The following is a 144,179-nucleotide window of genomic DNA, read 5'->3' on the forward strand; positions in this document are numbered from 1 at the left end:
TTCAATATATCTACATAATTTTCCTTCCTCATGATGCCATCTATTTTCTGAAGTGCACCAGTCCCTCCTGCAGCAAAGCACCCCCACAACATGATGCTGCCACCCCCGTGCTTCACAGTTGGGATGGTGTTCTTCGCTTGTAAGCCTCCCCCTTTTTCCTCCAAACATAATGATGGTCATTATGGCCAAACAGTTCTATTTTTGTTTCATCAGACCAGAGGACATTTCTCCAGAAAGTACGATCTTTGTCCCCATGTGCAGTTGCAAACCATAGTCTGGCTTTTTTATGGCTTTTTTGGAGCAGTGGCTTCTTCCTTGCTGAGCGGCCTTTCAGGTTATGTCAATATAGGACTCATTTTACTGTGGATAAATTTGTGGATCAATCTGTGGATCAGTTTGTACCTGTTTCCTCCAGCATCTTCACAAGGTCCTTTGCTGTTGTTCTGGGATTGATTTGCACTTTTCGCACCAAAGTACGTTCATCTCTAGGAGACAGAACGCGTCTCCTTCCTGAGCAGTATGACGGCTGCGTGGTCCCATGGTGTTTATACTTGTGTACTATTGTTTGTACAGATGAACGTGGTACCTTCAGGCGTTTGGAAATTGCTCCCAAGGATGAACCAGACTTGTGGAGGTCTACAATTGTTTTTCTGAGGTCTTGGCTGATTCCTTTTGATTTTCCCATGATGTCAAGCAAAGAGGCACTGAGTTTGAAGGTGGGCCTTGAAATACATCCACAGGCACACCTCCAATTGACTCAAATGATGTCAATTAGCCTATCAGAAGCTTCTAAAGCCATGACATCATTTTCTGGAATTTTCCAAGCTGTTTGAAGGCACAGTCAACTTAGTGTATGTTAACTTCTGACTCACTGGAATTATGATACAGTGAATTATAAGTGAAATAATCTGTCTGTAAACAATTGTTGGAAAAATGACTTGTGTCATGCACAAAGTAGATGTCCTAACCGACTTGCCAAAACCTATAGTTTGTTAACAAGAAATGTGTAGAGTGGTTGAAAAACGAGTTTTAATGACTCCAACCTAAGTGTAAAAACTTCCGACTTCAACTGTATCTTTTCACTGGACAGCAATTTGAGTTCTTCAAATGTAGATAATAATGATGGGATTGAATTCTGAATATCTGTCATATATAGGAGAATACCATCCGCGTATAGTGATATTATATGAGTGGATAATTTAATCAGTATAGGAGAAGCAATTACATTCTGCCTTAGATGTTGGGCTAAAGGCTGTAGTGACAGAATGAATAATGTTTGGGATAGGCCATCACCTTGTCTACACCCCCGAAAAATAGGGAATGGACTTGATTGTATGCCGTTAGTAGACACCATAACAACAGGGTTAGCATCTAACACACGGACATGTCGATACAATTATTTCCCAAACCTAATTTTGTTGCTGCATCTTTATAATGAAACTTAAATGGTGACAACTGACCTCACAAAAGTATTTATAATATCTCAATCCTGCCCCTTATGAGGCCAGGCTATTCGTCACCCTTTCCCAGATCTGTGCCTCGACACAATCCTGTCTCAGAGCTCTACAGACAATTCCCTCGACCTCATGGCTTGAATTTTTCTCTGACATGCACTGTCAACTGTGGGACCTTATATAGACAGGTGTGTGCCTTTCCAAATCATGTCCAATCACTTGAATTTACCACAGGTGGTTTCCAATCAATTTGTAGGATGATAAATGGAAATAGGATGCACCTGAGCTCAATTTCGAGTCTCATAGCAAAGGGTCTGAATACTTATCTAAATAAGGTATTTCAGTTGTAAAAAAAAGGAAAACTTTTTCAAAACCTGTTTTCACTTTCTCATTATGTAGTAGGCATTTTGTACATATGTCCACAAAAACACTACAGTGATTACTATAGTATATAAATACTGTAATACTACAATATGTATACCATAGTATACTATAGTATTTTTTCATGTGGGCATATGCTTTTTACATCCACAGTTGTTCCACGTGCTTTATAAATAAAATGTATTTATTTATTGATTGGTTGGTTGAAGTGATGCTACAGTATAGAGAATCTACTGAAAAGTGTTACATGTTTGTACCAATCAATGTAGAATACGTTCCTGAATTTGTTATTTTGTTATAAAAGGAGATTAAATCACAATTGTTTTGTCTTTTTGCTCATAACATAATATTTTATTGAGGACTTTGTTTAAAAATGCTGATAGTAAAAAGTTAACAGAATTACAACACATTTGAATGTTTTTTGATTGAATAGGAAAAATTGTGTGAATAAATGATGTAATTAACAGGCAATGTTTATTTTTTTAATTGGGGCTATGGCAGTCAATTGCAAAACATTCTAACAGTATTTCTTATTGTATTCTCAACTCACCATAATATACTTTCATGTGGGGCTATGACAGGCAATTGCAAATTAGTCTGACATAATTTATCTTATCACCACCGCTAATGAGATGGGTGTGCTTGATACACGTCAGGTCTGATATTCTCAAAGTCAGGGGTGTGGTCGACAATGTGCACCTCATCTCTCCTGTCACATCCAACCAAATCAATATTTGTTTTTAATGCAGACGCGAGCACTAAATCAGCGTACCATGAGTTTTAGATGGCACAGTATTCCCTTTGAGTCAGGTGTGGCCACCAGCTGCATTAAGTACTGCAGTGCATCTCCTCCTCATGGACTGCACCAGATTTGCCAGTTCTTGCTGTGAGATGTCACCCCACTCTTCCACCAAGGTACCTGCAAGTTCCCGGACATTTCTGGGGGCAATGGCCCTCACCCTCACCCTCCGATCCAACAGGTTCCAGACGTGCTCAATGGGATTGAGATCCGGGCTCTTCGCTGACGTTCCTGTCTTGCAGGAAATCACACACAGAACGAGCAGTATGGCTGGTGGCATTGTCATGCTGGAGGGTTATGTCAGGATGAGCCTGCAGGAAGGGTACCACATGAGGGAGGAGGATGTCTTCAATGTAACGCACAGCGTTGAGATTGCCTGCAATGACAACAAGCTCAGTCCGATGATGCTGTGACACACCGCCCCAGATCATGACGGACCCTCTTACCTCCAAATCGATCCCGCTCCAGAGTACAGGCCTCGGTGTAAAGCTCATTCCTTCGACGATAAACGCGAATCCGACCATCACCTCTGGTGAGTCACAACCGCGACTCGTCAGTGAAGAGCCCTTTTTGCCAGTCCTGTCTGGTTCAGCGACGGTGGGTTTGTGCCCATAGGCGACGTTGTTGCCGGTGATGTCTGGTGAGGACCTGCCTTACAACAGGCCTACAAGCCCTCAATCCAGCCTCTCTCAGCCTATTGCGGACAGTCTGAGCACTGATGGAGGGATTGTGCATTCCTGGTGTAACTCGGGCAGTTGTTGTCATCCTGTACCTGTCCCGCAGGTGTGATGTTCGGATGTACCGATCCTGTGCAGGTGTTGTTAAACGTGGTCTACCACTGCGAGGACGATCGGCTGTCCGTCCTGTCTCCCTGTAAGTGCGGTATTAGGCGTCTCACAGTACGGACATTGCAATTTATTGCCCTGGCCACATCTGCAGTCCTCATGCCTCCTTGCAGCATGCCTAAGGCACGCTCACACAGATGAGCAGGAACCCTGGGCATCTTTCTTTTGGTGTTTTTCAGAGTTAGTAGAAAGGCCTCTTTTAGTGTCCTAAGTTTTCATAACTGTGACCTTAATTGCCTACCGTCTGTAAGCTGTTAGTGTCTTAATGACCATTCCACAGGTGCATGTTCATTAATTGTTTATGGTTAATTGAACAAGCATGTGAAACAGTGTTTAAACCCTTTACAATGAAGATCTGTGAAGTTATTTGGATTTTTACTAATTATCTTTGTTAGACAGGGTCCTGAAAAAGGGACGTTTCTTTTTTTGGTGAGTTTATATTGGCAGTAGAATGGCCTTACTGAAGAGCTCAGTGACTTTCAACGTGGCACCGTCATAGGAGGAAACCTTCCAACAAGTCAGTTCGTCAAATTTCTGTCCAGCTCAAGCTGCCCAGGTCAACTGTAAGTGTTGTTATTGTGAAGCAGAAACAACAAGGGACAACAACGGCTCTAGAAGCACAAAATGGTAGGCCACACAAGCTCACAGAACGGGACCGCCGAGTGCTGAAGCGCATAAAAATCGTCTGTCCTCGGTTGCAACACTCACTACAGAGTTCCAAATTGCCTCTAGAAGCAATGTCAGCATAAGAACTGTTTGTTGGGAGCTTCATGAAATGGGTTTCCATGGCTGAGCGGCAGCACACAAGCCTAAGATCACCATGCGCAATCAAAGCGTCGGTTGGAGTGGTGTAAATCTCGCCGCCATTGGACTCTGGAGCAGTGGAAACGTGTTCTCTGGAGTAATGAATCATGCTTCACCATCTGGCAGTCCGACGGACGATTCTGGGTTTTGCGGAAGCCAGGAGAATGCCACCTGCCCCAATGCATAGTGCCAACTGTAAAGTTTGGTGGAGGAGGAATAATGGTCTGGGGCTGTTTCTCATGGTTCGAGCTAGGTCCCTTAGTTCCACTGAAGAAAAATCTTAATGTTACAGCATACATTGACATTCTAGACTATTCTGTGGTTCCAACTTTGTAGAAACAGTTGGGAAGGGGATGACCTTTTCCTGTTTCAGCATGACAATTTCCCCATGTACAAAGCAAGGTCCATGCAGAAATGGTTTGTCAAGATCAGTGTGGAAGAACTTGACTGACCTGCATAGAGCCCTGACCTCAACCCCATCGAACACCTGCGAGCCAGGCCTAAGTACCCGACCTCACTAATGCTCTTGTGGCTGAATGGAAGCAAGCCCCCGCAGCAATGTTCCAACATCTAGGGGAAAGATTTCCAGAAGAGTGTAGGCTGTTATAGCAGCAAAGGGGGGACCAACTCCATATTAGGAGGATGTATTATCTTGTGTCACGTCCTGACCAATATTTAGGTATTATTTCTATTATATTTGGTCAGGACGTGGCAGAGGTATATTTGTTTTGTATTATGGGGTTTTGTGTGTGGTGTAGTGGGGTGTATTAGTTTGGTATAGGTTCTAGGTTTGTTTTTCTATGTGTAGTTTTGGGTGCTGGACTCTCAATTGGAGGCAGGTGTTTCTAGTTGCCTCTGATTGGGAGTCCCATAAGTAGGTGTGTGTTTGTTTGGTTTTCGTGGGTAGTTGTTTTTGCACTGCGTGTTGTGTGCCTGCAAAACTGTTCCTGTCGTATATATTGTTTGAATTGTTAAGTGGATGCTCTACTCCTTTATTTTAATTAAAGATGAGTATTCACATACCTGCTGCGCCTTGGTCCATTTCTACAGAAGACAGCCGTTACAGAACTACCCACCACCAAAGGACCAAGCAGCGGAGAAGAGGACAGAGGCAAGTGAGGGAGGAATGTTGGAGGCAGCCCCAAGAATTTTTTAGGGGGGGGCACAAGGGCTATTTGGCGGGGCGAGATTACAGCCCCAGGCCAGCTCCCCGTACCCTTGTAGGGCAGACTGGACAGGTCCCGTGCTTTGGGGTTGGGGCTGTGGTGAGGCCTGGGATTTTCAGGCCGGTAGGCAAGGTACCAGCGCCCCGCATGTGCCAGGGCGAAGTAGGCATCGAGCCGGAAGGGGTGATGCCAACCCTGCGCTCAAGACCGCCAGTGCGCCCTTTCGGTCCGGTGTTTCCCGCCAGACGCACTAGCATGGAGGTGCGTGTCTCCAGGCTGGCACGTCCTATACCAGCCCCACGCATCAGGAGTCTAGTGTGTCAACCCAGCCTCGCCAGTCAACAGTCGCCAGAGCTGCCCGCCAGTCAACAGTCGTCACCAGAGCTGCCCGCCAGTCAACAGTCGTCACCAGAGCTGCCCGCCAGTCAACAGTCGTCACCAGAGCTGCCCGCCAGTCAACAGTCGTCACCAGAGCTGCCCGCCAGTCAACAGTCGTCACCAGAGCTGCCCGCCAGTCAACAGTCGTCACCAGAGCTGCCGCCAGTCAACAGTCGTCACCAGAGCTGCCCGCCAGTCAACAGTCGTCACCAGAGCTGCCCGCCAGTCAACAGTCGTCACCAGAGCTGCCCGCCAGTCAACAGTCGTCACCAGAGCTGCCCGCCAGTCAACAGTCGTCACCAGAGCTGCCCGCCAGTCAACAGTCGTCACCAGAGCTGCCCGCCAGTCAACAGTCGTCAGAGCTGCCCGCCAGTCAACAGTCGTCAGAGCTGCCCGCCAGTCAACAGTCGCCAGAGAGGTCAGACTGCGCTGAACTGCCGGAGTGGCCAGACTGCGCTGAACTGCCGGGGTGGCCAGACTGCGCTGAACTGCCGGGGTGGCCAGACTGCGCTGAACTGCCGGAGTGGCCAGACTGCGCTGAACTGCCGGAGTGGCCAGACTGCGCTGAACTGCCGGAGTGGCCAGACTGCGCTGAACTGCCGGAGTGGCCAGACTGCGCTGAACTGCCGGAGTGGCCAGACTGCGCTGAACTGCCGGAGTGGCCAGACTGCGCTGACCTGCCGGAGTGGCCCGACTGCCCTGACCTGCCGGAGTGGCCCGACTGCCCTGACCTGCCGGAGTGGCCAGACTGCCCTGACCTGCCGGAGTGGCCAGACTGCCCTGACCTGCCGGAGTGGCCAGACTGCCCTGACCTGCCGGAGTGGCCAGACTGCCCTGACCTGCCGGAGTGGCCAGACTGCCCTGACCGTCCCAGCCCGAGGGGCCCTCCTGTCCCCCGGCCCAGCCCGAGGGGCCCTCCTGTCCCCCGGCCCAGCCCGAGGGCCCCGGCCCAGCCCGAGGGGCCCTCCTGTCCCCCGGCCCAGCCCGAGGGGCCCTCCTGTCCCCCGGCCCAGCCCGAGGGGTCCGTCTGCCTGGCGCAGCTATCGGCTCCACCGAAGTGGGCGACGCCGAGGGTGGAGCAGGGTCCACGTCCTGCACCGGAGCCACCTCCAGGATAGGTGGGTTGGGGAGGGAGGGTGTAGCACAGTGCCGTCGTTGACGGCAGCCACCCTCCCTTCCCTCCCTTATTGTTTAGGGGGTATTGCTTTTTGGTTTTGTTGGGGTAATGGGGATTTTTTTGTGTTTTCTTTTAAGGTGCATTCCGGGGTCTGCACCTTTAGGGGGGGGTAATGTCACGTCCTGACCAATATTTAGGTATTATTTCTATTATATTTGGTCAGGACGTGGCAGAGGTATATTTGTTTTGTATTATGGGGTTTTGTGTGTGGTGTAGTGGGGTGTATTAGTTTGGTATAGGTTCTAGGTTTGTTTTTCTATGTGTAGTTTTGGGTGCTGGACTCTCAATTGGAGGCAGGTGTTTCTAGTTGCCTCTGATTGGGAGTCCCATAAGTAGGTGTGTGTTTGTTTGGTTTTCGTGGGTAGTTGTTTTTGCACTGCGTGTTGTGTGCCTGCAAAACTGTTCCTGTCGTATATATTGTTTGAATTGTTAAGTGGATGCTCTACTCCTTTATTTTAATTAAAGATGAGTATTCACATACCTGCTGCGCCTTGGTCCATTTCTACAGAAGACAGCCGTTACATCTTGGCAAAGGAGAAATGCTCACTAACATGGATGTAAACAAATGTGTGCACAACATTTTAGAGAAATAAGCTTTTTGTGCGTATGGAAAATGTCTGGGATCTTTTATTTCAGCTCATGAAACATTGGACCAACACTTTACATGTTGCATTTTTATTTGTGTTCAGTGTAGTTGCTGTAGTTTACTTTAGAGAACAAACTCTTGCATCTTTCACAGCAAAGAAAGAGCGAAGTAGCAAGGGAAAGAGAGAGATGGGAGGGGCACAGCTAGGCAGAGGTCAGTCTTTCGGCCACCAGGCAGACAGTCAGAACCGTGCATCAGTAATCAAAAGATGTTGGTAGGCTATAAGATATCTCAATGCTGTATTTATAAGTTATCTCCATGCTGTATTTAAAGTCGCATGGCCAGGAATCAGATTTGTATCTGACTTCAAACCATCTAAGACGGGGGTTTGAAATGTGGCTTGAAATATCCTATTCCATGTGCTTCTTGGCAGTTCAGACTGCAGGAAAAATAACCGTTTCGAATCGGATATGGAAAAAAATAGGATTTGAGTCACTTCAAACTGCCAATGTGAAAAAGGATTTAGTTAGCCAACCTCTTGATACTTTTCATCCACATATAACTGATAAAGTTGAACTAGGCCTACTTCATCAGTTATCATGACTCTTGGTACGTCTGACTGAGACAACTATAGCCATGCATGTTGTAACTCAAGGCATATAGTATTTTCAATATATGGATGTGATCTGCATTGTTTTTCCACATATACACTTTCTTTTTACAGGTCTACTCAAAAGCATGTGGGATGAAAAGACAATTGTCATCTCACAGCTTCTTTCGACTTCATTGCTTTTCTCAGGTAGCTAGTTATCATATTCCATCATCTATCATGTGTACATTTGTATACTAACATTTAGTAAAGCATTATTTAGAATGTTGGTTTTACAACAACCGTCACCAAGAAGCACACAAGTATCACAGTATCTTTGGTGATATAATACAAGAGAATTTAAGTTTCTCCCTAATCTATGGCTGTGTTGTCTGTCTCCTTCCTTAGTCAATATTGAGGTTCAGTTCCCTATTTCACCTATGGGAGTGGCAGCTCTGGACAGTGACATCACCCTTAAATGCTTTTTCCCTCCGTATGAAAACCTGAACCTCAACAACCTGGTCGTCAACTGGCAGCATGGAGAATCAGTGGTGGTCCACAGTTATTACCATGGGAGAGATCAGCTGGAAAGACAGAGTGTTGTTTACAAGGGACAAACTCATCTGTTTGAAGACCAGCTCACTGTGGGAAATGCCTCACTTAGACTGAGTGGTGTGCAGCTGAGTGACTAGGGCCCATACACCTGTGATGTGATGGATGAACAGGGAAGCACCAAGGAAAGCTACAACTTTTAGTGGCAGGTTAGAGAGTATTTCTTTTAAAATCTTGCGTCTATGAGGGATTAAGAGACTTAAAAGTATTAGCTATCTGCACAAAATCAGCTTATTGTCATCTACTTGCGTAAAGCCCTTTGCAGTCAGAATTCTCATTTGTGAAGAGCTGAATAAGAGTATTGTTGTTGTTGTTTTTGTTTGCCCCTAGCCCCCTTCAAGGAGCCCCAGCTCTCTATACAGTCATCATGTGACAGCTTCATCATCACTCTCAACTCCTCTCAGGGTTTCTCCCAGCCTGATGTGTGGTGGACGGACTCCATTGGAGGAGACATCTCCAATCAGAGCCACAGCTGTATCGGCCTGGACAGCAGGGGGCGCTATGAGGTCCACAGCTCCATGGAGGTCAGGCCAAACAGTACACTCGTTGTTGAAATGAGACTGTAGGTTCTCAATCAAAGATTCACCCACTCGCTGATGATGAAGCTGTCACAGGATGACTGTACAGAGAGCTGGGGCTCTTTGAAGGGGGCTAGGGGTAAACAAAAAGCCTGTCTCTTTCTCTCATCTCTTCCTCTTCTACAGAATGCTGTGAGGTGCCTCTTGCAACCAGGGGCAGACAGGCTTTGGTGTTATTAGGGATAGTTCTCTTAGCAGCATTAGCAATGCCACTCATTTTGTACTTCAGACACAAGCCTGAAACATACCAACACCAGATGGTCCCACATGACGATACAATAGGACAAGATGAGGCTCATGAAACAAACTTGAGAAGAAAATAATAGTTTGAGAAGTCAAAGCTTAAGCTTTTATAGCTCTGTGTTTCAATGTCACAAATCTAGATGTGTGTGTTGATGCCTTCTGAAATATTTCCACTCCCTCTTGATAAAGTATTATAGAGTACTGCTAGCAGTAGACTTTGCTACTCTCTCTGCAAGCCTATCTAATCCAGCCTACTTTGTTTTTTTTACTTAACAGAGCTTGAAGAATTTTGAAAAGAATAATGGGGAAATATTGCAGAATCCAGGTGTGCAAAACACTTACAGATTCACACAAGAAGACTCACTGCTGTAATCACTGCCAAAGGCGTTTCTTACATGTATTGACTCATGGGGGTCTGTTAGTCTTTTATTTTTAATTCATTTAAAAAAAAAAAAAAAAAAAAAATCTTCCACTTTGACATTAGAGTGTTTTGTGTAGATCGTTGACAAAGAAATGATAATGAAATCCATTTTAATCCCACTTTGTAACACAATACAATTAGAAGAAATCCAAGGGGGTGAATACTCATCTTTTCCCTGTTTTCCATATCTGACTAACAAGAAGTAGTTAAGATGTTGGGGATCATGGCTAGACAGCAATTTTCAAGTCTTGCCATTGATTTTCAAGCAGATTTAAGTCAAAACTAACGTGGCTACTCAGGAACATTCACTGTCTTCATGGTAGGCTGGAGTAGGCTACTCCAGTGTAGATTTGTCCTTGTGTTGAAAGTTACTGTCCCGCTGAAAGCTGAATTCCTCTCCAAGTGTCTGGTGTAAAGCAGACTGAAACAGGTTTTTTCTACAGAATTCTGCCTGTGCTTGGCTCCATCCTGTTTCTTTTTATCCTGAAAAATTCCCCAGTCTTTGCCGATATCAAGCATACGCATAGCATGATGCAGCCACCACCATGCTTGAAAATAAGGAGGCAGTTACTCAGTGATGTGTTGTGTTGGATTTGCCCAAAACGTAAGACTTTGCATTAAAGGCCAAAAAATCTATTCCTTTGTCGTGTATTTTTTTCTTCAGTATTACTTTAGTGCCTTGTTGCATACAGGATGCATGTTTTGGAATATTTGTATTCTGTATACTTGTATTCTTCTTTTCACTCTTTTAGGTCATTATTGTGGAGTCACTACAATGTTGTTGATCCATCTTCAGTTTTCTCCCATGAACTCCAGAGCTGTTTAAAATCACCAATGGCCTCATGGTGACATCCCTGAGCAGTTTCCTTCCTGTCCTTCAGCTCAGTTCAGAAGTATGACTGTATCTTTGTTGTGTATGGGTGGTTTAATACATCATCCACAGTGTAATTCTTAACTTGACCATGCTTAAAGTGATATTAAGTGTTATTGATTTGTTATTGTTCCCCATCTATCAATCATTGTCCTTCTTTATGAGTCTTTGGAAAAGCTCCCTGGTCTTTGTAGTTGAATTTGTGCTTTAAATTCAATACTTGACTGAGGAACCTTATAGAAGTTGTATGTAAGGGGGACTGGTGAGTCCATATACTAACTTATTTTTTGATTTAGTAAGTCAAATGTTACTCCTGAACAAGTTTTCCTAAACAAAGGTGGTGAATACTTATGCAGCAACTAAACTGAACAAAAATACAAACACAACATGTGAAGTGTTGGTCCCATGTTTCTTGAGCTGTAATAAAAGGTCCCATACTTTTTTCATAAGCACAAAAAGCTAATTTGTTTACATCCCTGTTAGTGAACATTTCTCCTTTGTCAAGATAATCCATTCACCTGACAGGTGTGCCCATGCCTAGTCATGTGAAATCCATAGATTAGGGTTAGGGTTAATTCATTTCAATTGACTGATTTCCTTATATGAACTGTAACTCACTACAATCGTTGAAGTGGTTGCATGTTGCATGTTGCATTTAGATTTTTGTTCAGTATATACTTTTGTTACTTAGGTTTTACAAATTTGTTGAATTTTCTTTTCACTTTGACATTATGGAGTATTTTATGTAGATCAATGAAAAATGTTCTAAATTAAATCTATTTCAATCCCACTTTGTAACACAACAACATTTTAAAAAATCCAAGGGGGTGAATACTTACGATACCCACTGTAAGGATTACTTTTCTGATAAGATTTGCATGATGGGACAAGGGAATTACTATAACTGTGTGCACTAAGTACCATACCCACACTCTCTCACTATCGCTCTCACACATTTTAGATAGTAAGAGCTGCTCTAACTTCACCATGTGGAGAGACGTAGGCTTGCAACCCCATAACAACTACAGTATGCTAGTGAACAGTAAGCAGTCAGATCACAAAATGTTTTTACATAACTGAAATGTAGAGTATGTTTACTCTAATCGATATTTATGGACATACATTTTGTCCAATGTTATTGTCAAAGGTGGCATGGTAACAACAACTGTGGGAAAAGTACTATCCACCTTACAGTTGGACTGGTTGAAAAGTTGATCCTACACCACAAGGTGGATGTAACTGCAACGTCTGGGGCATATTACAGAAATATTTTACATTTCATTACATGACACTTGGAGTCACTCTGTGAGACAGTTCATTACATTAACAATTTACCGTTGCTGCAGCGCAGGCATTTTGAAAAGCAACTGTTCAACAAGCACGTCAACAAATAGTTGTTACAAGTTGTTGTAACAAGACATGCTCGACTAACCTTGAGCCACCCACAGAAGGTACATGTACAAATACAACACACCTACAGTACTCCTCCATCCCCACCTTAAGTATATTCGTTTTCTAGATCCGTACATTGACCCACCAGGAAAAGGTTACTAATAGGAACTTTTCATTTTATGGGAGGAATTTGCATTGTCACTTAGATAAAGAATGACATACAACTCTAGTGATAGCAGTTCAAAAAGGTGCCCACTGACACCATCACCCTCAGAGCTAGAGTGTGAAACCATACATGCATATTAATCATTTGCCCTTTACTTATATTGATGACAGGGATGAGGCCAACCTGTGCCCATCATGTTAAAGTGTCAAAGAAACTAAGCAGGAGGAGTGTTTTGTCTGTAAGCTGCAGGGCCACATTGGTTATAAGCATGTTGGCAGCTCTGTAATGCATTTCACATACTCGCCTTCCCTCTTAAACTATACAAACACACCCATGACATGATGTGTATTTAAGACAAATAAATCCTCACCTCACCCCTCTCGTCACACCCCCAAAATCCTCATAAGGATTCATAGTCAATTCTTGTTCAGACCTCTGTCACCCTATTCTCAATTGAGCTGACAGTAAATAAAGAACGTTTTCTTTGTTAACTGGGATGTGGCTCTCATATTCTTTTTCAAGATCAATGTTTCTGTAATGGTATCCATGGTTGGCTTTCCTCTCCCGTCTCCTATTGACATACACTTAAGCCATGTTCTGTTGACATACACTTAAAACATCCATATGTAGGTAATTAGCACTTCTTCTAATCCATGTTTAAATATTGCCATAAAACAATAAATTAAAAGCACATGATAATTTGAATAATTTGAAAGTACATTGTTATTTTATATGGTCCCAATTTGTATTTCATTTTTATTTTACCTTTATTTAACCAGCCAAGTCAATTAAGAACAAATGATTATTTACATCACTACACAGTGATGCTAAAAACTATATAATAATTACATGGTTTACATGCCTTATAAGAGGTATAATATTTGATAGTACTATGTAACAACTACCCACACTAGTTTCATTATGCTGCTATATTACCATTATGTGATACTTAATATAAAGTGGGACCTTTTAAAAGTTATATTCTATTGCAAATCAAAAATGAAAACATCTGGTCAGTAGGCCATAGTAAATGAGTCTATGAAAAATGTTTGGCAATATTATTTACCAGGTTTCTCTTATAAAATCTAAATGTGACAAACCTGGTTAAATAAATCAATTAAAATGATATATATATATATATATATATATATATATATATATATTGAGGTAGATTTAGGTAAAATTGTTTGAAACAGATGTTTATTTCCAATTTATTTTAAAAGTATTGTTTATAAGGAAAAAGCCTGTAACGGAGACGCTGTGAGTCGAGAAGCAGGTGCAGGTGAAACGTTTAATAAAATAACAAACATGAAATGAGACAGCATAACAGTGGCGATAAGGCATGAACACAGGAACAATACCAACTAAGGAAGGAACCTAAGGGAGTGACAGATACAGGGGAGGTAATCAGGAAGGTAATGGAGTCCAGGTGAGTATCCTAATGATCTGCAGGTTCGCGTTATGATGGATGCCAGGTGTGCATAATGATGGATCACAGGACCAGTGCTTAGTATACTGGCAACGTTGAACACCAGAGGGGAGGAGCGGGAGTTGACGTGACAGTACACCCCTGTCATGACGTTGCCCTCTCTCTGGGTACAGGGAGCACAGTTGAACCCCCTCCCTCTGCACCAGGCCTTTTCTATGCACCATCCCCCTATCTACCTCCCCCTACCCAGGCTGCTGTGGTCAGAAGGTGGTCGTAAATTCCAAAGGGAATGTCCTGCCTCACAGGCCACAGTTTTGAGACAGAATGGTTTCACAAAGGAATTCTTCCACCTCACCGGACGGGGGAACTGAACAACATTTATGTTCTGGATAAGGTATAAAAGATTGGTGAAGAATCCAGCTACGAACTGGTCCGCTTGGTACAATTTTATGAAACCCATGAGAGACAATACTGCCATATTACCATAATAATGTTTATATAATAGCCTCAGCTATGGGACTTACATCTAAATGGTTGTATAAAATGTATTAATAAGGATAAAGCTATTTGGAATATGTTGAGATGCTATGTACTGATGTTAATGTGAGAGAATTGTATATCAGTTCAAAGCTTAACTAAGTCATCGGCACGCCCCCAGGGACACAGACAGGACAAGGCGTCATGTGACAGCCTTTTCTATGTTCAGTATATAAACCCCCAACCAGGGTTTCTTTCTTAAGACCAGCTTACCTCGAGAAGAGAGAGAGCCAAGGTTTGACCATGCATTGAACGCCGTTCAGCCTGCGGAACCCCAAGCCAACAGCCAATGGCATCGCATGGCGCGAAATACAAAACCAACTAAAATACCACAATTCAATTTTCTCAAACAATCAACTATTTTACACCATTTTAAAGACAAGACTCTCGTTAATCTAACCACATTGTCCGATTTCAAAAAGGCTTTACAGTGAAAGCAAAACATTAGATTATGTCAGGAGAGTACCCTGCCATAATCACACAGCCATTTTCAAAGCAAGCATATATGTCACAAAAACCAAAACCACAGCTAAATGCAGCACTAACCTTTGATGATCTTCATCAGATGACACTCCTAGGACATTATGTTATACAATACATGCATTTTTTGTTCAATCAAGTTCATATTTATATCAAAAACAGCTTTTTACATTAGCATGTGATGTTCAGAACTAGCATACCCACCGAAAACTTCCGGTGAATTTACTAAATTACTCACGATAAATGTTGACAAAAAACATAACAATTATTTTAAGAATTATAGATACAGAACTCCTTTATGCAAACGCTATGTCAGATTTTAAAATAGCTTTTCGGCGAAAGCACATTTTTCAATATTCTGAGTACATAGCTCGGCCATCACGGCTAGCTATTTTGACACCCACCAAGTTTGGGGCTCACTAAACTCAGAATTACTATTAGAAAAATTGGATTACCTTTGCTGTTCTTCATCAGAATGCACTACCAGGACTTCTACTTCAACAACAAATGTTGTTTTGGTTCCAAATAATCCATAGTTATATCGTGCGTTCAGGTCACTATCCGAAGGGTAACGCGCGAGTGCATTTCGTGACAAAAAATTCCATTACCGTACTTAGAAGCATGTCAAACGCTGTTTAAAATCAATTTTTATGCTATTTTTCTCGTAAAATAGTGATAATATTCCAACCGGGCAACGTTGTATTCATTCAAAGGCTGAAAGAAAAAAATAGAGAAGTCTTGTGAACGCGCATCTCAGTCTCACTGTCCCCAGGCTGACCACTTACAAACTCTGCTGCTGTACTTTGCCCAAAGACAGCAGACACCCCATTCTACTTTCTGGCGGCTTTAGAGAGCCAATGGAAGCCTTAGAAAGTGTCACGTTACAGCACAGATGCTGTATTTTTGATAGAGATGCAACAGAAGGACAACAAATTGTCAGACAGGGCGCTTCCTGTATGGAATCTTCTCAGGTTTTGGCCTGCCATATGAGTTCTGTTATACTCACAGACACCATTCAAACAGTTTTAGAAACTTTAGAGTGTTTTCTATCCAAATCTACTAATTATATGCATATTCTCGTTTCTGGGCAAGAGTAATAACCAGTTTAAATCGGGTACGTTTTTTATCCGGGTTAATTAACCTCTCTAGGCTAGGCGGGACGAATTCGTCCCACCTACGTAACAGCCACTGCTATCCTGTGGCGCGATTTTCAAAACCTTAAAAATCCTATTACTTCAATTTTTCAAACATATGACTATTTTACAGCCATTTAAAGATAAGACTCTCGTTAATCTAACCACACTGTCCGATTTCAAAAAGGCTTTACAACGAAAGCAAAACATTAGATTATGTCAGCAGAGTACCAAGCCAGAAATAATCAGACACCCATTTTTCAAGCCAGCATATAATGTCACCAAAACCCAGAAGACAGCTAAATGCAGCACTCACCTTTGATGATCTTCATCAGATGACAACCCTAGGACATTATGTTATACAATACATGCATGTTTTGTTCAATCAAGTTCATATTTATATCAAAAACCAGCTTTTTACATTAGCATGTGACGTTCAGAACTAGCATACCCCCCGCAAACTTCCGGGGAATTCGCTAACATTTTACTAAATTACTCACGATAAACGTTCACAAAAAGCATAACAATTATTTTAAGAATTATAGATACAGACCTCCTCTATGCACTCGATATGTCCGATTTTAAAATAGCTTTTTGGTGAAAGCACATTTTGCAATATTCTAAGTACATAGCCCAGGCATCACGGGCTCGCTATTTAGACACCCGGCAAGTTTAGCACTCACCATAATCATATTTACTATTATAAAAATTTCATTACCTTTTGTTGTCTTCGTCAGAATACACACCCAGGACTGCTACTTCAATAACAAATGTTGGTTTGGTCCAAAATAATCCATCGTTATATCCGAATAGCGGCGTTTTGTTCGTGCGTTCCAGACACTATCCGAAATAGTAAAGAAGTGTCACGCGCATGGCGCAATTCGTGACAATAAAATTCTAAGTATTCCATTACCGTACTTCGAAGCATGTCAACCGCTGTTTAAAATCAATTTTTACGACATTTTTCTCGTAGAAAAGCGATAATATTCCGACAGGGAATCTCCTTTTCGGCAAACAGAGGAAAAAATCCCAAAGGCGGGGGCGGTCGGGGTCACGCGCATAAGCTAGTGTCTCTTGATCGGCCACTTGAGAAAGGCGATAATGTGTTTCAGCCTGGGGCTGGAATGACGACATTCTGTTTTTTCCCGGACTCTGAGCGCCTATGGACGACGTGGGAAGTGTCACGTTAGAGCAGAGATCCTTAGTAAATGATAGAGATGGAAAAGAAGTTCAACAAATGGTCAGACAGGCCACTTCCTGTAAAGGAATCTCTCAGGTTTTGACCTGCCATTTGAGTTCTGTTATACTCACAGACACCATTCAAACAGTTTTAGAAAATTTAGGGTGTTTTCTATCCATATGTAATAAGTATATGCATATTCTAGTTACTGAGTAGGAGTGGTAACCAGATTAAATCGGGTATGTTTTTTATCCAGCCGTGTCAATGCTGCCCCCTAGCCCTAACAGGTTATCAGGTTAATTCTGGACACATGAAAAGTGGAATGTATATGGAGGATACTGGGCAACAGAAGACGAACAGCAGAGGGACTAATGACCTTGGAGATGGGGAAAGGGCTGATAAACTGGGGGGAGAGTTTGCGGGATTCCACCTGTAGGGGCAGATCCTGTGTGGACAGCCATACCTTCTACTCGAGACGATACCGGGGATCCAGGGTCCAGTGGTGATCCGCTTGTCATCGATACCTGGAGGGGGTCTTGAGAAGGGCCGACCGGGCTCTCTTCCAGGTACGATGACAGTGGCGTTGCAGAGCAAGGAAAGGTGTCGCCCATCTTCCTCGTTATCCCCAGTGTATTTATACCTGTGTTCTCTGTTTGTATGTTGCCATTTTTATTTTTTTTGTGAAACCTACCAGCGTGGGCAAAAACGCTGTAGTGCAGACAAGCACAAAGACAGGTGTGAAAAACAGGGTGTGACAAAAGGAGACGCTGTGAGTTGAGAAGCAGGTGCAGGTGAAACGTTTAATTAAACAACAAACATGAAATGAGACAGCATAAAAGTGGCGATAAGGCATGAACACAGGAACAATACCAACTGAGGAAGGAACCTAAGGGAGGGACAGATAAAGGGGAGGTAATCAGGAAGGTAATGGAGTCCAGGTGAGTATCCTAATGATCTTCAGGTGCGCATAATGATGGATGCCAGGTGTGCATAATGAAGGATCCCTGGACCAGTGGTTAGTATACTGGTGACTTCGAACGCTTGGGGGGAGGAATAGGAGTAGACATGACAAAGCCTATGTAAATGTTTTGGTTAGATGGAAACTTCAGACAAAAAGTTGTCAATATATGCATTACAGTCATATATACGCTATGTTGACTTAATAAGTACTGTAATTAAATATTTTGGCAAGGATGTGTTATTTTTTACCCATCCTCTTTACAATATAAGACACCTTCTCATCCCTCCCTGTCTGTTATATCCTTCATGGTCCCACCAACAGGTAAAGTATGGACATCAAATCAGTCTTTTGCATTAGAAAACATGGTGAATAGTGTAATTTGACGACCAAGTGAATTGAAATAAAATATTTTCTATCTTTATAGATACATGTACAATTTATAGTAATAGTAATTACATTTTTTTGGTGGATGTAATTTATTGATGATATTAATAAATTGAAGTAAATGCCTTTCATATTAATTATATATGTTTTCTCTCCTGTCAGTAGCTACTGTATAATCTAATCTAAAGCAAAACTGATTTTGTTTTTACATCCATGTTTCATGTTTTCCATATCATTTGTTAACTGTGCATTTTGGTTTCCTGTTTGTGTGGCTGTCAGCCTATTCATAGGTAAGAATCACAGATTACCTTTCAATATTTAATGTCATGTAATCACTACCAGAACTGAACAAGTTGATCATTTATTATTATCTAACATTATGGGGAAACATAAATACAGAACTGTAGCTTGGCAAATGAAATCTTTCTAGCCTCCTCTAATTAAATAGTACATTTATGTTGTTTGTTCTGCAGGGAACTCTATATTATAGACATGTAATACTGGTTATAAAGCTATGCAAGGGGAAGCGACAGCATGTGTATTGTTATGTGCACAAACATTTGTATATGGTCATGTCATTCAAGCAAAAACGAATTATTTTGTTCCTTACTAAATTGACACATGACAGTCAGTGAATTCAACAAGAGCAGTCGGAGCAAGACTGTACTGTATTTAAGCTATAGTAAACGTTTCATTATTAAACTGATATTACATTAGTCAAATGGTTGCGAAAAGAATGCAGGTGCTCATCTGTAAAATTGTCTTTCTTCCTTTACGTTTAGTGGTCTGTGGGTCATGCCCAGTGGGGCGAGAGTTCATTACTGCCTTTATGCCTAACTATTTGCTGAGCTACCATGATGATCAGAGTCTTCAACTGGCCATAACCACACAGGATTATCCAGCCGTTGTTCAAATTCAGGTCAATGCAATCGGCTTCTCCACCTCAGTGAAAATAGAGAAACAGAACACCAAATGGATCGCCATACCTCATAACGCTGAAATTGGGGGTCCAGGAGCTTCCACCAAAACAGTGCAGGTCACCTCCAACTCTGACATCTCAGTGGTGGCCTTCAACTAACTACAAGTTCTCGACCGGAGACAGCAGTGTGGTCTTCCAAACTGACCAAACTGACCAGCTCAACAGACTTCGTAAACATTGTGGCCTCAGAGGACAACACTCTAGTGAAGATCTCTGAGGGAAATATAACCATTGGTAAAGAGCTGAATGCGGGGCAGGCGTATGTGGTTTCTGTCCACCAAATATCCGCTGATCATCAGAAGTGATAAGAAGGTCATGGTGATGTACTTCAGCAACAACAAGCCCTATGATCCGTTCCTCACCAACATCCTCCCATTGTCTGATATGGCCAACGAGTGGTCGGTGGACACGCAGAGCAAATTCAAGATCACAATGGTAATTGTCTCCGAGGGGGAAGGGATCAACACCGTTAAAGTCTGTGAGAAAAATAAATGTGTGAAATCTCGCCAATAGACATCATTCAACTCAGACCCTAAGTACATGTGGGTAAATATTCCATTGGGAGAGCAGCAATATCATTTCTCCATCAAAGGCGACTCCCTCATGGCTGTTTACGTTTATGGTGGCATGCCAAGAGACGGCTACGCTACAACAGGAGTATGTTCCAAAGGTACGCTGTTTAATTGACACATCAACTTAAATGGCCTATCAACTGCCCCTCAACACCTCTCTCGTTAAATAGGACAACTCTTAAACAACACAATGCAACGCAACACATCGCAATGCTACGCAACACAATAAAACAACAACGCAACACAACAAATGTACTGCATGAAAACTAGTTAGTTAGTCTTGAATGTTGCTTCTGTACTCTCTCAGGCACTGCCCCACCCACTCCACCAGTAGACCCCTGTGAGAACGTCAAATGCAGAGAAAAGGAAGAATGTACACAGGGAGTTTGTGTCCACATCTCCAAAGCAATCTGCAGGGTCGTGGGTGACCCCCACTACCTCACCTTTGATGGGGAGCGGTTTGACTTCCAGGGCACCTGCTCTTACGTCATGGCCACGGTTGTTAAATCTGAACCTGGCCTCATCCCGTTCACTGTCCTGACCAAGAACAACCACAGAGGGAACAAGAGGGTGTCTTTGGTAAGGAAATTCTCTGTCACGGTATATGGGCTGACTGTTGTGATCAGTACACATAAAGGGAAGGTTGAGATAAGTAACAAGAGACCAGAGGGAAATTATCAGGATTGGGGTCGATTCCATGGTAAATTTGGTCAATCCAGGAGGTGAACTGGGTGGTTTTTCCATATGCTTATTGATCTTACTTAGGTGAATGGTGAGAATGTCTACCTGCCAGTGACCCTTGCCGGGGGAAACCTAACGGTGGTGTATAGTGGCAGCTATGCTGTTCTGAAGACAAACTTTGGCTTGAAGGTTATGTATGAATGGAATATGAAGTTCTAAATCACTGTTCCAAGCAGCTGCTTCCGCACCCTGGATGGGCTCTGTGGGAACTACAACGGAGATCACAACGACGAGTTCATCAACCCCAAAAGTAACAAGGAACCCACAGTGGTGAAGTTTGCCCAGAGCTGGAGAACTGAAGACGGCGACTTGATCTGTCATGATGACTGCCAAGGGGAATGTCCTAGCTGCACTCCGGCTCTCCAACAGAAATACAAGGGAGAAAAGTTACGTGGTCTCTTGGCCAAAAAATGTGTCCCATTCGCAAGCTGCCACAAGGTCCTGGACCCAGACATGTTCATGGACAACTGTGTCTATGACGTTTGCATCAATAAAGGCATCTAACAGTTCCTCTCTGAGAACATGAAAAGCGACAATGATGCCTGCTTGGCCGAGGGGGTCAAAATGAGTGGAGGACAGTCATTGGATGCTCTGAGTTTTTTTCTTTCCAGACATTTCATCAAGAGTTTTAGATTGTGCTTTTGGAAATTATTTAAATATATTTTCTCATTTCACTACCGCACGTTTGATGGCAAGAGGTTCGACTTCCAGGGAACGTGTACTTACGTTCTCTCCAAATTGGTCAGCAAAGACGACAGATCTCTGGCACATTTAGAGGTGCTTGTAAAGAATCAAAATAGGGGGAGGAACACGGCAGTGTCTTACACAAAGACAGTCACCATCACTGTCTTCAAAAACATCATCACCGTTAGTCGGGACAACCCTGGCAAAGTATTGGTAAGCTACCTTAGAATGTTATACATTCCAAATGAATGACACAATTGCATTCTGGGTTTACTTGGTCAATGAGCTATTATGATTATACTACTTATTAATATAAGAAGAAATATCAAGACAGTATTATCCTTCATGTTTCATTCAAGTTTCTTTCTCTCTTCCCAGGTCAACAACCAGTATGTGAACTTGCCATTTGATGTAGAAGATGGCCAACTGTCCATCATCCGCAGTGGGTATTTTGGGGTGGTGAAGACCAAATTTGGCCTGACACTGAAGTTCAACTGGAACAGCCATGTCTCCCTAACCCTCCCCAGCTCCTACTCAGACCTCATCGGAGGGCTCTGCGGAAACTGGAATGGCCAACGGAACGACAATCTCCTCAAACCAGACAAGAGCCCTGCTAACACCCCAACAGTATTCGGAGACAGCTGGAAAGTGGGGAATGACCCTGGCTGCTCCAGCGACTGCGACGGCGAGAAGTGCCCCACCTGTGACCACAGCCTGATGCTTGATTACCAAACAGGGAAGTACTGTGGCAGGATCACAGACAAAAACGGTCCGTTCAAGCACTGCCACGCCAAGGTGGACCCCAGAGAGTACTATGAGGACTGTGTGTTTGATATGTGTCTGTACCGTGGCCATGCCTCTGCCCTCTGTAACGCCCTCAGCACCTACACCACTGCCTGCCAGGATGCCCCTGCCAAGGTGGAACAGTGGAGGTCGGACAGCTTCTGTCGTAAGTAGTGCACAGACACACCTCATCAGATGTGTATTTCAAAACAACTACTGTAACAATTATGATCATCACAATAAGTCAGAAGTGGTTTGTCTAGCTAACAGCTTCTGGTTCCAACATTAAATTCTATCATGTTTGACCTAATGTGTTGTAGCGTCTTCCTGTAAGGCCAACAGCCACTATGAGGTGTGTGCCTCAGGCTGCCCCCAGACCTGCAGTGGACTCGATGAGCCTGAGAGCTGTGAGAACTCCCTGTGCACTGAGGGATGTGTCTGTGACGAAGGGTTCATACTGAGCGACAGCGAGTGTGTGCTGCTGGCTGAATGTGGCTGCGTTCACCAAGGCCAGTACTACCAGATGGGCCAGGTGTTCTTCCCCAACGGCCAGTGCAAAGAGCGCTGTGTGTGTAACAAGGATGGAGACATGGAGTGTAATGTAAAGTTTGCCTGCGGTCCCACTGAGAAGTGCCAGGTCCAAGACGGGGTGCAGGCCTGTGTACCCATGAGCACGGGCACCTGCCATGTGAGCGGGGCCAGGAGATTCCACTCGTTCGATGGCAGCTGTTTCAGCCTACATGGGGACTGTGTGTACAAAATGTCAGAGGTTGTGGAGAAAGACGGATCGATGGCTCCATTTGTTGTGTCAGTGCAGCAGTTGACCAAGATGGATGATGCAATGGTCACCAGGAGGGTTGACATACAGGCCTACAAATACAAGATATCCATGTCTCCCAGAGTTATATGGGAAATAATGGTAGTTTTCTGTCTTGATCTATTCATTTCAGTATTAAAAAGCAACACTTGATTAGAAAAACTGATGTTTTCAATCTTTTCTCCTTTCACAGGTGGATGGCGTTGCAGCAAATCTCCCACTGTCACTCGGAGATGGAAAGGTCAGGGCCTACCAGAATGGCATTAACATCGTCGTGGTAACAGACTTTGGCTTGATGGTGACCTACGACACATTTGCTGGCGCCATCATACAGCTTCCATCCACTTACAAAGGTGTTACCGGTGGTCTCTGTGGCAACTATAATGACAAGAAGGAGGATGACTTCCTGCTGCCCAGTGGGCTGCAGGAGCCGTCTGTGGAGAAGTTTGCAGCGGGGTGGTTGGTGGTTCAGGAAGGGGTCAAATGTCAGACAGGATGTGACGGTGGCTTGAAGTGTCCTCCCACCAGTGGACCCCCACCGGCTTGTAGCATCATAAAGTCAACCAAGGGTCCATTTGCCCAATGCCATGCTGTTGTGCCACCATAAGAGCACTTTGAGGAGTGCATGAAGGAGGGAGAGGGTGGGGATGCCCTGTGCCGCCACTTACAGACATATGTGACTTTCTGTCAGGTATCCGGTGGCCTTGTCAGCAGCTGGAGATCTGACCAGTTTTGTCGTGAGTGAATTTTGATATTGAAAGTTAATTTACCTTATCCTGGTATATTTATTGTTCAATATTTTTCTGACCTAATTGTGACCTAATTGTGACGACCCTCCAACTCTGTCTGCCGTATTGTTCTTGTTTCCTTATTAGGATGCCGGTCGGCGGAGTTGGGAGGGTCGTCAGCTACATGGGAACACCTGGGCCCGGGTGTATCCCAGGATAAATAGACCTCTTCCACATTCATTGGGGAGATTCTCTCCATGCAGACACCTTCATAGATTTTGTTGTGGTATTGTTGTGGCCTTTTGGTTGTTTGCTTTGACACCTTTCAACACCCCGCATTATCACATTTATGCATGCAAAACATTCACTTACACTACTGATTACTGATTACACACACCATTGTTAATTGCATTTAGTTAATAAATATATATTTTGTTATTCCTTGTCTCCACATTGTCTCCCTTTTGTTACGAACTTTGAGCCGGTTTGTGACATAATGCTCTGTTGAAAAACAATTGAAGCTGAGCTGATTTAAGTGTTTTGATAACATCCATTTCCATCTGTCCTCTAGCTCTGACGTGTCCAGCTAACAGTCACTATGAGTTGTGTGCCGACACCTGTTCTTCTACCTGTGACTCTCTCAGTGAGTCTCCAAAATGCCCACTATGCCAGGAGGGCTGCCAGTGTGAAGATGGCTTTGTGTTTGATAGTGGCAAGTGTGTCCTACTGGAGAACTGTGGCTGTGTGGTTGATGGACACTATTACAAGGTGATCACTGGTTTATTGTGTATTGACAAATAAATTGCCATTTCATATCTCAAAAATTCAATGGTATCCTAACGTGATTATCACAATTATAGGGCTATATCTGTTCTACTCTAAATGCAAGTATAAAGTGCAATTCATATAATCAATCACAATGCTTGGTACATATTTATTGTTTACAATCATTTACATGTCTTGCTGGTTTTCAGTCTGGCCGGTCTGTGATGCTGGGAACTGTTCTGAGACCTGCAGCTGTGCAGCAGGAGTGTTCACCTGCAAGAACTCCCAGTGCAAAGAGTTCAAGACATGTGGGATGAAGAATGGAGTCATGGACTGCTACAGTACAGGTAATAATAAAAACCAAACAGATATGGCTATGTGTTTTGTAAATTTGGATGTGGAATTATGTACTTTGTTGATGTTCTTATTTTGATATTACTATGAGCAAGATATGTTAACATCTCTAATGCACATTTTGTCAGACCCCTGTCAGGACCCTGAGTGCCGTGAAAAAGAAAACTGCGTGGTGATGAACAATAAGGCGGTATGTGTGGCCCAGTCCAAGGCCACCTGGTGGTTGTTCGGTGACCCTCACTACAGCACGTTCGATGGCCAGCCCTTCTCCTTCATGGGTACATGCTCCTACATTCTGGTGAATAAGACGGGCAAAGATCCCGCCCTGCTTCAGTTCAGCATCCAGACCAAGAATGAACTGCGAGTCAACTCCAAAGGCTCCTTCCTCAAATCAGCCAACATAGACCTGAGTGGTCACAGGATCACCATTCTCACTGGCCAAAGAGGGACAGTGGAGGTGGGTGGCTTCCAGTTATACTTGATACAGATTTTCCATTTTGAAATTGAATCTAAGAATCCTCTATGCTCTCTATCCGCTTTAAGTCCTCTTTAAATCCTCTTCTCTCTCTCGTCTCAGATTGATTAGGTCTGACCTCCCTGTAAGTTTGGAGTCTGGCAACATCCAAATCTGTCTGGTATCCAAGGGACCATCTGTTCCAAAGTCTTTGTGGAGGGCTGCCAGTGCAACAAGGGTTACGTGCTCAGTGTTGAACACTGTCGTCAAGGAGTCAGGGTGTGGCTGAATGAAAAACTCCTTAACAAATATGGAAAACCTGTACATATCAAGTTTGGAGGCAAGAGCATTTTAATTTTCAAATAAAATCTCTTGGCTCCAAAATATCCTTTAAAAACCTTCCTTTCGTGTCCAGGTTGTAGGCTAGAGCATTTCGACATAAAATCGTAAAAGTACCTTAAAATTACCTTCTGTATGTGATAACATATTCTGAACTATATAATGTTGTGAGGGATTATGAGTATTCATGCATGGAATGGTTATTGAACTCTGTATTCATTATAATCCAAACATAATCCCAGAATTGTGTATTACTAAAACTCAGATCATCTCTGTATGCGTGTATCTCTGTCTATCCTTTACAACTTTCAAAAGTTTTGATTTAATCAGAACTCAAAACCTCACAAGTAATTAATTCAAACAAAACTGTTGAGTATATTCATATTGTATATGCCATGCCTGATTATATACTGCCTCTGCCCAGTGGGCACAGATGTCAGTTCAACATTTAGTTTTGAATTATTACTTGTGAGGTATTGAGTTGTCAACTATTATGAATTCATCGTGAAATCAACAACACATTTCACCATGTCATTGAATTTAGGTTAAAAGTTTGGTGAAATAAAGACAATGCCCTTACATTGATGACTTTTTGCAAATCTAATCAGTTTTTCACGTTGATTCAATGTCATAACATAGATTTTGGGGGCTTGAAATTACATGGAAACAACTATGATTCAACCAGTTTTTCCCCAGTGGGTGTTATTGCAAAATAACACATCAGTTTGGTGGTTTGGCTGTGGTATTGTTGTGACTGTTGGAATTTCTTTCTCTCCAAAAAGCAGAAGTATGACAGTAATTTCAGCTAAATAGATGTTTTATGTTGACATCAGTACTTCTCCACAACCCCCCAGTCTTCAATAACAAGAATTTGCCCAGCCACTGCTGGTCAGATAACACACAGCAGAGCATTACGTTCTTGGATCAAAGATTGTACTGGTATATTTTCTGGAATACAACTCTCTTTCCTACAGGGCTAAAGCCGCTATGCACTGTCAATATATTCTACAGTTATCTCTGTTAACTCTACTCTCCCTGCCAGGTACGTTTTATCTTGGTTTCAGTTAATTATATCCATCAGTGGAAAATGAATAAATCAATGTATTGACGTTTCAATCGCTGTTTTCAGGCACACTGGCCCAGACCTGGTCTGTTTGGTACCGTGACAGGGACAGGACTACCGTTATCTGTGCATCAAAAGGCTCATCAGTGGTATTGGACTGTACATACAGCCACCCAGCTGCCCAGATAGTTAGAAGAAAGATATGGTTCACTCCGAGAGGCAATACAAAACTAGACGGCTCACAGCAAGGAGATGGAGTGTATAACACATCTGGAGTGATTATGCCAAGATACAGTGGAAGAACAGAGTTTTATGACCAAGACAATAACTGCACACTGAAACTCAACAATGTGACTGAAGATGACCGTGGCAGATTCTTCTTCAGATTTGAGGCAAATGGACCTGGTCAACTCCATCAGGGATTTACAGGTTCGTGGGGTGTGGACCTGACAATATCAGGTAAATCTAGATTTATAGATTTGTGTACATGTCATCACACTAAACAATTAAGGTATTACATAACCTAGGATGGTCAGTTATTAACCCTTCATCATGTCCTAAATTTGGTTATACGTACATGTTTCTTCTTCATGTCAGTCTTATCCCTAAAGTTAAATGAAAATGGCCCCGTTAAGGAGAGAGACCACGTCACCTTGGCCTGCACCTCCACCTGTAACCCTCCTCAAATGGAGTTTCTCTGGTTTAAAGATGGCCGCCCACTTCCTGGTGTCTCTAGTGTCCATGGTGGGCAGTATCCCCTAGGTCCACTTTCCCCTAATGACACCGGGAGCTACTCCTGTGGTCTGGGGCAAGGCACATCTACACCAATACTGCTGGATGTGAGATGTAAGTCAGCAATAAATGTTGGTTTGATGCGATTTATGGTGTAGTCAGCTATCTTCAGTGGGTTGTTTTCTCTTCGCAGTGGCCAATGTACATTTTAGATGGCTTTGTTGATTTATTGTCTGTACTAATGTATAAATGCAGTACTACAAACATACAGTGGCTTGCAAAAGTATTCACCCCCTTGGGATTTTTCCTATTTTGTTGCCTTACAACCTGGAATAAAAATAGATTTTTTGGGGGTTTCTATCATTTGATTTACACAACATGCCTACCACTTTGAAGACTAAAAATATTTCTTATTGTGAAACAAACAAGAAAAAAGATTTTAAAAAACGGAAAACTTGAGCGTGCATAACTATTCACTCCCCCAAAGTCAATACTTTGTAGAGTCACCTTTTGCAGCAATTACAGCTGCAAGTCTCTTGGGGTATGTCTCTATAAGCGTGGCATATCTAGTCACTGGGATTTTTGCCCATTCTTCAAGGCAAAACTGCTCCAGCTCATTCAAGTTGGATGGGTTCCGCTGGTGTACAGCAATCTTTAAGTCATACCACAGATTCTCAATTGGATTGAGGTCTGGGCTTTGACTAGGCCATTTCAAGACATTTAAATGTTTCCCCTTACTTTAGCAGTATGCTTAGGGTCATTGTCCTGCTGGAAGGTGAACCTCCGTCCCAGTGTCAAATCTCTGGAAGACTGAAACAGGTTTCCCTCAAGAATTTCCCTGTGTTTAGCGCCAGCCGTCATTCTTCCAATTCTGTCCAGTTTCCCAGACCCTGCCGCTGAAAAACATGGTGTTCTTGGGGTGTTGAGAGGTGTTTGGTTTGCGCCAGACATAGCGTTTTCCTTGATGGCCAAAAAGCTAAATTTTTGTCTCATCTGACCAGAGTACCTTCTTGTTTGGGGAGTCTCCCACATGCCTTTTGGCGAACACCAAACACGTTTGCTTATTAACATAACTTTATTAACTTATTAACGTAAATAACATCTTTCTATGGCCAGGACGTGACAGTATTGCATATGCATATGTATTCACCCCCTTTGCTATGAAGCCCCTAAATAAGATCTGGTGCAACTAATTACCTTCAGAAGTCACATATTTAGTTAAATAAAGTCCACCTGTGTGCAATCTAAGTCTCACATGATCTGTCACATGATCTCAGTATACAGGTCGGACCATAGAAAGATGTTGTTTTCTATGGTAGAGTAGGTCAGGGCATGACAGGGTTTTTTTTCTACATTTTCTATTTCTATGTTGTCAGGGTCTAGTTTTGTATTTTCTATGTTGGGGTTTTGTTTGGGATTATCTCCAATTAGAGGCAGCTGGTCCTCGTTGTCTCTAATTGGAGATCATACTTAAGTAGGGTTTTTTCCCACCTGGGTTTGTGGGAGATTGTTTTTGAGTAGTGTATGTTTCACCTCTGCGTCACGGTTTGTTGTTTTGTTGTTTAGTTTAAGTTTATGTATTGCATAGTTTCACAGTGTAAATAAAATGTGGAACGACACACACGCTGCACTTTGGTCCGCTTCTCTGTACGACAACCGTGACAAATACACACACCACTTTTCTGTTTTTAATTTTTTAGATTTTTTTTTAAACACGTTATTTTTTTAATTTCACTTCACCAATTTGGACTATTTTGTGTATGTTCATTACGTGAAATCCAAATAAAAATCCATTTAAATTACAGGTTGTAATGCAACAAAATAGGAAAAACGCCAAGGAGAGTGACTTTACAGTAAAATGAATAAACACAATACAATGTTGTTTTCTGTACGTCTGCTTCCAGATGCTCCAAGGGACGTTTCTGTTAAGGTCAGCCCCAGCCCCGAGGTAGTGAAAGGCAGTCGTCTGACTCTGACCTGCAGCAATAACGCCAACCCTGCAGCAGAGACCTACACCTGGTTTCAGAGGTCAGGACCGCTACTTTCACTAAGATTAGGGACGGGGAAAGAACACACCTTCAACGAAATAGATTCTGATGACAGTGGACTGTACTTCTGCATGGCCCAGAATGCCCTTGGATCACAGAACTCTACAGAACAGGAGGTGAAAGTTAGAGGTACTGCAACACTTCTGCACTTCTTGTATGTCACGCTGTTGTGATGTCTGTCCTGTGTATCTCAACAAAACAAAGGCATGCCGACAGGGATATAAAGTTACAGTATATGATCTGATCAGTTTTAATTGTGTATTTTCTCTTGTGTTCCAGAATCAGCCCATTTAATTGTGGTCCTGGCAGCATTGGGGGCTCTCTTCCTTGTCACAGCAGTGATTGTGGTGCTCTACATTTACATAAAAAGGTGAGTGGTTTGAAAATGTCTTATAAAGAACTAAACATATATTATAGTGCACCGAAGGGCCCTCTCTCCCCTATCTTCTTTAGAAATGTACACAATTATATTTGCCCCATTCCCCTCCCTCTTTAGCTGTGTATACAAATGAAAATACACTGTCTACTGGCCTGATGTTGTAATCATGTAATCAACTGAGACTTACACAACTTCTTTCTTTCCAAATGTTCTTTCAAAAGATATACCATACTGGCATCCACTGTGGTTGGCCCACAGTGGAAAGTTACTAAAAAGCATGACAGGCTATTTAGTTGGCTATTTAGGCTATTTAGTATGGCTGAATTCTCTCTTTGTTTTATCATCCACAGACGGAAGTGGAACACGGCCGAGCAGAAGCTTCCAACCAAACCAGTCCCCCAGGTAGGTGATCAGAGGAAAGTAAAGTACAAACAGTGGCCTTACTGTGGTTGTCATTGCAAATGTGGTTGTCATTGCAAATGTGGTTGTCATTGCAAATGTGGTTGTCATTGCAAATGGGCTATGTTGTCATTGCAAAACAAACCTTACACATGGAATTTATTGTTCTGTTTTTCTTAGATAAAAAAAACAGTTCGTATGAAGGTTGAATGGTAAATGTGGAAATCAATCCCATTGAACTTGGAGTTAATTAAAATATGCCAAAGAATAGAAAGAGAGTCATTCTATGTCAGGGTCCAGTGCTCAGTATTTTGACTGTATTCTGACTGTTAGATACAGAAAGCAACCTTGTCTAGACCAGAGGACATCTATGAAAACATGAGACAGTCAGCCAAGCCGATCACTGATCCTGATGACATGAACTATGCAGAGCTCAATATCAGCCCTGCTCCTTCACCCAGGTAAATAAACACAGAGTGAGTGAGACACTCACAGTAAATTCCACAAGGAAAATAATGTGTATCAAATAACTTTTGATACACATTATTATTATTGCATAATAACTTGCAAAAAACATGTACGCAATAATGCAACAACAGGCTTACTACGTAATGTATCTGTAATATAGTAATAACTACTAGGTAAATACAAATATAGATGTGCACTAAAACCTGTTCCCTTTAAAAGGAGGCAGCTGAATAACAAGGCAGAGGATGACGATGCACATATCTACAGCCAACTACAAACACACTGAGGTGGTCAGAGAACTTTGATATCAAGACCTCAAGCCCTACAGAATGGTAAACTCAAGAAAAGTGAATGAAAAAAAGCATGTTAAGTGACATTTTTTAAATAGAAAAATACATAGCTGTTATAGTGTATGTGTATGTACAAACAATGTACAGTGTACAATATACAAAATAAACTGTAAAAAAGTGGATAATTATACAAATACAAACATAAAATGATTACATGAGCACACAGGGTATGACATTTAAAAACAGATTATTAAAAAAGAAGCATATCATATTACTCTGTAATATATAAGAGCTCTGTATATTTCTCATGATTACAACACTTGAAGAAATTTAATTTTGGCACGTCGTTATTTGTTAATGTGATTATGCTATATAGTGTTAATATGTTAGGATAAACATTCCTTATTAAATAATGATATGTCACTTACAGATTATTTGCAGATTAAAGTGAATATTGACTTCAATAAATAATGAGTTATAAATCAATTAATGAACTACGAAGGTCTCCCTGATAATTTACAGCAGCCTTAAAGTACTGAAATATAACATGAATGTACTGAAATATAAAAGCAAGGAAATGTAACACTTAACATGAGATTACACAGGGCTGGACGAAATTACAACCATCTGTTGATGTTAGACATTACAGTTCACAGATAACTTTCCGAATCCTTATCCTTTCTCAACTTGGACTGTCCTGGGAACTTTCCAAAAACGTTTAACTAAGACCCCCAACTCACAATACTTCCTCCTTTCTGCTTTGGCATTTACAGGTTCCATTCTTCAGATACTAGGATGTCACTTCCTGTTCAGTAACTCATGCCTCTGTGGCAGGATCTCCAACGGGGGACCTTTTCCTGATAGGAAATGATAGGTCAGGTTAGAAATAAAATACAACTCAATACAACTAGCCAATATTTAATGAGTCATTAGCTCAGTAACTAAATATGCACATGCAAATACAGGAAAATAAGACTAATAAGCCTATTCATTCTGAGAGGGTATTCCCGTGTTCGTCAGCTCAAGTCATCAAAGACTCTAGCAGTGGCAAGTGGGTGGTGGCTACCTAACAATTAAAATGGGTATCAAGAAATGGCTAAGGGTGTCACTTTGCACATGGTTATATTAGTTATAATTGAATTAGTCAGTGATAAAACACACTTGCTGACTTATAAGTGTGGAGGTGCCTCTTTTTGCCATTTTTTATGGATCATAGCCCGTTTAGGGCGAGGGTGGGCTGTGTCCACCCCTCTGACATCGTCATCGGCCACCTACTCAAATTTGGTGAGGGGTGCTTTGTCGCACGTGACCTCCGCCTGCAACCTATTCTTTGCCCCCTTTTGTGTCTGCAGTTTTGGGATGCTATCCCTCGGTATGCCAAGCCTATTCAACTTCAAGTCTCTGCATTGAAGGACACACATACACTGAGGCTCAGGAGGGTTCATATAGAGAAACACACATAACCACACTACAACCCTCTGAATATGTTACATTGAGGAACAGGCAGACAGTAGGCTAGAGAACAGTATTACCCATTAGAGGTGCCATCACCCTCCTCCACAGTCTTCATCCCAGGGACCTTCTGCCCAAACAGCTTGACAGCCAGGAACATCAGCATACCGCAGCTGTTGATATAGCAACAGGTGGCGTCCACAGCAATCAGTAGCACCAAAAAGATGAGCATGACAATGCCTGCCACAGCCCCTTTCCCCATCCCACCCTTATTCATCTTGGCTACTGAAGGGGAAGAAGGGAGGGGATGAAAGGGAGGGAGAGAAGGCGAGAGAGACAGAGAGAGGGAGAGATAATCATATTTAATCTCAGTAAAACAATTTATCCTGCTCTGGCTGCTCTGTTCTGTAACTGTTTTTATTTCAGAGATATTTCCTAGTCTGTTTTCCAGTATGTGACTGTGGTAAAGCTGTGAAACAGCTCATAAGGAATGACATCACCAAATAATGAACTAATTGCTGGCACCTGTGCCTTTTTACCTGCTCTGCCCGGGACTCTGGAAAAACTATTATAAGGTGAGAGTGCAGAAAGGGTGCACACGCTCAGACCCCACAGGGGCATCTCGTCAGCTAGACAAGCTAAATGTTTTTAAATGTTTTAAATGTTTAGTGTCATGTCCGTGTCCTATTCTGTTGGCCGAGTCCTGCTAAATGTGTTTAGTTGTTAGAAGTAGGTTTTTAAATTGCAGCCTGGGTTATGAAGGGAGGACAGAGCAGTTATTGTAGCTTAAGAGGGCTGGGTCCTGTATGTGCCTTCATCACTATCATGTGGGACCTTGGCTGTTTGTATTGGTCCAAGCATCTGTCTGCAGTGAAGAGTATTTGATATCCAGTTTGCTGTGTAACTGCATGTTCCCACCTTTGTATGCAGTGTCACCTCCTAGTGTGTAATTAAGCTCATAGCCTATGTGTGCCTTACACCAGAGTTTTCTTCTTCCTACTCAGGCTCAGTTGCATAGACCGCAGAAATATAGTAGGGCGTCTCTCTGAGATAATCCATGCTGTATTTTGTTTGCTATATTGTTGTTGAGTTCTGGTGTGTCCTTCACTCTGACATACTGGTTAATCGAAAGGTGGTGGCAGCACTACGCTACTCTGCTCAATCCAGTATTTGTCCCACCTTTCAGGAAGGTCTCAAGCTTTATTTCACTACTATAGTATGTTATAGCAGCTTACCAGGCTGTGGGACGTTGAAGTTCAGCTTGGCGGGGCTGGAGGAGCCGTAGGAGTTGACGGCTAGCACCTCCATGTGGTAGTCTGATTTATACTGCAGGTCATGGAGGTTGATCACTGTCGAGTTGGACGGCAGGTCCTTCACCCTCCAGTCCTCGTCCATCTTATTCTAAGAGAAGGGGGGGGGGGGGGGGGGGTGTAAGGTCTTGCACACTCTGTAATGTCTTGATCTTTTGTCTTCACTGAAAAACAAAAACGCATGCATACTCACCACTCTGTAACGGACAATGTAGTGGATAATGGGGGAGCCTCCTCTATCCAACTGTATTAAAGGGATTGAGAACACATTGCCCTCAACCATCCCCTCGCTGGCCACCAGGACCGGGCTTTCTGGTTCCCCTGGGGAGGGAGGGAGGGAGGGAGGTAGAGGCAGTGTGTTGGTACAGTGGGTACAGAGGTGAGGGGTGTTCATGCATCAGCCAGCTTATAACTACACAGTGTGTGAAACTGTTGTAGTAAAATCTACTGTCATGTTAGGGAGGTTGGTTATCCATGATAAACTGACTTTTCAGAGTTTCTCGACACGTGTCAGTACTTTACCTCCTGCAGGGCCGAATGCCGATGGAATGGGATGATGTCATCAGAAGCGGGGAAATAATGGAGCATGAATAGCCGTCAGTTAGCAGGTGAGGATGTCATGTGGATGATCATGTGACAGTGGAATGAGTGAATGATGGCAGATGAACGTTTCTTCCAGACAATATAGACAGACACTCAAAACAGTAGGCAATATGGATATAGTTTGTATCACAATATGGATATAGCTTGTTAACACAAGTAATGCAGTTTGAACAATGATAGTTGATGATATTTAATAATAACTATACTGTATTTGCCTAGATATGATGCGATTGGGAGTGAGGAAAGAGAGGAGGAAGAGGAGGGTGACACTCACGTATGCCCTGTGTGCGGACGGTGAGCTCGTCTGAGAAGCCACCCTGACCCAGGTGGTTCCGAGGGGCAAACCGGACAGAGTAGGAGGTGTAGGGAATCAGATCTGTGATCACCAGGGGGTCTGCACACAAACAACAGAGTGCATGAACACACACATATCACTTTTTATATATATATATATATATATATATATATATATATATATATATATATATATATATATATACACTGCTCAAAAAAATAAAGGGAACACTTAAACAACACAATGTAACTCCAAGTCAATCACACTTCTGTGAAATCAAACTGTCCACTTAGGAAGCAACACTGATTGACAATACATTTCACATGCTGTTGTGCAAATGGAATAGACAACAGGTGGAAATTATAGGCAATTAGCAAGACACCCCCAATAAAGGAGTGGTTCTGCAGGTGGTAAGCACAGACCACTTCTCAGTTCCTATGCTTCCTGGCTGATGTTTTGGTCACTTTTGAATGCTGGCGGAGCATTCACTCTAGTGGTAGCATGAGACGGAGTCTACAACCCACACAAGTGGCTCAGGTAGTGCAGCTCATCCAGGATGGCACATCAATGCGAGCTGTGGCAAGAAGGTTTGCTGTGTCTGTCAGCGTAGTGTCCAGAGCATGGAGGTGCTACCAGGAGACAGGCCATTACATCAGGAGACGTGGAGGAGGCCGTAGGAGGGCAACAACCCAGCAGCAGGACCGCTACCTCCACCTTTGTGCAAGGAGGAGCAGGAGGAGCACTGCCAGAGCCCTGCAAAATGACCTCCAGCAGGCCACAAATGTGCATGTGTCTGCTCAAACGGTCAGAAACAGACTCCATGAGGGTGGTATGAGGGCCCGACGTCCACAGGTGGGGGTTGTGCTTACAGCCCAACACCATGCAGGACGTTTGGCATTTGCCAGAGAACACCAAGATTGGCAAATTCGCCACTGGCGCCCTGTGCTCTTCACAGATGAAAGCAGGTTCACACTGAGCACATGTGACAGACGTGACAGAGTCTGGAGACGCCGTGGAGAACGTTCTGCTGCCTGCAACATCCTCCAGCATGACCGGTTTGGCGGTGGGTCAGTCATGGTGTGGGGCGGCATTTCTTTGGGGGGCCGCACAGCCCTCCATGTGCTCGCCAGAGGTAGCCTGACTGCCATTAGGTACCGAGATGAGATCCTCAGACCCCTTGTGAGACCATATGCTGGTGCGGTTGGCCCTGGGTTCCTCCTAATGCAAGACAATGCTAGACCTCATGTGGCTGGAGTGTGTCAGCAGTTCCTGCAAGAGGAAGGCATTGATGTTATGGACTGGCCCGCCCGTTCCCCAGACCTGAATCCAATTAAGCACATCTGGGACATCATGTCTCGCTCCATCCACCAACGCCATGTTGCACCACAGACTGTCCAGGAGTTGGCGGATGCTTTAGTCCAGGTCTGGGAGGAGATCCCTCAGGAGACCATCCGCCACCTCATCAGGAGCATGCCCAGGCGTTGTAGGGAGGTCATACAGGCACGTGGAGGCCACACACACTACTGACCCTCATTTTGACTTGTTTTAAGGACATTACATCAAAGTTGGATCAGCCTGTAGTGTGGCTTTCCACTTTAATTTTGAGTGTGACTCCAAATCCAGACCTCCATGGGTTGATAAATTGGATTTCCATTGATTATTTTTGTGTGCTTTTGTTGTCAGCACATTCAACTATGTAAAGAAAAACGTATTTCATAAGATTATTTCATTCATTCAGATCTAGGATGTGTTATTTTAGTGTTCCCTTTATTTTTTGAGCAGTATATATACACACTCAAACTAATAAAACTACTCATAACTACTCATATCACTAAAATGGTCATCAGAGGCCTCCCCTGGTTTAGGGAAATGAGTGTTCGGATACGACTTCTAGTCCTCAGCGTATTCATTGGTTTCATCTGAACTGTCTCAAACATCATCTACAGTATTTCATGAAATAGATTGGTCACTGAGAGCCAGGTTTTTACCTGTGGACTGGATGACCCTCTCCTGCCAATTGTTCTCACGTCCTGTCTTCCACTGGAGGGTGAAGTGGGTGATGGGAGAGCCCCCATCCACCAGTGAAGCCCCCAGGGTGAAGTGGACCGATGTGGGCCCTGGCGTGCCACTTACCTGTGATGCTTTACCTGGCCAGGCTGGGGGAGGAGAGATGAGAGAAAGATGGAGAATGGGCGGGAGGAAGGAGAGGGAAATAGGGAGAAAGGACGGAGGTGAAGAGCAGTTCAAAGACAGGTGAAGAGGCAATGAGCATGTCAGAGATTAAAGAATAAGAACATTGCCGTTAGAAACAAAAAACGGTGAACACTGCAAATGTAAATAGAGTCCCTACACTTCAGCTAAAATCTCCCAATGTTTTCAGTTGTTTTAGAATGTTATAGTGGTTTGTGGCTGCTTGTCCCTTTATAGAAAGGTAAAAACCGATTGAATCAACGTTGTTTCCATGTCATTTAAACCCCAAAAATGTATGCGATGACATTGAATCAACGTGGAAAACTGATTGGATTTGAAAAAATTAATCAACGTAAGTGAATTTCATATTTTTTTCACCCGACTTTGAACCTAAATCCAATGACTTGGTGACATTTTTTGATGATTTCACGTTGAATTCACGTTGAGCTGGCGTCTGTGTCCAGTGGAATGTTGTGTTAGCACTAAGTATTATCATAACAGAATAGGAAGGTCAAGAGTGGCCTTACTCTGCAGGCTGAAGTCTGTGGAGGCATTGCCAGCAGGACTGATAGCCATGCAGCTGTACAGCCCTCCATCTGAGGGAGTCACATTGTCAATGACCAGGACATAGCCATCCTCCATTCTCACTCGACCTCTACCAGCGTCCTGTGTCCACACAAACACAACCAGACAGGAGCTCAGAGGAGAGAAATATAACAATAAAATTCTCTGCCTGATTCTCCCCCAATATTTTTTGTGATTAATGCCACTGTGTGAATGTATCGTCTGTCTTACCACTGTTACCAGGTGGTTATTGTTGGTCTTCCTGACCCACTGCAGCGCGGGCATAGGGTGTCCTGAGACGTTACAGGACACTGAGAGAGTCTGGCCTGGCTCCACCTCCATCTTCTCCTGGCTCAGCACAGCTACAGGATGCTCTGGAGACACGTACAGAACATGAGACAGGACAAACTGAGTGCTTTGTGTAACAATAAACAAATTATAATAGATAAAAATATGTGAAAATTATTAACAATATATGTGCATCTTCTGTTAAATAGAAAAAATGATTGTGAGTTGTGTGTTCAGATCGCTTCGAAGACCAGCAAGATATTGGTATTATGTATGGTTAAGCCAGAAAGATATTGCCATTGTATCAAAATACATTTCAAATCAAATTGTCTTTGTCACATGCCCCACATGTCTCTCTGTGCCAGTTCGTCTTGTTAGTTTAGTCAAGTCAACCAGCGTGTTTTTCCCGTATACCTTTTGAGGATCTGGGGACCCATGCCAAATCTTTTCAGTCTCCTGGGGGGGAAAAGGTTTTGTCGTGCCCTCTTCACGACTGTCTTGGAATGTTTTACCTAAACCCTCCCTGAACGCTTGAAAAACAAACAAGTGACCCTCCCCTTTACCCAAAATAATAATTTAAACATAAAGTGGATAGCAGAGAACATGTCTTCCATTTACCCTCACTTCTTGGACAGACCAGAGCCTTAGATATGAAGTTTTAGAAACTGTTATTTGTCCTGTAAGCAATACATGGCAGCACATGAACGCACGGGGCTGCGGTCAGGGCCAGAAGTTTGTGGGTTCGCAGACCACTGTGGACAAGAGTAAAGGTGGAAAGATTTCCTTTATAGTAAAAACATTACATAAATCTACATTCATATTGGCAGGTCCGAGAAAAAATAACCTTCTATAAACCTTTCATGCAATTCTAAGTCATTTTACATATTAGCAGAATATTTTTTAATAACACACAAACTACCAAAATTACAGGCTAAGAATGGACAGAGAGTTGGGCCTATATGTTCACCTTATCATATTTCTCTAATGCCAAATCAGTGTCTTGTTTTAAATGAAACTGTCCCTGTTTGCAAATAATTAAATCTTCTACATCATGAGGAATCTTGAAGTTAGGCCTACTTTTCCACCCCAGACAGAATAGGCCTATCGACACAGAAAAATGTAACTGCTGGTTACTCTTCTTCAATGGCTTAACCCAACGAGAGTTCACAAGTGTTTCCCTAAAAGCTGTCTGGGTTTAAACATCTTTTATGGCACAAAACGTGAATAGATTCATCAATTGATAATGATAGAATGTGAATAAAATTATAATCGCAACATCCAACAATTTTAAAGAGTTACAGTTCATAGAAGGAAATCAGTCAATTGAAATAAATGAATTAGGCCCTAATCTATGGATTTCACATGACTTGGCAGGGGAGCAGCCATGGGTTGGCCTGGGAGGGAATAGGCCCACCCACTTGGGAGCCAGGTCCACCCACTAAGGAGCTAGGCCCAGTAAATCAGAATTAGTTTTTCCCCACAAAATGGCTTTATTAAAGAGAAATACTCCTCAGCACCAACCCTTCCCCTCCTTAGACAATCTCACAGGTGAAGAAGCTGGATGTGGAGGTCCTGGACTGGCGTGGTTACACATGGTGTACGGTTGTGAGGCCGGTTGGATGTACTGCCAAATTCTCTAAAATGACATTGGAGGTGGCTTATGGTAGAGAAATTAACATTCAATTCTCTAGCAACAGCTCTGTTGGACATTCCTGCAGTCAGCATGCCAATTGTACACTCCCTCAAACTGTGTTGTGTGACAAAACTCCACATTTTAGAGTGGTCTTTATTGTCCCCAGCACAAGTTACACCTGTTTAATGATCATGCTGTTTAATCAGCTTCTTGATATGCCACACCTGTCAGGTGGATGGATTATTTTGGCAAAGGAAAAATGCTCATTAACAGGGATGCAAACAAATTTGTGCACAACATTTAATAGAAATAAGCTTTCTGTGTGAATGGAACATTTCTGGGATCTTCTATTTCAGCTCATGAAAAATGGGACCAACACTTTACATGTTGCGATTAGATTACTTCCCAAGCAAAGTCAGGTTTCTGTCCTTGGCTATAGAAGGTTGTAACTCAGCATCTGAATGTCGAAGAAACTAAACAATGATATCCCCATATGCATCTGGGTCATGTGTCACGTCCTGACCAGTAAAAGGGGTTATTTGTCATTATAGTATGGTCAGGGCGGGGCAGGGGGTGTGTGTTTTGGTGTTTTTGATTTTTGTTCTATGTTTTCTATATCTATGGTTAAATCTTGTTTTCTATTTCTATGTTGGTTGTTTGGCATGACCTCCAATTAGAGGCAGCTGGTTGTCATTGTCTCTAATTGGAGGCCATATTTAGTTGATGTTGTTTTACTTGTGTTTTGTGGGTGGTTATTTTCTGTATAGCGTGGATGCCTTATGGAACTGTTCTTCGTCGTTTGTTTACTTTGTTTATGTGTTTTCATCGAATAAATTAAGTATGAGCACTTTACCCGCTGCGCCTTGGTCCTATCCTTATGATGCCCATGACATCATGTCTTTCCCAGGTATTTCACAGCTTGTTTCTAGCATAAAGCATTGCGGACCATTGCGTTGTTATAACGCTTTCCTAATACTGGGTTGCACCACCTTTTTCCCTCAATTTGTCGGGGCATGGACTAGAAGGTGTCGAACTCCAATGCTTCCCACAGTTGTGTCAAGTTGGCTGGATGTAATTTAGTTGGTGAACCATTCTCGATACACATGGGAAACTGTTGAGCGTGAAAAACCCAACAGCATTGCAGTTCTTGACAGGCTCATACCGGTGCACCTGGCACCTACTACAATACCCCGTTCAAAGGCACTTAAATATTTTGTCTTGCCCATTAAAGTTCTGAATGGCACACATAATCCATGTCTCAAGGCTTAAAAATCCTTCTTTAACCTGTCTTCTCTCCTTTATCTTCACTGATTGAATAACAGGTGACATCAATAAGGGAACATAGTGTTCACCTGGATTAACCTGGTCAGTCTGTCATCAAAAGAGCAGGTGTTTTGTACATTTAGTGTAGATCACTTTACATAATAGGATCTGTTTTATTTTCTTCAAAATCTTAAGCTAACAAGGGGTAGGCCTGTGATTTTTGCCATTTTCTTTAATAAAAGGTAGGCTTATGGCATACTCTCTCATACCCCCTCAATTTGAATATTGGTTTTAACTTAACAGCCCTTCACTGACATGGAGGTAGGCGTTTAAAGAGTACATGGTGGATGGAGGAATTGACTGACACATCTATGGATATAGCAGCCTATTCTGTCTGTCAAACAGATAGGCCTACCTCTTATTTCTTAAATAGGAAGAAATATGCTCCAACACAAAGCCCTCTTGTTGTTAGTAAAGTCTAATTAAAATGAAGATCGTGCCTACTTGAATTTGCCTACTTTCAGCACCATGAGCTGTCCATTTCCGATTGTACCGCAGCTCCTGCTTCAAGTTTTAGCACCACAACGTAAGTTACTCAAATATGGCTTATTTTGACGTAGTCTATAGGCTGGACTGTACGCAAGGCCTACTCAAACATTATTTTTGGAAAAAGACTGTATCTCCTCCTGAACTGCCACGTTAGGACTACACAGCACAGCCATTGGTTAGGCAGGACACAAAAAAGGTTTTGATCAGTAAGATCAGAGCAGGCCAGAGCTCAGGGTTGGAATATCCATTACAGTGTGTAATGCAGCCTAGTTTTATTTAAACCATCCCAGCAGCTATCTTAGAAATATAACTTTGATCTGTGCTTCTACAAGCATGCATTTCATAGCCTATAGCCTGTAGGCTATGGTTCATTTAATTGAGACCACACTAAATAGCCTATAGGCACACCTGATATTGTGTGACCAGTGGAGAATCAGAGATGAGGGGCGGCATCGGGCACACATCGATATATAGCCTTCTAAGCAACTCATTTTAAAACACTAAGAAATATTGGAATTTCATCAATTACAAATGACATGGCCCTCCCCAGAACTAGATTTGAGAAAAAAAATACTAAACCTTCAACTTGGCTGAAATTGAAAAAGCACGGACCTTCCCCATTTTCCTCAAAGGTACCCATTCTGTTCATGAATCTTTCTGAAAACACCTGAAGATTACATTTTTTTAATTCTCTGATGGGAGACACAAACTGCTACTTTTCCCTGGTTGAAAATGTTACACAGGTAATGGGTTTGAATGGGATCAAATGGTTTGTTTTCCGAAACAGCTTCTGTTGGCTCAGGCTCACTAGACTGTCTGACAGAAAATGGTTGCTTACACAGAATCAAATTCTCCATGATATCTCTGTATATCAGGGACATAAACATCTGGAAGGAAGAATTCAAATACTGTTATTTTGGAGAAAGCTTGGTCTTATGAAGCTAAAGCTGTTTGTCTCCAGGAGGAGTGTGTTTCCTGGTGTTCTCTAACAAACCACACCTGAGACATCCAGCATGATCATGGCACTGCTCTCTGCGATCTTATTCTTGGCCGTGCAGATGTACTCTCCGTAGTCGCTCCTGACTACGGACGAGATAATCAGCTCGCTCTTGTCTGAGTTGTATTTGTAGCGGGACTCATCTGAAGAGTCTGGGCTGAGGAGGGAAGCGCCAAAAGAACATTAGCACGCTGCTGATAAGGAAGCTGACAGGAAGTGAGACACACAGTCAACCACACAGACAGGATGGCACGCCATATTAGCGGTGCACTGAGACATAAATGACCACATAAAATATAGACACACTGGAGGCCTTCACCCAAACATACACTTTCCAATACACACTAGTTTTTCTCTCTCTCGCTCGCTCTCTCTCGCTCTCTGTTACATTCCCCAGTTTCTGTGTTTTGGGTTTGTATGTGTTTGTATGTGTGTATTTCAGGAAATGGCTTCCTGGATTCTAAGCAGCTGATTGGTTGGCCCCATCGATGATTGGAGCTCTGAACCCTCCCTTTCGACAGGGGAAACAGCTGTTTTCAATAACCAACTTACTAACTCATTACCAACTAATTATTCTGTTTTATTTGTTCCCAGGGAGGGAAGGGGAAGGCACCTTGGGAGTGCTTATGCAAGAGGCCTGCGGTCATACATAACCTGTAGTATTTACTGTCTATGCACACTAGGCAAGACCTGGGCGGACCACCCCCTGTATTTTCGTTGGCGCGCCATGAGGTGCTAAAAGGTTAGGTAAGTAGTGGGTATGCAGGTAAGGTAGGAGAGGGGACTCTTTAACTTTAACTTTCTTAGCTTTGGTTCCATCCAGCCCCTTTTCCCCACATTACCGTGTTAAGGAAATAAATTCCCTGTAAACGGTAATATTCTCTGCCTCTGTCATCCTTACCCGCACCTCCAATCACACACCTCTTTCACTCCACAGGGAGTTGAGTGTAGCAGGGTGTTGCGTTCCCTCCTCCAAGAGGCGTGCGTAACACTCTCTGTGTTACTGCAAACTGTTTCGAGCAGGATACTCTGGCTTTTCACACATGCACATCAGTGCGAGGAAGCACACACACACACACACACACACACACACACACACACACACACACACACACACACACACACACACACACACACACACACACACACACACACACACACACACACACACACACACACACACACACACACACACACACTCACATTGTCCAGATGATGTTCGGTTGGGGGACTCCCTCGACCAGGCAGCTGAGGGAGACATTGGTCTCTGGTCCGGCCGTGACTTTCTTCACCTCCTCATGGATCTTCACTGTGGGAGGAACTACAGCAGGAGGGTCAGAGGAGACATGATTTATTATAGTCAACAACAACACTCCTAATCCTCTGGTCCATACAGAGTTTATACAAAATAAAGATCCTAAACTATCCTTTATTCCCTCCCTTAGTTTGAGTAACCCCACCGTTGACGAAGATGGAGATGACGAGCTTTTTGAAAATGGGCCGGTCCTTGATTTTAGCCCCACAGGTATATGATCCGCGATCCTTCCTGCTGATGTTGTTGATCTGTAGGGAGTTGTCTTTCAGTCTTGTGATCCGACCTGCTGGGAGCAAAAGACAGCAACAGGGAAAAGAAAGATCAGCGTCAGGAGCACGTTCTGTCTGCTTAATCATCAATATAACCAAGCTTCAAAAAGCAATCACGCTCTCTAAAGTTGTCAATGGTGACGTTCACATGAAACAGGGTCAGGGATTGTCTGACGGTTATTTTCAGTGTGTTTTGTCCCTCTGGAAAAAGAAGACAGATTAAATCAGATGTTTCCCGGGGGAAGAGTCTGGAAAACATCCCTCGATTTGATGGCAAATCGGATTAGCCTATGAGCTACATGACCCCTTCTGCCCCTCAACAGCATGTTCACCAAAGCCACCTCTCCATCGGTCACATGCGGGCAGCAGTTAGTGCGAGGAGCTAGGAAGCTAAGAGACCCCCATACCACATGAACAATCAGAAGCGAGGGTACCCCTCCTACCGTCAGAGTGCAGTTTCTGATGGTCCCTCTCCCAGTTGACTTCCACCGCCGGCTTGCCAGTGACCACGCAGGTGATGACCACATCTTGACCCTCCAGGAACTCATGGTAGACTGGTGTTTGCCCGAAGGATGGCGGCTCTGGGTGAGTTGAGAGAGGGATGGAGAGTGCGAAAGGGTCATTGTGTGTTTGGTTTTCCTATCCTCAAGGAACATTTCACCGTTCCCCACAAGGAAAAAGGCTATTTCAGGCTTAGGGTTTAGGGTTAGAAATAGGGTTATGGGTTAGGGTTAGGAGTTGGGTTGGAGGTTGGAGGTTTGGGGTTAAGGTTAGGATTAAGGAACATTTCACCGTTCCCCACAAGGAAAAAGGCTATTTTAGGCTTAGGGGTTAGGTTTAGGTTTAGGGTTAGGAATTGAGTTGGGGGGTTTGGGGTTAAGGGTTAGGGTTAGGGGTCAGGGAAAACAAGGATACTTAAACAAACGTGTGTGTATGTGTGACAGGGATATGAGCTATGTGGCATCTTTAATCTTTCAAGACAACACTAATTAGCTCAATACTCAAACAATACGAGAAATATCCTTCAACACTGACTCTTGGTCATATTAGCCAGGTGAAAAGTTTTACTTTAAACATCTTACCGTAGACAAAGATGGTATAAGATATATCATCTCTGTGGCCTGTGTCAAATTCACAGAAGCATGTGTACCGTCCTGTATCCTCGATCTTGGCATTCCTGATTAACAGTTTTGACGATGTCTCATCCACTTTCTCTACCTGGTCATCTTCAGCATCCTCTCCATCTTTCTGCCAGGTGATGTCTCCTTCCCCACCGGCTACGAGAGGTAATGTGTAATTGTGTGTATCATATATTAATATTTTGTTAAGGATATATAAATTCATAAACTGCATATGCCAGTGTACTTCAATATGCAGAAGACACTCTACCCGTTACATTTTCTGCATTATATTGTATTTGTTCAACCATGGTAAGATGTTGCTCTTATGGAAATGCCAGAACATTGTACCAACCTTTGCAGAGGAGCATGGCATTCTCACCCAGCAACACATCTGGTTTGCTGGTGATGATTTCCATTTTGGCCTCTGACACAGTGAGGAAGAAGAGCAATATTAGAACAACCTTTCAGACACCTAACAGTAACACCACTTGAAACTTCTACATTCTGGAATAACTATTGAAATGGAGAACCTAGAGCCAAACATTTGGGCCTGCCTATCAAATTGACTAAGAATACATAAATGTGATTAATCAAATACCACCAAATCACACCTGTCGTGTATGTTCTACACTGTATCTCTACTAGACTGTGACAATGCACTCATCGACACCATGCATTTACAAGAGAGATCAGTTGATTGATTTGACCTGGGACACCTGCAGAAGGAGAGAGGTCTCAATTGCTCCTGTCAACGCTGAAGCCCTGCAGACTGCCATCAGCCATCAGACAGAGCATGTGTGTACCGTATTGTCCTACTGTTTTACTGGAGATAGTAAGTTAGGACTATAAATAGGCTCCTAGGAACTAATTGCAGCACGCTGACAGGCGACCAGGAAAAGACAAGCAGGGAACTTGGCAGTGGTGGACTTCCTGAGCAGCACACTATTCCTTCCTGTATTGAGGCTGAGACAGGCTGCATGGCTGTGGCTGAGAATGGCTTTATGGCTGTGGATGAGACAGGCTCTATGTCTGCGCCCCAATTCTCTTATATGGCCACATCTCCTTCACCTCATAACTTACTTTCTTTCTGTCCTTTGTCTGTTGGCCAATGAAAAGTGAAATGGTTGGATAAATTTCCAGCCTTTTGCTTTCCTTTCCCCTATCATCAATTTGGGTGGAAAACAAGGTCAGGGGGCTCTTGGAGCCAAAACCAAATTACAGCAGAGGGAAGATATAGCCTTAACAATCACGGCTGGGTTAATTAGGATGAGTTTAGATGTCGTGGAATTATAATAAAAGTAGTTAGTTGGCATCTCTTTTTCGGCATTTTAAAGAGCACTGCCAAATTATGGGCTGGGATGGATTCAGAAAGCATTTATCTCCTATTACAATTCAGCCTCAGGAACAGATGAGCTTGGACATTGCTCTGGGTACACCTGACACTGAAGAAAGTCAGTAGAGATAGAATAAAGAGACAGAATAAAAATCTATTTTTTTTTAACATGTGAGATGACCAAACTCAGTATTCTCTCCTGTGTCCTAGCATTCGGGATGCTGTATAGTTGTAGTACCACATTCATGTACTTGAGGAATGTGTTGAAAGAGCTATATATTGTACATGTCGGGAAAATTGGCAAGGAAAATGTTCACTTTAGTTAGCTCTGAATCCCTTAGGTAAGATTAAAAAACATGTCAATGACAAGTAAGACAAACAAGTTCAGTGCATCTCATGACAGAACACAAACTGTGAACCATGTTCCCTGTGAGGAGAACCATACAGATGTAGGATCTTCATTTGAGCCAGTTTGCTACAGCAGGAAAATAATCCTGCAGCAACAGGACATTTGCATTATTATGTGGATTATAATGAATGTATATTTTTGTAGGGTTTGATAAATGTATCTTAAGGGAAAATCAAGTCTGAAATTTCAAAGTGGAAACATTTGAACAAACTTCAGAAGCCTTTTTAAACACACACCAAGTTTTAAATGTCCTACATCACTTTAAAGTTCTCCTGCAACAGGTTGATCAAATTAAGATCCTACATTTGTAGCAGTGATACGATCATCATATATATATATACCAGCTCTAATATACACATTTTTAATATATATATATATATATATTGGATATGGATAAATTCCATTGCTGCCAAGGGTTTTAATGAAGAAAGTCATTACACTGAAGCATAAATACTACATATTCAAAGAAATGAACTCCAACAGTGACATTTTTTGTCTATATATCTCTACATTATTTAAACAGTAGGCAAATCCATATAGACAACTAATGAACAAATAAATAAATAAATAATCGAATAAATACAATTTAAAACAAAAAATAGTCCCACTCCCAACAAATATAAAAGTAGGCCTAATTAATATGATTATTTACAGAAATATTTCAACCTTGAAGTGTTTAGGATTTTGTATTCTTACCTGAAAAACCAAGGACCAGCATTATGGAACACATTCTCAAGATGAGCATCGATTCAGCCATTTCTACCTCAACGTTGTCACTATCCTCAATGAATGGATCGATGTAGTCCTTGACACCTGCTGCGTGCGAAATACAACAGTGGTGGAAACATGTGTTTCATGCTTTTATAGGCAAGAGGTGAGAACCAGGGAGGCAGACAGGGACCCCACAATCTCTTAAATCTCTGCACGCCCCCCTCCCCTGCTGCCTATCCACACCCCTTAACATTTTTGATTCAGATCATCCACCGGGGAAAATGAATGCTCGAAAGTAGCCTTCCCTACCCTATCAGGCGCCACTGCAGGCCCCTGCCTCCCCTCCAAAACACCGTATAAAAGGAACTCCGCACTCCCCCAGGGACGAGATGGAAGAAGATATTTTTATCACTCGACTCCATCAGTTTTAGTTAAAGAGCAAGTTTATCTGAATTCAAAATGTGATGAAATTAAGTTATGCAAATAAAACATATATTCTTGATTTAGTAAATCCTTTTCGTTTCTTGACTACATTTTTCTGTTCCCATAATTTCTGTTTGTAGAAAATGTCACACTTTGTGTCCGATTTCTCTGGAAAGCTCATGCAAAATGTTGATAATTTATGTTCTCAGCATAAATAACACTGGGTAAAAAAAGAGAAATAACCTGTTACTTCTGCGCTGCACAAGGTATAGATTCGTTTCACACTACAGTCGTTCTGACATAGCTGAGAGGTGCAGTATGAGACGTTATAAATTGACCATAGGCCGTATTTTATACTTTTTTTAGGGAGTGCAACAATAAGGTTTCTCCGGGGACATATGAAAAAATGAAAGGAGAGCCGCACACTCTAGGAGCTCAGATGTAATAATTGAATAACCTATATCCAACGTTTCGACAAACAAGCTGTCTTCATCAGGGTATATTCTCCGGGGGCATACCCAGCCAATGAGATATTGTGCTTCGTTAACCAGGTCCTCTGCCAGAACAGCTGAGTTAAACAATTGTTGGAATGTCAAAAAACTGATAGTGGCATATAATCTATGGACGCCCATCCTTAAATACAGAAAAATTACAAGAATATATATATATATATTTTTTTTTTTACTCATGACGAAGTAAAAAAATGCAAATATGTTTTTAATTTGTTTAAAAACCGACTAAATTTCCAAAGAAAAAGCCATCAATGTGAGGGCATTTCATATTTTTTTCACCTAACTTTTAACTTAAATCCAACGACATGGTGACATTTTTTGTTGATTTCATGTTGAATTCACGTTAGTTGACAACTCAACCAAATGTAAATCAAAACTAGACTTTGAACTGACGTCTGTGCCCAGTGGGATCATTCACTTCAAATGTAGAGTTAAAAGGAGATTATGTACACACATTTCCAGTATAAATCTTGCACTGCATCTTCCCCTTTGATTGTGAACATCCTGGAAACTAGGTCATGGTGTTTATCGTAAAATGAACATGAAGGTCATTTGGGACGCAAATTAAGTATTTTTCCACAGAATCCTATGAAAACACAGTTCAGTTTCAAGCCAAGCAGGACACCTACGTGCTCGTTGTCTTGGTACAAGACTTGTCTATTTAAGGTGCACACTCACATACTCATATAGGTTAAAGCATTGGCCTGTCACTCTGGCATGACAGCTATCTAACAAAAACTGTGGTAGGTGATTTAATCACAGCTTAGCAACCAATATCTGAGCTTCACACACACACACACACACACACACACACACACACACACACACACACACACACACACACACACACACACACACACACACACACACACACACACACACACACACACACACACACACACACACACACACACACACACACACACACACACACACACACACACTCCAACAGCATCATCACCCTCCTTTTATCTGGCCCGCCACCCAGTAGGAGCTCAGTATCACTCGTGTTCTCAACCAGGCCGCCACACCTCTGAAGCCATATCATCATATCAGCCATGGGGCCCCAGTGCCAGCCAGTCCTTCCCAGCACCTCGATGCTGATAGTGAATCAATCGCAGGCTCCGGACCGTGGTCCACTCACCCATTGGAGACCCAGCCCTTCCATCAGGGCCGCCTATCACAGCGATTATCAACAGCCTCTCATTTTCTTTCATTATAGGGGAGCGTGCTCTTTATGAAAATTGGCACACAACGGGGAAAAAGTGGCGGTCCCAGCTGTGATTATCTTTATTTCCTCCTCCCCTCTCTTCTTTTCTCACTCCTCCTTCTTGTCATGCTCATCCCTTGATTCAGAGAAGTACAGGGACGTTCGGCAATGCAGCTAGCTACCAAAACCACTATCCTTTTAGGTGAAAAGGAATATGAACTAGCGCTGACTGAGAAGACAAATATAAATATGTTTAGCTGAATTATCTTGGGTCCAGATCTTAGTTGATGAATAAGTCAAATACCATTAGTCTCAGGTGACAATGGCTAGTCAAGGCACACTCCTCAAAACAAGGACCCCACACCCTCATGTTTTATGGATGCCACATGACGCCAGTCCCCAAAGTGTAGACCAGCCACCGTTCCCTTCTTTGTCCTCCTCTCCTACTGGTAAACAAACAATGGCCAGATGACCAATGGGGTGGTGCCAGAATTGCAACGCTGGTTTAGATAATAAAAACACAAATACCACCACTCACATACTGTACACTGTGCACACACACACATTCTTAACAGAAACCCCGGATGAGAGGAGACACCGCAGGAAATTGGGACAGACGTCAAAGGGCTCTCGTGACGTTTAAGGGCTTCACACCAGAGGAGGCTGGTGGGAGGAACTATTGGAGGACTTGCTCATTGTAATGCTGGAATGGAATACATATAACGTTATCTGCTAAGCAAATTGGCCCTTGTATTACGCATATTGTTAATCTCTCTCTTGAACAAGGTGCCTTTCCCAGGGACATGAAACAAGCTAAAGTTACACCTCTGTATAAGAAGGGGATAAGTCTGACCCTGGGAATTATAGGCCTGAATCTATCCTCCGTGTAACATCAAAGGTCCTGGAGAGAGTTGTACATGAGCAAATGTCTGAATATGTTAACAAACAGGGTCTAATTTATGATTTTCAGTCGGGTTTTAGAAAAAACATACTCCACTGATTCATGTCTACTTTACCTGACTGACTTCATCAGGAAAGAGATTGATGAGGGAAATATGTGTGGAATGGTACTGATTGACCTACAGAAGGCCTTTGATACAGTTAACCACTGTCTCCTAATCTCCAAACTGGAGGCACTGGGGTTAAGCAGTATCGCTCTAGGCTGGGTAAAGTCCTATTTATCAGGAAGGGAGCAAGTAGTAGAGGTTAATGGTTCACTGTCTCAAGCAAAACCAACGAGTTGTGGCGTTCCGCAGGGGAGCGTGCTTGGGCCTCTGCTGTTTTTATTGTATATTAACGATATGAAAGATGCTTGTTCTTGCCGTCTTTTTCTTTATGCGGATGACTCTACACTTCTGGTGTCTCACAAAAGTAAAACTATGTTGGAGAGCATACTTAGCACAGAGCTTACTAACATTAGCAAATGGCTTGGAGATAATAAGCTATCTCTGCACTTAGGGAAAACTGAAGCAATTATTTTTGGATCCAGACCTAAATTGTGTAGGTCGTCTGAAATCAGAGTGGAGTTAGGGGGTGAGGTGCTGACTACTAAAACCTCTGTTAGCTACTTGGGATGTATCCTTGATGGAAGCTTGGGAGGTGTGAGCATGGCCAATAAGGTGCTAGGGAAGGTTAATGCCAGGACTAAGTTTTTGGCTAGAAAGTCCAAGCTGCTTGATAAGGACTCCATGAAAGTGCTAGCTACTGCCCTCATTCAATGCCATTTTGACTATGCTAGTACTTCCTGGTTTGGGGACTTATCTAAACTTATGAAGGGGAAGCTCCAGATAGCCCAGAATAAGCTGATCAGGTTAGTATTGAAGGTGAGTCCACGTACTCACATAGGCAGGAGCTGCTTTCAGGAACTAAACTGGCTGCCTGTTGAGGCTAGGGTGTCCCAGATTAGACTAGATTTGGTGTACAGGAGTATTCATGGTCCTGCGCCCAGATATCTAAGTGATTACTTTCCTCGTGTTAGGGATGCACACAATCACAGCACCAGATCAGGTGTGGCTGATGTGTGCTTATACAGGTTCAGGAGTAATGCTGGGAAAGGTTCTTTCTTGTATACTGGAGCCTCAGAATGGAATGAGTTGACTCTGCCCATAAAAACAACGTCCCCTCTGGGCAGCTTTAAAAATAAAGTAAAATATGTTTGATGTCTTCTGTTCCCATATGAATAACCCCTATGATGTAACTGGAATGATGAGATAGATATTCTTCTTCTCTGTTTTGTTGTATTATTTCACTGCCATACTGTGTTGGATCTTGTCTAGCCATCTTGTCTCAAGAGGACCACAATGGAAATAAGTCCCAGACTTTATTGTGTGTTATCCTCGATTATTTAATTGATGTGCATGTATGGCTTATTCAAGTTTTATGTGTGCTTGTTTTTTTTAAATGGTCGAATTAATAAACTAAACCAAACTAAATCAAACACATCAAATATATGGAAACCACATGTTTGACTCCGTTCCATTGATTCCATTCCATTCCATTCCAATGAGCCTGTCTTCCTATAGCACCTCCAACCAGCCTCTTCTGCCACACACCCTCATGTTGCCTTGTAGATGGCTGGACTGGATTGGGGGTTGGAGCCAGGGGTGGAAGATATCTCCCATGTAGAGTCCTAATTATGCTTATGAACAATTCTGTAACTAGAAAGTTAAGTCAGGGTTAAGGAACTTGGGAGAGTCTGGAGACACATAACAGCTGTTAGTTTTCCTTTTCCCCCCTTGTTGCTTGCCCTCACTTGTCTGTCAGCCTGTGAATGCACTCTGAAATTATTTCAATGTAAAATAAGTCTTTGAAAGGATCCAAGGAGTCTATAGGGCGTTGGTTTTGCCCCGTTGGATCCCTTCGCCCAGATAAAATGATAGAAATGTATAGCATATCATGCCTTGGCTTGAATTCACAGGGGGGGAAAGGGTGAGCTGAGGGTAGGGTGTACGTTACAGTCCTATGTGGGCATGAAATATATGACGAGTAGGAGCAGCTCTATTACTGAGATTAATGAATGAACCTGTATAAAAGGTTTTCCAGAAGAAAATGATTTTATAGCCCAAGCACCATAACACTAAACTGGATTAAACCCTGAGACCGACCACAGGCTTTTGCAACTCCAACCACATTCCTGTTAACAATAGACAAGGTAATTAAATCTTGTTCTGTTGAATTCAAGAAAAACATAATTCCTCTTTATTCTTAGATGCTATTTGTGTGGGTGAGTGTGTTTATATTGTTCCATAGACAAATGCATACAATATACAGACACAACATACACTATTTGTTTTAAGACTGTTTACATGCAACAATAACTTTTCTAAATTGTTAGGTTCACATAATAGCTTGGAGAGAATCCTAGGTAGTGGACGGTTGCCAGCACTGCTGCAAAGACCTGTTAACTCATATCTACACATCATCCAACAAACCGCAATAGAGATCCTGGAAGAAGTCCAGGTTTGACCAAAAAAAACATCTAATCGGTGTTGGCATTAAGTTCATGCCCCCTTGAACTTACATTACATCTATATTATTGATTTGAAGAGATGGTGGACGTTGCAATGAATTAACTAGAGGGATGTGGCCTTAAGACTATTAACAATATCAATAGGAGAAAAAGGGGTCCTGTAATCATTAGAATTGTTAGATATTACTTGTTAGAAATTGCTGCACTGTCGGAACTAGAAGCACAAGCATTTCGCTACACTTGCAATAACATCTGATAACCATGTGTACGTGACCAATACAATTTGATTTGATTTAAAAGCCCATTAAGGGCTGAAATACAGCAGTCTTCTGCTGTGCACGGGTTACTGTACCTGGGTTACTCCTGTGGCTGTAAACCTTTACAGAGCTATCTCAGAATAGCCTAAATAATAAACAGATCAGGCCAGGGACCGGAAGCAGCAGCGTTACACCACATGCCAACACAGATAACTGGACAGAAAAGACCTCACTACCACCCCCACCTGTGTTTCACTATTTATTTATCTAATTTTTTACTCTGGCTCGAGACGTCTAGGCACTTTCTCTGACCTCCAACGGGCAACAGTTTAAGCTGAAGGACAGGAGAACAACAATACATGGATGTTTAAAGAGGAGCCATATCCTGGAGATAGTGGTATAATTAGATTTGAAAATGGTTTTCACTTTCCACTGACCTTTGTAAAGACGTGCATTTACACAATGATGTTTTATGCAGACTGGTTTGATGATCAAATACGCCTGAAAGAGCTTTATCCAATTAATTATGGAAAGATGCACTGCCATGCGCCCTTTGTTGCTTTTGCGAATTACTGATATAAAAAAATTAATGCCAAATGTCTTTCTTCCTGGTGAAATGAGTATGGATTTACAACGGGAACAGCGGTTTACGCAAAACCTGTTGCTATAAATATGCTTTCTTAACTTTGCCGCCTGAATTACACAGAATCCGTGTCTGCCTCTCGATCCATGGGGTTAAAGATCGAAGCGGCTTGATGTGTGTGTGTTTGTGTGTGCATGTTCCGCGTGTGTACAGCATGTGTGTGTTACTGTATTAGCCCTCCCTCTCTATCTCCCAAGAGCAGAGACACTGATTCAATTAAACATTGACCCCTTGTACCCTCTGGGAACTGTACCCACCCTAGGACACCCACCTCGCCATGACTACAGGATGGCTGATGGTTCTTCACAGGGCATTACACAGGATACAAGTCTAACTTTGATTTCTCTCTCACTCATCTCATCTCTCTCCCATTGAACAGCTATGTTTTATCTGGTAGCATTCGGTCACACGCACATAGATAGCAGTGATCTAAACGGCAAGATGCCTCATCACTCATCTCATCCCTCTCCCTTCTGGCCCAACCATTGAACAGCTATGTTTTATCTGGTAGCATCCAGTCAAAGATAGCAGTGGTCTAGAAGGCAGGATGTCTCATCCCTTTTACGGTTAACTGAGGTTAATACAAACATGCGTTCACTGGCAGTGTCATTTGGGTTTCTGTCAAGACTTTGGAGACAGTACATGTGGAGACAATACATGTGGAGAACACTGCACTTCATAGATGTTTTGCAACTCTCAGGAAGAGGCTTTTCGACGTAACCCATGAACCTTCACTGCCCTCAAGATATGTCATATATGATGGATGGATGTATACAGTCTACTCTCTCTCTCTCATTCACACACCCACACAGACACATACACACACACACCCAACCTGGGTGTCTCAGTCCTGGCGGTCGGCAATTAGAGGAAATTACAGGAAGTTAATTAGTGTTATCAGTGGACGGCGAGGCTACAGCTGGCAGAGCTGGACCCTGCTCAAGTCACATACGGCCGAGAACCTTGGGTGATATGCCCAAGGAGGAGAGCATGTGCGCACGCACGCACACACACACACACACCACACACACACACACACACACACACACACACACACACACACACACACACACACACACACACACACACACACACACACACATAGGGACATGAGCATACCCATACTGAGAGAGGAACATTTCAAAAAATTATTTGCTAGACGATTTATCTTCCCAGAAATACTGTCAAAATGTACAGGTAACTGCCAAAATAAAGGAAACAGTTGAGTAAATTAGGGATACAAAGTATATTGAAAGCAGATGCTTCCTCATAGATGTGGAATGAACATCCCATCAGTTTAGGCTCACGTATAAAAATGCTGGGCAGGCCCAGTTGCCCATTATTTTGGCTCTCATGTCTTGAAGAAGAGGTCTCAGTGACTATGGGGTACATTTGGCAGGACCTTCAGCGACGAAGACTGCTCAATTTGCTGATGTTTCACGATATGCCATGGTCACCAGATCTCACCCAATTGAACACTTATGGGACATTCTGCTGCGGCGCCCGAGACAGTGTTGTCAACACCAAATTATGGAATTTATTGTAAAAGAATGGTGTCGCATTCCTCCAACAGAGTTCCAGACACTTGTCAAATCTATGGCTCACGGTGGCCCAACACACTATTACAGTTTTTTACAATCCCTTTGGCACTAATTTCAGAACCTTGTGGTCATTTTTCAAAACTCTAGACACAAAACTCAAAACGGTCATCACTTGTAACACAGGCTGTCCAATGTTCAAAACATTGCATTGTGCATTCATATCTTTAAAGAAACCTTGCACTTGCAGAATCATTGGTTCAAATAACTTATTTATCATGAAATACAATAGGAACATTAATTTAGATCACCCACACACAAGATACCAATAGTTTCACTGTGTAGTTGTTCGTTCAATCATTAAATATTGTAGTACAAAATATGTGACACGTTTCATTATGCTACTATACGTAAATACATCACTGTAAAAGGACTAGTAGAGAGAATACTGCAGACACAGTGGAATCATTGAACAAAATCTGAAATGTATTGATGAAATACAAAATCACAACACAGGTTTCTTTGAATCAAAGCAAAAATATTTAGCGACAAAAAAAGAAAAAAAACGACAGTAAAACGTCAACTGCGGTGTTCCTCACCTGGCCTACTGTAAAAAGCTAAACAAAAGATTGATTACTGTACTTCTACTGTACTTCCATCAACCCTGTCTTGTGGATTTGGCCACAGGTTTTCATCCACATCACAATGGATGTTTTCATTAGCCAAACATCTTGGGAAGAATCTTCAGGCATGGTGAATCCAGGCCTGACACTGGTCTGCCGTGATGTCATTGCATGCGTCATCTATGGCCTGGAGAAGGGGGGCTTGTTCGTGAGGGCACCTATCATATACCTTCCACCTCCATGTGGAGAAAAATTCCTCAATCGGGTTTTATGAAAGGAGAGTATGGGGGTAAGTACAGGGTGGTAAATTGTGGATGGGCCTGAAACCATGCTTGCACCATTTGAGCATGGTGGAACCTGACATTATCCCACACAATGACATAGGTCACGCCATCAGCTCTACAGACCTGATTTAGCTCATCAAGGAAGGTTACATTCGAACAGCGAATCATGTGACTGCCTGCAACTCAATATATAGAGTATATAGAGTAGAGAGCTTTAAATGTTTTCCACCAAACATTAGAACGGGCAAGATGAGTAATCTAAGCAACTTTGACCGTGGAATGATTGTTGATGCCACACATGGTGATTCCAGCATCTCAGAAACAGCTGCCTTCCTGGGATTTTTATGCACTACAGTCTCTAGCGTTTACAGAGAATGGTGCGATAAACAAAACACATTCAGTGAGCGGCAGTTCTGTGGGCAAAAACACCTTGTTAACGAGAGAGGTCAGAGGAGAATGTCCAGACTCATTCAAGCTAACAGAAAAGCCACAAATGCTCAAATAACAGCTGTTTAAAACAGTGGTGTGCAGAATGGCATCTCTTAACGTACAACACCGTGAATAATTCAGGCTGGTGTGGAGGCAAAAGGGGGTCCTACCCAGTACTAGATAAGTGTACAGTAATGTCACATCTGAAAACATGGTCTGGAAAAGTGGTACATGGGACCATAGAAACAGTGTCTGATAAATAATGATGATGAAATATTACATCCATAGATAATGTAATCCAATTGGTTCACATTCCACGGTAATTGGTGTCAATGGATCTCATTATCCTGAAACTTTCATGATCTAAACATGGAATAGTGTTTGTCAGTTTCCATAAAACTATGCATTAAGAGTAAGGCAACAGTTACTTATAATTTTGATCGGTTGTATCAATTGATAGTTAGATCATTGTAATGAAATGAATAGACAGTCATCTCAGATGTAATGTGTGAATTGCATTTTGAAATGGTAATACTTTGATGTTAAGTTGTGTCATTTTGAACAGGTGATTTTAGTTCAATGAACAAATGATCTTAGCTTTATGCGTATTGTATCCAAGCAATTGGAAAAAGTGTTAGTTTTGCAAAATTTGCATTTTGATCATTGGTTGTGAGTTTTGTGTCTAGAGTTTTGAAAAATGACATCAAGGTTCTGAAATTAGTGCCAAAGTGATTGTAAAAAACTGTAAGACACTTTATGTTGGTGTTTGATTTATTTTAACAGTTACATTTGTCATGATATTAATAACATTATATTATCACATCCATAGTCTCACAGTGCAGATGGCATATTCATTTGTAGGCTATTTCTCATGCATTATAAGGCTAAACTTACAATGCTTTTTAAAATTGGTATCCTCATCGCTTATTAATAAAAACATGTGAACTCTCAACACTACGCAAACACTGCAATGTGGTAGTTATGACGCATGCTCCATATAGGAGGGGAGAAAGCACGTAGGCCTATGATCAGGGCACACAAATTCGCTCATCCATTACGTAAGGGATACACACTTCCTGTAGGCACTAACTTGATAGATCTAGCATATAAACTCAGCAAAAAAAGAAACATCCCTTTTTCAGGACCTTGTCTTTCAAAGATAATTAGTAAAAATTCAAATAACTTCACAGATCTTCATTGTAAAGGGTTTTTAAACACTGTTTCCCATGCTTGTTCAATGAACCATAAACAATTAATGAACATGCACCTGTAGAAGACAGTAAGACAGTAACAGCTTACAGACGGTAGGCAATTAAGGTCACAGTTATGAAAACTTAGGACACTAAAGAGACCTTTCTACTGACTCTGAAAAACACCAAAAGAAAGATGCCCAGGGTCCTTGCTCATCTGGGTGAACGTGCCTTAGGCATGCTGCAAGGAGGCATGAGGACTGCAGATGTGGCCAGGGCAATAAATTGCAATGTCTGTACTGTGAGACACCTAAGACAGCGCTACAGGGAGACAGGACGGACAGCTGACCATCCTCGTAGTGGCAGACCACGTGTAACAACACCTGCGGTTTTGGCTCGCCTGGGGTGATGGTCGGATTCACGTTTATCATCGAAGGAATGAGCGTTACACCGAGACCTGTACTCTGGAGCGGGATCGATTTGGAGGTGGAGGGTCCGTCATGGTCTGGGGCGGTGTGTCACAGCATCATCGGACTGAGCTTGTTGTCATTGCAGGCAATCTCAATGCTGTGCGTTACAGGGTAGACATCCTCCTCCCTCATGTGGTACCCTTCTTGCAGGCTCATCCTGACATGATCCTCCAGCATGACAATGCCACCAGCCATACTGCACGTTCTGTGCATGATTTCCTGCAAGACAGGAATGTCAGTGTTCTGCCATGGCCAGTGAAGAGCCCGGATCTCAATCCCATTGAGCATGACTAGGACCTGTTGGATCGGAGGGTGAGGGCTAGGGCCATTCCCCCCAGAAATGTCCGGGAACTTGCAGGTGCCTTGGTGGAAGAGTGGGGTAACATCTCACAGCAAGAATTGGCAAATCTGGTGCAGTCCATGAGGAGGAGATGCACTGCAGTACTTAATGCAGCTGATGGCCACACCAGATACTGACTGTTACTTTTGATTTTGACCCCCCCCTTTGTTCAGGGACACATTATTCCATTTCTGTTAGTCACATGTCTGTGGAACTTGTTCAGTTTATGTCTCAGTTGTTGAATCTTGTTATGTTCATACAAATATTTACACGTTAAGTTTGCTGAAAATAAACGCAGTTGACAGTGAGAGGACGTTTCTTTTTTAGTTTAGATTAAATGGGAAAAAGGAAATGCATGACGTCTGCATGTGGCCCATTTAAACCTAAAAGCCACACCACAGAGACAGTATTTTAGCATAAAGCATACTCTCACAATAACTCAAGCAGAATTCCTAGCTTCATTCCAACATCGAATCACAGAAACAAAGTAACACAGAAACAATTGGCCATGGAAACCCACCTAAATGAATCAAGGCTCTGTGTATGGCATCAAGTAGGAACAAAATAAAACCAAAATAAACACAAGAAATCCCGTAACTAACTAAACCATGTTGAGGTTACCACAAAATAGAAGTCACGTATGTATTATCCAGAGAGGCAAGAGTGCAGTAGGGCATGTACTCAACCAAATGTCATACAAATAAATAGAAAACAGTATGGCCATCTATCATACATTTTATTTATGCAATTAGGAGAAAAGATTTCATCCTGGGGTTGATAATAAATGGTAGAGATGATGGCCTATGAAAGTTGCTGCTGAGACTCAAGGTTAAGTACAAAACGTATTGTTCAAAAGCTATGGGTCTTTTACACAACCAAATAAATAGGTAAGTTAACTGATAAACATATAATAAGGCCTATTACTTCTTCACCTTTGCCTATTCTGTAATCTGTTCAGAAAAGTGAACTAGTGTACCGCACTGGGTCCATATTGGTTGAATGAATGTTGTTTCAATTAAATAACGTTGAACCAACGCGGAATAGACGTTGAATTGACGTCTGTGCCCAGTGGGTACTTGATATAAGAAATGGGAAAAGCATATTTGATACAAACCTTGCCTACTTTATTATCACTAAAAGTACATAGGATTTACACTGGGCATTACACGATATGTTTCTAAAATGGACAAATGTTTTCATTCATAAAACAGTTTTTTTGTTCCCTATTTCTCCACATAATCTCAGATATTTAATTGAAAATTAAAACTATCACAGACAGGCACCCAGTTTAATGATGTGTATAAAATGAGGGAAGTGTTTTGCAGAAACATCCTAAACGGAAAACCAAGAAAATCCAAGGCAGCAACTGGCAGACTACTGCTGGCCATCTGCAGTGTTTGTGCACCCAGACATTGAATGAAATTGTGGCATTCTAAATACAATAAAACATTTGAAAACAGTAAAATTGTCTATTCAACTAATTACGGGTAGTGCATTTTCAAAATGTGGAAAAAATATAATTCAACTTTAGACAGCCTCTAACGCAGTAAATATATTTTTATTTAATTTATTATTTAATTGTCTTTCATTTCATTTATATAGACCCATCTTGATTATCTATACAATACAGTATTATATTGCAAATATTCTGATCTATTTTTGGCAAATGATTCAATGTGTTAGAATGTGCAAGAAAGGTATTTCACTGTATTTGTGCATGTGACATTAAAACTTGAATATTTGCCTTTGACTATCAAAACAGTTTAATTGATTGGAATGAATCATTTATGCATAAAATCTATCAGAGAATACTTTTCACGCTCCCACCCAGTCTCCCGCCAATCAATCACGTTAGTGTTTAGATTTAATTTTGGCAACCGTTCTAATAACAACTCACTGACACTGGCGTTTCCTATCAACTTCGCTGGATGAGGTTGTCAAATGGAGTGATTTCAAATGGAGAAAAAAGAAGGTAAAACGGAAACGCATTGTTGAGTCCAAGCCTGTTGACTGCTTACGGTAATTGTTTGTAAAGTTTTGTGGTTGTTGAAATGAAGGTCCCCTAGGAACAAATGCTGTAGTTGTACTAAGCTAACGTTAGAGCTCAGCTTGTGATGATGCTGTGGTTAGCAACTGGAATTGAGTTTGTAACTAGCTAGCTAACAATTCTTTTTTTTAAATCGCCAATTATAAATCAAACAAACCTTTCCTCGGAAGGAAGTATATATCAGACCTCTGCACAAGTTTGGTCCTAACGCAGTAAGCTAGATTCCCTATAGATGGCGGAAGAGGAGAACATAGCCAGGCCTAATAATAATAAAGTAAGTGAGCTCCACACTTACAACCCTCCTTTCTTTCTAATTGGTATGATAGGTAAAGTTACTATTAAGCGCAGCTATAGGATAATCATGCCCTGTATTTCAGATTACAGTATCAGTTCAGTAACCTATCCTACCTGTTCAAAATGACCCCAAACAGACAATATTTGTCAAATAAATATAATATTTAAACAGGGCTACGATTATCTTTTTTTAAAGACAATTTTAATTTAAATTTTTTACAAATATTGAAGATATGTAGGAGTACCTAAAGAAATTTAGGAGCAAAATAAAACATATTTTGAGGTAATAAACTAGAATCCTTGATTTTTCTAGGCTCATTGGTGCTCCTAAATTTCAATTCAAGGTTGCACAGCTAAATATTTAGGTGTATATGTGAGTAAAATGGTCACACTGTAGAGCCCTGTTCAATGTTCTAATGATTGCTGCAGGTCCCAATTGTCTTCAACATACCTATACATTTCTTATTATTTCAGCCTGCAAATCTGGATATGGAGTGTGTGATAGAGCAGTAATGAGTCAACCCAGTACTCCGGCAAAGTGGAACTCAAGGATTCTAGACTGTTGCATTGACAGGAGAGTCTGTAAGTGTAGGCTGTAATAGCAAACATAAACCTTATTTAAAAGCTATAATGTCTACAATTTCATAATAATCTATATCTTCCAGGTTTGTGTGGTACCTTCTGTTCAATGTGCCTAGCCTGTCAGATGGCTGAGAGGTATGGTGAATGCTTCTGTCTCCCCCTGCTGCCAACAACTATGATGATGATGCGCACATCAATGAGAGAGAGATACAACATCCCGGTGAGATAGCTGTCTAGTACAGTGTAACAAACCTACAAAACATCAGTGTATTAATGAATAACTACTTTTTTATCATCACAGTGATATTGCTGAACAACATCATTGTCAATTTTTATAGCTTGGTTTGACTGTATGATTTATGTGTGCTTATACAGTACAGTAGTCACCAATAAGCAAAATAAAACATGTTTATCACCCCTCTGTATTTCTAGGGCAGCTTAATTGATGACTGGGCAGTGCACATGTTCTGTGGACCCTGTGCTCTATGTCAGATGGCAAGAGAGATGAAACACCAGCTGGGTTGAGATTGAAAGGCAATCAATCCATTTGAGTTTTGGGGGTCTGTGCATACCTAATAAAAGAAGAAGAAAAACACTGATGGCTTTATATTACATACAGTATCTGATGAATTCCAATTGAATAAGTCATGCATGGAATTTAGAAAAAGGCCGAATAAACCTGCATGTACGATTATACAACTTTTGTATATTGTGCACAACCATAATAAATGTTTATGTTTATTTTCTTGCACATGCTGCTGTCAATTTGGCTATTGATTATTGTTTGTTGCTAAAACAATAACAAAGTAAAGTACAATTAATATACATGAGGAAATACTCTGAATGTTCAACACATTTTCATAGTAATGGCAATGGATGGAGGGATGATCGTGTCTGTGGAATGCAATTTATGAATTACTGTTGCCTAGTAACATCCTAAACACCAAAGCGTGCCATAAACTAACTTTTTAGCTAGATCAGGCTTGTTTGTTAACCTCTAGGTATGTTTTTGAAGCGCATAAGAAAAGTTTACTAAAGAGTAAACATTAAGAATGTAAATGCATTACTTTGCAGATTATTTTATTTTATAATATTTACATTTGCTCAAGTAACTGGCTACTGTTGCTAGGTAGCTAGCTAGCTAGCCACAGTAGCTAGCTAGCTATTCATATGATGAGCTAGCTAGCTAGAAGTAAAATCTAGGCCTATATTAATTCTGTATTAATTTATATTCATTGAGCAGGGTTGTTGCAGGAAATATGTGCAACGTATTTCAAGACGCCACTACAAGACAACCAAGGACTTTAGCTGGGGGCCAGTTTGCCGGGATCCAGAAAAAGACATGGAGCTCTGGAGTGATGGATTGCTGTGTCGACAGAGATGTCTGTAAGTAATGGCTAGAATGGTACCTACACATTTTGATTGTTTGCATACTGTTTGATTAATACAAGCCAAGATGTACACTACATATTTATTTTGACAGTGAAACTAAAACTTTTCATTTGGCTTTATATTACAGCATTTTGGATTTGAGATCAAACATGTTAACTTATATGAGGCAACAGTACGCAGTCACCTTCTATTTGAGGGTATTTTCATACATATCTGTTTTACCATTTAGAAATGAAAGCACTTTATGTAGCCTATCTAGACCCCCATTTGAAGCTGTCATGTATTTGGACAAATTCACTTATAGTGTATTACATTTTGTGAAACGTTTCTTATTTGGTCTCATATACCGAGCACACAATGACTACATCATGCTTGTGACTCTACAAACTTGGTGGATGCATTTGCAGTTTGTTTTGGTTGCCCTATAGAAATGAATGGTAAATAATTTATTGTGGCATTTTTCAGTCTCTTTTATTGTAAATAAGAATATAATATGTCTTTGAACACTTCTACATACATGTGGATGTTACCATGATTAGGGATAATCATGAATGAATTGTGAATAATGATTAGTAAGAAAGTTACAGATGCATAACTATCATACCCCCAATAAAATCGTGACTTCCCCTGTTATTGGTAATGGTGAGATGTTAGCATGTTTTGCGGGCGTCTGTAACTTTCTCACTCATCCTTATTTGCTATTCATTCATGATTAGGCCTATCCGTAATCATGGTAGCATCCACATTAATGTAGAAATGTTCAGAAACATTATATATTCTTATTTACAATAAAAGTGATTTGAAATGTACTCAATACATTATTCACCATTCTTTTCTATTGGGCACAATATACAGTGCATTCGGAAAGTATTCAGACCCCTTGACTTTTTCCACATTTTATTTTTTCTCCACAAGTTACAACCTTATTCTAAAATGGATTAAATTGTTTTCCCCCCTCATCAACCTACACACAATACCCCATAATGGCAAAGCAAAAACAGGTTTTTCGAAATTTTAGCAAATGCATATATAGTACCAGTCAAAAGTTTGGACACACCTACTGATACAAGGGTTTCTATTTATTTGTACTATTTTCTACATTGTAGAATAATAGTGAAGACATCATAACTATGAAATAACACATATGGAATGATGTAGTGACCAAAAAAGTGTTAAACAAATCCAAATATATTTTATATTTGAGATTCTTCAAAGTAGCGACCCTATGCCTTGATGACAGCTTTGCACACTCTTGGCATTCTCTTAACCAGCTTCACCTGGAATGCTTTTCCAACAGTCTTTAAGGAATTCCGGCATATACTGAGCACTCGTTGGCTGCTTTTCCTTCACTCTGCAGTCCAACTCATCCCAAACCATCTCAATTGGGTTGGGGTTGGGTGATTGTGGAGGCCAGGTCATCTGATGCAGCACTCCATCAAGGCAAAGGGTGGCTACTTTGAAGAATCTTTGGATTTGTTTAACACTTTTTTGGTTACTACATGATTCCATATGTGTTATTTCATAGTTTTATTCTACAATCTAGAAAATAGTAAAAGTAGGCGTGTCCCTACTCATTACTCCGTACTTTGTTGAAGCACCTTCGGCAGCAATAACAACCTCAAGTCTTCTTGAGTATGACGCTACAAGCTTGGCACACCTGTATTTGGGGAGTATCTCCCATTCTTCTCTGCAGATCCTCTCAAGCTCTGTCAGGTTGGATGGGGAGCACAGCTATTTTCAAGTCTCTCCAGAGATGTTCGATCGGTTTGAAATCCGGGCTCTGGCTGGGCCACTCAAGGACATTCAGAGACTTGTCCCGAAGCCACTCCTGCATTATCTCAGCTGTGTGCTTAGAGTTGTTGTCCTGTTGGAAGGTGAACCTTCGCCCCAGTCAGAGGTCTTCAGTGCTCTGGAGCAGGTTTTCACCAAGGATCTCTTAGTACTTTGCTCCGTTCATCTTTCCCTCGATCCTGACTAGTCTCCCAGTCCCTGCTGCTGAAAAACATCCCCACAGCATGATTCTGCCACCACCATGTTTCACCGTAGAGGTGGTGCCAGGTTTCCTCCAGACGTGACGCTTGGCATTCAGGCCAAAGAGTTCAATCTTGGGTTCATCAGGCCAGAGAATCTTGTTTCTCATGGTCTGAGAGTCCTTTAGGTGCCTTTTGGCAAACTCCAAGCAGGCTGTCATGTGCCTTTTACTGAGGAGTGGCTTCCATCTGGCCACTCTACCATAAAGGCCTGATTGGTGGATTGCTGCAGAGATCGTTGTCCTTCTGGAAGGTTCTCCCATCTCCACAGAGGAACTCTGGAGCTCTGTCAGAGTGACCATTGTCATGACGTTGGCATCTTTTGGTACAGGGAGGACAGTTGACCCCTCCCTTTTGCACACAATCCACCCTGTGTGTAAAGGGTCGTAAAAACTCTAAAATTCCAGGAGAGTCTCTGGCCACATGGCCCATAGAGAGACACAGGAAATTCTTCCAACTCATAGAATTGGAGAGCCAAGCGACATTTTGTGTTCTGGAGAAGGTATGGAAGATTGGTGAAGAATCCAGCTACGAACTGATCTGCTTGGTACCATTTTGTGATACTCAGAAGAGACAATATAGCCATATTACCATAAAACTGTTTATATAATAGACTCAGTTTAAGACTTGCATCATATGGGTGTATGGAATGTATTAATAAGGATAAAGCTTTTGTAAGACATTGAGATGCTATGTACTGATGTAATGTGATAGAATTGTATTTCTGTAACCAAATCTAACTCAGTCATAGGCACGCCCCCAGGGACCCATACAGGACCAGGCGTCATTTGACAAGCTGTTCTATGGGCACTATAAAACACCCCCGGATTTACATTTCTTCAGACCAGGCCTACACTCCGTTGGCTAATAGGTTTTACCTTCCAATTCCTCTACTGAAAGTGAACCATACCACGTGGTTAACTTTTAGACTATCGATACTGACAGAATAAGAACAAGTCTTTGATATTAATTATTAGTCTGCAGCTAAGTAAATTATATCATTGAACGCGAAGAACGACGAAACAACCATTCTATGACGACATTAATGAATGTCGCTCTGAAAGATCCATTCTAACCGAGAGAGAGAGAGAGAGAACGCGGACAAAACTCCCCAACAGAACTACTCTCCAACAAGAATCAGAACGACACACTGAGCGTAAATATATATTGATTGCAATTGTTCCCGAATGAGTGAGCCTTCAATTGTCAATTGTTAATATTAATGAACCCTGTGTAACTTCTCAGCCGACCTTTTATGATCCATTGTTCAACAGGCCGACCTGCCTGTTTAGCCAGTAGGGTACATTCCGATACCAATCCTTTGTGACGATAATTACTGTTTGTATGTTTTTCTGTAAATTTTTCTGAATATTCTCCTTGGTGCCCCGATCTCCTAGTTAATTACAATTAAAGGATTAATCAGTTTAATCGCGTGATAATAATTACAGGGAGCTAATTGATAAACATATCTTCCGTTTAATGGTACCCCCAAAGACACGACACCATCAGGTTCTTGGTCACCTCCCTGAGCAAGGCCCTTCTGTAACAAGTGTTGTTTTTGTGCTCAATGGTGGATCTATTCATAATTATTTAAGAGATGATTGGGCGGCCATCTCTAGCAAGATTCTTGGTGGTTCCTAACTTCTTCCATTTAAGAATGATGGAGGCCACTGTGTTCTTGGGATCTTCAATGCTGCAGAAATGTTTTGGTACCCTTCCCCAGATCTGTGCCTCGACACAATCCTGTCTCGGAGCGCTACGGACAATTCCTTCGACCTCATGGCTTGGTTTTTGCTGTGACATGCACTGTCAAGTGCGGGACCTTATTTACATTGCTTTCAGAAAGTATTCAGACCCCTTGACTTTTTCCACATTTTGTGACGTTACAGCCCTAAAATGTATAAAATCTTTTTTTTCCTCAACATTCTACAGTCGTGGCCAAAAGTTTTGAGAATGACACAAATATTAATTTCCACCAAGTTTGCTGCTTCAGTGTCTTTAGATATTTTTTGTCAGATGTTACTATGGAATACTGAAGTATAATTACAAGCATTTCATAAGTGTCAAAGGCTTTTATTGACAATTACATGAAGTTGATGCAAAGAGTCAATATTTGCAGTGTTGACCCTTCTTTTTCAAGACCTCGGCAATCCGCCCTGGCATGCTGTCAATTAACTTCTGGGCCACATCCTGACTGATGGCAGCCCATTCTTGCAAAGTCAATGCTTGGAGTTTGTCAGAATTATTATTTTTTTTTTTGTCCACCCGCCTCTTGAGGATTGACCACAAGTGGGATTAAGGTCTGGCGAGTTTCCTGGCCATGGACCCAAAATATCAATGTTTTGTTCCCCGAGCCACTTAGTTATCACTTTTGCCTTATGGCAAGGTTCTCCAATTGTGAGTGAGCCAACTCCCTTGGCTGAGAAGCAACCCCACACATGAATGGTCTCAGGATGCTTTACTGTTGGCATGACACAGGACTGATGGTAGCGCTCACCTTGTCTTCTTCGGACAAGCTTTTTTCCAGATGCCCCAAACAATCGGAAAGGGGATTCATCAGAGAAAATGACTTTGCTCCAGTCCTCAGCAGTCCAATCTCTGTACCTTTTGCAGAATATCAGTCTGTCCCTGATGTTTTTCCTGGAGAGAAGTGGCTTCTTTGCTGCCCTTCTTGACACCAGGCCATCCTCCAAAAGTCTTCGCCTCACTGTGCGTGCAGATGCACTCACACCTGCCTGCTGCCATTCCTGAGCAAAGTCATTTTGATCCCGCAGCTGAATCAACTTTAGGAGGCGGTCCTGGCGCTTGCTGGACTTTCTTGGGGGCCCTGAAGCCTTCTTCACAACAATTTAACCACTTTCCTTGAAGTTCTTGATGATCCGATAAATGGTTGATTTAGGTGCAATCTTACTGGCAGCAATATCCTTGCCTGTGAAGCCCTTTTTGTGCAAAGCAATGATGACGGCACGTGTTTCCTTGCAGGTAACCATTGTTGACAGAGGAAGAACAATGATTCCAAGCACCACCCTCCTTTTGAAGCTTCCAGTCTGTTAGCATGACAGAGTGATCTCCAGCCTTGTCCTCGTCAACACACACCTGTGTTAACGAGAGAATCACTGACATGATGTCAGCTGGTCCTTTTGTGGCAGGACTGAAATGCAGTGGAAATGTTTTTGTAGGATTCAGTTAATTTGCATGGCAAAGAGGGACTTTGCAATTATTTGCAATTCATCTGATCACATCTGATCACTAACATTCTGGAATATATGCAAATTGCCATCATACAACTGAGGCAGCAGACTTTGTGAAAATTAATATTTGTGTAATTCTCAACTTTTGGCCACGACTGTACACACAATACTCCATAATGACAAAGTGAAAACATGTTTTTAGAAATGTTTGCAAATGTATTAAAAATTAAAATACACTATTTACATAAGCATTCTGACCCTTTTCTATGAGACTCGAAATTGAGCTCAGGTGCATCCTGTTTCCATTGATCATCCTTGAGATGTTTCTACAACTTCATTGGAGTCCACCTGGGGTAAATTCAATTGATTGGACATGATTTGCAAAGGCACACACCTGTCTGTATAAGGTCCCACAGTTGACAGTGCATGTCAGAGCAAAAACCAAGCCATGAGGTCTAAGGAATTGTCCGTAGACCTCCGAGACATAGAACAGGTAGGTTCGCTAGACCTTATTCATGGTTCCTTCGCACGTAAAGGTGGTGGAATTATTCGAGAATTAAGTCAAGGTCAGAATACGGCGTATCGGTAGACACACCTCTGCCACACCTTCATATATTCAAGCTCCACCTCAAACGAATAGTGGGTGAATAGCATGCTATTCTCATACTTAAATTCAAGGTCTGAATATGCAGAGAAAAGTGTGTAAATATAAAAGTGCATAAAAAGAGAATGACATTCCATTTATGCTTTCTTATCTTTGGTCAGAATCTGGGCCTGAGTGACTATGATAAAAAATACTTGACACTGTCAAATGGGGGGACTAGATACATAAAGTGCATTCATTTCCAAATGGATATGTATGGAAACACCTTAAAATAAAATGTGACCTTATGTACTGTCGCCTCATATGAAACATCTGTTGTCTAAGCCAAAATGCTGGTGTATAGAGCCAAGTTATACATTTTAGCTTCACTGTTGAAATACGGTACATTTACAGAGGAGTGTAATTGGGTCGGTTTCAGTCATCATTTACTTGCCTGTTCATTTATACCAACAGGTCTCTGTGGATTTTTCTGTCCATGCATTCAGGCCATTAAGATGGCAGAGAAATACGGAGAGTGTTTCCTACTCTCTCATGTTCCATGGACACATTTTATGTTGCGAACCAGCATTCGGGAGCGGTATAACATAGAGGTATGCATATGGCATGTTGCTGATTGTACAGCTGTATAGAAATGCATCTTCATGTATTGTTGAACATTTCCATTACCTGTTTCTCCACTACCCCATGCACACTATTCAGCATTATCTTTGTCCAGCATCAACTCAGTTATATCACAAAGTACTTTGGGACAGTGTCCTGGACTAGCGTTAAGCTAAATCCTGGACAAAAAAATGCTATTTCAATGGGAATTCTCCATTGGCCATGCATTTTAGTCCAGGACTATGCGTAATCTGTGTCCAGTAAATCAGCCCTTTGTGTTATCTGTCTCATCCTCACCCTGTCAGGGCCAGCGCTAGTCAGGGCTTAGGGACTGATCATTATAGACCTACGACATAGGAATGTGAGAAGTTGATATCACCTTAGCCACCCTAATAATTTGTTGATTTCTACAGGGAAGCATTTGCGATGACTGGTGTATGACTGCTTTCTGCGGACCATGTGTTCAATGCCAAATGGTTCGTGAAGTCAATAAGGAGATTCCTAACTGACAGAGCCGGAAAGTGAATGCTGACCCGCAAAGTGTTGTCTCCCGCACCTTGTTATGAAAATGTTAATTAAATTGTTGCAGTGTGGACCCTCAAGTTTTTGTACAACAAACTTCTTATGGTTACATTAGGACTGCTGTCATCTGAAGACTATGCCTGCAAGTCAACAAACTTGTTATGTTCCTCTGACTATACAGCACTGTGAGCACAACCCTTTATCCAAATCCTCAGCAGTAAGAAAAAAAACACAGTACCATGTGACTGTCAGATGTATACAATGTGCAATATAACTTACAGTATTTTACTATTTATGATAAGTCTGTTATTACCAGATTATGGCTAATTTAAATGTATTCAACTACCAGTTGTTTATATGAAAAGACATTTGAAATAAGTGCTACACAAGAATAGTTCAGAAATTAAATTCTTATTTTTTTACTTTTTGGATTATGTGTGTATTGCTAGATATTACTGCACTGTTGGAGCTAGAAACATAAGCATTTCCCTGCACCTGCGATAACATCTGCAGATCTGTATACGTGTCACGACCGTCAAAGGGAGTAGACCAAGGTGCAGCGTGGTGAGTGTTCATCTTTGTATTTCATTATAAATCAGAACACTACAAACAAACGCATAAACAACGACCGTAACGTCTTGCAGGCTTAACAAGCAGTACAAAAATAAGATCCCACAACTACAGGTGGGGAAAGGCTGCCTAAGTATGATTCCTAATCAGAGACAACGATAGACAGCTGCCTCTGATTAGGAACCATACTCGGCTCAAAACAAAGAAATAGACATCATAGAATGCCCACCCCACACCCTGACCTAACCACATAGAGAAACAAACCCTCTCTCTCAGGTCAGGGCGTGACAATACGCAACCAATGAACTTTGATTTGAAAGTCGGCGTTTGACCTAATCAACAAGCACCGAGTTCAATAAAAATACTAACAAAGTTACAAAATATCCAGTTAACCACAAGTCATTCCTGTGGCAGTAGGAGTTTAGGACCATTTCAAATGAAATTTTATTTGTCATATGCTTCATAAACAACAGGTGTAGACTAACACTGAAATGCTTACTTACAGTCCCTTCCCAACAATGCAGAGAGTAAAAAATGTATAAAAATAATTGAAAAATAATAACTAGGACTAAATACACAATGATATAATTTTTTTCACCTTTATTTAACCAGGTAGGCCAGTTGAGAACAAGTTCTCATTTACAACTGCGACCTGGCCAAGATAAAGCAAAGCACTAAGACAAAAACAACAGAGTTACATATGAGATAAACAAACGTACAGTCAAAAACAATAGAAAAATCTATATATAGTGTGTGCAAATGTAGTAAGATTAGAGAGTAACGAAGACTTGGCTATATACACGGTGTACCAGTACCCGAGACGATGTACGGTGGTGACTTTTTAGATCCAACTTGATCTGGGCTGGGTTTTCGTGAATTTAGTTCCAATGGAATTAAGATGATTTTAGTGCTACGATTGTCACGACTTCTGCCGAAGTCGATGCCTCTCCTTGTTTGGGTGGTGCTCGGCGGTCGATGTCACCGGTCTTCTAGCCATCATTGATACATTTTTCATTGGTTTTGTCTTGTCTTCCTACACACCTGGTTCCAATCCCATTCATTACATGTTGTGTATTTAACCCTCTGTTTCCCCTCATGTCCTTGTCAGAGATTGTTTTGTTTGTATTTCTTGTGTATTATGGATTGGTGTGCGACGGGTTCTTGTACCCACTTTTATTTATGTACTTTAGTTTTGGAGTTTTGTTAAACGCTATTAAACTACACCATTTATACCAAGTTTGATTCTCCTGCGCCTGACTTCCCTGTCAACTACACACACGACATTACAACAATGCTTTAGGGAAATCAAGCTCAAGTGCTTTTTATTGTCAGTGTACTGCTGAGGTTTCAGGGCACGGCCAGTGACATTCAAACTTATGCTGTGGATGCACAGATGTGTTTAGAGTCCATTTGTTTTAAATTCTCCACTATCTAACTGCCTGCAATGTCAAGAAAACGTTGTCGGTACATTTTCACCTGTTCACTCGTTATCCCAAAGAAATGTAAGGTTTGTTCCGTTCATTTCTTCTTTTAGGACCGCTGTGAATTTGGAATCCTGCTCAGGACTGAAGTGATTTTTCCAGTCTCCAGCAACCCCTGAAAGGAGAATGTGCTTTAATTGTGCAGTGAAATACAGTACATGGAAGCAAATAATGGTTGCAGTAGCGTATCACTGAATGATGAGAGAACATTAGACTACTAGCAGCATTCTGGGTTCCTATGCCGCTGCAGGGAGTGATTACCCCCTATCTTGCCAGTTTCCACTACCTTTTCTAAGGAAGGTGGACTTGCTGCTATCCATGGTCTCCTGTGGCACCAGGGAGTAGTTTGACATCGCATTTGTCTTCATGTTGCTGAAACAGCAGTGGTTGGCTACACGGTCCAGAGTTTCTTCACTTAGGTCCCGACCAAGGAACAGTGAGAGGTGTTCCAGCACTCCCCTCAGGTCTTTCAGGAGAGAAACAGACATGTTAGCAGTTTGGCCTGGGGTTAGCCTAGTTCACTATCCATTAGTCTGGTCACGCAGCACTGTATAAACAATATAATTTTCATAATTCACCATACTTAAATTGTCACGGTCGTCGTAATAGATGGACCAAGGCGCAGCGGGTACGTGAATGCTCATTTTTATTTATCCAAAACAAACACGATAAACTGACGACAAAACAGTCTTGTAGGCAACACAAGAAACAATCTCCCACAAACCCCCAAAACAAACACTCCTAAATATAGGACCTTCAATCAGAGGCAACAATAGACAGCTGCCTCCAATTGAAGGCCCCAATCCCCATTACCTAAACATAGAAGTACAATACCCTAGCACAGACATAGAACTAACAACATAGAACTAACCAAAAAACCCCGGACTAATAAATCAAATACCCCTCTACATGAACACATACTCAAACAAATACCCCCTGCCACGTCCTGACCAAACTATAAGAACAAATAACCCCTTTACTGGTCAGGACGTGACAGTAACCCCCCCCAAAGGTGCATACCCCAGATGCACCTGAAAACAAAAATACCCAAAAAAAGAAACCCCTAAACTAAAGGGAGGGAAGGGAGGGTGGCTGCCGTCACCGACGGCTCCCGTGCTACACCTCCCCTCCTCAAACCTCCTACAGTGGAGGTGGCTTAGGCTCAGGCCTTAGTCCCCTACCTGACCAGTCCACCCCCACTGAATACCTCTGCCTGAAGCCTGTCACTGAGGACCCTGGACTGTACTCTGGGAGCTCCGGGCTGTAGGACGACTCTGGGAGCTCCGGGCTGTGGGCCGTCTCTCTTGGTTCCGGACAGTGGGCCTTCTCTCTTGGTTCCGGACGCTCTGGAGGAGGCACGGTCGCCGGACGCTCGGGACGAGGCACTGTCGCCGGACGCTCGGGACGAGGCACTGTCGCCGGACGCTCGGGACGAGGCACTGTCGCCGGACGCTCGGGACGAGGCACTGTCGCCGGACGCTCGGGACGAGGCACTGTCGCCGGACGCTCGGGACGAGGCACTGTCGCCGGACGCTCGGGACGAGGCACTGTCGCGGGACGCTCGGGACGAGGCACTGTCGCCGGAAGCTCGGGACGAGGCACTGTCGCCGGAAGCTCGGGACGAGGCACTGTCGCCGGAAGCTCGGGACGAGGCACTGTCGCCGGAAGCACGGGACTGGGCTGACGCACTGGAAGCATAGTGCGTGGGGCTGGTACTGGAGGTATCAGACTAGGGACACGCACCCCCAGGCTAGTGCGAGGAGTGGGAACAGGACGTACTGGACTGGGCTGACGCACTGGAAGCCTAGTGCGTGGGGCTGGTACTGGAGGTATCAGACTAGGGACACGCATCCCCAGGCTAGTGCGAGGAGTGGGAACAGGACGTACTGGACTGGGCTGATGCACTGGAAGCCTAGTGCGTGGTGCTGGTACTGGAGGTATCAGACTGGAGACACGCACTTCAAGGCTAGTGCGAGGAGCGGGAACAGGACATACTGGACTGGGCTGATGCACTGGAAGCCTGGTGCTGGCTTAAGATGTGCCAGACTGGAGACACGCACCTCACAGCTAGTGTGAAGAGCAGGATACACTGGACCGTAGAGGCGCACTGGCGGTCTCGAGCGCAGGACTGGCACCGCCCGTACTGGCTGGGTGCCCACTTCCCCCTGGCAAATGTGGGGCGCTGGCACTGCGCACACCGTCCTGAAAATACTTGGCCTCGCCACAGTACGCATTAACCCGAAGCACGGGACCTGTCCAGTCATAGGTTGCTTAACAAAAGCACAGGGATTTGGCTTGGGGCTTAATCCTCGCCCAGCCAAACTACCCGTGTGCCCCCCATAAAAAAATTATTGGGGCTGCCTCTCCGGTTTGAACGCCAACCGTGTTCCCCTGTAACATTCCCGGTCCTCTTTCGCCTTCCTCCATGGGCCCACTCCGGCTTTAATCTCCTCCCAGGTCCATGACTCCCGACAGTCCATCTGTTGCTGCTCCCTCCTCCGCTGCTTGGTCTGTGTTTGGTGGGAGATTCTGTCACGGGTGTCGTAGGGTGCCGACCAAAACGCAGCGGGAAAATGTATACTCATCTTTTTATGTAGTGAAGAAGGAAAACACAAACAACGTATACAAAAAACAAACGAACTGGACAGTCTCGTCAGGCACACAGCTAAACAAGAAACAATCTCCCACAAAACCCCATGACAAACACACTCCTAAATATAGAACCTTCAATCAGAGGCAACGATAGACAGCTGCCTCCAATTGAAGGCCCCAATCCCCATTACCTAAACATAGAAATACAATACCCTAGCACAGACATAGAACTAACAACATAGAACTAACCAAAAAAACCCGGACTAATAAATCAAATACCCCTCTACATGAACACATACTCAAACACACCCTGGACCACATAAAACAAATACCCCCTGCCACGTCCTGACCAAACTATAAGAACAAATAACCCCTTTACTGGTCAGGACGTGACATAAACACAGTTTACAGAGTTAAAGTATGCTACTTTTCGTCAAAAACAACGTCTCTGCGTCAGTAAAATGGGAGGGAAGCAGATGCCAAAAAATATATAACAATTCACTCAGCAGATAGCAGCATAATCCAATTACAATAATACACTAATAATAATAATTCAAATAAGAATTGCTCATACTACTACTACTACTAATAATAATACATTTTGAATAGATAGATTTGGACCCATCCAAAGATGCAGTTACAACACCAAAATTGGTTAAGTTATGTCATGTTTGAAAATCATGTCAAGCTGTTGATCCCTGAATTTGAAAAAGGTGCCTAAAGGCTTGCAGATCACACTGAGATATGGAAATCTATTGCATCAATTACCTGATTTGGGGTAAGTTATGGCAAACACATCCCTGTCCTGAACTTTGAAATCATTGGCATATTTCAGACTCCCCTCATTGTGAGCCACAGCTGGTAACAAAAGATCATGGTGAAGAAAGTACCTGTCTGATGCCATGGCACAACTGGAACACACTCAGGTATAGCCTGCAGTAATGTTCTGCCAGTTCAGCCCTGACCTAGAGGCATATGTTTAATGCATCAATGCAAACGTCAGAGAGGAAAGTATCCCTCCCTCTCTTGTAGCCCTTTATTGCAATGGGGCCTTTCGTCAAGGGCATAATCAAATGAAATCAAATCAAATTTTATTGGTCACATACACATGGTTAGCAGATGTTTTTGTGAGTGTAGCGAAATGCTTGTGCTTCTAGTTCCGACAGCGCAGCAATATCTAACAAATAATCGAACAATTCCACAACAACTACCTAATACACACAAAGTGAAGGGATGGAATAAGAATATGCACATATAAATATATGGATGAGCAATGACCGAGCGACATAGGCAAGATGCAATAGATGGTATAAAATACAGTATATACATATGAGATGAGTAATGTAAGATATGTAAACATCATTATTAAGTGGCATTAATAAAGATCCATTTGTTAGAGTGGCCAATGATTTCAAGTCTGTATGTAGGCAGCAGCCTCGCTGTGTTATTGATGGCTGTTTCACAGTCTGATGGCCTTGAAATAGAAGCTATTTTTCAGTCTCTCGGTCCCAGCTTTGATGCACCTGTACAGACCTCGTCTTCTGGATGGTAGTGGGGTGAACAGGCAGTGGCTCGGGTGGTTGTTGTCCTTGATGATCTTTTTGGACTTGTTGTGACATCAAGTGCTGTAGGTGTCCTGGAGGGCAGGTAGTTTGCCGCCGGTGATGTGTTGTGCAGACCGCACCACCCTCTGGAGAGCCCTGCGGTTGTGGGCGGTGCAGTTGCCGTACCAGGCGGTGATACAGCCCAACAGGATGCTCTCAATAACTACAAGGGGAACAATCTATTATCTCCAGAGTGAATTAGAAGTGGCATTCCGGTGGTAGGTGTGGAGCACCGATTCTTCAGATTGGAAAGGCAATATGTGTGGGAATCTGGACACAAGAGTATTCATCATTCAAGGACAAGTCCACTACTGTACAGACACCAAGTCACCATGGAAACCAGCAGAATTGGGCCCCACAGTATATAATGGGGTTTGTAGTAACAGTATGCGTGCAAGTCAGGTGTGAAAATTACACCACCACACCATACATAAAGCTCTCATACGAGGAGCCTGAACTACACCTCAAAGTTGAGTACAAATGTGACCTCCATCTCCTCCCTTTTGTAGATAGACAAGGTTTTAATTAGATTTTGTATAGTTTCTTGTGTAATAAGCACACTGTGCACAAATCAAAAGTAGCATATGAAGTCATTTATTGGCCATTCACACAGACCTCACTAAATTTCCATAGAGTAGCATAACCCACTGTTACCATGTCATGTAATCTTACAACATAAATAAGCCATTATGCTGCTTCAGTCATGTGACAAGAAGTGTGCCAACATTTGTATTTCATCATGTCGAAAGAGATTAGCTTAATCTCATTCATACCTGCAGCAATGCAGCTGAGCACACAGTAACAACAGTATTGTACCATCTGCTTACATGTCCAAGTAGTTTAGTAACTGTACTACAACGCTTAAGAGGCATCCACTTTCATCCACTTATTATAAATACTCAATCTACCGTACTAATTCCAGCACAATAATAAATCATACATCAAAAAAAAAGTATCATAACAAAAAAAAGTCAAATCATGAATGCTCATATTCCTGCCATCTTTCTGAGCGATACAAAATTAATCTGTACAGGCGCAGTCTGGTTGAAAGGTCTTGTGTGTGTGTGTGTGTTAAAGACCCTCTTTGTTTGGGCTCCCAGCCAGTCTCAGTTGCTGTGCACCAGTGTGACGAAGAGGAAGAGAGAACAGAGGGAGATGGATCCAGTGAGCACCGCCTTCACCAGGAGGGCTGTCCAGCTCCCCAGCAGGAACACATGGACAAACAACCTGAGAGAAATTAGAGGACAGAGGAGAAAATGAGTAGATGTCTATGAACAATTATTATGATGGTTGTGTAGCTATGTTTTATACCAATACAGTGAGGGAAAAAAGTATTTGATCTCCTGCTGATTTTGTACGTTTGCCCACTGACAACGAAATAATCAGTCTATAATTTTAATGGTAGGTTTATTTGAACAGTGAGAGACAGAATAACAACAACAAAAAATCCAGAAAAATGCATGTCAAAAATGTTATAAAATGATTTGCATTTTAATGAGGGAAATAAGTATTTGACCACTCTGCAAAACATGACTTAGTACTTGGTGGCAAAACCCTTGTTGGCAATCACAGAGGTCAGACGTTTCTTGTAGTTGGCCACCAGGTTTGCACACATCTCAGGAGGGATTTTGTCCCACTCCTCTTTGCAGATCCTCTCTAAGTCATTAAGGTTTCGAGGCTGACATTTGGCAACTCGAACCTTCAGCTCCCTGCACAGATTTTCTATGGGATTAAGGTCTGGAGACTGGCTAGGCCACTCCAGGACCTTAATGTGCTTCTTCTTGAGCCACTCCTTTGTTGCCTTGGCTGTGTGTTTTGGGTCATTGTCATGCTGGAATACCCATCCACGATCCATTTTCAATGCCCTGGCTGAGGGAAGGAGGATCTCACCCAAGATTTGACGGCACATGGCCCCGTCCATCGTCCCTTTGATGCGGTGAAGTTGTCCTGTCCCCTTAGCAGAAAAACACCCCAAAAGCATAATGTTTCCACCTCCATGTTTGACAGTGGGGATGGTGTTCTTGGGGTCATAGGCAGCATTCCTCCTCCTCCAAACATGGCGAGTTGAGTTGATGCCAAAGAGCTCCATTTTGGTCTCATCTGACCACAACACTTTCACCCAGTTGTCCTCTGAATCATTCAGATGTTTATTGGCAAACTTCAGACGGCATGTATATGTGCTTTCTTGAGCAGGGGGACCTTACGGGTGCTGCAGGATTTCAGTCCTTCACGGCGTAGTGTGTTACCCATTGTTTTCTTGATGACTATGGTCCCAGCTGCCTTGAGATCATTGACAAGATCCTCCCGTGTAGTTCTGGGCTGATTCCTCACCATTCTCATGATCATTGCAACTCCACGAGGTGAGATCTTGCATGGAGCCCCAGGCCGAGGGAGATTGACAGTTCTTTTGTGTTTCTTCCATTTGCGAATAATCGCACCAACTCTTGTCACCTTCTCACCAATCTGCTTGGCGATGGTCTTGTAGCCCATTCCAGTCTTGGCCATGGTGGAGAGTTTGGAATCTGATTGATTGATTGCTTCTGTGGACAGGTGTCTTTTATACAAGTAACAAACTGAGATTAGGAGCACTCCCTTTAAGAGTGTGCTCCTAATCTCAGCACGTTACCTGTATAAAAGACACCTGGGAGCCAGAAATCTTTCTGATCGAGAGGGGGTCAAATACTTATTTCCCTCATTAAAATGCAAATCAATTTATAACACGTTTTTCTGGATTTTTTTGTTGTTATTCTCTCTCACTGTTCAAATAAACCTACCATTAAAATTATTGACTGATCATTTCTTTGTCAGTGGGCAAACATACAAAATCAGCAGGGGATCAAATACTTTTTTCCCCTCACTGTATGTCAGTTGTTGGCTACCATGAAACTGATTGTTGCTAACATCATAATTACGATGGACTTTGACATGAACTTGGAGGCGTCATTGTTTTCAGTACCATTTCAATACCGTATTGTTTCTTTTGAAAAATAGGGGTTGGTCATCCAGACCATTACACACCTGTAGCTATCAGTGTTTATAATGACCTCTAGTGGTGTACAGAAAAACTTCAGTTCCCTCCCCAGAACAGATGAGCACTATGAGCTGAAAACCAGCTCTGTGAGGATGACCATTTCTACAGTATGCAGTTCCACAGTTCCCTTCCCTGGGTACGTTGAAGTATGTGATACTCACTCCATGAGGAAGGCCTTGTATACACACAGCCCTAGCAGTACAGTCACAGGCAGACGGAAGCTCTTCGGGAGGTCGTACCGCGTGAACATCCACACCACTGCTGCCATGGCGATATAGTGCACCTGAAAAATAACACGACACAGAATTTCCTTAAACTAGACATCGTCCAAGCCTGCCACAGGAAATGTAATGTTGATGAGTATTCATTATCTAAGTATTTATTGGAAGTCAAAATAAATGTCTATTTGATTCAGCAGTATAAGTGTCAGTGCAAGGGGATTTACCAGGCTGATGTTGGAGTCGAAGCTCATCTGTATGTACTTCCAGTCAAACTCAATGCCTCTGGCACCCACCCACAGAGGTATACACCTGGATGACAGGGCAAGAGGATTAAATACATGAGACACCATTGCAATTAAACATACTGACAACTACACTAGTGAGCTTGGGTAGTGAATGACTATAATCTACACTGAAATGAATGTGAATCTGGAATGCACCCAAAGAGATTGAAAGAGAAACAGTTGGGGGACAGAGAAAGAGAATGTACCTTGACATAACGAGCTCTGCTGTGGCCCATCCCATCGCTGCCACCATGATCTTGTACTCTCCCTTCCCTGCATTTCTGGACATGACCAGATGCAGGCCCAGAAGGTCAGCTAGGTCCACCGTAGCCTTCATAAACTCACCAACAAAGTCATACACGCCAGCTCCTCCCTCCCATGTAGGGAAAAATGTGGCCAGAAATAGCATCTAGAACAGAGACATTGTTAATGCAGTAACACATTTTTTTATTGACACATATACCGGATAGGTGCAGTGAAACGTGGGTTTTATATGGTCAGCCATAGTTGTACTGCACCCTTGTAGCAAATTAGGGTTAATTGCCTTACTCAAGAGCACATGACAGATTTTTCACCTTGTTGGCTCGAGTATTCAAACCAGTGACCTTTCGGTTACTAACCGCTAGGCTACCTGCTGCCCTAGTAGGATACATATGAACTAGTAATAACTAAAAACTAGTAGGCTACATTAGTAATCAAGCAGTTTTTAGTCTGCATCCCAATGTGATCATCAGTTCCTTTGACAGAATGATGGTACTTTTATTGCTTTTCAGAAAACAAACAGCTTGGACAGTCAATGTTCACCTTGCATAGCTGCACAAATAGGTAGGTAGCTCCTGCTTGAACACATCTCCAGAATGCATTGTATTCTGATCTATAATAGGGATCAAGAGAGAGACATTGTTCAAAACATTCTAGTATAGTTGGCAGGAGGATTGGCTGACTTCCTCTCAATCTGCTGACATTTCCATGTAGATTACATTTCACCCTCTACAATATTTTTCTATTTAACTAGGCAAGTCAGTTAAGATCAAATTCTTATTTACAATGACGGCCTACACCGGGCCAAACCCGGACGAAGCTGGGCCAATTGTGCGCCGCCCTATGGGACTCCCAATCATGGACAGATGTGATACAGCCTGGATTCGAACCAGGGACTGTAGTGATGCCTCTTGCACTGAGATGCAGTGCCTTAGACCGCTATGCCACTCAGGAGCCCAGTAAGGGTTACTAGCTAGTGAACAGATCATTTAAAAAAGACATGTTCAGTAGCTAAATGTATGGGGTCAACTAAAAATTAATCTAATGCAGTTTATATAGTATGAGAGGTGCCGATACTTACAATCCACTGCATTTGTAGGTTATAAAGTAGGGAAAATAAGCCAAGGCAAAGCAATTCCCGAAATGAAATAGCGTCATATTGCCAGGGAGTCCAACACTGGCGAATCCTCCAACGAGTCTGTGAATGAATGAAGACATGATGGCTATTTGTTAGCAACAATTATCGACACAATATTAGCTAGCTAACGTTAGTTATTTAAGAAGCATTGGAGCAGATAATCTAACAGTAACGTTAACGTTACTTGCTAGCATCCTCTCTTCCTGCACGCTCAAAAGGTTGATTCTGTGCAAGGTCTAACATATTTATTCCACCATTATAAATTTAAATCTGTTAGATAAGTTAAATGCGTATAAATAACACAAATGAAGATCGGCACGAATCATTCAGAAATACCTGTTTTACTCAGGTTGACCGAGGAATTATTGAGATGCTAATGCTAGTTTGCTCGTTGGATGAAGGACGGAAACTAGTTTTCCAGTAGTTACCACAGCCACAAAGTCCAAATTGGCTATATCGTAGAAAATTTATAAAAACAAAAATTTGCCTTTTTGTCTTAATTTAAGGTTAGTGTTATGCATAAGGTCAGCAGTGTGGATTTGCTAAGGTTCCAAATCAGATTTTAAAAAGATAAACTGTAGAAATAGGCGGGGTTTATAACTTTGTGGCTGTGGTAACTAGTAACGACCCGGAAACTACCAAAATCCTACCTTTAAATGATTCCGCTATCCATTGATGTCCCAGACCTATCGTTCCGCTCGTTTGCTTGTGCATTAGGACAGGAACTCAACTAGGGTCTTGTAAAGCAAATGGACGGAACGACAGAACGGAGTCATGGTTAACTGTAATAATTTCAAGGCAGGACTTCGGCAGTTTCTGCAAAGATTTTTTAGTATGAAAAGGTTTACAAACTCGGTGGTTTCTGCTGTTCATGCAACGAGTAAATAGTTAATGCATTGTCGTTGACATGAAAAATACAACATGACAATGTATAGGTTTAAGGATATTTGCAGCACTATAGCTAGCCTGGACAGCCGCTAGTAGGCGCTATTATCCACTGACAAACGACGTTAGGAATAATAGCGCTATCTTGCAGCGGCAGGGCTTCACTATATGTAATTAAAGAGTTAAAGGCCCAGTGCAGTCAAAAACGTGATTTGTGTGTTAATATTTCCAAACTATGACCTTGGAAAAGTACTCTGAAAACTGTAAAATGATAATGCCCTTTTAGTGTGTGAGCTGTTTGAAAAGACAGCCTGAAATTTCAACCTCTTTTGGTGGGATGGAGTTGGTCTGCTCTTGCTCAGACACTAATTAAAATGGTCAAAAAGAAACAATCACAGTAAGGTACTTAATTGTTACGCAGAAATGATTTGATTGAGATATAAATGGCTACATTTGACCTTTAAAGCGCATTATGGTCATTCAGACATCTACAATGTGCAGTAGTCTAGGCTAGTCTAATTAATATAGAAATGTACAACCATGCTATAATGACATTCCAAAATAATGTATGTTGTGGCATTTCATTTGAACAGTGTTGAATGCAGAAAATATGTACCACCTGTCATTTGGTTTACCTTATTGTGCTACAATATTTGCCACTAGATGTCTCCTGCGATTCCTGTTAGGGCAGGATTAAATCACCTGCAATAGTTGACTTCCAGATAGCTTTCAGAATGCATTTGCATGTTCTTGGAGAGTTGATACTTGATTGAGAAACTATCAGTCCCATGGCCTTACACCTGTTCAATTCTGTCAGAAAACCTTGCTGAGAAGTCATCCAGTGCAACATGCACAACCAGATTGGCAAATTCAATATGTTTGACTCCTGGTCCTAGGCACCAACATGGGTATGCAGACTTTTGTTCCGGCATAGTATTAAAACTGGCCTGGCTAAAGCATCAGCTATTAAAACTGTCGTTTAGGGAATAACATTTGTTTCAATATAATTTTCAAACAGTGATGTTCAAATAATGCAAATGTGCATACAAAAGTCTGATCCTGTCATTAATGTAACAAACACATTACCATACAATTGTCACTTTATAATGCATCATCTTCATGTTCTGCATCCTGTTGATTATCCTGAATGCAGATGACTTATTTGTCATTGTGTGAAAACATGTTCTTATAACACCGGGCAAACAGGAAACAAGAACAACAAGGCAAGACAGAGACATTTGTAAAGATTTTCCAGATTTATTACTTTTTTAGTTAGTAGCTTGTCTTTCTCACTTGACTCTTAAACTAGAATTATTTTAACACCAATATTACATGGTAACAGCCAGTATGGAAACATCTACGGCAATGTTCTGGGAAGACAAACACATACTGTCAAGTCAAAACCGTCTCAGTGGGACTTTTTCATAAAGGAAAAAACAAACACTCGTACACACAGCCTACTACAGAGACTAACTTGTCTTGTAGAGAGTGGTGGAGGGCTGGGGGTGCTAGGGTGTGACACTGGAGGGTGTGAGTGCATGTAAAAGGGGGGGGGGGGTGGGTCCCATTCCAGCTTTCTGGAGCCGGAAAGTTACTCCTTAGAATGCATGTACAGCAACAGGTCAGCGACGCGGTGGCTGTAGCCGAACTCATTGTCATACCTGGGGAACAGATGGTGACAGTTTAGTTGAGGGCTGAGAATAACCAAAAAGAGGTTCAGCATTAGCAGGGGAGGAACTATAGAATTAAGAATGATTGAATATTTACTCTAATTCTAAGGGAGTTATTTACCAGGAAATGAGTTTGACGAAGTTGTCGTTGAGGGAGATGCCGGCGCCAGCATCAAAGATGGAGGAGTGGGTGTCTCCAATGAAGTCAGAAGACACAACCTGGTGGGACAGGGAATATACATATATATAAAGAGGTGAGAAACCCACCAACAGAACAGCTGCAGTACACAGAGATCTATGTAATCTAGGAGCCCTGCTTTTAAACTACAACTTGCTAATAACACATCATATAATTGCCAGTTAAACTGAGCTCCATTTCCACCTCTGCTCATCTTTCATGTTGACATACATATTTTGTAATTAACTTACAGAGTCCTCAGTGTATCCCAGGTATCCCTTCATGGGTCCTTCGGCGGCCTTCTTGACAGCCGCCTTGATCTCAGCATAGCTGCCGGGCCGGGACAGGCGGCAGGTTAGGTCCACCACTGACACGTCAGCCACGGGCACACGGAAGGCCATGCCAGTCAGCTTGCTGACAGAGAGAGAAGACTCACATCAGCACTTATATAATCAGTCTTTTTCATCAAGCACAAATCTGCATTCAGCATCTTTGATAAGTAGTAGGCTCAATCACATAAATGTATGCAAACACACCCATCACAGGAGGCTGCTGAGGGGAGTACGGCTCATAATAATGGCTGGAATGGAGTCAATGGAATAGTATCAACCACATGTTTGATGTCATTCCAACCCCCCCCCCCCCCCCCTCCCATCTACTGACCCGTTGAGCTCAGGGATGACCTTGCCCACAGCCTTGGCAGCTCCGGTGGAGGCAGGGATGATGTTCTGGTGGGCACCACGGCCATCGCGCCATGCCTTGGCAGAGGGGCCGTCCACCGTCTTTTGGGTGGCGGTGTAGGCGTGGACTGTGGTCTGAGAGGAGGACCAGAGAGAGAGAAAAAGGGAAAGATGAGCATGGGTTCCATAGCGTCAGCAGATGTCAATATGGATCACAGGAACAAAAGACATTCAGATGCTCCCTGCATGCTGGTCATGAAGATGCATGGACAGAGTCTAATGGAAGAGAAACACTTACCATGAGGGCCTCCTCGATGCCGAAGTTGTCGTGGATGACCTTAGCCAGGGGGGCCAGGCAGTTAGTTGTGCAAGATGCATTGCTGTGGATGACCAGAGAGAATTACAATAGGTCACCAATTCAGATGAATCAATTATGCTAGCGTTATTAAAGGTTGACTATTCTTGAATATTTTTGTAAAGAGTTTGCTCTTTGATCATGCATGTATTGGTCAGGAATAAAGGGACTCACCTGACGATGGTCATGCTGGAGGGGTCGTACTTGTCCTCGTTGACTCCCATGACGAACATGGGGGCGTCGGGGGAGGGGGCAGACACAACCACCCGCTTGGCACCACCCTGGATGTGGGACTGTGGAAACAGAAAAGAAAACGCATTGAGTCTCCAGTCTTGCATGCACATATAATACATCATATTTAATGTTTGTGTCTGGATCCGACTGGTCCTACTACACCTGAGAACTGTTGATAAAGTCTTTAGAGTTTCATAGCTTTATTTTGGCAAAGTACATTAGGGTTACTTATTTGGCTGACGCCAGGCCTTGGTGAGCGCTATAGTGATCAGTGCTTGACGGGGACACACGAGTGTCAGTGTCTTCTGTGTCTGGGTAGTGCTACTTACAGAGGCCTTGTCAATGCTGAGGAAGACTCCGGTGGACTCAACGACGTAATCGGCACCGGCGTTACCCCATGGGATCTCATGGGGCTTCATACTAATGGGGAGAGAGAGATTAAGGAAAGCTTTGACTATGTACAGTCGTGGCCAAAAGTCTTGAGAATGACCCAAATATTAATTTGCAAAGTTCGCTGCTTCAGTGTCTTTATATAATTTGTCAGATGTTACTATGGAATACTGAAGTATAATTACAAGCATTTCATAAGTGTCAAAGGCTTTTATTGACAATTACATGAAGTTGATGCAAAGAGTCAATATTTGCAGTGTTGACCCTTCTTTTTCAAGACCTCTGCAATCTGCCCTGGCATGCTGTCAATTAACTTCTGGGCCACATCCTGACTGATGGCAGCCCATTCTTGCATAATCAATGCTTGGAGTTTGTCAGAATTTGTGGGTTTTTGTTTGTCCACCCGCCTCTTGAGGATTGACCACAAATTCAATGGGATTAAGGTCTGGGGAGTTTCCAAAATATCGATGTTTTGTTCCCCGAGCCACTTAGTTTTCACTTTTGCCTTATGGCAAGGTGCTTCAGCATGCTGGAAAAGGCATTGTTCGTCACCAAAGTTGCTCGGAGGATGTTTTGATAGCATTCTTTATTCATGGCTGTGTTCTTAGGCAAAATTGTGAGTGAGCCCACTCCCTTGGCTGAGAAGTAACCCCACACATGAATGGTCTCAGGATGCTTTACTGTTGGCATGACACAGGACTGATGGTAGCACAGATGCACTCACACGTGCACTCACACCTGCCTGCTGCCATTCCTGAGCAAGCTCTGTACTGGTGGTGCCCCGATCCCGCAGCTGAATCAATTTTAGGAGACGGTCCTGGCGCTTGCTGGACTTTCTTGGGTGCCCTGAAGCCTTCTTCACAACAATTGAACCGCTCTCCTTGAAGTTCTTGATGATCCGATAAATGGTTGATTTAGGTGCAATCTTACTGGCAGCAATATCCATGCCTGTGAAGCCCTTTTTGTGCAAAGCAATGATGACAGCACGTGTTTCCTTGCAGGTAACCATGTTTGACAGAGGAAGAACAATGATTCCAAGCACCACCCTCCTTTTGAAGCTTCCAGTCTGTTAGCATGACAGAGTGATCTCTAGCCTTGTCCTCATCAACACTCACACCTGTGTTAACGAGAGAATCACTGACATGTCAGCTGGTCCTTTTGTGGCAGGGCTGAAATGCAGTGGAAATGTTTTGGGGGATTCAGTTCATTTGCATGGCAAAGAGGACTTTGCAATTCATCTGATCACCATTCATAACATTCTGGAGTATATGCAAATTGCCATCATACAAACTGAGGCAGCAGACTTTGAAAATTAATATTTGTGTCATACGCAACTTTTGGCCATGACTGTACAGACTCAGTGAGCATAGCTATTGAGAGTGGCCGCCGTAGGCAGATCTGGATCTCAAGAGATGACAGACTAAGTGCACACAAAATAATGAGGTGTGAACTGAGCTGCACTTCCTAACCTTCTGCCAAATGTATGACCATATTAGAGACACACATTTCCCTCAGATTGCACAGACCCACAGAATTCGAAAACAAATCCAATTTTGATCAACTATTGGGTGATATACCACAGTGTGCCATCCCAGCAGCAACCAGTGAAGAACAAACACCATTGTAAATACAACCCATATTTATGTTTATTTATTTTCCCTTTCCTACTTTAACTATTTGAACATCATTACAACACTGTATATAGCCATCATATGACATTTGAAATGTATATTCCTTTGGAACTTTTGGGATTAACATTCAAAATGGGTGAATATTTCCTTTAAGACTCAGTGTTATCACTGAGCTGGGCCTTGCAGACAGGTGGTGCCAGCCCTCAAAGGCCAATAGCAACACTGAGGAGATAATGGCCAGAGGGATTACAGACCACTGAGGTAATACTCTATGAGCCAGGGAGAAAGGGGCACACACACGCTCAATCCCAAATCAACCTAGCCCCATAGAATGGAACTTTACTCAGACATACAGAAACGCCGCACGCACAAGCGATGATGTCATCACTCACCACTGGAATACGGAGATGGAGTGGTCGTCCACAATCAGCTTCCCGTCCTCCATGCTCACCTCACCCTTGTAACGGCCGTGGGTGGAGTCATACTTGAACATGTAAACCTGTGGAGAAAGAATGTTGGAGAAAAAACTAAACGGACATTGTCAGAGATCAAGGTTATCAGTTCATTACACATGATGGGGTAATTGGTGTGTTATTACAATAAATACTACCACATAAGCACACAGGTAGCTTGACCTGGCCTCCTCTGATTAATATGGCAGGGTGCCATGTTATATGAAGGCTGTTGATTGAGGGACTGAAAGAGACTCAGCTCACCATGTACTGCAGGTCGATGAAGGGATCGTTGATGGCAACGACTTTGATTCCCTTCTGCAGGCAGGCCCTGAGGACCAGGCGGCCAATGCGGCCAAATCTGGACAGAGAGAGGGAAAGGGTGGATTCAGTACACAGGGTGACATGGGATTTCTACCCTAAAAACCATTCTAAAATTCCCTCGTCCAGTCTGTATTGGGATTGCTGTGAAAAATTCCAGATGATGCTAAATTAACATGTTTCAGTTAGGATTTACACAGCATGTGGAAGGGCGAGTGAAGAAATGTGTGTACTTAACCGTGTGACTGTTGTATGTGCAGTGGTGTGCTGGTTTACAGTGTAATCCTTATTATCTGTTAACAGTGCTGTCCTCTTCCCATCTAACACTACGGACTCCCCTCAACACCACACCTTCTGGGTCCGGTTGCACCATTTTGGTCGTAACTCTATGTCCAACGTAACATGTGCTCTACGCCGGACCTAAAAATGATACCCGTTACACCACATGTTTGACCACACGGCTATTACTTTAAAGTATTTAAATTAGCCTACTTTATGCCAATATTTTCGTAATTTAGTGATATTCATTCCCACAGTAATTATTGATTGACCCATCCAGATGTGGTTTAGAAAACATGCATAGTGGTGGGCTTTGCAAAGTGATGAGACGTGCCTCGCAAAGTTCAGTATGGGCACGAGGATGGTAACAGCCTAGTAATGGGCGCTGCCTAGCAACCATCATTATAAAGCATCAAATCTCATCAACGCCCATTGCTTACACCGGACATAGCTACGACTACATTCTTATCCCAAAGTTGGACGTAGCTACGCCCAAACTGAAATTTAAGAACAATTTTTACACTCAACTGGTGCAACTGGCCACTGATTACAACCACAGGCTCCGTGGGGGCTGACAGACACCCAATGTCTGCTCACTGTTTGCTGCTCCCAAATGCAATTTACACCATAGATCCTTCAGTTATCAGTGTTTTGCAATTGCATTGCACATTTATATTGCTCCATAGCCTGTTATTATTACATAAATCTTAACTGGGGTTGGATGTCTTTGTTGGTGCACATGGGTCATCTCTTTTTTAATGACACCGTTTTTGATAAATATGCAACAATCTGTGTATTAGAGGTGAATGTAATGCTTACCCGTTGATCCCAACACAGAGGTCTGACATAGTTGCTGTTGATTGGGTTGTAGTGGTGAACCTGAAACAAGACATTAGAAAATGTATTGCAACAAAAGTATCTCTCCCTGTAGAAACAGCAAAGTCTTGCATATGTACAGCTTTCACAATTAGGGTAGGCCATCTAACACTGAAGCTTCCCAGGCCGTCTATTCCCACAGAGCACAGTGCCTAGAATCTGCAAGCAATCTTTTTTTTTTTCTATAACAGCAGAGAAAGTAGTACCACAGTTTAATTTGTCCAGTTATGTAACAGCAGATAGCTAAGTCAAACACTTGTTCTGCTATGTAGTGCAGGACTAGGTGGCCTAGAGATGGGAAGTGTAGGTTAGATTTGTGTCCCTAACTTGGCTACGTGAGGCTCCATTGTCTCCAGGCCTGTTTAACATGCCAGACAGAGAAGCAACAGGCCCAGACTTCCTATTCAGAGGACTTCCTTTCTGTATAGTCCAGGGGAAACTAACCCAGTATGGAACAAACACTGGGTTCTGGGCTCCTCCCTTCTAGCCTGTCTGAATCCACAGGGGATATAAATCAGTAGCTCTCCTCTGCAATGTTAACTCACTGTATTACCAGCCTGTAGGCCTGGTGCCAGGCCAGTCTCATTACTTTCCAGTTGAACGATAACACACTTTAACCTTCTGGTTTAATAGGAGACTAGGCTATTCATCTACTTTGACTTCTCCAATTGTCCTATATTGGAGGATTGGACACAGACATGCTTCTCTGTTCTCAGCTCAACTTGCATGGAAACGTATAAATATGAGCCTTGGGATAGACATGACTTTATGGGCAAGCTGCTGCATGTGTGGTATTTGACAGAGTGGCTGGCTGTTCTGTACAGGAGCATGTTTGGAGGTTTCTAAAAACACTGAGATAACCAATGGCCTATGTCTACTAAACAAAAAGAGGGAGGGTTGTTACTGAATATAATCAAATTGTAAATGTCAAGCTCCAGACTAGTACTTTTAATTCCCCACTGGTGCAGTGAATGGAGTTGAGGCACAGAAGGCATTGGTTTTGCAGTCTGTGTGACTGCGTTAGGTGAGGATTCACGGTGAGCTTGGCCCAGTTGGTTCATTATAGGCCAGTCAATCCAGGCAGCATATGCAGTGCATTCTGGGGCTCTTTAAAAAGACCACGGGCTGGAGGAACAGGCAGATTAGGATAAGCCAGCTGGGTTAGTTGTGGACACTTCCTGTAACTAGAAAGCAAGTTTACAGCTGAGACTATAAAAATAAGGCTTTATAGTTTAACTGTCTTTACATACTGTTTGAGCAAGTCAAAGAAACGTTCAACCAAATGCTGAAGGTAATTTGAGGTCAGGAGAGGTTTGAACACATTTGAGGCAATACTTGCAAAATACAGTTGACCAATAACAATGTCAGGTACGTGTTGGAGGATGGACCGCATAACTAAGTTACTACCCTTGGCTAACAAAGTGATGCAACAATCAGGAAATTCCTGCTTCTTCATTTTGCGTCGATGAAAACATTTGTTGGAAATTGATGTGGCAAACTCTTATATCAATGTTGAAACATTGCTGTTATAAACAAGTCCTAGCCCTGGGCTATAGAGCTATCAATGCATCATATTTACCATAATCTGTATTGCTCTATACAGCGGCAAGAAAAAGTATGTGAACCCTTTTGGAATTACCTGGATGTCTGTATAAATTGGTTGGATTTTCATCTAAGTCACAATAGACAAACAATTTGCTTAAACTAATAACAAATTCTTGTATTTTTCTTGTCTATATTGAATACATCATTTAATCATTCACATTGTAGGTTGGGAAAAGTATTTGAACCCCTAGGCTAATGACTTCTCCAAAAGCTAAGTGGAGTCAGCTAACCTAGAGTCCAATCAATGAGACGAGATTGGATATATTGGTTAGAGCTGGCCTGCCCCATAAAAAATTAACAAAATTTGAGTTTGCCATTCACAAGAAGCATTGCCTGATGTGAACCGTGCCGCGAACAAAAGAGATCTCAGAAGACCTAAGATTAAGAATTGTAGACTTGTATAAAGCTGGAAAGGGTTACAAAAGTATCTCTAAAAGCCTTGATGTTCATCAGTCCACGGTAAGACAAATTGTCTATATGGAGAACGTTCAGCACTGTTGCTACTCTCCCTAGGAGTGGCCATCCTGAAAAGATGACTGCAAGAGCACAGTGCAGAAGGCTCAATGAGGTTAAGAAGAATCCTGGAGTGTCAGCTAAAGACTAACAGAAATCTCTGGAACATGCTAACATCTGTTGATGTGTCTATGATACGTTAAACAAGAAGGGTGTTCATGGGAGGACACCACGGAAGAAGCCACTGCTGTCCAAAAAAGACATTGCTGCACGTCTGAAGTTCGCAAAAGAGCACCTGGATGTTCCACAGTGCTACTGGTAAAATATTCTGTGGACAGAAACTAAAGTGGAGTTGTTCGGAAGGAACACAACACCATGTGAGGACAAAAAAGAGGCACTACACAAACATCAAAACCCCATCCCAACTGGAAAGTATGCTGTAGGAAGCATCATGGATTGGGGCTGCTTTGCTGCCTCAGGGCCTGGACAGCTTAGTATCAGCGACAGAAAAACACATTCCGAAAGTTCAAGACTTTTTGCAGGAGAATGTTAAGCTATCTGTCCGCCAATTGAAGCGCAACAGAAGTTGGGTGATGCAACAGGACAACGACCCAAAACACAGAAATAAATCAACAGAATGGCTTCAGAAGAAAATACACCTTCTGGAGTAACCCAGTCAGAGTCCTGACCTCAACCCGATTGAGATGCTGTGGCATGACCACAAGAGCGGTTCACACCAGACATCCCAAAAATATTGCTGAACTAAAACAGTTTTGTAAAGAGGATTGGTCCAAAATTCCTCCTGATCGTTGCGCAGGTCTGATCCGCAACTACAGAAAACGTTTGGTTGAGGTTATTGTTGCCAAAGGAGGGTCAACCAGTTATTAAATCCAAGGGTTCACATCCTTTTCCCACCCTGCACTGTGAATGTTTACACGTGTGTTCAATAAAGACATGAACATGTATAATTGTTTGTGTGTTATTAGTTTAAGCACATTGTCTATTGTAGTGACTTAGATGAAGATCAGATCAAATATAATGACACATTTATGCAGAAATCCAGGTAATTCCAAAGGGTTCATACTTTCTGCCACTGTAGGTGACATTTAAACCAATAAAGCAAATGACAGACCCATTAATCAATTTCAACTGAAAAAAAACAAAGGAGACTATTGATTTATCCTAGTCTGCCATGATGACAGATATTGGACCTCCATGTGCAGCCAAAATCACTCTAACAGGACTAAAATAACATTTAGGTCTATAAAAGAAAAACAAATCCATGACCATGTCCAGTTCAAAGGAAAAGTAAATGTGGTTTGTTTCTTCTCTCAAGTTAGGATAAATCATTAGGCCACAAACTAGCCTTGCTGTAACCTTACCTAATTAAAACTCTAAAATTCTAAGGTTATTAACACATCAGCAACTGACTGTATGAGCTGATGTTACGCCTAAAATGAGACCTTGAAAAAGCCTGTGTGCCTCTTTGTAAACTTAACAAGTGAAGAGGTCACCATAACCTCGAAATCAGACACTGATATAAAAACCCTGGACAGATAGGCTATATTAGTCACGGCTTGAAGGGATCCAGCTTTTGTCAAATTAACATCAAAATATATATATATTTTTTTTTACATTTTAGCTAACCCTAATCCTTTTCCTAACCGTAACCTAATTATCCTAATCAGCTACGAAAAGTCAAATCTGATGTTCATTTGACAAAAGCTGGATCCCTATATGAAGGGAATCCCAGTTATCCTCCATTAGCTTTTCCACTATGAGCGGAGGGTCACTGAAATGGGTGCACAAAACAATCCATACACGGAACAGAACTAGTACTGAACTCGGGGCATTAGGCTAGACTAGTGGGAACAAAGCCCTTAGGGCTAAAACACCTCCGACCAATCGAAGCAACACTTTGGTCAATCAACTCAAAATAGCTATAAATAGACCTAGGTTCTTCCGACGGATTGTCTGGTTGTCCAATGTCTAGCACCCGGTTCAAACTGTCTGGGTGTAGACTATAACATGAGGGCTATGCAAAACTACATATTTAATTGGACTAGTATCATAAAGTCAAGTACCTTACTGAATGTGCTTAGGATCTGCAGTATCCTCCAATGAGCAATAAATCATAGATCTCCTCACAACTCCTCTCCACAGCTTGCAGGCCTCTATGTAAAACTGCTGTGCTGCAGCAAGGTAGGACTTAGTGCTGTCTTTGAAAGGACACACAGGATTGCCCTTGCATCTGGTTGGTGTAACGTTAGACAACTTGATAATCTGTGCCCGTATTTCTGTGTGGCTCCCACCGCAACTAACCCAGCTGGCTTATCCTAATCTGCCTGTTCCTCCAGCCCGTGGTCTTTTTAAAGAGCCCCAGAATGCACTGCGTCTGCTGCCTGGATTGACTGGCCTATAATGAACCAACTGGGCCAAGCTCACCGTGAATCCTCCTCACCTAACGCAGTCACACAGACTGCAAAACCAATGCCTTCTATGCCTCAACTCCATTCACTGCACTAGAGGGGAATTAAAAGTACTAGTCTGGAGCTTGAAATTTACTTTGATATATTCAGTAACATTGAACGTTTGGATAAGGACATTAAAAAGATGTCATCAAGTTAGACTGTCTGGCCATCTTCAATTCTCCTTGCCACAGACATCACAAGGTGACCCAGCCATTAGTGATACAGGCAAGTAGGCATGGAGGCCATCAGAGAAGGCTCCATGTTAGTATCGTGTTCTCACATTCCTCCCTCCTTTATATTCTGTTCACACCTTCCCTTTCTCCCCTTCATCTGCAGTCTGGTTCAATCCACAGAACTAGTGCAGTGGAGTTGCTATCACCTCCATGTTGTTTCTTGAGAAAAAAGGAGTAAACAAGCCCCATGCCTGTCTCTTCAAGGACGATGTGGTCTTCAAAAGAAAATGTCGGCGGGTTCTGTTATTGTGTCTATGTATCATTGTCTGAAGTACTACCACCCCTCCTCTTTTGGTCTCAAGAGTACCCAAGTGGGCTGACAAATAGAATCCTTTGTCGAGGGGACCAATCAATACTGGACTTGTGTTCTGGATGCCTCAAGATGTCAAATGGCTCTCAAGAGCTAAAATGTGGAGGATTTCAGGCGCACGCTGCTGACAACATGGTGGTGACTCTTATTAAAGTCCAGCACAGACAAACGGCCAGTGTTTGTTAAGGCCTATGGGATCCACCTCTGCTTCTTACTCAATCAATTATCTGCCTGTTCTACTGAAAACTGACACATCAGGTTTAGAAATTAACCACATGTCTGCATACCATTTTTTACATTTTTAGTCATTTTAGCAGACGCTCTTATCCAGAGCGACTTACAGTAGTGAATGCATACATTTCATTAAAAAAAAAAAATCCCGTACTGGTCCCCCGTACCAACACCCCATGATCAGGTTCCAAACACTGCAAAGAGCAGTTTTTGTGATTGTGTCATTCAAGCAAAAGCCATGGTATATTTAGGGCTGGCACAGTTACTGTATAACGTTGTAACAGATGAAGACTGTCATAAAATAACCTTCATAACACACATGAGTACCAGTCAAAAGTCTGGACACACCTACTCATACCAGGGTTTCTTTATTTTTACTATTTCCTAGTGTGCAAAGCTGTCAAGGGTGGCTACTGAAGAATCTAAAATATATATATATTTTGATTTGTGTAACACTTGATTACTACATGAGTCCATATGCTTTACTGCATAGTTGGTGTCTTCACTATTATTCTACAATGTAAAAAATTGTAAAAATAAAGAAAAACCATTCAATGAGTAGGTGTCCAAACTTTTGACTGGTACTTAGGCTTGCAAAGGGTTGAAAACGTTCTGGTAAATTTCCGGAATTGTATTTCCTGGGGAATTTGCTTAAATTCATCAAAAAAAAGTTAGCTTATAACAGTGAACCTGCGTGGGATACACATAAGGCAATTCTAGGTCTTGTGGCATATTTTGGTTCAACTATCCCCAATTCAATGGAATGGCAACCCTCTGCATGCACAGTGCATTCTTCCATCACATGTGCAGTGTACTCTTCCATCAAGATTCTCAAGATCTTGCACACTAATGAGATGCAATTGAGCCCACACTACTACACTGTCTGAGCCAAGGACTACATGCTTTCTGGTAAGTTTTGATTACAATATTGGGTGGTGTGAACATATTTTATATGATATTTTGTTAACTAGTAAATAGTAGCCCATTTACTAGTTAATGTGTAACTCTGTTGTTGTATGTGTCGAATTGCTGTGCTTTATCTTGGCCAGGTCGCAGTTGCAAATGAGAACTTGTTCAACTAGCCTACCTGGTTAAATAAAGGTCAAATCAAATAAAACAATAAATACTTCTATTTGAATCACACACCTTATCGATAGCAACAGCTCATGGTCCTCCTGGAATCAGAAGTTTTTGACTCAATGGAGGAACGTAGTCAGAGAAATGCTGTTGAAGGTCTTGCTCGAGCTGTGAATGCAACTGGTTCACCTCGGATGCTCATAGACAATGTGTATTGGAAGAGATTTCTGAATGTTCGTTGCCCAGCATATATCCTCCAACCAGACATGTTTTATCTACTCATTTGCTGGATGCAGAGTTCAAGTGAAGGTCAAGCAAATCATAGAGAAAGCAGACTGTATTGCAATCATCTGATGGGTGGTCGAATGTTCGAGGGCAAGGAATAATTAACTACATCATCTCCACCCCTCAACCAGTATGCTACAAGAGCACAGACACAAGGGACAGACAACAGTCTCTACATTGCAGATGAGCTGAAGGCAGTTATCAAGGACATTGAACCACAGAAGGTATTTGCACTGGTGACAGACAATGCTGCGAACATGAAGGCTGCTTGGTCTAAAGTGGAGGAGTCCTACCCTCACATCATACCCATCGGCTCCTCAAGGACATCATGGCACTGAAAACAATGGATACACTCTACAAGAGAGCCAAGAAAATGGTAAGGCATGTGAAGGGTCATCAAGTTATAGCAGCAATAAACCTCACCAAGCAAAGTGAGAAGAATAAGAGCACCACATTGAAGCTGCCCAGCAACACCCATTGGGGTGGTGTTGTCATGTTTGAAAGTCTCCTGGAGGGGAAGGAGTCTCTGAATGAAATGGCCATATCACAGTCTGCCGATATGGACAGCCCCATCAAGAAGATCCTCCTGGATTATGTATTTTTGGAGAAAGTGGTAAGCAGCCTGAATCTCCTGAAACCTATAGCAGTAGCCATTGCACAGATTGAGGGAGGCAATGCCATCCCTGATGTTCAGACTGCTTGCATATGTAAGAGAAGAAATCCGTACTGCCCTGCCCACTGCACTGTTGCTCCAAGCAGAGGAAACTGCAGTTTTGAAATACATCAAAAAGCGTGAAGACTTCTGTCTGAAGCCCATACATGCCGCAGCGTACATGTTGGACCCCAAGTATGCTGGCAAGAGCATCCTGTCTGGTGCAGAGATCAACAAGGCCTATGGTGTCATCACTACCGTGTCCTCGCCACCTTAGCCTGAATGAGTGCAAGGTTCTTGGCAGTCTGGTGAAGTACACTTCCAAGCAAGGGCTTTGGGATGGAGATGCAATATGGCAGTCATGCCAACATATCTCATCAGCCACATGGTGGAAGGGACTTTGTGGCTCTGAGGCCCTTTCCCCTGTTGCCTCCATCAACCTCCAAATCGCACCAGCCGCCACCTCAGAGCGCAACTGGTCCTTGTTTGGGAACGCACGCGTCAAAGCACGCAACAGGCTGACCAATACAAGGGTTGAAAACATTGGTGGCCATCTGGGCAGATTTTAGAGCCTGACAACGAGCCATTCTCAACAAGGTTGGAAAGTGACAGTGAAGATGAGGTCTCAGAGTCTGATGTTCAAGAGGTGGACATTGAGGTCCAGGAGAAGACATGGAAGCCTGAGAGGAAGACAACCAAAGCGTTAGTCTAGAAACTATCATTTTACAGATGTTGAAAACGTTTTTGGGAGATGCGATGGATCTTTGGGGATCATTCAGTATTCTGTTGTACAGTGAAATCATCCCATGTGAAGAGTCAACTCATTTAAAGTTCAATTCATAACATTTATTTCTATTGGGAGGATTTAATCATTTGCAATTATGTCTATTTATGATAAGGTAAAAGGTTTCTGTTTGTCTCCATATGATAAATATATCCAATGCAAAAAACAGCTACATTTAAATGGTATTAATATGCATACATTTCCGATGGAAAGTTTCCGCCTCTGAATATTTCCCAAATTGTGCAACCCTACTGATAGATATAGATATAATTTGGTGTGTGGAAAGAACAGCTGACTGAGAACAGGAGAGCCGGGCATTCATGGGGTTGACTCCGTTTCTGCTGTAACATGGACTCTACAACTTGATGAAACTATTTGTTGCTCCTTTCTGAAACAAGCAAGATGCTGTAGCAAACTAATATTTGGTTGTCTAAGTGATTCCCACTCCCTGCAGCAGCACATGCAGTCAGGAGTGGAGGAGAAAATGTGTCTTACATCTATTCCAGTGACAGCGGTCATTTGGCTGACCAATAACCGCCATCCAAAATTCCTTGACCTGACCGTCACATCCCTAGGTATATTGACCATCATACCAATAATATTTCATAGCAAGGTATTAAAAATGCCTGGGGTAATAAAGCTCAATAATGAGTACTTTGTTTGAAACATCCACCATGGTAGTTGTCTGGCTAGACATACTTGGAACAATCAGTCAAGTGCTATGGGGCTTCTCCTGTTGGGGTGCAGCAGTCCACCCCTCCACTCACCCAGATAGGCACTGGTCAACAGCTACAGCACCAACCCTGCAGTAAGTGGGTCATTCACCCCAGGGGCATACAGATACCCACTCAGGTAGAAAATGTCCCAGACAATGGGACAAAAATAAAGTGGGTGCGTCTCAATATGGAAGCGTTTATGAACGAGTTGGCCTTTTACTCCAATATTCATTAAAATGCTGACAATCAAGAAACAAAGCAAAAACCAGCGTGTGGCTGTGTTGAGGGATGAGGCAGATGGAAACCATTCCTGTTAGCAGAGGTGAGACTGTGAGCCATTTTGAGGAAGTGCTGTGTCATACCACCACGTCCATTTACTGTGCTGCACACAGGAAGAATGACACAACCAGGCAAATATGATGCAAGAGGTTGGCTGAGTAATTGTAGGTAATAGATATTTACAATGTAATAACAATAAATATACTATAATTTCCATGACCAGCATTGTCATTTGCATAGAGAGAGCACCCACATTAACCTCTACAATCTGTCTTAACCTCAGCAGAGAGAGAGAGAAAAAATGTGCTGCCTCACCCACCCACTGGCATTTTCTACATTCCCAGGCATGTCTTGTATTGACTAGAACTCAGTAGTTTTCCACTGTTGAGACCTGAGCCACGAGGGGTTGGAGACAAAAGACAGCTCAGTATGCAACCTGCTCAGACTGCCACGCGCCTTTGGATAATAAACTGCATTAAAACTCACGCAGCCCTACATGTAGAATATTATTTTCAGTAAAGCAATGTATCAAACCTCTTCTGTATTTATGAAACAAACATGATTACCTAAAAAAAATTTAAAAAACACTTATGGTCAAAAGCATGTTTTCAAGATCATTTTGATTAGTTTGAAAAGTCTGATTGTATAGCCTGCAGCTAAACTATTGTATGTGGGCTAATCTCAAATACATCAAATGAACCTCTGTATAGCCTACTGGTTCTCAGTCTGAGAATGTAATCAGTCTAATGTGGTTGGACAGCTGTCAGAGAGAGCGGCATGATGTCCAGTCCTCCTGTACAAGCCTCAGGACCAGTCAGCCTCAGCACCTTGCCTCTTTACTGTCACATGACTGCCCTCACTGCAGACAGCCAGTCAACTCACAACTAAATATCACACCATCAAGGCCTAGTAATAGACTAATGTAGTCAACTTTGTCTGGACAAAACCAGACACTTGCTAAATGCATAATAAGCCAGGCACCTGTCCTGTGGTGATAAAAGAACATCAAGTTGTAACCCTGTTGTGTCATGTCAGACTAAATCTTCAAGGCGGCAATACGTTTAAGTCCATTTGTTTTCTGTTAGAGCTGTGAAACCTAATAGGTCAGCAGGAGATGCCGACCAACCAGAACACAACAGGAAGGCACACAGATGGGAAAGGCATGACGGTGGCCGCTGCAGAACAGAACAGCCATGAATAAATGAACAGTTGTAGCAAACTGCAGGGGATGGATTATTAAGGAGGGGTTACGTCTGCAATGTCGAACGCGGCCAGTGTCACCCTGCCAGCATGTGATCTGCCTGAAATGTGCAGCTGAGTCAGGGGGGATTCGGGAGAAACACACAACGACATCCATGTGATAATTTACTAATGTCATCTTTGGGGAAGTGATAGCTATCTCTAACCCCAGCATCAAGAGAGGACTCAGTCAGCACAAATCAAATTCAAAAGTCAAGCCTAGTTAAGCCAGGAAGTGTGGTTAACTATCAACCCAGGCAGTTTTACAGCTAGTGATGGGCTGCATGTTGCATCAGCAGTGCTTATCAAGTTCTCACCACTATACAAGCCAGAACTGCACAAAAATAGGCCTTCGTAAGGCAGGTAAAGAACAATGTGTTCCCTTTCACAGATAAATCTGATTCAACAGCCATACACTAACAATACATGTATAATGAACACACGGATAGGATTCTTCACACACATACTGTAAATAATGGTGTGGGAAATCTCCATGGTAACCTCAAGATGATTGTAAGTGCATACCAAAAAAAGGAAAGTGCATTGAGCAGGTCAGAGAGAGGGAGTAGAGTTTGAGGGAACCACCTCTTTTTACACAGGAAGACACTGGTTGCGGTCGACATTGCAGACGACTTCAAAAGAAAGTCAAGACTGGCTGATTAACTTCCACTATAAATAACTATACCATTCTATTTGTTGATCAGTCAGTCTCAATTTTCCCATGATACGTCACGGTTTCGATGATCTCGAACAGTCTCTCAGCTGCAGGCATGTTCAGGCCTAAAACAGGAAAATAGGACTAGGCCCCATCTATAATCACACGACCAAACCAGTACATCATCATCATCTTGTTTATATTAGGCCTTTGCATGTGCAATCAATGCCCTTAGCAGTCTTCCAGAAGGATACTTGACACAGTGCACATGCATACAAGCAGGCCAAACTAGATAAATGAGCAATTTACTAATGAGGATGATGATATGCATTACATATTGGTCATTGAATACATTTTAACTTTAAAATCACTTCATTTTGAAATATATAATTATGTCAACTATTCTAACATGCCATTTCTGTTCTTTTAGATGAGGAATAATTTTATATCCAGAATATAATAAGTGGTTTATGCAGGAGGCAATTAATTCAGCAGGGAATCAGTCACTCTTTATGGCATCGCCTGGAAAATAGGCTGGGTCTGTAAAATGACCTTACAGTATGATACGACCTTCACCATCGCAGTGATGAAGGCCCATCATCTGGAGATGGCTGCCTCTCCATAGTGACCCGAGTCGAAACCTGTTGTTCCTGTCTTTGCAAACGGTTGACATCTTGATTAAAGTTGTAAAACATGTATATTTTAGCAACTAATACAATTAGCTACAATTCGGACAAAGTAACCTAATCGGTAGGCACATTGATGCGACACGGCACACCATGGCTTCCCCCTTCAGAGAGCATCATTGGAATCATGCAATTCATCTTCAATCATTATTAATCTCAAACCCAAAATTAAAACCGTCAACGTGAATGTATCAATTACAATTCAACTTCATTAAAAAAAAAGTGGGCTCGGCTTAATTTGGCTACATTTTTTGGTTTAGATTTTTCATCATTGCGACCGTAACATTCTATAATGCTATGACGCAATCAAAAGAATTCATCATCAGTATGTGTTGAGGCACGTAGCCAGTTAGCTAGAGTAACATTTCTGGGATTTCCTGTACAGTCATTTATGCCAGAACTCTTGATTTACACCGACCATTTAGGTTCAGATGTGGGGAAACAGATTAACTGGTTATTTATTGCATGAAGGCAATCTAAATGTTGTATGAAGCCACAATATTCGTTCTCAACAGTCTTCCGGAAAACGCACCATCGTTCGAGTTACAGTGTCACGTAACCTCTGCACATTTTGCCTTCTAATGAATGAATAATGAATTATCTTGTGGGTCTCAATAAACGCTCAACTCGTGTCTTAATTAACAAGAGTGGTATGTGCTTTGCATTAGTTAGCAAACTACGTCATATTTTCAGAAATTAAATTGTACAGAAACGCGAATTATTACACAAGGCCATTGGCGCATCCTTTCCCCGCCTCCATCATTTCCTGGCTTTGTAATGTTAAAGCGAAAGGAGAGGCTCAGATGTAGCTACTGCTACACTATTACAACGGTATTCAAAAAACTATAAAGACACAAATTAAGCAATAAATATTACAATGATATAATAAGTCCTTTTGTCGATCATACATACCTTGAGAGGAGATGCTGCAGTGACTGTGCAAGCAGAGAGAACAGCCTTCTAAATTTATAGCAGACTAGTGACACGCGTATTGGTCTAATTGCCCTAGAAACATGACGTCACCTGATCTACTGCTGGGTCACGGCTGCTATGGAAACCATTGCCCGTTGCCAAATTATGGGCGGTAGGGGAGGATGCTGAAAACTGATATTTTAAATAACTCGGCAAGTCAGTTAAGAACAAAGTCTTATTAACAATGACGGCCTACACCGGACAAACACGGAAGACGCTGGGGCAACTGTGCGCCACCCTTAGACCACTGCGCCAGTCGGGAGCTGATGATGCACTATACATCCAACCAAGCATCAATTGAGTATTTAGAAATATAAAAAAATAGGCTACGAATGTTTTTTGTTGTTGTTATGAACAGAAATCGAAATTAGTATTTTATATTATTTTCACACACTGAACCATAACCATACTAACAGATCATTAATGACAAAGTCGTTAATTTGCATAATTTGATGGAAAAATCTGAGAGTACCGCTCTAAAATTCCACATGCTGCAGCACGTGACTATCTGGGCAAGTGTTCTGCAGAGCATCCGGCTGCTGGGCTACGTGAGATATGGTGCGTGCCCTTGTGGAATGGATGAAAACCGTGTGAGACCATATTGTGGTGAATCATCATCCATCCATTGTAGTTACACACGATCTCAATGTAATAACGTATTTCACTAATCTAATTTCTGAGTGTAAAATAATATCGCTGGGGAAAAACATACAATTATTTTATGGAAAGGGGATACCTAGTCAGTTGCACAACTGAATGCGTTCAACTGAAATGCATCTTCCGCATTAAACCCAACCCCTCTGAATCAGAGAGGCGTGAGTTCTGCCTTAATCGTCATTCACGTCATCGGGGAACAGATATTGTTGGGTGTTAACTGCCTTGCTCAAGAGCAGAACGGCAGATTTGTCCACGTTTCCGGCTTGGGGATTCGAACCTACGACGTTTTGGTTACTGGCCCAAAGCTCTTAACAGCTATGGTGGTATGCTACCTAAACGTTGAGATTTGAAGTCGACTACAACAGGGTGTATATTAAATGTTACATCGCATATGATGAGTTGCGTAAAAATATCTAAATGAATAGGAATAATAATATGTGAAGCCAATTAGCTGTCAAACCATGAACACGTTGTAGCCCACTTTTCACAATGGCGTCATCGTGTGGTAGTGCGTTGAAATGATCCAAAAGAAAAGGAAGTACATCAATGACTTCATATCCCTCAATTTTGGTAAGCTTTTTTCGTTGTGGTGTCAAAGCTATATTATGGATTTGAAAAAAAGAAATGCTTAAAGGTAACATTCATTCTGGTGGGCACATTACTGTTGCATACCGGTGTTGTTAATGCACAAAAATAGGAAAAGGTCAATAACAAGGATAATGCTACTTGATGAATCTATTATTTTCTTTCAGCAATATCTTTCCTCTAAGGAGAGCAGCACCATCAAGAGAGTCAGGAAGTGAATTCTGTAAAGTCATCGAGGTGAGTAGCCTACCCACAACCCAGCTCAGCCAATGGCAGTACAGCTCAGCTACCCACTTCCATACGATTGGATCAACCAGAGGTAGACTGAGCTACACAATGTACAAACCCCTGAGTGTCTCTGGCTTTTAATAAAGGGATTCATTCATTTGAAATTATAATAGTGGAGAAACATTTCAGGTATCTCTCTAGAAAATGAAGTCATACAATACATTATATTTGACACACTTTATTCATACAAATACATAAATACAATGCATATAGCCTACTGTACCACCAACATTATCACCAAGAAAGAACCCTTGACGTCAAATATGTGTGATGTTATACATAAAAAGGCAATGGAATTCAGAAACAAAAGGCAATCACCCACAGACATCCACATACTGGATTTACAAAAGGAAATTATTCTAAATTAAAATTGATATGACAAACTCACATCAAGCATTCAATTTTTTTCTATTAGAACATGGAGGTGTGTCTTTACAAACATATCACAAAATAATTCATGGTTATTGTTTCAATGTATAAGATTTGGTTCCATATCATAAATGGTTTAGGATATTCAGAGCTTTACTTGTACAGAGTTTGGCAAACCTTGTTTGATATTTAAATTGTATTGTATTGTAATGGAATGTTTGGGACCAAGATGGAGGACAGTGTGCTAGCCAGACTTCTCTGTATAGCAGGTTGACATTTATTGTCATGAGTTTTGTCCTAGAGGCAGAACTGAGAAATGTGGGTATATTGTAAAAATTCATGAAAACAAACATGTGTTTTTTCAGTCTTAATTTAAGTTTAGGGCTAGCCATTAGCTAGTGTGGTTAAGGTTAGGGTTAGAATTCTAATCTGATTTCATGACTTTATGGCTGTGCCAGCTAGTGACCACTGGAGAGCAGAGCTGCCTCCAGAACAAGATTCATGACGGGAAATGCTAACCTGCATCTTTATACCTATGTCTCTGGTCTAGATATATGCTCTCTTCTCTCAATAATACAGCTCCTGGTCCCACCAACCTGTGATAGGGGAATGGAAATAATCTGAATTAGGGCTGACTACTGCAAGGAATGGATGGATCGATGGATGATAAATAGATGGATGGATGGGTGGGTGAATGGATGGATAGATGCATGGAGGATGAATGGATGGACAAGACAGAGGCAAGAAAGGCTACTTACTTCCTGGATGTCTTCTGACCCCCAGCTTCCTGATCTCGTCATAGACAAAGATTAGAATTCCGTACGGGATTGGAACGAACCACCATTGGCCCCTGAAAGGGGGAGTTACACGCATGAACAAACCAACATGAAAGCCATCAAAACAATGACAGATAAGATGAATCAACAACCATTCAAGTCAAACAGAGTGTAACAGTACCTAATGGGCATGAAGTTGAAAATGTTAGGCATCCCTGGGCAGTAGCACAGCAGGTTACCCAGTAACAGCTGGAAGACGATGGCACTCACCAGCACCTTGTTCCTGCACACAAAGGGAAAATATGGACGATGGTCAAACAATGTTTTATTAGTCCTATCAAGATTGATACTTCCCATGTTATTTTGTTGGAAGCCTTCTCTGCCACCATCCTTTCATAAACAATACATTTCATAGAGTATATGATTGTATGAAGGGAGTAAGAGACATTTGTTCCATGCAGTTAACATCCACTGACCTAAAGAAGCCCTGCTGGAAGATGGACAGACGGCGGGTTTTCCTGATCAACACATCAGCAATCTGGCAGATCTCAATACTGATGAAGAAGACAGTGTAGCAGGTGTACTGCTGATACAGACGCTGAGCATATGTCTGCAGAACAGAGAAGACAGGATATTTTCAACAGGCATTTCCAGGAGTTACAGGTAAGTGAGGGTGCTGTAAAGCCACACGCACTTGTCCATAACACACACACACACACACACACGCACGCACGCACGCACACACACACACACACACTTATCCTACAGTAAGCCACACACACTCAACCACTCCTGGCCATATCTATCCTACAGTAAGCCACACACACTCACCCATTCCTGGCCATATCTATCCTACAGTAAGCCACACACACTCACCCATTCCTGGCCATATCTATCCTACAGTAAGCCACACACACTCTCCCACTCCTGGTCATATCTATCCTACAGTAAGCCACACACACTCACCCACTCCTGGTCATATCTATCCTACAGTAAGCCACACACACTCACCCACTCCTGGCCATAGCTGTCCTGCAGGTCCTGCAGATGGACGTCCTCCCAGTGGGACCTGAGCCCCACACACAGCAGGGGATACCAGCCTTCCTGGGCCATCGCTGTAAAGTAGTCTGTGAAACCAGCGAAAGACTGGATCGCTCCTGGAGAAGGGGATAGGGGGAGAGATAAACCAAAAGAGAGGGAGGGAGGAGAAAATTGAACATTAAATATGTACTAATAGACTATTTGTAGGTTATCACCTTGAATATTGGTCAATAAATCATTCAGCTTCAAGGATCAATCGGTCTCAAAGGACCTAGTGAAAAAGCAAGGCCTTTTTCATACATTTACATACTACAGAAACATACATGAACCCTCACCAATCTGGAAGTAGGAGTAGGCAGCCAGAGATTCATTCACCAACCTATCCTTACGTGGGTTCCTGGGTTTCAAATGCATAATATCACTCTCTGCCTTCTCATAGGCCAGAGACACAGAGGGAAACTGTAGGATAGAAGATGGATAATCGGCATCATTCTAGAATGGTCTTACAGTGCAGGGAGATGAGGGGTGAGGAAGAGGAGAAGACTCACAATGTCAGTGGCCAGCTCGATCATGAGGATGGTGATGCAGCCCAATGGCAGAGGAACACTGACAGTGATGTAGATGAGGTAGGGTGTGAGCTCCGGAATGTTCTTGGTCAGTGTGTACGCAATGGACTTCTTCAGGTTGTCAAAGATCAGACGGCCTGGGTGTCAGATATGGTCAAAATCAATCCCTCAATATCAGTATTACTTAGTATCATGAAGGCTTAACTTTGTGAAACCAAATATTGCTTCACAGGATACATTTCAAATGTAATCAGCCTGTTAAAATGGCTGTTGTTGTGTTTTGTGATTTGCTAAGACACTCTCACTCACCCTGCTCCACCCCTGTGACGATGGAGGCAAAGTTGTCATCCAGCAGAATCATGTCAGCTGCATTCTTAGCTGCATCAGAGCCAGCTATGCCCATGGCAATACCGATGTCTGCCTTTTTCAACGCAGGGGAGTCGTTCACCCCATCGCCTGTCACAGCCACAATGGAGCCCTTCGTGAGAGAGAAAGTGAGAGAATGAGAGAGAAAGAGAGGGGAAGAGAGGGTTTGAGAGAGATAACATGACAAAAAAGAAGGGTTAGCCAAACCAAAAACCTCTCTGGAATGCAGTGTGACTAACGACTTGGTGTGTGTGTGTGTGTGTGTGTGTGTGTGTGTGTGTGTGTGTGTGTGTGTGTGTGTGTGTGTGTGTGTGTGTGTGTGTGGGGGGGGGGGGGCTCACCAGGCGCTGACAGCTCTCCACGATGATGAGTTTCTGCTGGGGGGAGGTGCGGGCAAACACCATTTCAGGGTGACTCCTCAACGCTTCGTCCAGCTCTTCACTGCTCATGTCCTTCAGCTGACCACCACTTATCACACAGGCACGGGCATCCCTGAAGACCACATAGAATAGATTACAATATGAGAGAATAGAATAGACATGTCAAATCCACTGACAGGGCGTTCTCACTCCTTCTTACTTGATATACAAACTCTGTATAAATAGTCAAATATGTCACAGGAGATTCATCAACCACAGTGAGAGTCAGAGTCCTAATCCTGACAGACCGTGTTGGTGTTGGGGAACAAGACCCACCTCCTGTTGACCTGCTCCACTGGGATGCGTTTCCTGGTAGCAATGTCCTCTACTGTCTCACTGCCCTCTGTGATGATGCCAACGTTCGCAGCGATGGCTCTGGCCGTGATCGGGTGGTCGCCTGTCACCATGACTACCTGAGGGAGGTCACAGTGGAATGAGTTGATGTTGGTTGACGTGACACAATGAGGGAGACTGTGATGGCCTGTTACATTGTATTAGCTAAGTTCTAACTCTCTCTCTAACTCTCTCTCCTTTTTTCTCTTTCTGTCTTTCTCCTTTGCCCCATCTCTCCCCCATTTTACCCTCGTACCCTTATTCCAGCCGTGCGGCACTTCATGACAGCATCAGGCACAGTGGCGCGTGGCGGGTCGATCATGGAGATGAGTCCAGCGAAACACAAACCAGACGTGGTGAAGTTCATCTCATCAGAGTCAAACTTGTAACCACGAGGAAACTCATTCTCATTCAGATAGATGTGACAGAAACCTGGATACAAATGTTTGGACAGATTGGAGGGGTTAGTGGGTATTTATGGGCCTAAAGAAGAGATACCATTAAGTGTTGGGGAAGCTACTCTGAAAATATTGTTTACCAAGCTACAAATGAATTCACACTGGAAGAAGTTAAGCTACACTAAAGCCACCATTAAGAAAAACGTTGTTTACTTAACTGGTTGTTACTTAGGAAAGTAATTCACATCGTGATAAACTACTTTGTGATAAATTATCATATCTAAATCTGAAATGTCATAGACTACAAATTACAACAGATCACTCTGCAGTCAGATGTTAACAGAATGTGTCATTTAACCTATTAAACACAAAATATTTGGCAGGTTTGTTGCCGAAAAAGAAAGGAAATTCTTGCCTACTTCACCCATATTTTATTTTAGCCCCAAAAAGTACTGTGTAGTTCCAGTAGTTAGCTACAATGCTACATGGCCCAAAAAGTAACACTAAAAAGTAAAACTACTGAAAACAAGAATTGAATATAGTTGAACTACCACCAAGCTACTGCAAAATGTAGTTCAATTACTAGTTGAATTACATGTAGTTCACTACACCCCAACACTGTCTCTTACCCAGCACTCTCTCCCCCAGGCTCCCTAAGTCCATGTATGCGGTCTGGAAGGCCTCTCTCCACTGTTCATCCAGGGGCATCTCCTGGCCCTTGATCAGGATGGTGGAGCAGCGCTCCAAGATCCTCTCTGGCGCCCCCTTCATCACCAGCAGGTAGCGCAGGTCCATGGGGTCTTCCAACTCATGCACTGACAGCTACTCGCCACCAGGGGGAGACAGAATACTATTCAAACACAAATAGCTCATTCTGGTAATGCCATTAAAGTATGTCTAATGATAGACCTATACAACATACTGTAGATTATATAACACACTTTCAACAGACTGACTTGAAATCAGATCAGAAAATCAGGCCTCTTACCTGGAACTTGTTGGTGGAGTTGAATGGTACTTCAACAACCTTTTTGAAGCGTTCCCTGTATTCCATCATGTTCCCTATGGCCAGCTCAGTGAACTTCAGCAGAGCTGTCTCTGAGGCGTCGCCCACCACTATTCTCTGTTGCACATAGGTGCATTGGAAAAAAGGTAACTCATAAATCATATAGTTTTCATTGATGCTGTGTCTGTGAATGAATGTGTCTGTTGAGGCTCGTGTCTATCAGCTCACCCTAGGAATAGGCAGAGACTCCTGGTTGGGTTTGAAGACGGCCCGGTTACAGAGTCCTGCCACTCTTGCCAACGATCGCCATGTCTCGGATGATTGGTCAAAGCTCTGACCTGATTGGTCCTCTGTGGTGTCTGCGGCATGGATCACATTGTCGAACCACAGGTGGGCCACGGTCATCCTGTTCTGGGTCAGAGTGCCCGTCTTGTCGGAGCAAATGACCGAGGTGGAGCCCAGGGTCTCCACAGCCTCCAGGTTCTTCACCACACAATTCTTCCTGGCCAGACGCTTGGCCGTCAGTGACAGACACACCTGGGGGGAGAGAGAGGGAGATGGTTGATGAAAACTGTTAATAACTAACTTGATATAGGCCTAAACAGACCAAAGCCTCAGTGTTGACTCACAGTGACAGTAGCCAGCAGCCCCTCAGGTACATAGGCCACCACGATGGCCATGAAGAAGATCATAGCCTCCAGGAAGGCATAGCCGATAAACATGGCCACCACGAAGAAGGTGAAGCCAAAGAAGATGGCCAGCCCAGCAATGATGTCAACAAAGTGCTCAATCTCTATGGCAATTGGCGTCTTCTCATTGCCTACGCCTGACGCCAAGCTGGCAATGCGGCCAATGATGGTGCGGTCACCCGTGTTGATGACCGTTCCTGTGGCCACTCCTGGTAGGGGCCAAGCAGAGAAAAAGGGATTTTAGATTACATTATGAGTGTAATGTTGATGTTTTTGCTCATTTTTGCTGTTATGAGTGTAAGTGCTTCTGTGTGAATCTTTTTTTAATAAGGGTTGTGTGTCTGTCAAACGAGGCTGGTGGTGGAATCAATGGAATGGTACCAATACAACCGAACACATCAAACACATGGAAGCAACATGCTTGACTCTGTTCCATTTATTCAATTTCAGCCATTAAAACGAGCCCATCTTCCTATAGCTCCTCCCACCAACCTCCTCTGGTGTCTGTCTGTAGTACCTTTCAGGAAGTGGTGGCAGTGTGTGTGTGTTTATGTGTGTTAGTGTGTGTGTGTGTAGCATAGATTGGGGGCACCTTAATTGGGGAGGACGGGCTCATCGTCCAGAATAAATGGAATGGTGTCTAACTCAAACACATTGTTTCCATGTGTTTGATGCCATTCCATTTACTCCATTCCAGCCATTATTATGAGACGTCCTCCCCTCAGCAGCCCCCTGTGATGTGTCTACCTTCCAGGCAGGTGGTGGAGAAGAAGGCGATGTTCTTGGTCTCTAGGGGGTTCTCGTGGGTACACTCCGGGGTTTTGCTCTGGGGCTCTGACTCTCCTGTCAGGGATGAGTTATCCACCTGGAGGGGATGATGAGATCAAGGAACTGACAGGGTTATAACATATGAAACCGACCAGGGTTCAAACCCGGGTCTTCTGCATAACCTAACCCTAACCCTAGCTTCATGTCCACACCCCGGGTCAACCTTAAACCTAGCCCTAACCCTAGCTTCATGTCCACACCCCGGGTCAACCTTAAACCTAGCCCTAACCCTAGCTTCATGTCCACACCCCGGGTCAACCTTAAACCTAACCCTAACCCTAGCTTCATGTCCACACCCCGGGTCAACCTTAAACCTAGCCCTAACCCTAGCTTCATGTCCACACCCCGGGTCAACCTTAAACCTAACCCTAACCCTAGCTTCATGTCCACACCCCGGGTCAACCTTAAACCTAACCCTAACCCTAGCTTCATGTCCGCACCCCGAGTCAACCCTAACCCTAACCCTGGCTTCATGTCCACATCCCGGATCAACCATAATCCAAGCTTCAAACCTAACTCTAACTATAACCCTAACACTAATCCTAACCTGAATCATAGCTCTATGTTCACATTCCTGCTCAACCTGCATCAACACCCTTAGCCATTACTTCTGGGTTGAAAGTGTGTTAGTGGTCTATAATGGAAACTGGTGGCCTAGTGTACCTACCTTACAGCCCTGGGCAAAGATGATGCGGATGTCAGCAGGCACGCGGTCACCACCCTTGATCTCCACCAGGTCTCCCACCACCAGGTCCATGGCATTGATCTGGTTCTTCTGCCCGTCACGGATCACCAGGGCTTGCTAGAAAGAGATAGATGGTTATACCAAATCCCTGTATTTCAATGATTGACTGCCTTGGCTTAGTGCTGTAGTGAGTGGATTATGATCTGTGTTGATGAAAGGAATATTTTTGTCATGAAAGTAAACAGTTTCTTACTATAACAAAGTAACTGTTGTATGGATATTTAGGACCAGGAGTGTTTCCTGGTCTGGTAACATCTTCAGCGAACACTCATGGCCCTAGTTATAATGTATTTCCCTAGTTATAATATATTTCCATAGTTATAATGTATTTCCCTAGTTATAATGTATTTCCCTAGTTATAATATATTTCCATAGTTATAATGTATTTCCCTAGTTATAATGTATTTCCCTAGTTATAATATATTTCCCTAGTTATAATATATTTCTCTAGTTATGTATTTCCTTAGTTATAATGTATTTCCCTAGTTATAATATATTTCCCTAGTTATAATATATTTCTCTAGTTATGTATTTCCTTAGTTATAATGTATTTCCCTAGTTATAATGTATTTCCCTAGTTATAATATATTTCTCTAGTTATGTATTTCCTTAGTTATAATGTATTTCCCTAGTTATAATGTATTTCCCTAGTTATAATATATTTCCTTAGTTATAATGTATTTCCTTAGTTATAATGTATTTCCTTAGTTATAATGTATTTCCCTAGTTATGTATTTCCTTAGTTATAATGTATTTCCTTAGTTATGATGTATTTCTCTCGTTATAATGTATTTCTCTCGTTACAATATATTTCCTTAGTTATAATGTATTTTGTTAGTAATAATGTATTTCCTTAGTTATATTGTATTTCTCTGGTTATAATGTATTTCCTTAGTTATACTGTATTCTTTAGTTATAATGTATTTCCATGTTTTTACCTGTGGCACTAGATTTTTGAAGCTGGCGATGATGTTGGTGCTCTTAAACTCTTGGTAGTAACCGAAACAGCCAGTCACCACAACAACAGTGATCAGAGTGATGGCGAGGTATAGCTGTAGACAGGTTTGGTCACAGAGAAATAGTGATGAAACAAACAGTCACAATATGTTGACGCTGTAATACATGTTATTATCGTATGTATTCCCCTTTCTTCACATACAGTATTTCTCCTTCACCCTCCTAGTGTAACTTTAGCCTTGCCTTCACCCTCCTAGTGTAACTTTAGCCTCTCCTTCAGCCTCCCAGTGTAACCTTAGCCTCTCATTCACCCTCCTAGTGTAACTTTAGCCTTTCCTTCACCCTCTTAGTGTAACTTTAGCCTTTCCTTCACCCTCCCAGTGTAACTTTAGCCCTCCTTCATCCTTCCAGTGTAACTTTAGCCCCTCCTTCATCCTCCCAGTGTAACTTTAGCCTCTCCCTCAAATAAAAATCAAATCAAATGTATTTATATAGCCCTTCTTACATCAGCTGATATATCAAAGTGCTGTACAGAAACCCAGCCTAAAACCTCAAACAGCAAGCAATGCAGGTGTAGAAGCACTGTGGCTAGGAAAAACTCCCTAGAAAGGCCAAAATCTAGGAAGAAACCTAGAGAGGAACCAGGCTATGAGGGGTGGCCAGTCCTCTTCTGGCTGTGCCGGGTGGAGATTATAACACCCTCCTAGTGTAACTTTAGCCTCTCCTTCATCCTCCCAGTGTAACTTTAGCCTCTCCTTCACCCTCTCATTGTAACTTTAGCCTCTCCTTCACCCTCCCAGTGTAACTTTAGCCTCTCCTTCACCCTCTCATTGTAACTTTAGCCTCTCCTTCACCCTCTCATTGTACCTTAGCCTCTCCTTCACCCTCTCATTGTAACTTTAGCCTCTCCCTCACCCTCTCATTGTAACTTTAGCCTCTCCCTCACCCTCTCATTGTAACTTTAGCCTCTCCCTCACCCTCTCATTGTAACTTTAGCCTCTCCTTCACCCTCTCATTGTAACTTTAGCCTCTCCCTCACCCTCTCATTGTAACTTTAGCCTCTCCTTCACCCTCTCATTGTAACTTTAGCCTCTCCTTCACCCTCTCATTGTACCTTAGCCTCTCCTTCACCCTCTCATTGTAACTTTAGCCTCTCCCTCACCCTCTCATTGTAACTTTAGCCTCTCCCTCACCCTCTCATTGTAACTTTAGCCTCTCCCTCACCCTCTCATTGTAACTTTAGCCTCTCCTTCACCCTCTCATTGTAACTTTAGCCTCTCCCTCACCCTCTCATTGTAACTTTAGCCTCTCCTTCACCCTCTCATTGTAACTTTAGCCTCTCCTTCACCCTCCCAGTGTAACTTTAGCAAACGCTTCAACTCTCTCCTTATCCATCTGTCAACAATCCCTTCCTCACTATTCTAATATTGTTCAACATTCCTGCCCTATAGTCTCCTACTCCACGTCTTCCTCCACCTTTCTCCTCCCCCTCCTCCTCCCCTTCCTCTCTCCTCCCTCTTTTTCTCTCCCCGCCCCATCCTCCTCACATCGTCAAAGCAGCCCAGGGTTCCCCTGGAGAACTCGATGCCGAAAGCAATGAAGCAGATGACGGCTGCCACCCACATCAGACACTGCAGCCCTCCGGCCAGCTGACGGGCAAACTTGACGTATTCTGGGGTCCCTTTGGGGGGCAGCAGTTCGTTGGGGCCGTCCCGCTCCAGAACCTCTGCTGCTTTGCTGGAGGTCAGGCCCTGAGGGGATTTAAGGAGGAGCGGGGGGAGAGAGTGAGAGAGAGGGAAAGAGGGACAGATTTACTCTATATTAGCAGCAGTCTGTTTCATCACACAGACAGATGGACAGAAACCCCATGGTAGCTTAGTTACCTTGGTAACACTGGTGGTATACCTCATCTCTAGCTCTTCTATTGTGATCTCGTGGTCGTCCTGTAAAGATTGACAGACTGTTAAAGCTACAATGTATTTATGCTGCAATTCTGTCCCATTTCATTTAATTTGGCATATTCTCTCCAGCGCTCTCTCCTTCTGGTATTGTGAATCACACTCACAATGTCCATCTCCTTCTTCATGCCCTCTAGCCTATCCTTCTTCTTTATCTTCTTCTTTTTCTTCATCTTGACATCCACCTCTCCATTCATCTCAAACATGTCGTAAGAGTCCTGGAGACAAAGAGATGACATCCTGTATCATCTTGCTAGGGGGTGAATAAACAATATCCTTGATCATTGAAGGAAAATGAAATTTAATTCATGGCAATTTGATCAGAGCTTTGATTAATCACATAAATGGGTCACCTACCCCTTTACTCATGGTGGAGGGCCTGCCCAAATCTATTGAAGTCCAACGCTCAGTCCTCTTTCCCCCCGAAATCTTGGAAGCGTCTTTATATCCTCACTAGGGACGTTCCTCAGTGTAAAATCCCCAACCTCCAGAGCAGGACCAGACTGTTGGCTCAGCTTTATATACTACTGCACCGCCGTCACCTTCTCTACCCGCCCCAAAATGGCAGTGCCATTTTAAGTGTAGCCAATGTCACCCCTATTAAGGTGAATGGCAAAGCGTCCCCTACCCAGTTTGGTGGCTCTTTCATATCAGTGCCAATGGCCTTGTGCATAGGGCTTGTACCTGTCTTATCAGAATACACACGTTTCTACGTTCCCTGATTAACTGTAAAGCTATCAAGAAGGTCAATGCCATTCCAAAGTCACAACTACTTCTTTAACTTATGATAGGACAAATCTGTATTACATCAAGGGTGATTTTCTTCTGAGCTCAAATACCCATTAATTGACTGATATATTGACACTGAGACAATGACTGGTCCATTCAATGACTGGTACAGATATAGAAGACATGAATTGGATGAAACACATCTAGTGAGAAATAGATTCAAATGCCTTGTATATACTATAGTTCATTATCTGCCCTCAGAAGGGCCTAACTTACAGTGTATATTACAAAATTGTAATGGTAAATTCAAACAAAATACAGTGGTATGGTCATGCCAGGCCAGTAAGCGTTTAGAAATGGAGACTTTTTTTCTACATTTCCTGTTTAGGGGCCAATGTGAGAACACCTTATCAGTGGAAGAGTGTGTAAATACTTACAGTATTTGTGCCTCAGACTGCTAAAAGGTGTGATGGTGACACACTCCACATTGGCATCACTGCTGCGTCATCTGCCCTTATAAGTAAAGGACAGTTGAACATTAAAAACGAATTGACACTCACAACCTCTTATGTACTGCTCCGTGTTCCCATCACAAAGACACCAGTGGGCGGGAGATGAACTGGTGTAATACTTTTATTACTGTTATTGAACTACCACAATGCCTATTATAACTCTTATTGAATTAAGTGAAATAATGTTTGTTCACCGGGCAACATCCATCCAACAGTGAATTCTATCATCTGCCAATTTATCAATAATTTTCCATCATGTTTGTAAGACATGTATTGTAAGCACCCTAAACAGGTGATTTTTATAACTAACCCAAGTCTAACCCATGACTTGCCTAGTTAAATAAAGGTTAAATTTAAAAATATATTTTAAAAGAGATAGACCAGATTAGAAAAAATGTGCCAACCAGCGTTGAGCTAAACTGAGCGAGCTCAACTGTGAATGGAAGCCAGTTAGGATTTTGGTGTCACTCCTATCAAATCCCATTGAGAGCATACGTCACGGACAGAAAAACTTGAATTGTTGCATCTGGTTGTGTTGTTGTCCTCCGAAGGCTAGCTAGCTAGATAAAATGGGCCCTTTCCTAAATTAGCCATTGATGGAGATAGGGATGTGGACTTGTGGTTTAACTTCATTCTCTGTGCTGGCACATGATTATAACAGCAACTCTGATCCAACCATTAGATCATATATTGTTGTGCCCCTGGCCTGAGAGGATGGAAGTTCAATATGTAGCTAGATGTAGAAGGCTAATGTTAACCAGCTAACGTTACCCATGAATGGAAGTTAGGCCAGCAAGCAAGCATTTTAGCCAGGTAGCCTAAGACAACAAAAAATGAAAGTGTGTACTGTATGACAGAGTGATAGATTGTTTCGTCAACATGAAAGAGAGGAGGATGGCATTGGCGTTTCTCTACAAGTAGGGTGAGTCAACATGCTTGCACGAACGCGCACACACACACACACAAGCACACAGAAATCAGAACCATAGACAGCCACATCATATTTAGCTTCCCTTGATTGATCTAAATTGTTTTTGGTATCTTTTAGTTGTTGCTGTATTAGACTAAGCAGAGGTGATTTGATGATGTTGAATTGTTGAAGTTGAAATGGTGCTGGAATAGTGGAGGCAGCTCCTGTTTTCTTTGCAACTTATGGTAACTCTCTGTGGTTCTAAAATGTCTGAAAATGTCAGAAACACTAACCTCTCTCGGGTACGAAATCGTCCCACCTAGTCAACAGCCAGTGGAATCGAGTGGCGCGAAATTCAAAAACCTTAAAAATGCTATAACTTCAATTTCTCAAACATATGACTATTTTACACCATTTTAAAGACAAGAATCTCGTTAATCTAACCACATTGTCCGATTTCAAAAAGGCTTTACAACGAAAGCAAAACATTAGATTATGTCAGGAGAGTACCCAGCCAGAAATAATCACACACCCATTTTTCAAGCTAGCATATATGTCACAAAAACCAAAACCACAGCTAAATGCAGCACTAACCTTTGATGATCTTCATCAGATGACACTCCTAGGACAGTATGTTATACAATACATGCATGTTTTGTTCAATCAAGTTCATATTTATATCAAAAACCAGCTTTTTACATTAGCATGTGACGTTCAGAACTAGCAAACACACCGAAAACTTCCGGTGAATTTACTAAATTACTCACGATAAACGTTCACAAAAAACATAAAAATTATTTTAAGAATTATATATACAGAACTCCTTTGCACGCGGTGCGAAGCTGGCGCCGCCTGAGTAGATAGCTCGCCATCACGGGCTAGCTAATTTGACACCCACCAAGTTTGGCGTTCACTAAACTCAGAATTACTATAAGAAAAATTGGATTACCTTTGCTGTTCTTCGTCAGAATGCACTCCCAGGACTTCTACTTCAACCACAAATGTTGTTTTGGTTCAAAATAATCCATAGTTATGTTCAAATATCCTCTGTTTTGTTCGTGCGTTCAGGTCCCTATCCGAACGGTGACGCGCGGACGCATGTCGTGACAAAAAAATTCAAAATATTCCATTACCGTACTTCGAAGCATGTCAAACGCTGTTTAAAATCAATTTTTATGCGATTTTTCTCGTAAAATAGCGATAATATTCCGACCGGGAGACGTTGTTTTCGTTCAAAGACTGAAAGAAGAAAATGGACTCTTCACGTGCACGCGCGCACCCGTGTCATTGTTCTCAGATCGACCACTTTCCAAAACCCCTACTGTTTTTCAGCCAGGGACTGCAGAGTCATCATTCCCCATTCTGGCGCCTTCTGAGAGCCTATGGGAGCCTTAGAAAATGTCACGTTACAGCAGAGATCCTCTGTTTTTGATAAAGAGGCTATAGAAGGCCAAGAAATGGTCAGAGAGGGCACTTCCTGTATAGAATCTTCTCAGGTTTTGGCCTGCCTTATGAGTTCTGTTATACTCACAGACACCATTCAAACAGTTTTAGAAACTTTAGGGTGTTTTCTATCCAAATCAAACAATTATATGCATATTCTAGTTTCTGGGCAGGAGTAATAACTAGATTAAATCCGGTACGTTTTTTATCCGGACTGCCCCCTACCCAAGAGAGGTTAACTTGCTTGACCATGCTCTAGGTCATGTAACTGTCTATCACATGCAATATTCTTTGTGGACTTCACTGGACAGAGGTTGCTATGATCTCAGCGATCACTGCCTCATTGCCTGCATCCGTAATGGGTCTGCGACCAAACGACCACCCCTCATCACTGTCAAACGCTTCCTAAAACACTTCTGCAAGCAGGCCTTTCTAATCGACCTGGTCGGGGTATCCTGGAATGACATTGACCTCATCCCGTCAGTAGATGATGCCTGGTTATTTTTTTAAAGTGCCTTCCTCACCATCTTAAAGAAGCATGCCCCACTCAAAAAATGTAGAACTAGGAATAGATATACTCCTTGGTTCACTCCAGACCTGTCTGCCTTGACCAGCATAAAAACAGCCTGTGGCGTTCTGCATTAGCATTGAATAGCCTCCGTGATATGCAACTTTTCAGGGAAGCCAGGAACAAATATACACAGGCAGTTAGAAAAACTAAGGCTAGCTTTTTCAAACAGAAATTTGCATCCTGTAGTACTAACTCAAAAAAGTTCTGGGACACTGTAAAGCCCATGGAGAATAAGAGCACCTCCTCCCACCTGCCCACTGCTCTGAGGCTAGGAAACACTGTTACCACCGATAAATCCACTATAATTGAGAATTTCAATAAGCATTTCTCTACGGCTGGCCATGCTCTCCACCTGGCTACCCCTACCCCGGTCAACTGCCCGGCACCCTCCACAGTAACCCGCCAAAGCCCCCACCATTTCTCCTTCACCCAAATCCAGATAGCTGATGTTCTGAAAGAGCTGCAAAATCTGAACCCATACAAATCAGTCGAGCTAGACAATCTGGACCCTCTCTTTCTAAAATTATCTGCCGATATTGTTGCAACCCCTATTACTAGCCTGTTCAACCTCTCTTTCGTATCGTCTGAGATTCCCAAAGAATGGAAAGCTGCCGCGGTCATCCCCCTCTTCAAAGGGTGTGACACTCTAGACCCAAACTGCTACAGACCTATATCTATCCTACCCTGTCTTTCTAAGGTCTTCGAAAGCCAAGTTAACAAACAGATTACCGACCATTTCGAATCCCACCGTACCTTCTCCACTATGCAATCTGGTTTCAGAGCTGGTCATGGATGCACCTCAGCCACACTCAAGGTCCTAAACGACATCATAACCACCATCAATAAGAGACATTACTGTGCAGCTGTATTCATCGACCTGGCCAAGGCTTTCGACTCTGTCAATCACCACATTCTTATTGGCAGACTCGACAGCCTTGGTTTCTCAAATGATTGCCATGCCTGGTTTACCAACTACTTCTCTGATAGAGTTCAGTGTGTCAAATCGGAGGGCCTGTTGTCCGGACCTCTGGCAGTCTCTATGGGTGTGCCACAGACTGTAAACTCTCCTTCCAGACTCACATTAAGCATCTCCAATCCTTAATTAAATCTAGAATCGGCTTCCTATACCGCAACAAAGCATCCTTCACTCATGCTGCCAAACATACCCTCGTAAAACTGACCATCCTACCGATCCTCGACTTCGGTGATGTCATCTATAAAATAGCCTCCAACACTCTACTCAACAAACTGGATGCAGTCTATCACAGTGCCATCTGTTTTGTCACCAAAGCCCCATACACTACCCACCATTGCGACCTGTACGCTCTCGTTGGTTGGCCCTCGCGTAAATACTCATTGCTAAACCCACTGGCTACAGGTTATCTACAAGTCTCTGCTAGGTAAAGCCCCGCCTTATCTCAGCTCACTGGTCACCATAGCAGCACCCACTCGTAGCACGCGCTCCAGCAGGTATATCTCACTGGTCACCCCCAAAGCCAATTCCTCCTTTGGTCGTCTTTCCTTCCAGTTCTCTGCTGCCAATGACTGGAACGAACTGCAAAAATCTCTGAAGCTGGAGACTCATATCTCCCTCACTAGCTTTAAGCACCAGCTGTCAGAGCAGATCACTGCACCTGTACATAGCCCATCTGTAAACAGCCCATCTATCTACCTACCTCATCCCCATACTGTATGTATTTATTTATCTTGCTCCTTTGCACCCCAGTATCTCTACTTGCACATTCATCTTCTGTACAACTACCATTCCAGTGTTTAATTGCTATATTGTAATTACTTCGCCACCATGGCCTATTTATTGCCTTAACTCCCTTATCTTACCTCATTTGCAGTCACTGTATATAGACTTTTTGTTTTCTTTTGTTCTACTGTATTATTGACTGTATGTTTTGTTTATTCCATGTGTAACTCTGTGTTGTTGTGTGTCGAATTGCTATGCTTTATCTTGGCCAGGTCGCAGTTGCAAATGAGAACTTGTTCTCAACTAGCCTACCTGGTTAAATAAATGTGAAATAAAAAAATAAAACAAAGGTGTGGTTGAATTTATTCTGCCACTGTGCTTCTTATTGTCTCACCCTTAATATCACAGTCGCACGGCATATGAATTAACAGGTTATAGAGCAAACAATGCAATTATCACAACACATAGGTTGTAATATGTTTTTTTTTGGGGGGGGGGGGGGGGGGGGCTTCCCTAGTGATGTAACCCACACACCGCTGCTGTTCATCGATGAGATTATGTGCAAAATGTAAGCAAAAATCGATCTCGCTCCATCTTATCTCACTGCTGGCCACTGGGCTTCCTCTCGTTATCATATTTGGTAGTGAGTGGAAACGCCAAGCTGATGCTTCACATTTATACATCCGGTTACATTTCTGGCTCATTGTTCTAACTGTGGTGGAACTATTAGAACAACATGAAACAACATGGAGATGCTTTTCAAACAGGACACTAGTGTCCTAATCTCAGTAGGGTAGAGTGGGCTGGAGCTGGAATGTTTTCCAGTTTGTAAATCAGAGAGGTAGTGGAGTGCCCACCGCTTGGAAAATACTTACACCAATCACTTAACAGCTGCATGGTTTGGATAAATGCACAAACTATAATGGTCCTGTGACAATACAGAATTGAGAGTCGAGTTTAATATGTCGAAATACCATGCACAATATGCAAACACATTAAAAAAACAAGTTCTGTGAAATGTAGGCTTTTCGCTAATAGGTGAGCAGTTGTTGTCCAAACCCAAAGTGAAGTGGTCAGAATATCCTGGCTAAGGTGGTGGTGACCCCTCCCATGCAGGCCTATTGGGGCTCCTTTAGCCTACTGTGGGTAAACAGACTTACAGTAGGACCTGGTCCTGAGTTTGTTAGTCTACCAGGCACTTTGTCCTGCTATCTGATCACAGAGGTTGTGTTATCACTAACTGAGAGAGAGAGAGACTATATGCACATTGTTACAACACTGTACATAAAACATTTGAAATGTCTCTATTATTTTGAAGCTTTTGTGAGTGTAACGTTAACTGGTCATTTCTGATTGTTTATTTCACTTTTGTTTATCCGTTAAACTTGCTTTGACATTGTAAAGATGTTTTCCATGCCAATAAAGCCCTTTGAATTTATTTGGAGAGAGAGAGAGAGAGAGAGAGAGAGAGAGAGAGAGGGAAAGAGAGAGGGGAAAGAGAGAGAGGTAATAAGAGAAAGAGAGAGGGAAAGAGAGGTAATGAGAGAGAGAGCGAGAGAGAGGGAAAGAGAGAGAAGTAATAAGAGAGAGAGAGAGAGAGGTAATAAGAGGGAGAGAGAGAGAGAGAGGGAGAGAGAGAGAGAGAGAGAGAGAGAGAGAGAGAGAAAGAGGGAGGGAAGAGGGAAAGAGAGAGAGGTAATAAGAGAGAAATAATGCACACACATACAGTACACAGTAGCCTCAGTTAACCTCTACAAGCTGTTTTAACCTCATGTCTGTCATGTCATGTTCCACTACCTTCCTCCTACAGAACAATATGGTTAGGGAGAGCGTATTGGTGGGGGGGGGGGAATCTTTGTTACTCCCAAATACTATTTTCCTTCCTGTTACTGTAGTTAGTATTAATGTAGCGAGTATTGTTTCTAGCCATATGTCTTCTACATGAGCCTGGCAAGCTAAGCTATACAGTTGTCTACACAAACCAAAAGATGGCAGCAAGGCAACACTGACAAACCAGGACACACCCCCATCCAAAGCAGGCCAATGGACTCTCTCATGTGGGTGCATTGCACCCCCTGAGCAAGACTTACTGGCGTTGACACTGTGTGGCTTTGTGTGTAGACTAAATGTGGGTGAGCAGACTTACTGGCATTGACGCTGTGTTTTTTTTCTAGCGTTAAGTTTTAGTTCAGTTCGTAGAGCACAGATTTCTCAAGCAGTACGTTATTTTCAAGAGATATATGGATTATCTGTAGTATAACTTCTAATTTTAGATATCAATTTCCTTTTGTATTTTCCAGGCATACTCCATAGGCGGACCAGAACGGGGTCAATACGGACCGTGGGTCCTGAATTTTTTTTTATCATAATGATTAAGGAACTCAGTTGGGCTTTCAACTTAGTCTTGATTTTGTTGTAACGTTTGAGTCACTGATAAATAACGATATCCATCCGGACCTTTTGCCACTTTCTGTGTAAATTTGTGTAACCGGACTTTCACAAATAGTATTTGTGAACGCCTAACCTGGGTTAACAAGTTGAGGGATTTTCAGTAGACCAACAATATAAAAGGTAATTTCTGGTTAAGTTAAATCTATGTGTAACGTGGGTCGTATAAAGGGGACCAAGGCGCAGCGTGTATGTATAGTGCTCATATTTACTTTATTACTGAAACACTTAACAAAAACAACGAAACGACCAAAACCAGTTCCGTCAGGTGACATACACTAAACAGAAAACAACTACCCACAAAAACCAGGAAGAAAAACCCCTACTTAAATATGATCTCTAATCAGAGGCAACGAGGATCAGCTGCCTCCAATTAGAGATCAACCCAAACAATCCCAACATAGAAATAGGAAAACTAGAACTTAAACATAGAAAACATAGAACAACCCAAAACACCCCCTGTCATGCCCTGACCTACTCTACTATAGAAAATGACATCTTACTAGGGTCAGGACGTGACACTATGCTAGTCAAACATCCTAAACTACGTAAATCAGTAACCACAGCAGCGGTTACTGTTTACCCTCATTGTTTTACAAGTATTGCTTTTAATTGTCATTCTCAGTGAAAGTGGGATGTCTGCTAACAGTAACTGGTTGATTACATTATGCTGTGTTGAAGTAGTCAAATATGGCATGTCCTACTAGCCACTCAGAGTAAACATTTAGAGGACCATTAACGAGATTGCGAAACATGCATGGCGTCACACTGCAGCCATGTATAACCTGTCTGTGCAATAAACATGTCGGTGTTTCTGAACACAGATGGTTCATATTAAATGAAGAGAAAGGACCAGTGTTACTTACTGTAAACTTTTCATAAATTCTCTGGACATCCTTATTCAAACTTCTGATAAACACTTATGTTTCTTGCCCATTGATTCCTCAAAAAGCTCATCGATAGGGAAATATAAACAGGGTCAACTCTGTTCAATCATAACAAAACAAACGTTATCAGCCTACATGGAAGGATTATAACATAAAAACAGGATATTGCTATTTGGGTTTCATGAGGTTCAAGCGTTGCAGAGGTAGCGTTTGTAGGGGAGAGTGGGGTAAGCCATTTTTTTACATTCAGCATCACTCCATCAAGTGAAATATAGTATTCTTTGTAACAAAGATATCTACATATACTTCAGGATGTTGTGTATCACTGGAAATGATCAGAATTCATGTAAACCTAGCTTGTCCCAAAAAAAGTAGTCTCTTGGCACAAGTTAGCCCAGGTATGGGGTAAGTTGAGCCGTAGGCCAGGGTATGTGTCACGACTTCTGCCGAAGTCGATGCCCCTCCTTGTTCGGGTGGTGCTCGGCGGTCGACGACACCGGTCTTCTGGCCATCAGTGATCCATTTTTCATTTTCCATTGGTTTTGTCTTGTCTTCCTACACACCTGGTTCCAATCCCATCCCATTCATTACATGTTGTGTATTTAACCCTTTGTTTCCCCTCATGTCCTTGTCAGCGATTGTTTGTTGTTATGTGCTCATGTTATTGTATTGGTGCGCGACGGGTTATTTTACCCATGTTTATTTTATTTATGTTCGTTGGTTTTGGAGTTTGTTTTTATTTTTATTAAACTACTCCAGTTACACCAAGTTGGTTTCTCCTGCACCTGACTTCCCTGCCACCTACACACACGACGATGACAGAATCTCTGACCAAAATTATGAAGTCAGCAGGAGAAGGTACCCCAGACATGGAGGTGGAGGAGCGCATCCAGGAGCATGTGGAGAAGCTTCACCATCTGTGCGCCGCCATGGATCGCGTTGTCCAGAATATGGACCACTGGGAGAGACAGGGAGTTCTTCCAGCGCCTCCACCAGCCCAACCGGGGTCTATCTTGAGCGCCCTTTTCAACCTGAACCCGGTGGAATCCGTTTATCCATGCCTCCACGACGGAAGTGCTGCCAACTGCCAGGGTTTCCTCCTCCAATTAGACCTTTATCTGGCCACGGTCCACCCAGTTCCATCAGACCGTGAGAAGAGTTTCGCCCTCGTCTCGTGCCTCACCGGGAGAGCCCTGGAGTGGGCCAGCGCTATGTGTGGAGGCGGAGATGCGGCGTTGGACCGTTTTGAGGCGTTCACCCGCCGTTTTCGGGCAGTCTTCGACCACCCACCCGAGGGCAGAGCGGTGGGTGAGCACCTCTACCATCTGAGGCAGGAGACGAGGAGCGTCCAGGAATTTGCCCTTGAGTTCAGGACCCTGGCAGCCGGTGCGGGATGGAGTCACAGGGCCCTGATTGACCATTACCGCTGCAGTCTGCGTGAGGACATCCGTCGGAAGCAGGCCTGCAGAGACACCACCCTCACCTTTGACCAGCTGGTGGATCTGTCCACACGGCTGGACAACCTGCTGGCTGCTCGCGGACGTCCAGATCGGGGTCTGGTGGTTCCTGCACCGTCTCTCCTATACCCATGGAGCTGGGGGGGAGGGTGCACAGGGAGACCGGAGGGGGTTCCCACTCGTGCACCATCTGTGGCCGCAGAGGTCACACTGCTGGTCGGTGCCGGGTTGGTTCCTCTGGGAATCGAGGTAGCAGGCAGGGCGCTCTGGCACCACCCCAGGTGAGTAGGCACCATTCTCATCCAGAGCCCTCTGTTGCACATATATTTGTGTGCTAGTAGTAAGGTGCTAGTAGATTCAGGCGCGGCTGGGAATTTCATTGATCAAGCATTTGCTCATAGTTTAGGGATCCCCATTGTACCCGTGGATGTGCCTTTCCCCGTTCACACCTTAGATAGTCGACCATTAGGGTCAGGGTTTATCAGGGAGGCCACAGCTCCTTTGAGTATGGTGACGCAGGGGGGTCACAAGGAAAGAATTTGTCTTTTACTTATTGACACTCCTGCGTACCCCGTGGTGCTGGGTCTACCTTGGTTAACTTGTCATAACCCCACTTTTTCTTGGCCACAGAGGGCTCTCACGGGGTGGTTGCGAGAGTGCTCAGGTAGGTGAGTAGGGGTTTCCGTTGGTGCTACTACGGTGGAAAGTCCAGACCAGGTCTCCATGGCATTCCCCCCGAATATGCCAATTTGGCTCTCGCCTTCTAGATGCTGCACTTCCCAGGAGTCACGTGTATCCCCTGTCGCAAGCTGAGACGGTGGCTATGGAGACATATGTCTCCGAATCCCTGCGTCAGGGGTACATTCGGCCCTCTACCTCATCCGCCTCCTCGAGTTTCTTTTTCGTGAAGAAGAAGGATGGAGGTCTGCGCCCGTGCATTGATTATCGAGGTCTCAATAAAATCACAGTGGGGTACAGTTACCCGCTACCTCTTATCGCCACGGCAATTGAGTTAATGTACGGGGCACGCTTCTTCACTAAACTGGATCTCATGAGTGCGTACAACCTGGTGCGTATCCGAGAGGGAGACGAGTGGAAGACAGCATTTAGTACCACCTTAGGGCATTATGAGTACCTCGTCATGCCGTACGGGTTGAAGAATACTCCATCAGTCTTCCAATCTTTTGTAGACGAGATTTTCAGGGACCTGCACGGGCAGGGTGTAGTGGTATATATCGATGACATTCTGATATACTCCGCTACACGCGCCGAGCATGTGTCCCTGGTGCGCAGAGTGCTTGGTCGCCTGTTGGAGCATGACCTGTATGTCAAGGCTGAGAAATGCCTGTTCTTTCAACAGTCCGTCTCCTTCTTAGGGTATCGCCTATCCACGTGGAGTGGAGATGGAAAGTGACCGCATTGCAGCCGTGCGTAATTGGCCAACTCCCACCACGGTGAAGGAGGTGCAGCGATTTTTAGGGTTTGCCAATTACTACCGGAGGTTTATCCGGGGTTTTTGTCAGGTAGCTGCTCCCATTACCTCTTTGCTGAAGGGGGGGTCCGGTGCGCTTGCAGTGGTCGGCCGGGGCGGACAGGGCTTTTAGGCAACTGAAGGCTCTGTTTTACCTCGGTTCCTGTGTTGGCTCATCCGGATCCCTCTTTGCAATTCATAGTGGAGGTGGACACGTCTGAGGCTGGGATAGGAGCTGTGCTCTCTCAGCGCTTGGGTAAGCCACCTAAGGTCCGTCCCTGTGCCTTCTTCTCTAAGAAGCTCAGTCCGGCGGAGCGAAACTATGATGTGGGGGACCGGGAGCTGTTGGTTGTCATCAAGGCTTTGAAGGCGTGGAGACATTGGCTTGAGGGGGCTAAACACCCTTTTCTCATCTGGACTGACCACCGCAATCTGGAGTACATCCGGGAGGCGAGGAGACTGAATCCTCGCCAGGCAAGGTGGGCCATGTTTTTCACCTGTTTTGTGTTTACCCTCTCTTACAGACCAGGCTCCCAGGATGTTAAGGCAGACGCACTGTCCCGGCTGTATGACACAGAGGAGCGGTCCATGGATCCCACTCCCATATTCCCAGCCTCTTGTTTGGTGGCACCGGTAGTGTGGAAGCTGGACGAGGACATTGAGCGGGCGTCACATGCAGAGCCCATTCCCCCTCAGTGTCCAGCTGGGCGTCTGTACGTTCCGTCTGCTGTCCGCGACCGATTGATCTACTGGGCTCACACGTTACCCTCCTCTGGTCATCTTGGGATCGGTTAGACGATGCGCTGTCTTGGTGGGAGGTACTGGAGGCCCACTTAAGCTAAGGATGTGAGGGTTTATGTTTCCTCCTGCTCAGTGTGCGCCCAGTGCAAGGCACCTAGACACCTACCCAGATGTAAGTTACAACCTTTACCCGTTCCACAACGGCCGTGGTCGCACTTGTCGGTGGATTTCCTAACCGATCTTCCACCTTCACAAGGTAACACCACGATCCTGGTCGTTGTGGATCGTTTTTCTAAGTCCTGTCGTCTCCTCCCTTTGCCCGGTCTCCCTACAGCCCTACAACTGCGGAGTATCTGTTTACACACGTCTTCCGGCACTACGGGGTGCCTGAGGATATAGTGTCTGATCGGGGCCCCCAGTTCACGTCAAGGGTCTGGAAGGCGTTCATGGAATGTCTGGGGGTCTCAGTCAGCCTTATCTCAGATTTTCACCCTGAGAGTAACGGGCAGGTGGAGAGAGTTAACCAGGATGTGGGTAGGTTTCTGAGGTCTTATTGCCAGGACTGGCCGGGGGAGTGGGCGGCGTTCGTGCCCTGGGCAGAGATGACCCAGAACTCGCTCTGCCACTCCTCCACTAACCTCTCTCCCTTTCAGTGTGTGTTGGGGTATCAGCCGGTTCTGGCCCCTTGGCATCAGAGTCAGACCGAGGCTCCTGCGGTGGACGACTAGTTCCGGCGCACGGAGGAAACCTGGGACGCCGCTCACGTCCACCTTCAACGCGCCGTACGGCGCCAGAAAGTTGGCGCAGATCGTCACCGCAGTGAGGCCCTGGTATTCGCACCGAGGGACAGGGTCTGGCCCTCGATATTAAGCATCTTTTAACACAGGCATAACACCAAATAAACACTTTGTACTTTTGTTTAACACTTGTAACATAGGCTAGGCCCTGTTGTTACTTTGCATCCCAGCGATAATGCCTTGCATTACACCTGGGGAAAAAAACACTTTAATTTGTTCAATTGACATTGGCTCAACCAAGGCACACAGCTACAAGGAAGCTTATAGAGACCCCAACTGATTTATTTTACAATCGTAAAATGATTTGCTTTGGTTTAGATACAAGCAACATGAAACCTCACACAATATATTCATTTGACTTCGTGAAAATCCGTAAAATAATTTTACCTAAATTTCTTACAACTTTTTCCGTCTGGTTTTCTTCCTTCATAGACTCCATGAAATGACGGCCTCACCCTAAATATTTGGTCAAATGATTCATTTTGTGTATGGTATCTGAGAAAAAGGGTGGCTCAAATTATCCCTTTTGCTCAACTTACCCCACTCTCCCCTACTTTGTATCCACTTCAGTATGGTAATGAGACTTCTTTATGCATAATGAGGTATGGCGCCAGCAGGAAACTTGTGGCGACTGAATCTTAAAAGTGACTTGCTCTCAGATACGTTTACATTCTAATGAGATGAACTGTTCAATACCAATACCGCACCATACTAAAATATAGGGGAAAAAATGGTGCCCATACTTTGAACTGTGGGGAGGAAGAGGAATCAAGCATGTGGACGATGTTAATTAATTCACAAAGGAACCATACATGCATGCTCATTTACTCAAATACGTGCAATCTCACCTTCCTTTAGTGATTTATGAGAGGACAAGTTCAACGTTTTAGTTGTTCTAACCACACCACTCTCAGAATATCCTGTGTGCAAACAAAAGATGTAGGTCACAATGCTCCCACAATGTCAACTGTCAACTGTGTTGTGGATTTCCCATCACATTTGTTTGCACAGGTGCATCTGAACTAACAGACAGACAGAGGATGTAAAGACTGATCATGCAAACCGCAATGGAACATAAAACCAAATACTAAGAGCTAAATGTCAAGCCACTCTATAAAAATCTGGTCCACTCTAAAATGTAATGGGTAAAAGTTGGTTAAGAGAATACACTGGCAGGTACCTGCAAAGAAATAACATGAGTATGTTGGTTCTAATAGATGAGTCAAATGGCTGATGTGTTATTATATCAGCCATATTTTCAGTCTCTCATGTTACACTGCTTTGCTTTACCTTGGCCAGGTCGCAGTTGTAAATGAGAACTTTTTCAACTGGCCTACCTGATTAAATAAAGGTGAAATAAAAAATGTAATAAAAAACATCAGTAGGCTATACACTGGCTAAAGAGTCTTGACCTAAACTAGTGTCCTTGAAATTAACAATACAACAACGAAGGCTAATAGACTACTTCAAAATATCAAATTACAAGTAACCTCCAGTAAGGGAAGAATTTAGGGCTGGTACACCTACAGTATATGTGGGGATTTATACATAGCAGATAAAGGCATAAAGAAAAGAATGATACTGTATTCCTACTCTTATTCTGACATTTCCAAACATCATGGCAAAGACCTGTGGTAAAGATGGTGGGGTTTAGTGGCTTCTTAATAATGTCATGGAAGTACTACCCTATGCGCAATCAATAACTTTCACAATCTAAATAATTTGAAGAGTCAAATCAATGACACAGATTGGCCATAGAATTATCATCCAATAAATGCAAGATTCATTGTAAATTCAAACGACAGTAGCTGTTACGTTGTATACTGATACACAAAAATAGCGCACATCATGACATTAACGGGAACGAAGCCCAAAACAAACACGTACATATACAGTTGAAGTCGGAAGTTTACATACACCTTAGCCAAATACATTTAAACTCAGTTTCACAATTCCTGACATTTAATCCTAGTAAAAATGCCCTGTCTTAGGTTAGTTAGGATCACCACTTTATTTTAAAAATGTGAAATGTCAGAATATTAGTAGAGAGAATTATTTCAGCTTTTATTTCTTTCATCACATTCCCAGTGGGTCAGAAGTTTACATACACTCAATTAGTATTTCGTAGCATTGCCTTTAAATTATTTAACGTGGGTCAAACGTTTTGGGTAGCCTTCCACAAGCTTCCCACAATAAGTTGGGTGAATTTTGGTCCATTCCTCCAGACAGAGCTGGTGTAACTGAATCAGGTTTGTAGGCCTCCTTGCTCGCACACGCTTTTTCAGTTCTGCCCACAAATTTTCTATAGGATTGAGGTCAGGGCTTTGTGATTTCCACTCCAATACCTAGATTTTGTTGTCCTTAAGCCATTTTGCCACAACTTTGGAAGTATGCTTGGGGTGAATGTTGATTTGGAAGACCCATTTGCGACCAAGCTTTACCTTCCTGACTGATGTCTTGAGATGTTGCTCCAACATATCCACGTAATTTTCCTTCCTCATGATGCCATCTATTTTGTGAAGCACATGATGCTGCCACCCCCATGCTTCACGGTTGGGATGATGTTTTTCGGCTTGCAAGCCTCCCCCTTTTTCCTCCAAACATAATGATGGTCATTATGGCCAAACAGTTCTATTTTCCTTTCATCAGACCAGAGGACATTTCTCCAAAAAGTATGATCCTTGTACCCATGTGCAGTTGCAAACCGGAGTCTGGCTTTATATGCCGGTTTTGGAGCAGTGGCTTCTTCCTTGCTGAGCGGGCTTTCAGGTCATGTCAATATAGGACTCGTTTTACTGTGGATATAGATACTTTTGTACCTGTTTACTCAAAAAATATTTGAACTTTTCGCATCACAGTACGTTCATCTCTAGGAGACAGAACGCATCTCCTTCCTGAGCGGCATGACGGCTGCGTGGTCCCATGGTGTTTATACTTGTGTGCTATTGTTTGTACAGATGAACATGGTACCTTCAGGCGTTTGGAAATTGCTCCCAAGGATGAACCAGACTTGTGGAGGTCTAAATATGTTTTCTGAGGTCTTGGCTGATTTCTTTTGATTTTCCCATGATGTCAGGCAGAGAGGCACTGAGTTTGAAGGTAGGCCTTGAAATAAATCCACAGGTACACCTCCAATTGACTCAAATGATGTTAATTAGCCTATCAGAAGCTTCTAAAGACATGACATAATTTTCTGGAATTTTCCGAGCTGTTTAAAGGCACAGTCAACTTAGTGTATGTAAACTTCTGACCCACTGGAATTGTGATACAATGGATTATAAGTGAAATAATCTGTCTGTAAACAATTGTTGGAAAAATTACTTGTGTCAAGCACAAAATAGATTTCCTAACCGACTTGCCAAAACTGTAGTTTGTTAACAAGAAATGTGTGGAGTGGTTGAAAAATGATTTTTATTGACTCCAACATAAGTGCATGTAAACTTCCGATTTCAACTGTATGTATATATCACACAGGGCTGTAACTCAAACCAAAGAGCGAGGTGTAAACCTCTAATAAATACACGGGACGAGACCCGTAATAACAATACATGGGACGAGACCCGTAACAACAAGTGCACCATATGTAAACCGTAATACAATGTACAGTAAACGTAGCATGAAAGCCAATATCACAGAGCACAGGTACTCACAAGACCAATGGACATGGAGCAATAATCGACAAGGACAATGGGGAACAGAGGGCACAGTTATAAACAGGCTAATCAGGGGGAATAGGAACCAGGTGTGCTTAACAAGACAAGACAGTCCGGGGTTGAAGAGTCAAAATGTCAAGAATAACTTTCAGCCAACAACCATGAAAAATATTTTCAATATTTACATATTTTAAGAACTTACTTCACCCTCTGCCACAGTCCCATTCTTGCCCTGGTTTGGCAAGGCTTTCACATACACAGCAGAAAATGATTAGTGGAAGGAATGTAAAAAAACATAGATGTACCTCAGAGGAGGCTGGTGGGAGGAGCTACAGGAGGACAGGCTCGTTGTAATGGCTGGAATGGAATCATGGAATGGTACCAAACACACCAAACACATTGAAACAACATATTTGACTCCATTCCGTTGAGTCCATTCCAGCTATTATAATGAGCCCGTCCTCCTATAGCTCCTCTCACGGGTCTAGTCTGATGGTATTCTGTTGAGGGTATTCAATTATATATATATCCCAGTCCCCCGTCCCCACAGGAGGCCTTTTTCCTTTTGGTAGGTTGTCATTGTAAATAAGCATTTGTTCTTAACTGACTTGCCTAGTTAAATAAAGGTTAAATAAAATAAAATAAATATATACACAGTACCAGTCAAAGGTTTGGCCACACCTACTCATTCAAGGGTTTTCCTTTATTTTTTACAATTTTCTACATTGTAGAATAATACTGAAGACATCAAAACTATGAAAAAACACACATGGAATCATGTAGTAACCAAAAAAGTGTTAAACAAATCAAAATCTATGTTATATATTAGATTATTCAAAGTAGCCACCCTTTGCCTTAAGGACAGCTTTGCACTCTAGACATTCTCTCAACGAACTTCATGAGGAATGCTTTTCCATAGTTATGATGTCTTCTAAATTATTCTACAATGTAGATAATAGTACAAGAAAAACCCTGGAATGATTACACTACCGGACAAAAGTTTTAGAACACCTACTCATTCCAGGGTTTTTCTTTATTTGGACTATTTTCTCCATTGTAGAATAATATAGAAGACGTCAAAACTATGAAATAACACATATGAAGTCATGTAGTAACCAAAAAAGTGTTAAACAAATCTAAATATATTTTATTGGCATTCTCTCAACCAGCTTCATGAGGTAGTCACCTGGAATACATTTCAATTAACAGGTGTGCCTTGTTAAAAGTTAATATGTGGAATTTCGTTCCTTCTTAATGCGTTTGAGCCAGTCAGTTGTGTTGTGACAATGTAGGGGTGGTATACAGAAGATAGCCCTATTTGGTAAAAGACGAAGTCCATATTATGGCAAGAACAGCTGAAATAAGCAAAGGGAAATGACACCCCGTCATTACTTTAAGATATGAAGGTCAGTCAATGCGGAAAATTACAAGAACTTTGAACATTTCTTCAAGTCGCAAAAACAATCAAGCGCTATGATGAAACTAGCTCTCATGAGGACCGTCACAGGAAATGAAGACCCAGAGTTACCTCTGCTGCAGAAGATGAATTCATTAGAGGTAAACTGCACCTCAGTCTGCAGCCTAAATAAATGCTTCACAGAGTTCAAGTAACAGACACATCTCAACATCTGTTCAGAGGAGACTGTGTGAATCAGGCCTTCATGGTCAAATTGCTGCAGAGAAACCACTACTAAAGAACACCAATGAGAAGAAGAGACTTGCTTGGGCCAATAAACACGAGCAATGGACATTAGACCGGTCAAAATCTGTCCTTTGGTCTTATGAGTCCAAATTTGAGATTTTGGGTTCTAACCGGCGTGTCTTTGTGAGATGTTGAGTAGGTGAACGGATGATCTCCGCATGTGTGGTTCCCACCGTGAAGCATGGAGGAGGAGGTGTGATGGTGTGGGGCTGCTTTGCTGGTGACACTGTCCGTGATTTATTTAGAATTCAAGGCAAACTTAAGTCAGCATGGCTACCACAGCATTCTGCAGCGATACGCCATTCTATCTGGTTTGTGCTTAGAGGGACTATTATTAGTTTTTTGACAGGACAACGACCCAAAACACACCTCCAGGCTGTGTAAGGGTTATTTGACCAAGAAGTAGAGTAATGGAGTGCTGCTTCAGATGACCTGGCCTCCACAATCACCCGACCTCAACTTAATTGAGATGGTTTGGGATGAGTTGGACCGCAGTGAAGGAAAAGCAGCCAACAAGTGCCCAGCATATGTGGGAACTCCTTTAAGACTGTTGGAAAAGCATTCCAGGTGACTGCGTCATGAAGCTGGTTGAGAGAATGCCAAGAGTGTACAAAGCTGTCATCAAGGCAAAGGATGGCTATTTTGAAGAATCTCAAAAATATATTTTGATTTCTTTAACACTTTTTTGTTTGTTAAATGATTCCATATGTTTTATTTCATAGTTGTGATGTATTCACTGTTATTCAACAATGTAGAAAGTAGCAAAAATAAAGAAAAACCCTTGAATGAGCATGTGTGTCCAAACTTTTGACTGGTACTGTATATTTAATACAATTGCTAATATACATACATGTAACGGTTGTCGTACGTAGTGGACCAAGGCGTAGCGGGTTGAGTGCTCATAATGACTTTTATTGAACACAACCAAAACAATCGAACGAACAGGATTGCAGGCTAAAACACACAGCTATGCAACCACAACTTCCCACAAAGGGACAGGTGAAAACAGGCTACCTAAGTATGACTCTCAATCAGCAACAACGATGTACAGCTGTTCCTGATTGAGAGCCATACCAGGCCAACAAAGGAATACACAACATAGACAGAACATAGAAATACGAAATAAAGAACATAACCCAAAAACCCCGGAATACTCTAACCAAACACCCCTCTACATAAACACATATACTAACAAACCCCGAACCACATAAAACAAATACCCCCCTGCCACGTCCTGACCAAACTACAATAACAAATAACCCCTTTACTGGTCAGAACGTGACACATAAATCAGAGGGTAAAGAGAGAAATGTTCCGTTTTAAGATTAATCATGCTTTTTTAGTTGATCTGTTGGACTTGGAGGTGGATTATTAATTGTACCCTGCCACCAGTAAAAAGGCTTTTGATCTAAATGTGTCTGAAATTAGAGTGTGTGATTTTTTTACCCTTTGAACTTTATTTAAAAACAAATTTGCTTTACATATCTGTATTCTTAAAATGTATCAGGCCTCAGGATAAAACCCAGATGCAGACAGTTCGAAGTAACAAAAGTTTATTACAAAAACATTATGCAGAAAAACGACATGTCAAGGGCAGGTCAGTTATCCAGAGCAGAGTCCGGAAGGTACAGAATGGCAGGCAGGCTCATGTTCAGGGCAGGCAGAATGGTCAAAACTTAGAAAACAGGGACTAGAGCAAAAACAGGAGTATGGGGAAAACCGCTGGTAAGCTTGACGAGACAAGATGAACTGGCAACAGATAAACAGAGAACACAGGTATAAATACACAGGGGATAATGGGTTAGATGGGTGACACCTGGAGGGGGGTGGAGACAAGCACAAAGACAGGTGAAACAGATCAGGGTGTGACATAATGGCCTCTTCTTTTTGTGTTTTCACAAACAAACATACATAATACAAAGCAAAACTTTTTCAACAGTTATGCACTTTAGAGAAAGATAAAGTACATCTCCTTGATAAATAGAAGAGGTGAGCAACACTGAATACATAGTAAAATAAAATAGATATCTATCATATACAGTGTTATACATAATCTGGCAATATGTGACTATAAATTACATTGATAGTGTGGACATTTTTACCCTATGAATCAATTTAAGGACAAACTGGAACAGTGCTGCAATTGCTTTTTACTTCAAGAGCTAGATTCAATCTGTACCAAAAGGAAAAAAGAAATGTTCCTATTGCATATCGTGCTATACAATGGATCTTCCATGCTTCAGATTCAATGTAGGCCTTAGTCTCCACGGTTGTCCAAAATAAGTTGAGTTGAGTATTGCTTGTGCCATTGCTGACAGCACAGAACACTGAATTGAGGATATTGAGACATTTGTGTAACAAAAAGTAAATATTAGACATTGAGTTGTAAATTGTTTATTCTTGTGAGTGGTAGCCTTACTGGCACTCTGTGTATTGACATCCAGGAATACATGTCTTCTAAGACTTTAAGAATAGTCTCTTTCGCCTGCATTCTCATAACATTGTCAAATCTGTGTAAAGTACTTAAGTAAAAATGCTTTAAAGTACTACTTAAGTAGTTTTTTGGGGTATTGTACAACTTCTACTTTTACTCCTCCACATTCCTAAAATAAATGATGTACATTTTACTCCATACATTTTCCCTGACACTCAAAAGTGCTTGTTACATTTTGAATGCTTAGCAGGAACATGGTCCAATTCACGCACTTATCAAGAGAACATCCCTGGTCATCCTTACTGGGTCTGATTTGGCGGACTCACTAAACGCAAATGCTTCGTTTGTAAATTATTTCTGTGTGTTGAAGTGTGGCCCTGGTTATCTGTAATTTAAAAAACAAGAACATGATTTAAAAGCAAATACGTTCAGACTTTTACTCAAGTAGAATTTTACTGGGTGACTTTCATTTTTACTTGAGTCATTTTCTATTAAGGTACCTTTACTTTTACTCAAGTATGACAATTTGGTACCTTTTCCAGCACTGTCTGTCTCTAAATTCTGATATGACTTATCCACACACACTGAATACACATACACTATCCTTATTAAGAAATATTCCAAAATACAATTAGTGTCCATAATTTGGTGTTTATTTATTTCTATTAAATGTACAATTAAACGGGTAAGAGAATCAATGGCTTAAACCAGCCCGTCTGCAGGTATTAAAAAATGTAAGTCTTTATTACTCCCAAATACTCTTTCACACCTTGTTAATGTAATTAGTATTATTGCACTAAGTACTGCTCCTATCCATATGTCTTCTATATACTGTAAGCCTGGCAAACTAAGCTATACAGTTGCCTACACTAACCAACAGAAGGCAACACTGATAAACCAGGACACACCCCCATCCAAAGCAGGCCAATGGACTTTCATGTGAGCAGACTTACTGGCATTGATGCTGTGTATCATAAATTGTGTTGTGGATAATTATGAAACTCTGGAAATCCTGGAGGGAGTCAAGTTAATAAATCAAGTGTTGGTTCTCCTTTTTGGTTCAAATCAAATCAAATTGTATTGGTCACATACACATGGTTAGCAGATGTTATTGTGAGTGTAGCGAAATGCTCATGCTTCTAGAGCCGACAGTGCAGCAGTATCTAAAGGTAATATCTAACAATTCCACAACAAAACCTAATATCTAACAAATTCCACAACAACACAAAATACATACAATCGTGTAAAGGAATGGGATAAGAATATATACACTACCGTTCAAACGTTTGGGGTCACCAAAAAATGTCCTTGTTTTTGAAAGAAAATCACATTTTTTGTCAATTCAAATAACATACTGACTCCGACAGTATATCTCAATAGAGCCATGTTTCCGTGAAACACAGTATATTACAATCCCTGATGTCTATCTGGAAAGCAACCCTTGCCCTAATCTCGTATGCTTTTTTATCTAGGGACTGGACATTAGCAAGTAATATACTGGGAAGCGGTGGGTGGTGTGCGTGCATCCGAAGCCTCACTTGACGACCGCTCCGGCATCCTCTCCTCCGGCGGCGTTGTTTTGGGTCCGCCTCTGGAATCAGTTCAAATGCCCTGGGAGGTGCAGACAATGGATCCGCTTTGGGAAAGTCATATTCCTGGTCACGCTGGTTGTGCTGGTAAGTTGACGTCTCTCTGATATCCAATAGTTATTCCCGGTTGTTTTCTGGGCTAACAATGTAAGAAATAATACATAAAAAACTAAATACTGCACAGTTTCCTAAGGACTTGAAGCGAAGCTGCCATCTCTATCGACGCCATTTTGCAAGTCATGTGGCACTGTCTCAAAACAGTGGTTCATATAGTACTGATTTCTCAGGCAGTATGTTATTTTCAAGAGATAATACAAATATCTGTAACATAACCCATTTAGATATTTAGATTTTGACCTAGGCCAGCCATACTCAATAGCCGGACTGTGATTCAGAATGGGGTCAATACAGACTGCAGGTACAATTTTTTTAAATAATAATAAACTCAACTTACTTTTGATTTTGTTGTAATGTTTGAAATTTGTGTGACCGAACCTTCACAAATAGTGTTTGTTCTGGAGCCGGACTGTGATCCCTGACCTTTCATTTGTTTTATTTATTTTATTTAACCTTTATTTAACTTGGTAAGTCAGTTAAGAACAAATTCTTATTTACAATGATGGCCTATCCCGGCCAAACCCGGACGACGTTGGCCCAATTGTGCGGGACTCCCAATCACGGCCGAATGTAATACAGCCTGGAATCGAACCAGGGACTGTAGTGTCGACTCTTGCACTGAGATGCAGTGCCTTAGACCGCTGCGTCACTCGGGAGACCTAGTATACTAAATTGAGGGATTTTCAGTAGGCCTAAAATATAAACATGTAATTTCTGGTAAGCAACATCTATGCTAGTCAATAAACTAGGTAAATCAGTAGCCAAGAATAGATACAGCAGCACTTACTGTGTACTGTTATTGTTTTACAATTATTGCTTTTAACGGTCATTCTCAGTGAATGCCGGGAAGTCTGCTCACAGTAACAAGTGAAATAGTAAAATGCTGCATTTCCTGCTAGCCACTCAGAGTAAACGTTTAGAGGACCATTAACGAGATTGCGAAACCTGCATGCTGTCACACTGCTTCAAGTACAATAAGCAGCCATGTATAACCTGTCTGTGCAATAAACATGTCGGTGTTATAACGCAGATGGTTCATATTAAAAGAAGAGCGAGGGCCAGTGTTACTTATCGTAAGCTTTTCAAAAATTCATCCTTATTCAAACTGCTGATAAACACTGATGTTTTTTGGACATTGATTCCTCAAAAAGCTCATCGATAGGGAAATATAAACAGGGTAATTACATTGCATCAACTTCTTGACTCTGTTCAATCGTTATATATATAAAAACATTATCAGCCTATATGTAAGGATTGAAATATAAAAACTGTCACGTCCTGACCAGTATAAGGGGTTATTGGTTATGGTAGTTTGGTCAGGACGTGGCAGGGGGTATTTGTTTTATGTGGTTCGGGGTTTATGGGATATGTATTTATGTAAGAGGGGTGTTTGATTTATGTGTTCCGAGGTTTTTGGGTAATGTACTTGTTTTGTATTTCTATGGTTTTCTATGTTGTGTATTTATTTGTCTTGGCCTGGTATGGCTCTCAATCAGGAACAGCTGTACATCGTTGTTGCTGATTGAGAGTCATACTTAGGTAGCCCTGTTTCACCTGTCCCTTTGTGGGAAGTTGTTGTTGTACTATTGTGTGTTAGCATGCAACACTGTTTGTGCGATCGTTTTGTTTGTTACGTGTTCAAATAAAGTTAAGATGAGCACTCAACCCGCTGTGCCTTGGTCCATTACGTACGACGACCATTATAAAAACAGGGTATTGCACTTTGGGTTTCATGAGGTTCAAAGGTTGCAGAGGTTGGGTTTGTAGGGAAGAGTGGGGTAAGTTGAGCATTTTTTTTACATTCAGCATCACTCCATCAAGGGAAATATAGTATTCTTTCTAACAGATATTTAAATATATTTTAGAATGTTGTGTATCCCTGGAAATAATCAGAATTCATGTAAACATTACAGTTTAGAAAATATAGCTTGTCCAAAAAAGTTGTCTCTTGGCACAATTTACCCCGGGTATGGGGTAAATTGAGCCGTGGAACTGGGTACGTTAATTTGCACGTACAAATTTCTGTACTCAGTGAAATATTACCAATACCTTTTTAAAACCATAGCTTTAAAACAATTCATCACAATCACTTTTTTTGTCTTTTAATCATTCTAATTAATCATATTTTAACATAGGTTTAACTACAAAATAACACTTTTAAAAAATTACTTTTAACATAGACCAGGCCCTGTTGTTACATCATATTTCAACAATAATGCCTTATGCCTGGGAAGAAAACACTTACATTTGCCATTGGCTCAAACATTGGCTCAACTTACCACTTGGCCATTGGCTAAACATACTCAAAGGCAAACATTTTAAATATATTAGCCCACACAGCTACAAGGATGCACTTTCATGCTAGGTTTAGGACCTCATATTGAAGCTTATAGAGACCCAACTGATGCATAGAACACTCTTAAATTATTTACTTGAAAAAACCCTATGTTTGCAGGTTGAACCCTTTTGTTCCAGGTAGAATCCTTTTGTGTTCTATGTAGAACCCTTTCCACAGACGGTTCTACATGAAACCCAAAATAGTTCTACCTGGAACCAAAAAGGGTTATGCTGTTGGGGACAGCCAATGAACCCTTTTGGAACCCATTCTTCTAAAAATGTACATTTACATTCTACTAATAATGCACCTTACCAAATAGGAAAGAAAATAGTGGCATACATTGAACTGTTGGGAGGAAGAGGAATCATGAATGTGGGCAATGTTGTTAATTATTCACAAAGGAACCACAGACGCACTCTCATTTCCTCATTCCATCAAATAAGTGCAATCTTACCTTCCTTTATTGGTTTAGAGGACAAGTTCCACTTTTTGGTTGTTCTTACCACACCTCTCTCAGAGTAAACTGCTTCCACATTGTCAACTGGCAACCCACTAGGCAAAATCTGGTTGAATCAATGTTGTTTCCATGTCACTTCACTAAGATACATTAACAGACTACTAAGAGCTAAATGTCAAGCCACTATCAAAATCTGGTCCACTCTAAAATGTTTGGGTAAAAGATAATTAAGAGAATACACCGGCAGGTACCTACAAAGAAATAACATGATTGTATAGGTTGTAATAGATGAGTCAACAGCTGATGTGTTCTTATGTCAGCCTTACTTTCAGTCTCTCATGTTACATCAGTAGGCTATACAATTGCTAAAGTGTCTTGACCTAACAAGTGTCCTTGAAATGAACAACAAAACAATGTAGGCTAATAGACTACCTCAAAGATCCAATTACATGTAACCTCCAATAAAGGTAAATTGCCCGCACTGAAGATGTCTGTATTTGTCCGCTAATACAAGACTAGTGATGGCCCAGTGCACAATTTTTTGAAAACATTTAAACTAAGTGTGTTTGTAACTTGAGTTTAATAATTATCTGTACAAAACAGTTAATCTGATAATATACAAATACTTGCTTGATATACAGTACCAGTCAAAAGTTTGGACACAACTACTCATTCAATGTTTTTCTTTATTTTTACTATTTTCTACATTGTAGAATAATAATGAAGACAAAAAAATACAAAATAACACATATTGAATCATGTAGTAACGAAAAAAGTGTTAAACAAATCAAAATATATTTGAGATTCTTCAAAGTAGCCACATTTTGCATTGATGACGGCTTTGCACTCTCTTGGCATTCTCTCAACCAGAATCATGAGGTAGTCACCTGGAATGCATTTCAGTTAACGAGTGTGCCTTGTTGAAAGTTAATTTGTGGAATTTCGTTCCTTCTTTATGAATTTGAGCCAATCAGTTGTGTTGTGACAAGTTAGGGGTTGTACACAGAAGATGGCCCTATTTGGTAAAATACCAAGTCAATATTATGGCAAGAACGGCTCAAATAAGCAAAGAGAAATGACAGTTCATCGTTACTTTAAGACATGAAGGTCAGTCAATGCGGAACATTTCAAGAACTTTGAAAGTTCATTCAAGTGCAGTCACAAAAACCATTAAGCGCTATGATGAAACTGGCTGTCATGAGGACCGCCACAGTAAAGGAAGACCCAGAGTTACCTCTGCTGCAGAGGATAAGTTCAGCAGAGTTACCAGCCTCTGAAATTGCAGCCCAAATAAAAGCTTCACGGAGTTCAAGTAACAGACACATCTCAACATCAACTGTTCAGAGGAGAGTGCGTGAATCAGGCCTTCATGGTCGAATTGCTGCAAAGAAACCACTACTAAAGGACACCAATAAGAAGAAGAAACTTGCTTGGGCCAAGAAACACTAGCAATGGACATTAGACCAGTGGAAATCTGTCCTTTGGTCTGATGAGTGTAGAGGTTAATTTCTGTATTATCAAATGAGGAGAGACAAACAAGTCAGAGTTAAACTTAATCTAAATCTTTATTAACTTATTAATAAGGAAAGCATGTCATACGCCACACTCAAATGAATGATGTGAGTACTCTGCAATAACGATGGCTGGTCGACGAACCACTCTTAGATGCTTTGTTGAGATCCCTGAGACAAAGAATACAAACACCTTTTATAGCAAAGATGCATCCCCTTAGTCTACATGACAAACAACAGATGTGTGGAATGGGTCACAAGGTGAGACTTGATAAATGAGAAAGGAGTATCACCCAGCCAGATAGTATTTGCTATGAAGACTGTTCTTGTTGTACAGAGTTTGTCCCCTAAGACAAGGCTCTGATCTCGTCCCTGGTACTTCATAGTACAGAAACACCAACTCATTCTATGGAATGCGAGCTCCAAGAGAGGACAAGACCATCATTAATCAGATGATATCTGCATGTGTAGTTCCCACCGTGAAGCATGGAAGAGGTGTGATGTGTTTTTTTTTTTTTTTGCAGTATAATACCACTGCATTCTGCAGCGATACGCCATCCCATCTGGTTTGCCCTTAGCGGGACAATCATACGTTTTTCAACAGGACAGTGACCCAACACACCTCCAGGCTGTGTAAGGGCTATTTGACTAAGAAGGAGAGTGATGGAGTGCTGCTTCAGATGACCTGGCCTCGACAATCACCTGATCTCAACCCAATTGAGATGGTTTGGGATGAGTTGGACCGCAGAGTGAAGGAAAATAAACCAACAAGTGCTCAGCATATGTGGGAACTCCTTCAAGACTGTTGGAAAATTATTCCAGATGAAGCTGGTTGAGCGAATGCCAAGAGTGTGCAAAGCTGCCATCAAGGCAAAGGGTGGCTACTTTGAAGAATCTAAAATCTAAAATATATTTTGATTTGTTTAACACCTTTTTGGTTACTACATGGTTTTATATGTGTTATTTCATAGTTTTTGTGTCTTCACTATTATTCTACAATGTAGAAAATTGTAAAAATAAAGAAACTCTTGACTGGTACTGCATATAATACAAATGTTAATATACATAAATCAGAGGGTAAAGAGAGAAATGTTAAGTGTTAAGATTAATCATGCTTTTTTGTTGTTGATCAATTGGACTTGGAAGTTGATTATTAGCTGTAGCCTGCCGCCAGTCAAAAGGCTTTTGATCTATGTGTCTGAAATCAGTGTGTGATTTATTTACCTGTTGAACTTTATTTTAAAACAAATTTGGTTTACATATCTGCATTCTTATAATGGTCTCTTTTGTGTTTTCACAAACAAAAATACATGATACAAGGTAAACACTTTTTCCAACAACTACACACTTTAGAGAAGGATAAAGTTGAACCCCTTGGTAAATAGAAGAGGTGAGCGTCACTGAATATATACTAAAATAAAATATATATCTAACTTAAAGAGTGTTATACATAATCTGGCAATATGTGACTATAAATGACATGGAATAGTGTGAACATTTCACCAAATGAATCAACTGTAAGGCCAAACTGGAACAGCGCTGCAATTTCTTTTGACTGTGGAAGGCCATGTTCTTGCGTTTGCGGAGACTGCATTCACGGTAAACGCTGCATATGTTTACTAAATCGTAAATTACCTTTACATTTAAATAGTGCTATACAGCTGATCTTCTGCGCTACAGTTTGAATCTAGGCCTTAGTCTCCACGGTTGTCCAAAATAAGTTGAGTTGAGTATTGCTTGTGCCATTGCTGACAGCACAGAACACTGAATTGAGCAAATTGATACATTTGTACAACAAGAAGTAAAGATTTGACATTGAGTTGCAAAATGTTTATTCTTGTGAGTGGTAACCTTACTGGCACTCTGTGTAATGACAACCAGTAATACATGTCCTTTCAGACTTTAAGAATAGTCTCTTTCTGCTGCATTCTCATAACATTGTCAAATCTGTCTCTAAACTCTGATATGACTTATCCATACACAGTGAATACACATACACTATCCTTTAGACATTTATTAGAAATATTCCAAAAAACTATCAGTATCCATCATTTGTTGTTTATTTATGTATATTAAACTTAAAATTAAACAGGCAAATGAATTAACAATTTAAACTATCTTGTCTGCAGGTATTTAAAAAAGTAAGTCATTAGATATATAGTTTTTAAAAAAGCATGTCATAAATGTTGATGAATAAACAGCATTATGTATCTCTTTGGAAAGTGCCTGTAACTGGCACCGACTTTATGTGGTCAAGATCAGGATGATTTTGGGGGCTGGGGTTGAGAGAAGCGGTGGCTGTGGTGCAAGCCGGTGTTTAGGTGTCAGATCAGTGGATATTTTTGGCCAGGATGACGACGTAGACAATGTACAGGATGATGACGGTGATGCCGATACCCAGGGCGGAGTGGTTCAGTATCCGTGCTAGACGAGAACTCCTCTCAGCAACCTGCTGGTGACCCTGGTTGTTGGCGTCTCGAGTCTGAGAGCAGAGGGAGGACGAAGGAAGGAAGAAAGGGAAGGAGGGAGGGAGGGAAAGTTGTAATTGTTGTAATCATCATTCAGAAAAGAGAGAATGAGAGAGAGACTTCAACGGAGAGAGTTCAAGATGATTTAGTGCCATGCTCTTATTTGATTTGAGTTATTTCAGGAGAAGCCGTATTCATTCACAAACACTATGCTTAGCCAACATGCCAACTAAGTCAGAAAATAAAAACCAAAGAGGGACATTTTTCTATCTCACTGTAGAGCATCTATAATAGATCATATTAACACCATACTAGTGATGATATAACAACTTGAACGCTAAGTTCCTGTGGCCACACCCCAAGCAGCACT

General features: G+C 42.4%; 8 protein-coding genes across 15 annotated transcripts in view; 2 read left to right on the forward strand and 6 right to left on the reverse strand.

Moving 5' to 3' along the window:
• Positions 1-26,618: 26,618 nt before the first annotated feature.
• LOC106605635 (B-cell receptor CD22) lies at positions 26,619-31,647 on the forward strand. 4 transcript variants are annotated; one of them, XM_014201496.3, is made up of 8 exons: positions 26,619-26,824; positions 26,912-27,304; positions 27,443-27,691; positions 29,482-29,754; positions 29,905-29,995; positions 30,355-30,406; positions 30,743-30,864; positions 31,091-31,647. In XM_014201496.3, exons 1-8 carry the CDS (start codon positions 26,770-26,772, stop codon positions 31,155-31,157), a joined length of 1,302 nt encoding a protein of 433 aa, XP_014056971.3. In that variant the 5' UTR covers positions 26,619-26,769; the 3' UTR covers positions 31,158-31,647. The 4 variants fall into 4 exon arrangements, with proteins under 4 accessions (XP_014056971.3, XP_014056972.3, XP_045574601.2 ...); XM_014201497.3 differs by having other exon boundaries at positions 26,912-27,274; positions 30,737-30,864; XM_014201495.3 differs by having other exon boundaries at positions 26,620-26,824; positions 30,737-30,864.
• Positions 31,238-34,425, reverse strand: LOC145879544 (neural cell adhesion molecule 1). The gene is made up of 4 exons (XM_082975451.1): positions 34,117-34,425; positions 33,849-34,014; positions 32,694-32,898; positions 31,238-32,018 (listed from the first exon to the last, which is right to left on the reverse strand). The coding sequence occupies exons 1-4, from the start codon at positions 34,315-34,317 to the stop codon at positions 31,979-31,981; spliced, it is 612 nt and encodes a 203-aa protein (XP_082831577.1). The 5' UTR covers positions 34,318-34,425; the 3' UTR covers positions 31,238-31,978.
• A 223-nt stretch (positions 34,426-34,648) lies between these two features.
• Positions 34,649-47,645, reverse strand: LOC106605634 (neural cell adhesion molecule 1). Its single transcript, XM_045718644.2, has 11 exons — positions 47,449-47,645; positions 45,363-45,434; positions 44,972-45,166; positions 44,333-44,470; positions 43,766-43,903; positions 43,509-43,626; positions 42,308-42,462; positions 37,807-37,949; positions 37,539-37,677; positions 36,810-36,977; positions 34,649-34,920 (listed from the first exon to the last, which is right to left on the reverse strand). Exons 1-11 carry the CDS (start codon positions 47,507-47,509, stop codon positions 34,742-34,744), a joined length of 1,506 nt encoding a protein of 501 aa, XP_045574600.2. The 5' UTR covers positions 47,510-47,645; the 3' UTR covers positions 34,649-34,741.
• A 13,062-nt stretch (positions 47,646-60,707) lies between these two features.
• LOC106605666 (cornifelin homolog A) lies at positions 60,708-62,517 on the forward strand. 3 transcript variants are annotated; one of them, XM_014201541.3, is made up of 4 exons: positions 60,708-60,823; positions 61,667-61,774; positions 61,858-61,994; positions 62,207-62,517. In XM_014201541.3, the coding sequence occupies exons 1-4, from the start codon at positions 60,808-60,810 to the stop codon at positions 62,297-62,299; spliced, it is 354 nt and encodes a 117-aa protein (XP_014057016.3). In that variant the 5' UTR covers positions 60,708-60,807; the 3' UTR covers positions 62,300-62,517. The 3 variants fall into 3 exon arrangements, with proteins under 3 accessions (XP_014057016.3, XP_014057021.3, XP_082831578.1); XM_014201546.3 differs by having other exon boundaries at positions 60,790-60,870; positions 62,207-62,516; XM_082975452.1 differs by lacking the exon at positions 60,708-60,823 and adding an exon at positions 60,942-61,172 and having other exon boundaries at positions 62,207-62,516.
• Positions 62,518-76,938: 14,421 nt separating this feature from the next.
• LOC106605633 (BOS complex subunit TMEM147) lies at positions 76,939-81,840 on the reverse strand. Its single transcript, XM_014201491.3, has 7 exons — positions 81,632-81,840; positions 81,239-81,355; positions 80,701-80,770; positions 80,103-80,305; positions 79,837-79,921; positions 79,553-79,674; positions 76,939-77,587 (listed from the first exon to the last, which is right to left on the reverse strand). The coding sequence occupies exons 2-7, from the start codon at positions 81,313-81,315 to the stop codon at positions 77,467-77,469; spliced, it is 678 nt and encodes a 225-aa protein (XP_014056966.1). The 5' UTR covers positions 81,316-81,355; positions 81,632-81,840; the 3' UTR covers positions 76,939-77,466.
• A 1,573-nt stretch (positions 81,841-83,413) lies between these two features.
• Positions 83,414-102,104, reverse strand: LOC123723662 (glyceraldehyde-3-phosphate dehydrogenase). Of its 3 annotated transcripts, none has more exons than XM_045718647.2 (11): positions 101,835-102,104; positions 89,190-89,249; positions 88,035-88,131; positions 87,711-87,817; positions 85,627-85,717; positions 85,238-85,356; positions 85,007-85,088; positions 84,692-84,843; positions 84,280-84,442; positions 83,972-84,069; positions 83,414-83,841 (listed from the first exon to the last, which is right to left on the reverse strand). In XM_045718647.2, exons 2-11 carry the CDS (start codon positions 89,216-89,218, stop codon positions 83,772-83,774), a joined length of 1,008 nt encoding a protein of 335 aa, XP_045574603.1. In that variant the 5' UTR covers positions 89,219-89,249; positions 101,835-102,104; the 3' UTR covers positions 83,414-83,771. The 3 variants fall into 3 exon arrangements, with proteins under 3 accessions (XP_045574603.1, XP_082831579.1, XP_045574602.1); XM_082975453.1 differs by lacking the exon at positions 101,835-102,104 and adding an exon at positions 100,267-100,319; XM_045718646.2 differs by lacking the exon at positions 101,835-102,104 and adding an exon at positions 98,662-98,705.
• Positions 102,105-103,586: 1,482 nt separating this feature from the next.
• LOC106605632 (potassium-transporting ATPase alpha chain 1) lies at positions 103,587-114,374 on the reverse strand. The gene is made up of 22 exons (XM_014201490.3): positions 114,233-114,374; positions 113,983-114,093; positions 113,801-113,860; positions 113,465-113,668; positions 111,899-112,012; positions 110,883-111,017; positions 110,135-110,252; positions 109,328-109,596; positions 108,927-109,235; positions 108,681-108,815; positions 108,322-108,514; positions 107,551-107,726; positions 107,238-107,374; positions 106,884-107,034; positions 106,486-106,654; positions 106,159-106,313; positions 105,946-106,069; positions 105,581-105,726; positions 105,046-105,179; positions 104,751-104,852; positions 104,552-104,643; positions 103,587-104,389 (listed from the first exon to the last, which is right to left on the reverse strand). The coding sequence occupies exons 1-22, from the start codon at positions 114,242-114,244 to the stop codon at positions 104,361-104,363; spliced, it is 3,075 nt and encodes a 1,024-aa protein (XP_014056965.1). The 5' UTR covers positions 114,245-114,374; the 3' UTR covers positions 103,587-104,360.
• A 28,782-nt stretch (positions 114,375-143,156) lies between these two features.
• Positions 143,157-144,179, reverse strand: part of LOC106605631 (uncharacterized) — a 16,821-nt gene continuing 15,798 nt past the window's right edge. The window contains exon 2 of the mRNA XM_014201489.3: positions 143,157-143,823. Coding sequence (XP_014056964.1) covers positions 143,671-143,823 — 153 coding nt within the window. The 3' untranslated portion in view covers positions 143,157-143,670. The remainder of the gene's footprint in view (positions 143,824-144,179) is intronic.

Source organism: Salmo salar, chromosome 05, assembly GCF_965601325.2.
Source record: "Salmo salar chromosome 05, fSalSal1, whole genome shotgun sequence".
NCBI lineage: Eukaryota > Metazoa > Chordata > Actinopteri > Salmoniformes > Salmonidae > Salmo > Salmo salar.

What these genes read in the sequence shown, in the direction of transcription:
- LOC106605635 (XM_014201495.3), top strand. Translation starts at nt 26,770, where the DNA reads ATGCACTGTCAATATATTCTACAGTTATCTCTGTTAACTCTACTCTCC. An exon ending in ACAGGAGGTGAAAGTTAGAG is followed by an intron (nt 29,755 to 29,904) that starts GTACTGCAACAC and finishes CTTGTGTTCCAG; the next exon opens with AATCAGCCCATTTAATTGTG. An exon ending in CTCTACATTTACATAAAAAG is followed by an intron (nt 29,996 to 30,354) that starts GTGAGTGGTTTG and finishes TATCATCCACAG; the next exon opens with ACGGAAGTGGAACACGGCCG.
- LOC145879544 (XM_082975451.1), bottom strand. Translation starts at nt 34,317, where the DNA reads ATGAACACCCCTCACCTCTGTACCCACTGTACCAACACACTGCCTCTA. An exon ending in ACATTGTCCGTTACAGAGTG is followed by an intron (nt 34,015 to 34,116) that starts GTGAGTATGCAT and finishes CCCTTCTCTTAG; the next exon opens with AATAAGATGGACGAGGACTG. An exon ending in GGTGATGGCACCTCTAATGG is followed by an intron (nt 32,019 to 32,693) that starts GTAATACTGTTC and finishes ATTTCCTATCAG; the next exon opens with GAAAAGGTCCCCCGTTGGAG.
- LOC106605634 (XM_045718644.2), bottom strand. Translation starts at nt 47,509, where the DNA reads ATGGCTGAATCGATGCTCATCTTGAGAATGTGTTCCATAATGCTGGTC. An exon ending in GCTGGTCCTTGGTTTTTCAG is followed by an intron (nt 45,435 to 47,448) that starts GTAAGAATACAA and finishes TCACTGTGTCAG; the next exon opens with AGGCCAAAATGGAAATCATC. An exon ending in TTATACCATCTTTGTCTACG is followed by an intron (nt 44,471 to 44,971) that starts GTAAGATGTTTA and finishes CAACTCACCCAG; the next exon opens with AGCCGCCATCCTTCGGGCAA.
- LOC106605666 (XM_014201541.3), top strand. An exon ending in TTGCATTGACAGGAGAGTCT is followed by an intron (nt 61,775 to 61,857) that starts GTAAGTGTAGGC and finishes TATATCTTCCAG; the next exon opens with GTTTGTGTGGTACCTTCTGT. An exon ending in GAGAGAGATACAACATCCCG is followed by an intron (nt 61,995 to 62,206) that starts GTGAGATAGCTG and finishes CTGTATTTCTAG; the next exon opens with GGCAGCTTAATTGATGACTG.
- LOC106605633 (XM_014201491.3), bottom strand. Translation starts at nt 81,315, where the DNA reads ATGACGCTATTTCATTTCGGGAATTGCTTTGCCTTGGCTTATTTTCCC. An exon ending in TATTTGTGCAGCTATGCAAG is followed by an intron (nt 80,306 to 80,700) that starts GTGAACATTGAC and finishes TCTCTGTTCTAG; the next exon opens with ATGCTATTTCTGGCCACATT. An exon ending in TACAAGGCCTTCCTCATGGA is followed by an intron (nt 77,588 to 79,552) that starts GTGAGTATCACA and finishes AATTTCTCTCAG; the next exon opens with GTTGTTTGTCCATGTGTTCC.
- LOC123723662 (XM_082975453.1), bottom strand. Translation starts at nt 100,304, where the DNA reads ATGGGAAAATTGAGACTGACTGATCAACAAATAGAATG. An exon ending in ACTGATCAACAAATAGAATG is followed by an intron (nt 89,250 to 100,266) that starts GTATAGTTATTT and finishes GTCTTGTTTCAG; the next exon opens with GTTCACCACTACAACCCAAT. An exon ending in GTCATCCCTGAGCTCAACGG is followed by an intron (nt 84,443 to 84,691) that starts GTCAGTAGATGG and finishes TCTCTCTGTCAG; the next exon opens with CAAGCTGACTGGCATGGCCT.
- LOC106605632 (XM_014201490.3), bottom strand. An exon ending in GGCTGCTGGCTACTGTCACT is followed by an intron (nt 109,236 to 109,327) that starts GTGAGTCAACAC and finishes CTCTCCCCCCAG; the next exon opens with GTGTGTCTGTCACTGACGGC. An exon ending in ACAGCTATGGCCAGGAGTGG is followed by an intron (nt 105,180 to 105,580) that starts GTGAGTGTGTGT and finishes TCTGTTCTGCAG; the next exon opens with ACATATGCTCAGCGTCTGTA.